The 144,179-nt window shown below is 37.4% G+C and overlaps 1 protein-coding gene and 1 long non-coding RNA gene across 6 annotated transcripts; one reads left to right on the top strand and one right to left on the bottom strand.

The window, feature by feature from the left end:
• Positions 1-11,950: 11,950 nt before the first annotated feature.
• LOC127957118 (uncharacterized) lies at positions 11,951-14,213 on the top strand. 2 transcript variants are annotated; one of them, XR_008153711.1, is made up of 4 exons: positions 11,951-12,172; positions 12,787-12,948; positions 13,073-13,171; positions 13,465-14,213. It is a non-coding gene; the product is annotated as an uncharacterized LOC127957118 (long non-coding RNA). The 2 variants fall into 2 exon arrangements; XR_008153710.1 differs by having other exon boundaries at positions 12,787-13,171.
• Positions 14,214-38,036: 23,823 nt separating this feature from the next.
• Positions 38,037-138,953, bottom strand: LOC127958917 (mucin-6). Of its 4 annotated transcripts, none has more exons than XM_052557969.1 (5): positions 138,622-138,953; positions 112,865-112,973; positions 108,899-112,708; positions 85,362-85,436; positions 38,037-39,095 (listed from the first exon to the last, which is right to left on the bottom strand). In XM_052557969.1, exons 3-5 carry the CDS (start codon positions 111,877-111,879, stop codon positions 38,909-38,911), a joined length of 3,243 nt encoding a protein of 1,080 aa, XP_052413929.1. In that variant the 5' UTR covers positions 111,880-112,708; positions 112,865-112,973; positions 138,622-138,953; the 3' UTR covers positions 38,037-38,908. The 4 variants fall into 4 exon arrangements, with proteins under 4 accessions (XP_052413929.1, XP_052413931.1, XP_052413928.1 ...); XM_052557971.1 differs by having other exon boundaries at positions 85,362-85,433; XM_052557968.1 differs by lacking the exon at positions 112,865-112,973.
• Positions 138,954-144,179: the final 5,226 nt, after the last annotated feature.

Genomic DNA, 144,179 nt, shown 5'->3' with positions numbered 1-144,179 from the left:
ATGTTATGTCCGCATCTCTGAATGTCTTTGATTTGATTGTTACAGTTCCATTAACATATCCATCTTCGACAAGACCTTCGCTTTGGATGCCACGCTAGTTTGGCTTCTGGAATCAGAATTGTTTCCGCCTGCTTGGCATATTTCTCGTCTTTGCTGAAACATGACTTAATAATGCATTTTGCTGCTTGTGGAAAATAAATCTATAATGTTGTTGTGCCTTTGTAAGAATTGATTATGACATGCTATTCAGATATCTGAAAAGCAGAAGAAAAAACATGAGATGCATACACTGACCAAATAAAAAGCAAGGAAATGCAAGCCTTTACATATTTATTGCTGAAGGTGTATTTTCATGCATTTGTGTGCATTTTCATCTTTAAAACTTATTCAATGACCCTCCATGAAGTGGCACTATATTAAAGTGAGAACGAGCTATTGGTGCTTGAGATTAATTCACCTGTCAGTGAGAAAATAGTTGAAACGGCCTCCATTCTGCATCACCTGTAATGAAAATACATCTACAATACTGACATTTTGAGAGCTGATGCATTATGCAAGTTCAAGTTGGGGTAGGTTGTTTTAAATAAAATATTTCAATATTTTTCTTGATGTTATAAGAAGATCACATAGTGTCAGATACATTTACTCATGCAGACTTCAACATTGGAAAGATCGGGATTGCAACATCAAACTAGAATGTTTTTAGAAGCGCTTGTGTTGTTCTAATGTACAGACGGTTTCAGGCCTCCAAATAGGTCAAGCATCTCAATGCATTTATCTATAATCTTCAGCCATCAAAGCAGAGGTCTAGACAGACTGATGCTCATGACCAGGTCATTCTCTGGGTGTTTAATTCACTGCCAAGTCTCTAGTAGCAAGTGCTGAACAAACATGATCGATAATTGCGTGACTCTGCCAATAACTGTATATAGTGAAAAGTCATGGTACTAAAAACTATTTGTAGGTACTTTCCATGAACAGGGTGCAATTTGTTGCCTAATTACAATTTAAAAAGCATGAAAATCTTTTTTCCCCTCTCATGTATCAGGTATTTTTTGACAAATTATTAACATAAAATTGTCAAATGTTATAAGTAGCTAGCTAAAAACATTAAAGATCTATATCCCTCTATTAAAAATTATGATTTTGACCTTAGAGATCAGGAGACTGTCCAACAATTTAAGTCAAAAAACAATGTCACGCAAGTGCAATATTATCCATCAAATTGAATAATTTTTCATAAATTGTAGAAAAACACAAAATAAATCAATGATACTGTGAACTATTTCAACTTAAAATAAATGTAAATGTTTTTTGTTTTCTGAGTTTTCAGCATCATTACTCCAGTCTTCAGTGTCACGTGATCCTTCATGTCATACTAGAATGCAGATTTGCTGCTCAAGAAACATTTCTGATTATCAATGTTTGCTGTTTAACATACATTACTAGAAAGAAAAATAACCACAAATTTTGATTATCATTTAGCCATTCATTTCATTCCTTTGGTTTAATTATTTTACTTGTTAAAAAAAGACAATTGCATTAAGAAAATAGTTTTAGAGGTACATAAACTTTAACTACATGAGACATTTTTTCCAGCAGGTGGCATTAGTCAGATAGGAGCCACTTCACTGACCAATACCTCAAATCCAGCTGTGTGTCCTTTATAGTTCAACGACCTCCCCAAAATGAAAATATTTGTCATCTATTCACCCTCATCTCACAAACACACAGACACACAGACACACACACACATACTGGTTTTTGTGGTTTAGCAGTACTTTGATGGCCAAACCAGTTGGATGGTGGTTTAAGGGGACACCCCTTTCCCGGTGTCCTACAGAGATGATAAAACTATCAAAAATTTTGTTTTACTCTGCAGAACACAAATATCACTTTGGATTTTCTTTACACACAATAGAATGGATAATATGACAATATGATATTTTGGTGGTACACAAGGACTGTCACGCCCCTCCTATAATGTTCCCGCCCATTACATAATTGGGATTTATAGGGTCAGATTGATTTAGGAGGACACTCGTTTTACAATACACAAAACATGTCAGTTTTCTGGATTACAGGGACAATGTGTTTTACAGGTACTTGACCCCATACACAACACACAGACATGTCCCTATGCTGCATTACCAAGACTGAGGTGGTTAAAGAGTACCGGATCTTTAACACAATACACAACTGCACATCGTCCAACATTACAGGGACAAATGTGATTTACTGGAACCTGATCGTACACAACACACAGACATGTCACTATGCTGCATTACCAAGACTGAGGTGGTTAAAGAGTACAGGATCTTTAACACAATACAAAACATTACAGACACCAATGTGTTTTAGAAGTACTTTAATAATGACTTAAATTTGTGACATAAAAACAAATAAACAAAAAACGTAAAATTCGCCAATTATTAAAATGGGTAATCTTTCTATAAAAAAAGGAATGCCACACAAATCAAAACAAACAACAAATAATTAAGTCTAATTTACCAACTTAAAAAAAACTATAAATCAAAAGCCATGCCTCATGTTGTAAGTACCTCACTAAATGTTAGGGATGCACCGTTGACCGGCCATAAATCGGAACCGGACGGTTTTTGCTTAAAATACACGATCGGCCGATTTTTCCGTAAGTGCGCCCGCGTGCACAGACTACATTGTAATCATTCGCTATCATGTCATTTGTGTGGAAGTATTTCAAAATCTGTGTGCTGGACACGGGCAACACGAGCTACACATCTGAGGAATAGACAGCAGGAAGCGAATAGCCGCTGGTGTACTGCTGCACAAATAAAAGCCTTTCCTGTGCTCACTGAAGCTGCTCGAGCGTATCGTACCTTTCCGTGCCCTGCACAAGCGAAGACAGTGAAGGATCAACTTCTTGCGAGCTGGATGAGAAACGACACAGATTAAACTGTGACAAAACTGAAATGTTTTTTTTTGTAAAGTAGAACTTGCATACACGTTTGAAAAGTCAGAAGTAAACGTCAGTTCTGTATAGGATTATTTTCCTTTTTCCTTAAAATTACATTGACTTAATTTGATTTAAAAATCACCTGCTGAAGCACACTGAAAAAAGGGTTTCATTCATCCAATTAAAATATTTTTGGGTAATGATTCACAATTTTATTTTTTAACTTGAGAATAGTTCTTTATTTTTCATTGGCTCAAGTAAAAAAAAATATACAGATGTGAATCATTACCCTATTTTATTTATTTTTTTAATTGGATGAATGAACCACTTTGCATCTGTGCTTTATTCGCACCAACATTATTTGATTTTAACATTTTGGAATAATATTTATATAGCATACTTTTATTTAGTCTCATTGGTAAAGACCTTGTTTTAAATTTAAAACCAAATTTTAAAACTAAAATACTATATGCTGATTAAGAAACATCTTATTGAATGTGTGTTGATTGTGTTGTTTGGACTGTAGAACTATGCAGTTATTGCCTTTAATTTCACATGGTTACAGTTAATCTTTTAATTTAAGGCCAGTTCTATGTAGTTTCAACCCAATCCAAAAACAAAAGCTAAATGCTGATGTCTGTAGCATCTATGTTTGTATTGAATGTAGGCTACTTACTGTGCAGTTATTGCCATTAATTTCAGATGGTTACAGTTATTGTTTTCAATAGCCAAAAGCCAGTTTGGCCTATTAAATACCAAATAAACATCTTGTTTATGCATACTTTCCTTTCTTGTTTGTTGCTTAAAAAAAATAATATAATAATAATAATAATAATCGGAAATCTGTATCGGAATCAGCCAGTTTGCTTGTAAAAATAAATAAATATCGGTATCGTCTATGAAAAATCATGATCAGTGCATCCCTACTAAACACACAGTAAACATGAGATTAACTCGGAGCACACAATAGATGCTGCAGATGTGTAGAGAAACTGATTTATCCTTAAAGGAATGGTTCACTTCCAGAATGAAAAAGTAAACATGCGATTAACTCTGAGCACACAATACATGCTGCAGATGTGTAGAGAAACTGATTTATCTGTAAAGGAATCGTTCACTTCCAGAATGAAAAGTTTTTGACAAACTAACAATTGAACTTGTTTTCTACATGGAGATATTTGTATGAACTGCTGCTATAACAGTTTTGCACTATTGGAAATAAAAACAACAACCAAAGTGCTCATGATAATAGAATGGCATCAAGACACAGGATGTACTGTAACATCACTTGCTTTGGGTTTTCCTTTTTAAGATAATTCCTCGATTTCTTACAAAATCCTGTATGTTCTGTGCACTGCATCTCACCAAAACAGGATCCTCAGCAGTTTTACACTGCTGGTTTTCAGTCATTGTGGCCAGTTTTCCTTTAGCTCTGTGGTCCTTAAAATGTTTGATTACAGCTGTAACTTCAGTGTTTGACCAGGACACTTTCTGCCCTCTCCGTGTGTTTTCAGTTTCTGCCTCACTCTCACTCTCTGTACAGAAGAATACACACTTTAGTGAGTTGTAACTCTACGAGAGCTCATGTACTTACATTGATGGTGCTATTGCAATTTAAACCTCTGGTACCTTCAGGAACTTCAGTGGTGCTCTCAATGGGCATCTTCTGAACACCTGCAGACAAACAGTCATATAATGATCAGGAAACTCAGAAGTAACTCAAACAGAAAAGACATATATATACAGTATATATATTCTAATGGAATTGGCCTGTTAAACGTTTATTTTTGAAACAGTCATTTATCAGTTTTTTGCCTAAACACTAAGTATCAACATATTGGTATAGCCAGATAATACACCAATACAAAACTGATGCATCCCTAATTTGAGTAATATTCTGTTAGTAATGCTGGATTAATACAATATAAGGTAACACTTTAGAATAGGGAACACTTATGAACTATTAACTACAACTTTTCCCTCAATAAATTCCTAATTTGCTGCTTATTATTAGTAAATAAGGCAGTTGTTACATTAATGTATTGGGTAAGATTAGGAATGTAGAATAAGGTCATTTAAAATAAGGCATTAATAAGTGCTTAATTACTACTAATAATAATATGCACGCTAATAAGACAATACAGTGGTGTGAAAAAGTGTTGGTTCCTTATTTTTTTGCATGTTTATCACACTTTAATGTTTTGGATCATCGAACAAATTTAAACATTAGTCAAGGAAAACCAGTGAACACAACATGCAGTTTTTAAATGAAGGTTTTTATTATTAAGAGAAAACAAAAGTCAAAACTACATGGCCCTGTGTGAAGAAGTGTTTGCCCCTAAACCTAATAATTGGTTGGGCCACCCTTAGCGGCAACAACTGCAATCAAGTGTTTGTGATAACTTTCAATGAGTCTGTTACAGCGCTGTGGAGGAATTTTGGTCGACTCATCTAAGCAGAATTGTAATTCAGCCACACTGGAGGGTTTTCAAGCATGAACAGACTTTTTAAGGTCATGTCACAGCATCTCAGTAGGATTCAGGTCTGGACTTTGACAAGGCCACTCCAAAGTCTTCATTTTGTTTTTCTTCAGCCATTCAGAGGTGGACTTGCTGGTGGGTTTTGCATCATTGTCCTGCTGCAGAACCCAAGTTTGCTTCAGCTTAAAGTCACGAACAGATGGCCGGACATTCTCCTTCAGGATTTTTTGGTAAACAGCAGAATTCCATTTATCACAGCAAGTCTTCTAGGTCCAGAAGCAGACCATCACACTACCACCACCATATTGTACTGTTGGCATGATGTCCTTTTTCTGAAATGCGGTGTTACTTTTACGCCAGACATTACGGGACACACAACTTTTGTCTCGTCAGTCCACAGAGTATTTTCCCAAAAGTCTTGGGGATCATCAATATTTTTTCTGGCAAAACTGAGACGAGCCTTTAGTCTTTGTCTTGGAAATCTGCCATGCAGACCATTTTTGCCCAGTCTCTTTCTTATGGTGGAGTCATGAACACTGACCTTAACTGAGGCAAGTGAGGCCTGCAGTTCTCTGAATGTTGTTGTGGGGTCTTTTGTGACCTCTTGGATGAGTCGTCACTGTGCTCTTGGGGTAATTTTGGTCAGCCAGCCACTCCTGGGAAGGTTCTCCAGTGCTGTTCCACAAATTTAGCACAGTGGCTAGATGAACAAATAACCAGACGCCACCTGATTCTAATATTCCATCATTTAATAGTAATGACTTTATGAATTTCTTCACTAATAAAATAAATAACATCAGAAATACAATAACAAATGTCAATTTTACAGCGTCTAACACTTCAGTTTCATCCATCGCACCCAAATATAAACTGCAGTGCTTTACAACTATAGGACAGGAAGAGCTAAATAAACTTGTCACTGTATCTAAACCAAAAACATGTTTATTAGATCCTGTACCCAGTAAATTACTGAAAGAGTAGGCGAAAAAACGCTTCTCAATATTATTAACTCATCGTTATCTTTAGGTCACATCCCAAAACAATTTAAGATGGTGGTTATTAAGCCTCTTATTAAGAAACCACAACTAGATCCTAGTGAACTGGCAAATTATTTCAAAATCTATTTATTTAAACTATTTCAAATCTTCCATTTATGTCTAAAATTTTAGAAAAAGTTTTGTCTGCTCAATTGAGCTCCTTCCTGCAAAAAAAAAAAGATCTGTATGAAGAATTTCAGTCAGGTTTCATGCCCCACCATAGCACAGAAACTGCACTTGTTAAAATTACAAATGACCTGCTTCTTGCGTCAGCTCAAGGCTGCATCTCATTGCTAGTTTTACTTGATCTTAGTGCTGCGTTCGACACCATAGATCATGACATCCTCATAGATAGATTACAAACCTATACAGGTATTGAAGGGCAGGCTCTAAGATAGTTTAGATCCTACCTGTCCGATCGCTACCATTTTGTTTATTTAAATGGGGTGTTTATCATCTCATTTATCATCAGTAAAATATGGAGTGCCACAAGGATCCGTCCTAGGTCACCTTCTATTTCCAATATACATGTTGCCCCTTGGTAATATTATTAGAAAATATGGGATTAGTTTCCACTGTTATGCTGATGATACTCAGACCAGATGAAACTTCTCAATTATCTAAGCTAACAGAGTGTGTTAAAAATGTAAAAGATTGGATGACCAATAATTTTCTCCTATTAAATTCGGATAAGACAGAGATATTAATTATTGGACCAAAAAAAACAGTACATAGAATCTAGTAGATTACAATCTGCAACTAGACGGATGTACTGTTACTACTTCTACAGTCAAAAATCTGGGTGTTATATTAGACAGCAACTTGTCTTTTGAAAATCATATTTCCCATGTTACAAAAACTGCATTCTTCCATCTTAGAAACATTGCCAAGCTACGAAACATGTTATCTGTTTCTGATGCAGAAAAGCTAGTTCATGCATTCATGACCTCTAGACTGGACTATTGTAATGCACTTCTAGGTGGTTGTCCTGCTTCTTCAATAAACAAGCTACAGGTCGTCCAAAATGCAGTGGCTAGAGTCCTTACCAGGTCAAGAAGATATGATCATATTACCACAATTTTACAGTCTCTGCACTGGCTACCTATTAAGTTCCATATCAGTTACAAATTATCATTACTTACCTATAAGGCCCTAAATGGTTTAGCTCCTGCGTACCTAACAAGCCTTCACACTACAATCCATCACGCTCCCTAAGGTCACAAAACACTGGACTTTTGGTAGTTCCTAGGATAGCAAAAACCACTAAGACTTCTTCACACAGGGCCATGTAGTTTTGGATTTTGTTTTCCCTTAATAATAAAAACCTTCATTTAAAGACAGCATGTTGTGTTTACTTTTATGTTAGTTACCTTTGACTAATATTTAAATTTGTTTGATGATCTGAAACATTAAAGTGTGACAAACATGCAAAAAAATAAATCCGGAAGGGGTCCAACACTTTTTCACACCACTGTAGTTTAGAGACCCTAAAATAAAGCGTTACCCAATAATATTTTTAACTTTTATTATTTTTAAAAAACACTTAGCTGACACATACCAGCATTACTGGAGTCTCCCGCAGCTCCAGCAAGAGCCTCATCATCAGAATCACTTTCTTCAGGATCAGCGTCATCAGAATCTGTCATGTTGATCTCATCTTCAGTGAAAAATAAAACTCAGAACATGAAAAACATCTGCATTCAGAAGTCAAACACAATCACACACCATTTATAAACCATTCCTAAAGACACTACATTCTACAGTGAACACAAGACATATTTCAGAGAAGAGTTGCCTTAAACATTCCTGTGAGTTTAAAAGACCCGCTGTGCTACGCATGCTAGGATGGACGTACCTTCAATCTCAATGTTCTCCTAAAACATACATGTGATACTTTAAGAGCTACACTGTCTTTCAATAATAACTTAATGTATTTTAATGACAGGGAAGTTGTGGTCATTTAGTTAATAAGATCATTTAAAATCATAAAAGAACATTTACGTTACAGACCTTAAAAGGTACTGGTCAATATATTACTACAAATCTGTATTTAGAGCAGGGGTGTCCAGACTCTGTCCTGGAGGGCCGGTGTCCTGCAGAGTTTAGCTCCAACCCCAGACACACCTGAAGCAGATAATACTAGAAACCTCCAGGCAGGTGTGTGTAGACAAGCTGGAGCTAAACTCTGCGGGACACTAGCCCTCCAGGACCAAGTCTGGACACTCCTGATTCAGACATCGACTAATATTACTGAAATTGAAAACACGTCATTAAATTACATACATTTGGTAACAGCTAAGTATATCACAGCCCATGAAGACATCAGACTTCAGAGCATTCACTGTTGCACTGAAATAACAGTTCATCTGAAACATGTGAATACCTCCTTAACTCCTTCAGCGGGGACAAAAAAGCTCTGCTCCTCATTCAACACATGCTCTTTGACAGGTGACATCTGAAAACAATGAAAAAAGCAAGGCTCATGTAGAGACGATTTCTTACAACATCAATCTAACATTTCATAAAATATGCGATGCACATTTTATTACCTACTCAACACAGTCCTGATCATCCAATAGTAACCGGTCCTTCTTCAGAGTCACCTGAAATTAAGGAAACAGAAATAAAAAAAATAAACATTCTACTGCAGACAAAGGATTCAGGGACTGTACAAATTGATAATGCACATATACTGGAGTCCATAAACACTGACTGATCACTGACACATGAAATCAAAAAATCAAATTTAAATTAAAATCAATCAATCAATCAGTCGCAGAACCTTCTCTACGTCTGTGTCTTCTGACTGGGACAGAGTATTGACTTCAAGAGTGGACGGTTCAACCACAATATAGAAAAGAACATCAAATTAGATATCTGTGACAATAAATGAGTGCATAAAATACTGATTTAAAACATTAAATTATTTTATAATCTTGCTTCTATCAATGTAATTTACAAGATTACAATATTTCAAACCAATATTTAAATTTTCAAGTGTTACCCAAGTTAATGTTCATGACTTTGTAAGTATTACATTACATGCATGTATACTGAAGTATGTCAGGTTGTGTGTATGTGTTTACACCTGTGTTACGAGGACCCTGTTCTATGAGGGCCATCATAAGAACATGGTCTTGACTTGACTGAAGAGTCTCAGTGTGTTATTAGTTTGAAAAAAGTCTGGTCTATTTGTAACCTTGTTATTACCGGGACATTGGTAACTAGACAAATGTGGACAGCTTATTTCAAGCATTTCTGTGTATGAGAAAAACTGGTGATTTGAGACACAGTGTCTGTGTTAGTTATACAGCATGAAACCAAGACTCACTTTTAACATCCACAATAATGCAGCAAACAATGTCTCTTAGAAACACATGTGGACAACGTAATCTGTTCTACTCTTTTAAGGACTAGCACAATTATTTCAAGAACTTCTTGGATACCTTTATAGCTGCTGTGCCCTGTTCAGAGTTCTTTAGGTTCTTTAGACACTGATTCTACTCAGTTATCATTTGAAAATACTGAAAGTTTTGAATAAATAATATGCAATCTTGGAGAATGTTATTTAAATAAAAAAGCCAAAATAATAATAATAATAATAATAATAATGATGATGATGATGATGATGATGACACAAATATGATAAAACTGCAGAATACAGTAGTATAATGCCTGACAGTAAATTTCAAACAAGGGGAACGACTTTTTACCAACTTATATTACAATATACTTAATCTAAAGGTAACAATTAGACATTTTGAATATCACATGGCCACAATGAGATGTGAATGATCCATATTTAGCCTAATATTTCACATTCACACAGCCCAATGTCATGGTGATAACTAGGGTCTTCAAATACCAGGCTTTTGTCAAACAAACGCCACACTGAAGGTGTTTCTCAATGTCAAGGATACTTCCTTAGCAGGACTGGTCCTTCCAAGTCACTTCCTTCAGAGGCTAGGTGAGGCTCCTCTTTAGCATTCGGAGAACACGTAAATGGAACAGGCTAGCAAATGCACGTCATTGCGTCAGTGAAAAGGTCAGTTTGAAGAACGCTGTGGTATAATGGTATAATATTAACGTTAAATTACTTTGGACAACTTAACTAGTTATTTATAAAAGAAATGCCGGTGACGCAACCAAGCTAACAATTGTTAAATGACAGGTCCGGTTCAGTTAGCCATCAATAACGTAATTTGTATTTGTATAAATTACAATCTTAATATGGTAGTAATTTGTACTGGCAAACTTTACTTATATATTTACTACAGTTATAACAAATGTTTGGTAACGTAAATAAAAACCGTTAACACTCCGACTCTAGGATTGTGGGTGATTTGAGAGCGCGAAGGCTACACATATGCATCCTTTCCTGTGTATGGGATATTTTTCGAACGAAGGACTCAGTCCTTGGTTGAAATTCCGAGGATCCTCGACATTGGAACAGTCCTTCGACGGATGTCGATGACGTAGCATCCTCGAAATTCTGGCTTCCGAGGATCCTTCCTTGACATTGAGAAACGCCTTGAGATTCTCATATGTTCTTATGATGGTCCTCATAAAACAGGGTCCTCGTAACACGGGTGTAAACACACACACAAGACCATGTTCTCATGATGGTCCTCATAAAACAGGGTCCTCGTAACACAGGTGTAAACACACACACAAGACCATGTTCTTATGATGGTCCTCATAAAACAGGGTCCTCGTAACACAGGTGTAAACATAGTCTTGATGTCACATTGTGTGTATGTTTACACCTGTGTTACGAGGACCCTGTTTTATGAGGACCATCATAAGAACATAGTCTTGATGTCACATTGTGTGTATGTTCTTATGATGGTCCTCATAAAACAGGGTCCTCGTAACACGGGTGTAAACGAGACACTTTAAAACAACAGAGAGGTGAAACCATCACAGAGAACCACACGTCATCAACCAGAGACAGATTTAGTACACGAGACATTTTAAAGGCATAGGAAGAAAATCCTGTCATCATTTACAAACCATCAAATGGTTAGTAATGTCTTATTTTGCCCAACAAAAGATATACAGGACTGAGACAACTTAATGGTGACTATATGATGACAAAATAAATCAACTCACCTTTAAGATCAGTGATGAACCTGCCCTTGAGCCCATTCTGGTCTTTCTGTTGAAGTGAACACTGTATGGCCTCAGCTTTCTCCTTCGCCTCGCACCTTCAGCCATCCTCTGTGTCTGCTTTAATAACAATAAGAACTGTTGGCCTCCATCTGACAATATTACGTTTGTTTGTTTTCAACTTAATATGCAAACGAATAATGACAGTTCTACTGAACAGAATATATGTGTAATATGATGTATTCTGTATATCTGTATTCTACAAAGCACTATACAAATAAAGGTGATTTTACTTATTATATACAGTAAGTATTGGGAAGTGAAAAGAGCACATCTCTGTGTTTATTAATTAAACCAAGCTGAACAGTAATAATATTAAACATAACTGCCCAGCAGGGGTTCAGATAAAAAATCGGCAGCTGGCAGCAGGAAGTGGCTGCCATTGACAGCCGGAAGGCAGTAACTGACAGCCGGAAGGCAGTAACTGTCAGCCGGATGGTAGGCGGGACCTGCCGATCGGTGGGAGCCAATCAGTATCGACCAACGTGGGCGCAACCAATCAGATATAACTGCACCCAAACGCTTCAGTAATGGTTGCGATTGATCAAACGGTAAGTTCAGAAATTGGTCATCGGAGTAATTAATGTTTTTTTGCGTTGTAAGTTTGATTTTAATTGTTGTCTTGGTGAACGACTTGGTGCCTACTTTGGTTTAATTGTTCAATGAAATCTAATTAGTGGTAGCAACGTTGTTTGTGTACCTTGTTTGGGGCCTACCGTTTGACGTACCATTAAATTTTAACGTTTGTTAGCGTGTTAACAGTCTATTGAATAATATAAAAGAATGTTGTTTGACTGGAATGATAGAAGATAAATGTGCAACACTAACCATATATTTTTGCATGTTAAGTCTTTCAGGAGATTGTGTGATATACATTAACTTAAGAGTTCTTAAAAGAAGGATCCCTTTTTTTTTACACTATTGAGGTGTGTTTTCTCTAATACTATGCATGTGCAGAACTGTTCTGTGTACCAGTTGAAGTTGTAAGCATGTGAATGCAAAACAATTTTTTTTTTTTTACTATAATTTTTTACATTGAAGTAGCTTTTGTAAACATGCATTTAGAAAAAAAAAAAAAAAAAAAAAACATTACTGATGTGCATCTTGAGACAAAACCATGGCACTGACACCTTTTTTTTTTTTATTTTTTTGTAATACCCAATAGTTGCCAGATGCTGTCCTGTTGGAAATTCTTCTTTACGTGATCCTGGAGGAGGGGTGATGCTACATTACTAAGTCCGTCTTTGGTTTGTTCCAAATTCAGAAGTCTGTTGTACTGTATACAGACTCTTTTCGAAAGAGGGCACAATCCAGCTGGCTTGACTGAGTATTTTCTTTTACATATTTGATTAGAAGTTTAAAAAGGTGCCATAACATTACATTTCTCAGTTGCCATGTCTGAATGTTTATCTTTGTAATAATGCTGTTTTCATACTCATCTCAATATACAGGTGGAACAAAATGGAGAACAAGTCTGAGCCATGTCAGGAATTCAACAAAATGTACACCCTGCAGACACTGCGACGAGGTTTACATCAACTGCTTACCAGGTGTGCAAATTATGCATGAAAATGTAATCACTGCTCTGTACATGATGACAAGATGCAATGGGAATAATCATTAATATGGCTGTGCATGCATGTCTACTGTTAATAAAGCAATTTAGGTATTAATGTCACCATTTTCTTATGAATAATAAAATGCAGCAGCTAGAGTTCTTCCTAGAATCAGGAAGTATGACCGGATTAGCCCAGTTCTGTAAACCCTGTACTGGCTCCCTATCAAACATCGTATAGATATTAACATCTTCAATTATATTAATCTGTTTCTTTTTTATTCGGAGGTCACTGCAGTCACGCGGATCGAGTACGTATCCAGACCAGATGGTGGATCGCACCTAGAAAGGACCTCTACAGCCCTGAAAGACAGCGGAGACCAGGACAACTAGAGCCCCGGATACAGATCCCCTGTAAAGACCTTGTTTTTACTCCATTTTTGTCACCGGTGGAGTTTTGGTTCCTTGTCGCCTCTGGCTTGCTTCGTTGTGGTCACTTCATTTACAGCGATCTCATTGACATGATTGCAAATGATTCCACAGATACTATTTAAACTGAACCGAGCTGAAGGATGACTTCACTGAATTCAATGATAAACTGACTTTTAAACTGAGTTTACTAATGTCCTTCTGCATTATTGACTGACACACTATTTTCCTATTTAATACTGTAAAGTTGCTTTGCTTTGATCTGTATTATTAAAAGCACTATATAAATAAATGATGCTTGACTTGACCATGTTGCAAGAGGAAAATGAGGAGAGATGCACATCCACCCTGGGTTTTACAGTGATTGGTGCAAGATGCTGGAGAAGTAACTCCATCAGAACTCATCAGTTCTGATCTAAGAGTCTTGAAAATACCTCCGGATTGTTGTTAGTGATTCTGATTGATATTTTAGTCTGCTTGCTTACTGAATATATTTTATACTGTTTACATTGTAAAGCACTGACTTTGACAACTTACTAACCCAGTTACAAATTTAAAAGCTACTTTATACTATATATATATATATATATATATAGTTGTTTCTTGAAATACTACAAATATAACCGCAAATTATGATTTTAAATAAAGGTCTCTGAGACTTATCTCTTTTCAGTCATTTGTGTATATAGCCTATAATAAATATACAACATACACCCAGTAAGTGCCACTCTTGTATATAAATAAATATAAATACAAATTGTTTTGTTTCACACAAACAATGACACATGCATGCATAAACATTCAGCTGGAAATTAACGTTTAGCAAAATGATCTTATTTCTTTGTTTATATTTGATCAATATTTTAAATCAAATAATATACAATATTTACCTTTATACTTATTTAAAAAAGTATTAAACATAATCACAAGCGTATATAATTATTTATTTGTCTTGTTGCCGCCGGCAGCCTCCTCCAATTTCCGGGTATTAGCGACAGCTGCCATCCGGTTTTATTGGCAGCCACTTCCTGCTGCCAGTGACAGCCACTTCCTGCTGACAGCTGCCGATTTTTCGCTGAACCCCCTCTCCCTCCCCTTCACAGACTGTAGCCATGACAACAGATTATTATGATGGCTAGACTGTTCTATTACATTTACAGTTATACTGTGAACGAAAAGAAGTTAAACTGACAAGCATTGTTGATTCTTGTTTGATGTTACTCTTAATAGAGGACACTTAGTGTAAACACGCTAGCGCCATTAGCATCACGCGCTAGCTGCTTTCTAAAGAGCACTGAAGACACTCACGAACAAGCCAAACTGAGCCACAAACTCTCAGAGAAACGATTTAACAGCAGTATTACTCACCTTTCATATAATAGTTGTCTCCAACAGCTTCACACCGCAGATGTCTTCACTTCAGGTGCACAGATTGCGTCCGGTCCAAACAGGAAGTTACAAACCGACACCCTTGCCTCGCTGATTAGAGCACGAGTATACGGGATTTATAATAATAATAATAATAATAACAATAATAATAATAATAATAATATATTTAAATAACCATCTATGAAACGTTACATTAATAGCGTTACATCAATATACTGATATTAAACTGAGTAATTACAGCTTTGAAGTCACATTCATACTTTATATGATGATATTTAAGGAATATGTTTAATTGGACGATCATTATGCATTTATATAATCATATACAATCGATAAATTATAGCAAAAAAGTGTTTAAATAATTACCAAACTGCATTAACTTACTTGTACGGAGCTATTAGCGGCAGAATGTAGCCCCGCCCACCGCCGCCATTTTGTTTTCGCGATTTCCCGCCCTCCGGTGCCGATCTAGCCAATCAGCGGCCTCCAAACTTACACAAGTGTAAAATATGCAAATTTTCGATGACGCGGATGCAGTACCGGGTCCGGGCTGCAGGGGCGCACTCCCGAGTTCGGAGGATACACAGTGTATAGTAAAATTTCAGGGTTTTGTGGTATATTAGGACATGGCGCGAAAATTTGAGAGGGAGCTTCTGGGACATAGAGAAAGGCATATACACTGTCGGAATTATAAGGACATGGGCCCTGTCCTCATAAACCCAAATGTCCCTGTAATGCTGGTGCGTATTCAGGTCAAAAGTCCTTGTAAACCACAAAAACCAACACACACACACACACACACACACACACACAAAACTGTGGCCAATTTCACAACCAGTGTACCATTTTCCACATCCATTATAATTTACTCCCGCAGCTCTTAAAACTCATTTGCATATACATGTTGAAATTTGCTGTTGTGACATCAGACTGTAACGCAAAAGTGTGAATATGATTTTAAAGCTACAATAAAAATTTAATCTTGAATCATAACAGACATTTCTAAGACTTTAAATCTCTGAAATATGTGCTTTACTTTGTTCAAATCTAGCGTAATGCAAAAAACAAACAAACAAAAAACATTACAAATGTAACTTTTGAACACAGACACACACACATACATGAGAATTTTTTTTTACTTTCATATGACCAGAGCTTAATAAGGTCAACTGTGGAAACTAAAACCTAATTCCCCATGCATGAGCATGAACTCGAACACTGATGGAAACTTTCCCTTCGCAGAGGGCGAGAGAGACAAAGGGAGAATACAAAATGATATTTTGCAAATACTGTCCTGCTGGCAGCCACTTTATCTTTACCGTTAGAATGAATGGAAGTGGAGGGGCGATTGACGTACAGCTAGAATGCAGATGAACCTGAGAGAATGTGTGAGGAGATAGTTGTGATGCATTGAAACTTCCTCGGATTCAATAATTTCCATTCGGTTCCGCAGTGCGAAGAACACAATTCCAGAGGGGGGAGGAGAGCTGGCGCAAGTACAAAGCCAGAGCGGATAGTAGGACAAGAAGTGATCCTGTCAGTCAGAGAGGAAGGAAAGAGACTATTTCCGAATCTGTGGATGAGGAGGAGGAAGAATTGGAGAATAAATCTATGCTTAAAATGAAATACATGCATACTGCATCGTGTGTAGTTGTACGTCACCTGTCTAGGTTGCATGTTTATGGATCCACAATATCAAGTAATCAGTTCTGCAATAAATACACAAAATGAGTTATTTTGGATTTTTTATTTTAATAATGTTGTTAAAAAATCACACAAATGTGTTTTTGCAAAAACTCACACATTAGTGCAGATTATGAATGGAAATACAACACTCACTCAATACACTTTAAGTCCGGTCTTCTTGATTTTAAAGGGTTAGCTCAGACGAGAATGAAAATCTGTCCATCTTCTACTCACCCTCGAAGCATCCTAGGTGTGTGTGACTTTCTTCTTTCAAAATAATCCAATCGGAGTAATATAAAAAATTGTCCTTGCTCTTCCAAGCCTTTCAATGGGGGTAAGCGGGTGTTTGTTGTCAACAGTTCAGAAGACGTGAAATAAAGTGCGCACATCTGTAATAAGACGTTGCTCACACAGCTCCGGCGGGTGAACAAAGGCCCCCTGTAGCGAATCCATGGGTTTTTGTAAGATAAATATCCAGATATCAGACTTAATAAACACTTTTTTCTCACTTCTGAAGAAGGTCATTCTCAAAGCAAATATTGATATTTGTGATTAAAGGAATAGTTTACTCAAAAACAGAAATGTACTGAAAATTTACTCATTCTCAGGCCATCCGAGATGTAGATTAATTTGTTTCTTCATCACCTCCCAGGACTTGCGTCTTTGAAGCATCAGTAAATGTTTGAACCTTTTGTAAACATTACGTATGAGTAACTCATCATAGTGAGTTCATAATGAGTTTTCATCATAGTGAAAAGATGGATCTTAAAATCATACAGTCACTGCTTGAAATGGTTCATGCAAAAGATGCTGGAAAACCAAAGAACTTGTGGAAGCTGCAGGATTCAGTTAAACAACCATCAACAAAATACATAAATAAATAAGTCATGGATCATCTAGGTAATGAAACACAGTATCAAAAAATTGAGGGGACCTTTTTAAACAGGGTCAATTTAAGAAATTATTAATAGCTAGTATGTTGTCTTGTGGACTGTATGTAAACATATTTTATGTAAAATATCTTCAGGACAGTACTAAATAAAAGATAGCATGCAGAGATTCTGCAGAGTGCATGTACAATTTTGACCACAACCTTACATCGTCGTGCTGAGATGTGAGAATGTGTAGTCCGAAAACAATATAGCCTGCACTGAAGAAGGGCAGGAGTCTTTGTTTGAAGAGACGAGCTGATACCTGCAATCTGAGAGGAAGCTATGCATTTTTTTTCCGCTCAGAAAATGAGGGAATTTCAATTCTCAGTGGCCTTCCTTCTGTGTTCGGCTTCTCTCAGCTGCTGGGTCGGTGTATACTTGGCTTCCCTTGCCTTCTCTCCCCTCTTTTGCTCTCTCCTCACGTCAACCGGATACTTTGCAGCTTAATTGAACCCCAGCAAATGACACGAAGTCTGAATCGCTGAGAGCTTCGGCGGCCCCACTTGCTGTTTCATCCTTCTGAATAAAACATATTGTTCCTATCACTGTCACTGTTCCAAACCTTAGTCTGTGACTGACCTGCCAACTGCTAACCTGGATGGAAAGTTCCCCTACACCTTCCCCTGTCTTTCCCCATCTTTGCGTCCTTTAATCCCTCTCTTTCAATCACTTTCTTTCTCTCCATGCTCCTTTCCATCCAATACCACAGTGATTCTGTGAAAAAGCACAGCATGTTTTTGAAATTTATGAGACAAGTCTAAGAGGAGGAGTACTGACAGATGAAGTCCATCTTCCGGGGACTACTGCTAAAACTATTGATTCTTCATGTTGCTTTCTCTTTTACCGCCTGCATTATTATGGTGGTTGTCAGTATATTAAAGGTACAAAACTACATAATTAGTTTTACAGTGTAAGCATTTCTTTAAAATGGCACAAAAGAATTATGAACTGGTGCTCAAAATGGTTTGGAATAATTGTGATTATTTAATGTTTTTGAAATAAGCCATTTCTGCTCACCGAGGCTGCAAATATTCAATTAAAAATACAGTAAAATTTTTAAAATATTGTTACAATTTAAAAGCAATAAAAAAAAAAAAAAAATCCTGTGATGCAAATCTGAATCTTCAGTCTTCAGTGTCACATGATCCTTCAGAAATCATTCTATTATGCTGATTTTTTTGCTCAAGAAACAATTTTTTTTTTATCATCGAAATGATTTTGAAAATTTTGCTTTGCATTACAGAAATGTATTACATTTAAAAATATTTTAACAATAGAAATCACTTATTTGAAATTGTAATGATATTTTACAATGTAACTGTTTCACTGTATTTTTTATAAAATATACGCAGCCTTGGTGAGCAGAAGATCTTCCAAAAATGTTAAAAACCTTAATTATTCCACACTTTTCATTGATCCTGTATATTGTTTCAATGCACAATGGCAAAAAAAAAAAAAATCAATATTTTCTGCGAGAAGAACCTGAATAAAGATTCAAAAGACATTGCGTTATTATGGCAGATGAGTAAATCTCTATTATTCAATACTTGATATAGGATCGGGGTAGGTGTAGACATTAATAAAACACAGGCTAATAGGTAGACAATTAAATGTAGTATCAGCTTCTGGTACACAACCCGCCATAAAATCAAAAGAAGAAGTAGAAGTAAGTGATTACTCAGTGCACCTGTGGAAAAAGAAAATATTTGATCAGGAATCTTTCAGTCATGAAGACACATGCTCTTGTAAGTTACAGTGATACAAACGTGATGTGACTGTGTTTTGGGATTTGACATTTCACCTAGGCTATATTGACATCGATGGAGGAATTTCAACATGTGCATCACAAGGAAACTAAATTGGCTAGTGTTTATAAAAAAAAGAGAGAGATGGAGATTAATATGTATTTTTTTATGATTTATTTTAGTCCCTTATCAAATTTGCAGTAACAATAACCCGTGACTGGAGTCATAACATCAGTTTTATGTAGTTTTGAGCTGTATGAGCTCTGGAGTTCCCATGACAACTTTGATCATGGGAACTCCAGAGTTCCAGAGAAATCACCGTCAGCCTGGGACAAGGTCACTTTGACAGTCCTTCACACTTACTGTCCCTCAGTGGTGGAACAACCTACCAACACTCTGAATAGCAGAATCTCCTTCTGGGAACACTTGACTAACCAGGCTTTTAATAAATAAATAAATACACATAACTTCATATCCACATACCCTCCCTTAGATTTGTATTTATGTAAATTTGGTGTAATCATACTACTTTAATTGTTGCTTCCCTTGGATTAATTACTTCTGCTTGCATTATTCTCATTTGAAAGTTGCTTTGGATAAAACATCTGCTAAATGAATAAATATAAATGTTAATATACCGGCAGCGCCTAAGTGGGTCAAGCTATTACAAAATTCACAAGAATGTGTCATGATTCTGCCCTCGTGTCCTTGATTTTTCCTAGTCTTGAGGCAGGATCATGACAGACCCGTGTTTTGTGTACAAGCACATGGCCTTGCCTTTGGGCCATGTGCTTGTGTTGTCTCGTTCCCTTGCCCCGCCCCCCTTGTTAACCTAGTCGTGTTGTGATTGCTATCTGTGCCACCTGTCGTGTCTTAATTGTTCCCCTATTTAGCTTTCCTAGTGTGCTCTGTCTTGCGTCGGTTCATTGTGTTCCTCATATGTGTTCCTCATATGTGTTCCTACTATGTGTTCCTACCTGTCAGCCTTGTGAAAGAGTATTCCCCTTTGAGATATTGTATCCTGTATAACCGTGAGTGTTATTTGTAGTTAGTGTTCTCCTGTTTTGAGTCATTGTTTATCTTGTTTAATCAGTCCTATTTAGTATTTGTTGTATCTGCCCTAGTCCTGTTTTCCCCCTCGTGGGTTTTTGTTTTCCCTTTTTGTTAAATAAATCCTGTGTTTCGTTACTTCCTATCTGCACCTGAGTTCCTCCCTTACCAAAACCCTGACAGAATGTGATACTGAGAGAAAAAAAGAAGATATAAAACCTATTTAACATCCCCCCCCAGCCCCAACACACACACACACACACACACACACACACACTACGATTGATTGGGGAAGGGGGTTAGATATGCCTACATAAAAACATAAAAATATTAATATTTACAGTTTAATATTTGTTCCAGTATATTAATACTGGTGGTGGATGAGGAGATACCCCCTGACAATGTAAGGCGCTTTGAGTGTCTAGAAAAGCGCTATATAAATGTAATGAATTATTATTATTATTATTATTATTATTATTAATAATACATGCATGCAAGTATGACATGTGCATGCAAGTAAACAGCTACCCTGTCTAGAGTGGTTTGTTGTCCATTTGCTTTATATTTGTTACTATATTAATTAACTAAAAAATACAAAGCACTATGCAATAAAATTGTATGCAACTAAACCAACTGAGCCAAAACCAAAGTGACTGCATCTCAAATTCATATTAGCACTTCAGTCAAGCACATACATATTCTACAGGGGAATACTGTGTAGCGTTTGGGTTTTGTTTACAATGTAGTCAATTGTCACTGATGGTTGACTTCAATCGTAAAAAGGCATGAGGATAAAGAAACTGAGAGAAACCCTTATTTTCCTCTGAGGTTAATAACGCCACATCCCATACAGCTCAAAACTACATAAAACTGATGTTGTGACTCCAGTCACGGGTTATTGTTACTGCAAATTTGATAAGGGACTAAAATAAATCATAAAAAAATACATATTAATCTCCATCTCTCTCTTTTTTTTATAAACACTAGCCAATTTAGTTTCCTTGTGATGCACATGTTGAATTTCCTCCATCGATGTCAATATAGCCTAGGTGAAATGTCAAATCCCAAAACACAGTCACATCACGTTTGTATCACTGTAACTTACAAGAGCATGTGTCTTCATGACTGAAAGATTCCTGATCAAATATTTTCTTTTTCCACAGGTGCACTGAGTAATCACTTACTTCTACTTCTTCTTTTGATTTTATGGCGGGTTGTGTACCAGAAGCTGATACTACATTTAATTTTCTACCTATTAGCCTGTGTTTTATTAATGTCTACACCTACCCCGATCCTATATCAAGTATTGAATAATAGAGATTTACTCATCTGCCATAATAACGCAATGTCTTTTGAATCTTTATTCAGGTTCTTCTCGCTGAAAATATTGATATTTGTGATTAAAGGAATTGTTCACTCAAAAACAAAAATTTGCTGAAAATGTACTCATCCTCAGGCCATCCGAGATGTAGATTAATTTGTTTCTTCATCAGATCAGATATGTGGATCCTTGGCAAGTGAATGGGTGCCGTCAGAATGATATGCAATCTGATGAAAACAGTAATCTGATGATTGCAATACTTCTCTATCGATAAAAGTGCGATCTCCAGTAAAAAATAAAATGAATAAAAATGTAAAAAATAAATAAATAAAATGTAATCAGGAGAGAAATAAGCAAATTTAAAGTACTTTTTACAAGTGGATTTTGATGTTACAGGACAACGTAAAAGGGGATGCAGTTTTTCACTGGAGGAAGTGTTGAAAGTGTTATTATGGAATATGCACAGTATTTGTATTTTGGCCAGAATCGGTTTTTTTTAAGATAAAACACAAAGTTGTCTGTTTGTTTTTTTTCAAATTTATTGATGGTATGGAGTCATGTGGATTACTTAAGGATTATTGTCATGTTTTGATCTAAAAGTAGAACACTTAAAAAAATTATTTAAAATTAAATACACGTTAACTGAAATAAAACATTAAAAAGGTGTCTACTGTACTTCTTCAGTTAATTTTCACTCAATTTAACTTGATGTACTAAAATAACCAAAACTGAAATAACATGGAAATAAAAATTATATATATATATATTACAAAACAGACCAATAACTTTAACTTTAAATAATATTAAAATAAAAACAGAAAATATAAACAGATTCAAGATCAATAAAACTAAAAGAGTATCCCAATGATATAAAATATGATATAAAAATGATATTAAGCAACACTGTAGTCTGATATTCCGAATAGCCGCTGTTCTAATGAGTCTCTTTTTTCTGTTGTTGTTCTGCATTTCATTTATTAATGAGATGTGGCCATACATCATGGTGATTAAACTCTGATGAACGTTCTATCGCTTCAAGTGGAAAGACACGTGTGGGTGTAAAGGCTCGTTTCCCATCTCACCTCAGGAGCGCAAAACTCACCCTGGATCATTTTCCCCTCGCTTTCATGTGAGCAGTGAAGGCTTGTTCCTGATTGCGTCCTCACTGGCCTCTTTCATCCTTTTCTTTTGATGCTGCTCTCTTTTCTTTTTTCTTTCTTTTTTTGTTAAAGTGTTGTTAAATTGTTTTTTTCCTTCTGGGTGTAAGTACTGTCTTTGTTGTGCAATTTCTCCTGCTGTTATTTTTTCTCTGTAAAGTAGTTGTGCTGATATACCAAGTGCAAATTAAATCGTGACATGGAAGCGTTCTTGCGTACTTATTGTGGTATAACAGACTCTGAAACTGGGGTAAATTCCACATTGATTATAAAGAACATAGTTTGTCAGTAAAATATAGGCTACCTTAATCAGGTTAGACATCATGATGAACAACTTGATTAATTGGTTACGAATGATTCAGCCATAAGGATATTGGCTGCATCTGATATCACATCCTTCCCTACTATATAACGCCAAACAAACAAACAAACAAAAACAGTACAGTATGTGACAAAAAGTATGTCCGAATTCACAGTACTAATGAAAGAGTAACTGGATGACCTTCTTCTTCCAGCCTTTTTTTTTAAAAGTGATATGATTTGTGAATGGCAGTAAAGCAATGATAGTAGGTCACGTGATGATGACAACACAGCAAATGTAGAACTGTATGTCTGGATTATCTTAATAATAAACACATTTATGCTATAGATACTTATTTAGCAGTCAGAAAGTAATTATTTACTACTCAAGAGACTATGCGATTTCAGACGAAGCCATTGTTGAAACATTCCTGAATGAACCAGTGTTTTAAAAGAAGTATGTAATAAACGCCTCGCTAATTTTACAGTAATTTATCATAACCTAGTGGATTGACTATGTAACCTGCAAAAAGAGTAACCGATTTAATGAACAGACACTTTAATGGAAAATATTTTGTCCTAACTAGACATGATCGCAACAACTGATTATGTTAATCAGTTGAGTTCACTGATTATAAATATAAGCCTATATAGATCAGTAGTTGTGATCTAAAACAGTCGTAACCACAGAGAATCCTGCTCTAAATAACAGTATACTGAACATCAAATATGTTCTGATTAGCTGTGACATTCTGTCATTTTCTCTTTACCTTTACTCAATGTGAAGTCTCGACAGGAGAGAGTGGATGGACAACATGAACAAAGAAAGAGAAAGAATGATGGACCGTCAGAGATAAAACCATACCTGATAAAGTGGACGGAGTGGAAGAGTTACTGATGACTTCATTCCCAGAGAGAGGGCTAGCCAAGAGAGATTTATTGCTGTTCTCTGCATCTCTTCATTTTACATGCTGTCTTTTCTGGATGGGAGTTTAGGTTTTACCGGACTGCCAGCAGTGATTTATGTTGCTATTCATCATAAAGAACAGTCAAAAATATGAGTGTGTGGAGCAAGATAGCCAGGTATAAGTATTTCTGTGGGGACGTGTTCAAAAGAGGCATTCTTGCGTCCATTGAAGTTAATGAGATGACATATATTGGCTCCAATCGACATACACAAGGCTGTGTAAACAGTCATTAGGATTCCCGAGATGAAGGTCTCTGTTCATCCGAATAGGCGATAATTTGCACCATGCACATTACAAGAGCTGTTTTTATAAATGGAGGACTGCTCGTCTTCCGGCAGGTGAAGGGAGCCTTTGATCGAGTTTAAAAGAAGAGTTCCCCCAAAATAAAATTCTGTCATTATTTACTCACCCTCAGATCATTCCAAACGTATGCTGCTGTTTTTCAGTGCAACACAAAGAGTGAAATTTGGAAGACTAGAAGTCACTTCAGCATTGTATAGTTTTGTTCAATTTTTCCCAACTATAATAATTTTCTACTTCACTCATCTCTTGATAGTTTAGCATACTGAGTCATGGAAGCTTCACTATGGAAGCCAGTTTTTGCCATTTAATAAAAAAAAGTAGGAATGACTTTTTATCTCGCAATTCTGCCTCTTTTTTCATTTATTTATTTATTGTATTTTTTTGCGCAATTTTGAGTTTTTATCTCACAGTTCGAACCCTTTATCTCACAATTCCGAGAAAAAAACATAATTCTGATTCAAACTCAGAATTCAGATTTTCTGCAATTTTTAATTTACATCTCACAATTCTGAATTTCTAAGTTTGTTTGTTAAAATATTTTATATTCTTTTATATCTGCCATGGAAAAACAAAAATGTAATTTTTAATGTAATTTACATTTTACAGTTCTCTTTTTCCACATAATTCTGAGTTTATATTTAACATTGTGTGTGTGTGTTTGTGTGTGTGTGTGTGTGTGTGTGTGTGTTTATATCTTGCAAATTGCAGTTATATCCAGCAATTTTAAATTCTCAGTTTATATCTCGCAATTCTGAGTTTATATATCACAATTCTCAGAATTGCTAGAAAAAAGCCAGTTGCAATTACCTTCTTTAATACTTGGCGAAAACAAGCTTCCATACTAACCACAATCCAGTTTAGCCATTAAATGCTGAAATATTGGTGTTTTTTTTTTTTTTTTTTACATATTTTTATGTGAATTTATACTCTTAATAGTTTTTGATTTTGTTCACAAAATTCTGCAATCATCAGAAAAATAACGTTTTATTTAAAAGAGACATTTGTATACATTTTAGCACATCTTTAGTGAACCGGGTGCCATACAAATAAACAGTGCTTGCAGTGCTGCAATTCATTTTTGGCAATCTGTTCTTTGAACTTCATTCTTTTCTTGTTCTTGTTGTCTCTATTTTTACTCTGTGTGTGTATGTTTTAATGTTGTAGGTACGACTGCAGTGGTTAAGGGGGCTTATAGCCACGGCCTGTTCACCTTGTCAGAACTTATCAGCTTGTTTCTGCTTTGTTATTGCCAGAGGCTTGAATTAATTCAACTACAAATGCAGCATGCTTTATGTGTTCTTCTTCTCTACCCTACTTTCCTCTATCAATCGCTCATGCACAGAATACAGCCCACATTTTTCCTTCTCTCTTGATTTGTCATATCTTTCTTTCCTCTTCTATATTTCTGTCTCTGTGCGGCAGTGAAGAGTACGCTACCTGAATTTCACACACATAAGCTGGTTTATTGGCATGCAGAAGCGGTAGCTGTGATATTAAAGTGGACTCATGCCCTCTCAGTGCTCTGTTTTTACATTGCTGGGTTTAAATTGTTATTGTTTTTTCCGAATCTTAAAATTCAGCAGGAGCTCTAGACAAGTCTAGCCATGAGGAATACCTGAGCTGTGCATTAAGATATCAAGGTTTTTCTCTGATATCTTTCTCTCGCAAATAACCTACCTGATTTATCTCAACTGCTATTTGAACCAAAAAATACACATGAACTAAACGAAATGACTGGCAACATGGGCACTATTTTCTCTAATACATTAGAAGCTATTGCCCCCATCAAATTGAAAAAGGTTAGAGAAAAACGTACTGTGCCATGGTATAACAGTAATACTCACTCTCTCAAGAAAGTAACTCGTAGTCTGAACACAAATGGAGAAAAACTAACTTGGACGTTTTTTGGAATTGCAAAACAGTATGCCCAGCTATAGACAGGCTCTAAAAACTGCTAGGGCAGAGCATTTGCATAAAACTCATAGAAAATAACCAAAACAATCCAAGGTTTTTATTTAGCACAGTGGCTAAATTAACAAATTACCAGATGCAACCTGATTTAAATATTTCATCAACATTTAATTTTAATGACTTGATGACTTAATTTTTAATGAATTTCTTCACTGATAACATCAGAAATACAATAACAAATGTACATCGTCTTATACTTCAGTTTCATCCATCACACCCAAAGATAAACTGCAGTGCTTTACAACTATAGGACAGGAAGAGCTAAATAAACTTATCACTGCATCTAAACCAACAACATGTTTATTAGATACTGTACCCACTAAATTACTGAAAGAGCTGTTACCTGTAGCCCAAGCACCGCTTCTCAATATTATTTACTCATTGTTATCTTTAAGTCATGTCCCAAAACCATTTAAGCTGGCAGTTAATAAGCCTCTTATTAAGAAACCAAAACTAGATCCTAGTGTACTGGCAAATTATAGGCCCATTTCAAATCTTCCATTTATGTCTAAAAATTTAGAAAAAGTCGTGTCTGCTCAATTGAGCTCCTTCCTGCAAAAAAATGAACTGTATGAAGAATTTCACCCAACCATAGCACAGAAACTGCACTTGTTAAAATTAAAAATGACTTGCTTCTTGCGTCAGATGAAGGCTGCATCTCATTTCTAGTCTTACTTGATCTTAGTGCTGCGTTCGACACAATAGATCATGACATACTCATAGATCAATTACAAAACTATACAGGTATTCAAGGGCAAAAATATGGAGTGCAACAAGGATCTGTCCTATGTCCCCTTCTATCTTCAAAATATAATGTTGCCCCTTGGTAATACTATTAGAAAATACGGGTTTAACTTCCACTGTTATGCTCATGATACTCAGCTATATATCTCAACGAGACCAGATGACACGTCTAAATTATATAAGCTAACAGAGTATGTTAAAAATTTAAAAGATTGGGTGACCAATAATTTTCTCCTATTAAATTGGGATAAGACAGATATATTTATTATTGGACCAAAAACACTACACAGAATCTTGTAGATTACAATCTGCAACTATTCGGATGTACTGTTTCTTCCTCTACAGTCAGAAATCTGGGTGTTATATTAGACAGCAACTTGTCTTTTGAAAACAATATTTCCATGTTACAAAAACAGCATTCTTCCATCTTAAAAACATTGCCAAGCTACAAAACATGTTACCTGTTTCTGATATAGAAAAGCTAGTTCATGCATTCGTGACCTCTAGACTGGACTATTGTAATGCACTTCTAGGTGGTTGTCCTGCATCTTCAATAAAAAAGCTACAGGTAGTCAAAAATGCAGCAGCTAGAGTCCATACCAGGTCAAGAAAATATGATCATATTACCCCAATTTTACAGTCTCTGCACTGGCTATCTATTAAGTTCCATATCAGTTACAAACTATCATTACTTACCTATAAGGCCCTAAATGGTTTAGCTCCTGCATACCTAACTAGCCTCCTACCACGCTACAACCCATCACGCACCCTAAGGTCACAAAACGCTGGACTTTTGGTAGTTCCTAGGATAGCGAAGTCCACTAAAGGAGGTATATAGCTTTTACACATTTGGCTCCCAAACTCTGGAATAGCCTTCCTGATAATGTTTGGGGTTAATAAATTGTGACTGCAGTTGCATCTGATCAAATGCCCATTCTTACTTTTTATCTTTGGTTAAACTAATTAAATTAACTTTGTTCGAACAGCAGCTACGCTAATTATGTCTCTATTTGTTTCTCTGTTTTGCCACGGGATTTACATCCTGCTTCAGTCTGGATCCAGAACACCTGAGAAGAGATGATGCTGACCCCTCAGAGGACCTCAGATGATGCTAACCCTGAATCAACAACAGAACTAACAAATATTGTGATTGCATATAATAATTGCTGTTAATAGTGTTCATCGTCTGGTTGACTACATCTTGTATTATTTTTTCTGAAAATTCCTGTCATATGCACATAAACTGACAGTCACCACTTATAAGCTACAACTAAATATTGTACTACTACTAAGCTACAACTAAATATTTTCTGCAAAGTTGCTATGATTTGTATTTTAAAAAAGCGCTATACAAATAAACTTTAAGTAAAACTAGAATTGAATTGATCCAGAAAAAGAAAAAACGTTTGTGCAAGAGCACTTCAAATCTTAACCTCGAGCCCTTGCTTATTCCTCCATAATCCAAACCTCAAGGGTAAACTGTAGCTGAACTCTTAACCTCATACATACTCTACATCAGGGGTGACAAACTGATTTTAGCTCACAAAATAGATTTGTGTATCTCAACCTTAATAAGGGCAGTACATACAGACATACAAGACCAATATATTAATAAAATAACAATGCTGATTACTTAATTAGGGTCTTCTTAAAGGCCTTTAGATTTACATACAAAATATTAATAAAACAATATTTAAGGTAAAAGAAAAGGCCAGTTTGATTTTGTAATTTTAGTAACTAACTGAATTTAAGATTTAAGATGAATGGAAGATGAACATCTCACTTTTAATTACAGTCGTGCATCTATCAAGCAGCCTTGAATCGCTTCAATGAAAACAAATGAGAAATCGTAATTAATTCTGCACATTTGCATGAATTGTCCACTGAGCTACAGCATGTAATTGAACATATGAAAAAAGACATAATATTGTGAATATGTAATATAACATAACACATTCATGCAAATTTCACTATTATTGGTCACTTAATTTTTGCCATAAGTGAATCTGTGCAAAGTTTTAAGTGCTGATTGAATTGATCTATAGCATGCAATACAACAAATGAAACAGATAGAATAGTACTAATATATAATATAATAAAATTAGTGCTAACAGTAATTACTGATCGCTTTTTACGTCATTAAGTGACTTGCACAAACTTCATAGTGAAAATGAACAGGGTTGCAATGATAAATACATGCATATGTGCAAGTCCTGAATCCACTAAGCTATAGATTAATGCAACAAATGAAAAAGATAGGATATTAAAAATATTATTATAAAATGTAAATGTAATTAATTCAGTTTTACTGTTATTATTGATCACTTTACTTGTGCCATGCCATAAGTGAACTGCACAAACACAATGAAAATGAAATGAACAGGGATGTAAGTGTGAATCTGTGTAAAATTTCAAGAGTTGCATGTTGAGCTATATCATGCATACAACAAATGGAAAGGATAGAACATAACAAATATATTATATTGTATAATAAATGAATGCAAATATTACTGTAATTATAGATCACTCTTTTTCATAAGTGACTTAATAGTTTGAATCCATGAATCTGTGCAAGTGCTATAGCAGACAATTCTCACCTTTATTTAACCAGGAAAGTACTCGTTGAGATTAAAAATCTCTTTTTCAAGAGTGTCCTGGGATGCATCAAATAAAATGCATCAAATAAAAAAAGACAGGATATTATGAATATATTATGATACATTCATGCAAATTTTACTGTGATTATTGATTTGTTTATTATAGATTTTCATATCACATCTGAACCATGTAGAGTATATCACACAAACCTTAGCATTTTTCAGATTGTTTAAAAAGTCATCGAGTTGACGTTTGACTCACTTTGTTTGGGGGCGGTAAAAGATCATTTGAATTGTGTGGAATGAATTTCAACAGATTGTAGCACACAAACCACAGCAATTCACATTCTCCTTTACATTGTGCTCATTGTTATGCAGAAAATTATGAAATCATCAAAAAAAAAAAAAAAAAGTCTAGATGCGTAAGCCGCAAGAATCCAAAAAGTTGCAAGGTGAAAAAAAATCCAACTTATGAGCAAATGCAAGATAAAAACCACAGCTTTAATGTTTTAGTCACAACACAACCTTCTTCAGTGCCTGTTATTTATATATATTAAGTTGGTATAAAAAAAGCATTTTAAGGCAACATTTTCTCTGTTCAAACAGAATGCTTGATTGTTTATAAAGATACGGGGACTAACTCGCCTCTTAGTTTGGCCCCGTTTGGGAAGTTTAGCCTCTTTGGTCTCTTTGATCCATGGAACCGCTGCTTGGAGTATGTTGGGGGACAGTAGCTTTTCCCCAGCTGTTCGCCTTTGGTTTTGGTTCTGTGTGTGATTTCCAGGGAAGCTCAAGGCAATGTTTCTCCTTCCACAGCAGGAAACAGAAGTTGTAGCTGAAACTTGCCTCGGGGGATGGTAGATCATCCAGAAAATCCACTGCTGTATTTTGGTCCTTTCCTCTGGACTTTGTGTCGAACTGGTGTCAGACTATCTGTCTTTCCTTTTGAATGCATATTGTAGAGCACATTTTACATGCCCGCTGAGTTTCTCTTTGTGACTCACACTACAGACGAGATGGCTTTGAACTTATTCGAAATGACTAGTGCTGGATCTGGAACAAGCAAACAGACACTCATGAGATTTTTATGACAGCGGGGCATCGGGAATGACAGAATGGCTGTTGAATCAACAGTGAGTGCGACTGATTGACAGCGAACAGGAAGAGATACTGACAACCTGTTTCAAATGACTGTACCTTTAGATTTGTCTCTAATAACCGGGCGTTTGACTGTTAATGTTCATCTCATTGTGACCAAGAACTACTGACATCACACTCCCACTGGATGACAATGGCTTGTCACAGTGCATAAACATTGCTCCTATGGCACTGAATTTCCCTTATTTGAAAGAAATACAATTTTTATCACAACTATCATATGTGTGAGCTCACTGCTCTAAACTGTATATTTAACTCTTGCGCTGTGCTGGGTTAATCTTTTACCTAATTTGGTATATTCCTAGTCAGAAATGCATAGCCCACATTTGAAAAATTGCTTGTAAATCATTATGCTGTATTATTGCCAAATTTTGGATTCAATCTTTTTGCCAGATTGTTTTCTTTCAGTTATCTGGGGTTTCGTATTTGTTTCTGGAACTGATTTATTGTAGGCCTCATTGATCTAAGCTTCTGCAACGCAGTTTTTGAGTGAACATTGCCAAAACGGTCCACAAATAAGTTTTGTTTTTTGTTTTGTTTTTTACTCAAAAACGGAGGTGCTTAAGTTTACATCAATGAGGACTTTGATCAATCAGTTCCAAAAAGAAATATAAAAACTTTAACTGAAAGAAAACAAGTTGGTCAAAAGATTGAATCCAATATTTTGTAATAATAAAAAATTTATAATATTTATTTATTTATTTATTTATTTTGACCAAGAAAATCACAAGTGTACAAGATTGGGTTGTTGCAATAATTTAAGTCAGATTCTGAAATGTTTTTTTGTCTGGCCTACTAATTTAATTATTGTTTGTTTCATATACACTGCTGGAAAAATAACAAGATTTTCTTTCTATTCCGAGATTATGCATACAAATTTAACTTCAATTAAATAATGGTAGGCTATGTTTGTAAGACGTTCATCTGGCCATACAGAAGTAAGGAAAAACTAAAACATTTCAGTCTATTAAATATGCAGCATCATTTAAACAAACAAGTTATGCAAATGTTGAAATGCCATACTAGGATACAAAGCCTATATGCATGCTGTCTAAATTCGGAACAAGGGTTGCATTTAGAAAGCAACCAGGCCACACACACTGACTTGCTACAAATATGGTGATGGTAAAAATCAATGGCAATTTTTGCTCACAAAAGAATAGAGGCAAGAAACACAGCAAGCTACAATAAAATAACATCAACAAAAACTATGTCAAAAATAAATGCAATGCTGAAAACACCAGCACTGTAAAGTTTAGTACAGATAAAGTTAAGCTTGGATACACAACACTTCAAGAATTCATATCAGCATGTTTGGTTTGAGTACAAATATGCTTAATATTTTCAAGGTCTTGCTTTAACAAGTGATTGAATGTAAAAAAATATTACATCTTTTCTGTTATTCTGCTATTCTGAAGCAATGCAAATCTTTGCAATCAGTTTACAGCCCAAACAGTTTTCTGTTATTGTTGATTTCATTACCTTTCAGAGTTATTCAGTCAGATTTGCTTTTAAATGATTGTATTGCATTTATATTTTGTATCACATGTCTGCAAATCACCATTACAGAGATACATAAATGTGGCTGGTGTTTCATATTCTCATTTTAATTTTAATGAGCACTCGATGAGACAGATCGAAGCGTACAGAAGATATCATTATTTCAAGCCTCATGTTAGTAACACTGATTAGCTCTCTATTTTTGATGATGTTTTGTCTATTGGCCCTATTAAATAAGATTTAATACCTTCTAGGGGTTATTAGACTTTTAAATGGATCCTCAAATGCTTGAGTGTGTTTTATAATGAATAATAAGCCATTATATTTTCTCATTGCTATTTATGTTTATGAGACACCATTAGTCATATTCTTCACTTTGAAGTTGCATGGTAAAAGCATCACCAAAGTGTTCTTTAGTCATTGTGTTAGTTAAAGGCTAAATCAAGGTGGATGACACTATGTTTGTTTGCACATCATAATTTTGTTGATGTTTTGTTTTCTGCATTTGTCATTTATTAGGTTTAAGCAAAAAAAAAAGCAACTGATTCTCGAAAAGTGCAGACTAAACTCACCGTCAGCATTCTTAGAATTGTACGTCCTTGGAAAAACAGCTCATTTTTTAAGCTAAACACATTCACAGATGATGCCGCAGTGACTTTGTGAAGTGCTGTGTTTACAGAGACTTTGTGTGGGGCTGAAGTTAAATAGTTCTTTCAGCAAACATATGACATTTAATTCAGGATATGTCAAATTCAATATTACACAAATGCATTCATGAAAACTTGAGCAGGTTGATAGGGAACTGCTATGCAGATGCTAAGGTTTTCTGGGTCAGTTGCATATAAAATAACCCACCCTCAAATATCTGTCATATTCTGGTTTCTTGATATGACTCTGGCCGATAAATCAATAATGCATTCTTAACATAAAATTACCACATAGACATTTAAATACCTTTCGAAGTGTAAATGGAGTTGAGTAAATGCCATTAATATAATTAAAATAGTTTTTTTCACTTTAACTATTGACCAGCTAACAAGGAAACAGTAACATTAAAAGAATGTTGGTTCAAAGTCATCTGCTTTAAAAATGTTATCCAAACAATAATAGTAATTTTTTTCCTGAAATGTTTGAGTTGGATGTTCGTTTAACCTTTTTTTAAATGTTACTATGTTCAGAGAACTTTCAACAGTAATATTTAACATATAACCACAAAAAAACATTTTTAAAACTTTAAATACGTCTCAGGTTACGAATGTAACCATGGTTCCCTGAGAGGGAACGAGACACTGCGTCCTCTGAAGGGACACTATGGGGAACACCTCGTCGTGACCCGTGTCTGAAGCATACTTTGAAAAACGCCAACGTGTTGGCCGGCAACAGCCTCTGACGTTGCTACCAGCGCGACTATAAATATGCGCCCGTAGGACCCGTCACTTATCTTCTTTGTGAAGCTTGCGTCCGAAGCATGGTAGGGAGCTAGAGGACGCAGTGTCTCGTTCCCTCTCAGGGAACCATGGTTACATTCGTAACCTGAGACGTTCCCTGTCAAGGGAACTTCGAACTGCGTCCTCTGAAGGGACACTATGGGGAACAGTATACCCACGCCGCCATGCTGAGGGGAGTGCAGGCCAGAATCATGGCAAACACTAAGTACCAACTCTACCATTTCACCGGGAGTCGCCCCTGGGACTGTTCGATGGCTGTCCATGACATTATCCCTTATGGCCAAAGGCCTAAGCTACATACCCAACTTACCTGTAGGGCCTCGGCCCGGGGTAGAGCTGAAGGCTTGGAATCACGAAAGATTCCTTTAAAGGGATACGGCTAAGAACCTAGCACTGTTTATTACCAAGTCTTGCCTGTCACAAAGGAGGGGCTCTCGTGGCAGCTCGTAGATGGAATGGCCCAGGAGCAGAGCAATTGGAGGACGGGACGTACAGATGAAGCCTCGGCCATGCCTGTACCATGGCGTCCAGCCCCAATGGAGCTGGATGAGTCAGAGGAAGCCAGAGGGGATAGTGCAACACTCTCTTGAGCCGCAAAACCGATCCACCCAGGTCTGGCCAACAGCGGGTCCTGAATCGCGAGATCTAGATGGCTGTCCCTCTTTCCTCGAAAAGAGAGACAAATGAGTTTTTTCAAAGAAAAACGCTCACAGTGCGTGCAGATTGCCCCCTCAAGAACATCGCGCGCGTGCTCTTCGCCCAAACAAGAGAAGCAAAGACTGTGTGTGTCATCAGGTGTCAAATAACGCTGACATGGATGCACACACTGTTTAAACGCCTTGCAAGTGGATGCCATGATAACAATAATAGATTGCTCTTACCGTTCTGGTCGTTTCTCAGATGCACGCTTCAAAAAAAACAGTCAATGAAGACGAAGAAGTTAAGTGACAGGTCCTACGGCGCCTATTTATAGTCGCGCCAGGTAGCAACGTCAGAGGCTGTCGCCGGCCAACACGTTGGCGTTTTTCAAAGTATGCTTCAGACATGGGTCACGATTAAGTGTTCCCCATAGTGTCCCTTCAGAGGACGCAGTTCGAAGTTCCCTTGACAGGGAACTGACATTTGGTTTGTTCAGAGAATATAAGAAATAACTTTTTTTATAACTAAATTGGTACATAAGCAAAGTATTCTTGGAACAAATTGTTGTTAGCTGGATGACTAGCACACACTTAAATGCAATAAGTTTTCATACTTAGCAAAAAAAACAACAACAACAAAACATGTCAGTGTAGTTTACCTCAATCATGCGATGCTGTGCACAGTCGCCATTCTTCAACACAAAGCTGCACTGCAAATATCTACTACATTACAAAACCTCTTAAATTCTCATATTGCAGAACATTAAACACTAACACATTTTCTTCTTTTTAAATATTTCATAAAACATAAAATAAAATAAAAATAAAAAAAAATTACATTTACTTTTGGATCCACCACAGTCTGGTATAAATTAATGCAACTATTTGAATTATCATAGTTTGATTGAAGGCAAAGGATTTGTCAAAATGTTAGAGAGTCTCATTATATCATTTTAATTAAACAAGCATCAGACATAATTTTGTTTCGAGGTGTATAATATGCATTTGAAAATGCCTCCCTGTAAGGTTTCATATTCGTCTTTAATCTATGCAGAATTCTTGTGCTTTTATGATGCCAGAGATCTGACACAAGTGAATTTTAATGGAAATGCAAAAAAAAATCGATTCTAGCATTTGTAGCAGATTTTTTTAGATGTCTATGCAAAGATCTGACAGCCTGTGACAAAATATCTTAAAGCGCCTGCTTTGCTCTTTATTGGTGACTGGATCATCCATTCTGCCTGATAATCATTCCCTGGCATTGACTAAAACAGTGTTTTTTAAAACTTTAACTTCGCTTTATTGTCATTCTTCCACATACACAGTATACAGAAGAACGAAATGTCATTTCTGATGGACCAAGGTGCAAAGACACTGAAAAAAACAAGTATACATAAGTGTTCATGACAACAGGAACCAGACATAAGAGCACATTAAATATAACGGGCAATAAACATGACGAGCACAATAAATATAACAAAGCAGAAGTGTTAAATGAGGTGCAAATATGAAGCTGTAAGGATGTAAAAATGTTAGAGTTAAGATTAACATAACATTTGTTGGGCAATGTGTGGTATATACAATACTGTATGAAAAATTTTGTCATGACAAAATGATGTCACTTCGTGGAAGATGATGTCATTAAGATTTTTTTTTTAATTGTTGTTGTTGTTAGTAAAAGTGATTTAATAAAAAAACCGGCAAGATAAAAAAAAAAAAAGCCATACTGAGGGCACAGCAAAAAACTAAAATAAAAAAATATATATAAATAATAATAATAAAAAAAAATAATAGTACAAAATACAAAAATAATAATAATAATAAATCACCCAATATGTTAAAATAACAATTAAAAATGATTATTAAAATGTATTAATAAATATATAAAATTACTAATAAAAAAAATCCCTCTTATGTTCAATTTGCAATATGATGATAACTCATGCATTCATAAAAATGCGAGTTTAGTATTCTTACCAAACATATTAATACACATGTGATGGGGACGTGAAAATGTCCTAGTAATAATGATGCTGGCTTAGATTTTCCTACTGTTCTGAGGTCAGGACTTATAACCGCTGGCACATTACTGAAGGTTCACACTCGTTTGCATTAATTATAGATAATAGAGTGTTATCAGATTACAGGTACATAAAGAGTGAAGGAATCATGTACTGCATGTATCTGTGTCAAGAGATATCCAGCCAGAGGAGGAACTCGGTGAGATGTTTCAGTTTGATACATGACAGAAGCATTTCCTCTCAAAACTCCCGGTGGATCTCCCCAGCATGTAGAGTTCAGTGAAAGTGTCTTCCTCATCCTCGGGCCGGTACTGAACTGAATTTAGCTGGAGTGGATGAGTGAAGTTGGATGTGCTCACCTGTGTTCCACCACAGAGCTTCCCTGACAAACACAAGAGCTGCTTTTTGAAGCACAGAGCTTAAAATCTTCAAAGGAGAAAAAAGTTCAAGTGGCAACTTTAAATGCATCCGTGCCAAGTGTTATGTGCTTTTAATATTCTTTTAATATGGTGCACTGTGGCTCGTTTAAATATATAATTGTATTAAATTCTACAAGCTAATTACAAATCTTCTTGCACTGAAGCTGTTTAAGCGGCCGATATCATTTATTATAATTATATCGGTGAAGGTTTTTGAATAAATTAACCCAAACAGAGTGACATCATCAAACTTTAACTTTAAATTCATGCTGAATAACTTTAGTTGAACATTTTCTTTTTATGTATTCTAAGAACATTAAAATGTAATTGTTGTTGTTGTTGTTGTTGGTGGTGATGTTATTATAATAATTAAAGGTTACAAATATATTTATAGAGTTTATTTGCAGAAACCGATAACTCAGGTTTTTTTAATTTTCAAAAATTGTGTATTTTATTTTTATTGTTTTTATAGTGTTTTATTGCATTAGTTAGTGGTATTTATTTTTTTCTTTACCTGATATAAAACCAAAAAACAAATGCAGTTTGATTGAATTTTTTTTTTTAAATAGTTAAAAACAGAGTTCTCTGTTTTTGCAAATGAGCTCTTCATTTCTTAGAACAATGAAGTACGTCGTTTTGAGAATGTTGATCTCAGAATGTTTTTCTTTAATGAGAACGTATATAAAACATAAATGAAGTTATAAGAATGCTCCATAAACATTACTTTGAGAGAGTTTTATACTAACATTTATATAACTTTTAAAAAGCATCAAGAGAATGTTCCCTGTTAGCTGGGTTAACAGAAACAGTGATCTAGTGACTCTGAGAGGATCTGTTTGCATGCCCATATATAATAAAATACATTCTTTTGTAGGTATTTGTAAATATAAACTTCACTAGCTGACCTACAAATATGATTTGTGTGGTTTTATTTTATTCCACACCGTTAATACTGTATAGTCTGGCAGCCTTGATGAAAAATTTGTGTTTTGCATTAGTCTGTATGAAAAAAGGATCCATCTTTGACTGAATCCTCAATGACCAAAAACAAAAACAAATAAATAGCACCTGACACAGGTTTTTGTGTAGTAAAATATTAATAGAGCTTTTAATGGATTCTGAAATTAAGCATTCACAAAGAATGAAATGACACTCCTTAAATTCACTTTCTCCCAATATCTCTGCCTTAAATATTGTCGTGCATGTATAGTTGTTAGATCAGAAAAGCATTAAGCATGTGGAATAATTGATTTGTTGAAAGGTTTTCATAGTATAAAAGCTGGTGTTTTGACCCTCATTGCTCCAAAATGATGAATCAGGAATCTTGCTACCAGTTCTTACCTGTAATTCCTCTTCCGTCTCTCTCTTTACTGTGTCCTCAGTGTCCCGTCTCCTGCTGTCACTGTGTATCAATCACTGTCTGCTGTGAAGTTCATCCCTTTTCAGGTAGTAAGTATTGGCTCGAAGGGTACATGAAGCAACAAAAAGCCTCCTCTCCCCCTTCTCAGTTTTTGACACACGAATGATCACCATGAACTATGATTCTGGGAAATCACATCAGAATAAATAGATGCAGTCCTCTCTTTTCCAGTGACAAAAAAAAAAAAAAAAACTCAAAATGATTGACAGCTCTAGAGCGTTTCTGATTGGTCAACAATCAGAAACACTCAACTTGTAATTCCATAAGAAAACACTTATGGCTCTTTCAAAGAACAGATAAATGAAAATAGGACATAATGACTACATTTTGATTTGGGGTGAATTTTTTAAATACTTTCCATTTACTATAAATCTGGAATATCAAAGCGAGCAGTAAGTCCATAAATAAGGGCTCCTCGTCAAGTGAATGATGTGCCTCTATACAATTTAAACCAGAGGACAGGAAAAGAAGAGGCTTAGAGTTGGTTGGAGGCCATCTTTGTTGACTAATGATGTCACGTCCTGTTATCAAAGAGTTCACAGGAACCAGAAGCACTTCCTCCGGCTCTTCTTGACCGTTTGGAGGGCCTGTGGAGAGTCCTGCTGCCGCGGAGGAGGAGGAGGAAAGACCAGCTGAGGAGAGCTCTGCTCCGACTCCTGCTGCTCCGGGACCTTCCACGCTCGCGTCACCTGACCCTCCTGAAGCCGGAAGTCATGCTCCACACTGAAAGAGAGAGATGCTTACAGCTATTACCAAAGGCAAAACAATGCATCATACAGTCAAGTTCTTTGAGAATGCACTGAATTAAAGTGGATTATAATCTAATGTTGGCTTTGAATTAGAATGAATGTCTTGAATTTAAGGGCTTTGAAAAGTTCCTTAACCAAGTTTGTACATTGAGGGAGAGATTTACTTAACAGGGTGAATTACTCTAAAAGTGCAATGCCATAAAAGCACCAATGGGAGTAAAAAGTTCTGTGGCTGATCTATTGACAGTGCACACATTAAAGGAGACAGATGCAGCCAGATCATTTCCATAATGACTGATACAACCTACCAAGAGTAGGGTGGTAAACACCAGAACACTGCGTTACTAGTGTAAACCATATTGCATGATTAATTTAAAAACTCTCCTCCCATAAATTTAGCATCTGAAAATAAAATTCATACTAATGCATATGCAATAAGGTCAGCCACAAAAACGACTGTGTCTATGCCTTTTGAGCTGTAATATTTCACTGCACGTCTGTAGTAAATCCTGACAGTAGATTTTTAACACTAAGAGGGTTTACGCTGGCAGAATCTGACCCTAAGACAGGGGTTCCCAAACTTTTTTGTCAACAGAGACTCTTAGATGTAAAGTACTGATGTCTTTTATGATTTGTAATTTTTAAGAGTGTACTCACACACACACACACATAGAGAGAGAGAGAGAGAGAGAGAGAGAGAGAGAGAGAGAGAGAGCTATAATATATTATTGTGTTTTAATGGAAACAGTTCACTCAGGTCACTCTTTACAAGAACCAACTAACATTACAATTTACAACATTGTCCCAAATGTATGTTAAACTCAGAAAACACACTAATAAGCTGCATGTGTGTAAATGCTGCTCTTCACACTGAAATAAGCAGCGCAAAAGACTTCTTTGATTAAATCACATCCTTTAATTTAATTATCACAATTTCATAGATATATCAAGATTTCAGCAATAGCCCCATTTATTATAGTCTTGATGTTACATTTTATTTGATTAATTATTAGCTTTTTTATCAACTCACTAACCCCCATTTGTGTAACCATTCATAAAGAGAACACACATGTAATATTACAGCACAGTTTGACTGATCCTAAGCATATAAAAAGTTTGCACTCTGTAAAACTCGTTCTATGGGGTTTCAGAAGTTTGCTTTCATTATATGTAAAAGAAAAGTTTTACGATTCTTTAAAATTTACAGCATCTGGGTATATGATCACAGGAATGTTGTGTGTGTGTGTAATAGCCTATTCCTTTAAAAATGTAAGGGGGAAACCATCAACAGAAGACATCAAAATAGCTGTAGCCTAAGGAAAAATAAAGGCACATATAAATGCATATGGCGTTGACATTTTGTCTGCAGCTCAGCGCTGACAGCTGGGATTGTTGCTGATGATGCACTGGCCCAGATAGCTGGCAAACGCTGATGTGGACATGAAGCAGCTTTCCCAGAGTACAGCCAACCACACGGCCATAACTCTTCATGCTAAATGTGACTAATGAGATCATTGTTCCTCTTATATATATTTATATGCACTCAATTTATTGCAGAGAGAGAGAGAGAGTTACCTTCATCGAGTGCTACTTTAGTTCCCATGTCAATGCACTCACACACTTCGCCTACGATACTCCCCAGAGAACGCCCATGTCAGACAGACAGGGAACACTATGTGCTTTCCGTAACAATGGCAGTTTTAAACCTCTTCAAAAGATCCCTCTTCCACCCTCTTACCTTGCAGTCAGTCTCTCTGCATCGGCTTAAAGACCAAAGGCCTCATGTAGATGTTGTGTTCACACAAAACAGTCGACTATAAACATCAGAATTTGATTTCAAAATGTTTGTGCACTCTTTTGGTTTAGTGACAAACTAGTAAACTGAAGATAATCATTGAAAAAAAAAATTGTATTTCACTGTAAAAACAAATGCTAAGCTTCATATTAGATTCCAATTAATTGTTTATGTTTACTAGAACTTTCTGAGTGAAAAATTTCAACGCCATTTTTTTTTGTATGAAATTAAGATAATCACTAGTCAGAGTAAAAAGTGTTTTTTTCCCAGTATTTTTTCAATTTAATTTTTTTTTTCAGTATATGAATTTGATAAAACACTAGTAAAAATGCTTTAAAAAATCTAATTGCACTGTAAAAAAAAAAAAAAAAAAAAAAAAACTTGTGAAGTTGTACATATAGATTATTAAAGTATTTTAAAACAAAATCCAATTTATAGTTAATTGTAAAATTTACCAGCAATTTTCAAGGGAAACTTGTTTCTATTTTAATTTTATTTTATTTTATTTTTGTTAAAGTAAAGCTGAATATACTGTAGTAAAACTTGATGATTTGCATTAAGCCATGTTTTTATGCATTACAATTCCAAAATCCCAACAATGCTTTCTACTGTCATTTTCAAAACTTCGTCCTGAGTCTCAGGTGATGTTGCTTCAGCACTCGTGAACAGAAAACACCAATCAGACTGCTTAAAACTCAGTGATTAGTACTTGTTGTGATTACCAATAGACTTTAAGACTGATTAAAACACCTGTGATTCAGTATTGTATGCATGAGAACAAAGTACACGTCTGTGATTGGTTACAATAAAAAAAAAAAAGTAAATAGAAGCATTGGTAGATCTAATCAACACCTAATAATTAATCACAGGAGCTGTAATCATGATTATGTATTTGATTAATTGTCAGCTCTAACTTCAGTGAATTTAAGGAGATTTATATAATGTGCAGTTCATCTTTCCTTACTGTGGTAGTGAAATGGTTTATGTTTGTCTGTCATATGCAAATAAATAGCACTCTCTTTTCTATAAATCAGCTAAGTACTTAATTTCATATTGAGAAATTGGGTCCTTTAGCTAAATAAATGTGCAAAACCTGTCACAGAGAATCCAATTATTTCAGTTTCTATCACAGCTGTACAATGAATTGCAGTATCAGTGTTTTATAACAAGGCTCCAGAAAAATTCCAGATGACAGGTACTATAACATTCTCAGAATGTTCTAGTAAGGTTCTCTCAAAGTTATAATCAAGAAACCATAACCAAGAAAAAATTTTTTGGGAACATTTGGAATGTACAGAGCCCCGCACATGACATGCAGGAAAAAATAGTAAGCTAAATCATGTGCACAATTTACTAATTCGTTCCCTCAATGTACTAAAATGTGCACACGATTACTATTGCACAATTTACTATTTCGTTCACTTGATTTATAAATTGTGTGCACGATTTACGAATTTGTTCCCTCGATTTGCAAAATCATGCGCACGATTTAGCAAATCGAGGGAACGCAATAGTAATCGTTAATAGTACTAGTTAATTTCTTAATTTTTTTCTTGCATGTCATGTGCGGGGCTCCATAGGAATGTTCAGAGAACATCAGAAATAATGTTTCAGAGCTTAAACGTTCTTCCAGTAACGTTATTAGATTGTTGTCCAATGGTATCTGGTCTTTAATAATGTTCTCTTAATATTTATTTATAATTTATTTTACTTTCCTTTTTTTTCCTGAAATATTTTAGTTGGAGAGATGTTCAGTATACATCCAAAATGACATTTTCATAACTTGAGAATGTTAGAAAAAAATATTGGAAGATTTTGTGGACACATTTTGTTTTAAGGTGCAACGTTCACCATTAACAAACCATTAACTATGACTTTTGCATCAATAAACTCCTAATTTGCTGCTTATTAATAGTTAATAAGGTAATCGTTAAGTTTAGATATTGGATAGGATAAGGGATACAGAATATGGTCATGCAGAAAATGTGCTACAGCCAATACAGTATGTTAATAATAGGCATGCTAATAAGATCATTTTCTAAAGTGTTTATTTGTTAGCTAGAAGAGCACAATCTTCAAACTACTGGATACTGATATCAGCACTTTTCATCCATACTCTCCCATTTCTGCACAAACTTTTGATATGCATGGAAACAACCCTGCGTCGTTCCACCCACTAGCGCTTCCAGCATGTTCTTCATCCAGATAAATCATTTCAGAAAAAAAGACCTGCTGAGAAGAAGAGGAGCGCTCTGTCCCTCCCAGCTGTCCTAATTACCTCGCTTCTGGTCCTGAGAATGGATGGACTAGTGTCTGAACTCGATATTACTTCTTCTACCCCTTCCCCGGTCTTTCATTCACACCATCTCGCCCGAATTCGACGATTCTCTTGTAAGCACAGTGCTGGGTACAGAGCCTCTATTTTAAGCTCTTTAAGAAGAGTGTGTCTTTTTCAGCTGTGCAACAAATTACATGCCTCTGTGTGGGTTGGAGTCGTTCCATAGGGAGGATAGGGCTAATATGGGTGGGCTGAATTTGGTAAAGAAGTATTAACGAGATTTGTCCTAATTTAGAGCATCCTAAGCATCAGTGGGAGAAGCTCAGAGCTCCTCTGGGAATAAAGCATCTCCATAACCGCAATCCATGGAATGGAAGCCTGTAAAGACATTAGCAGTCTTGAAGGGCGTTAAATAACTTCACTGCATATTTATGAGCTGATGGTGTCTTACAGGGTGATTGACATCTAAATTCCCCTAACATTACAAGTGCATTTAGTATTATGTCACCGTCATGCAAGCCTGTCAAATACAGACGTCTTGTGTCAGAATTGACTTGTGTAGTGTACATCAAATGCAGTAAAAAGATCATAAATGTCAAAAAGTAACCCAAAGCTAAAAGAAACCATGGCGATGTTCAGAATGGCACAGTTGCACACAATGTAAAAAAGTGCAATTGTGATCTTAAAGAGCTATTTGTATTTTTTTAAAATATTTTGTTGGTATAAATTAATGTGTTTAGGTTGATTTGGTGATGTTACATAATATTTTGACTTAAATGGAAACGTCTCGGTTATGTATGGTAACACTTGTTCCCTGAAGGAGGGAACAGAGACGCCACATCGGTGACCGACGTAAAATATGATATCACTTCGATAGACCAATCTACTTCGAGTGTAAACTAAACAAGCCAATGCACATTGGCATGCAATTATTGCATCCAGCTGCCGCTGATCACCTTGCTGTTCACTCAGAAGGCAGCAAGTGCAATGCATTTCAGTTTTTCGCTGAGGAGCCGAGCCAGAGACCCGCAGCTCAGCGGCGGTACAGCAACCATGGCGACGGGACGTCGCGTTTCCGTTCCCTCCTTCAGGGAACGAGGGTTACCATACATAACCGAGACGTTCCCTTTCAGTCGGTCACTCTCGACGCCATGTCGGTGACCGACGCAAAATAGGATCTACCAAAGCGCCATGGGTGCTGCCCCTTCCAGTGCCCTGTGTGAGCCGCCTGCGTCCCTATTAGGTGTAGGCCGGCGCTCGGAACAAGTTGTTCCTCTTACCATTGCTGAAGCACTACCTCACTGGGTGAGATTGGATAACACTGGGAAAATGTACCCATTCCACTTGGAACAGGGACGCTGCGGAAGCCCCATCCTTCCCGAAGGAGGTCTTGGGGGCAAATACACATATAGCATCCGTTTAGGAGTATATGGAGAAAATTTGAGGTGATTAAAACCCTCTTGTGGAGGCAGAAGTCTGCCGGGGAAACACAGGCTCTAAAGGCTATACCGTGGACTATACACATACGAGTATCGCTTAGGTGTCAATATGGAACCCAGCCTTCCATGGTTCTCACGGATTCATCATGAAGGCCTGGCGTCAGATAAATGACAAATTGCATTAAACAACAATGCAACAACACTGATATTTTTATTTTTGCATATACTATTACATTAATTACGTATGACACACAGGTTTATAATAGGTGTCACGATCATTACATGGAGTGCCCATGAACTTTTGTAGAGGGCACTCCAATCAGGACAATTCCACACTCACCACCAGATGTCACTTGGACTCTAGCACCTCTTATCTGTTATCCTCTTATCTTATAATTGCCAAAACAACATTTCTCATTTTTATTTATTTAAACTTGAATTTAAACTTAATCTATTAATGCACTAATAATTTTAGATTTTTTAAAATATTTCTTTTATTATTTAATTCAAAAACTAAATCTAAGAATGAATGAAAAAATGAATACAAATTATATTCCAATTATATTACAATATTACTGTTCCTACATGCTGTACAGCATGCAACCTATAGTACTATTCTGAACAAGGCCAATGAGACAATCCAAGTAAAGTAAGAATATAAACAGAGAGTTACAAATAAGGACAGGATGAGATTTCTGAGAGAATGAGCAGATAATGAAAGAGTTTCCTGGAGCCGATGGAGTGTGGATGTGATACGGCTATACTGGCCGAAGCTTCACAGAATTGGCTGATGTCTGGAAGATGGAATGTGGATCCTGACGTGACACTGGAAAGGGTGGAGTGAGACTGTCAGACTGTGAGAGACGCTGGACATTGTAATTACAGTTTAGGAAGACACCTCTGCGAGGCCAACCAGTCGCTGATGTGTTATTGTGAATAGTGCAAATAGTTTCAGCAAATAGAAGATAATTCAGTGAAATGTAATTGTTTTAGGTGTTTTTAGTTTGTTCGTACTGTGTAAGTCTGTGATGAAACTTATTATATTGCTGCTCATCTTGGCCAGGTCACTTCTGTGAAAGAGATTTTTAATCTCAGAGAGTCTTTTCTGGTTAAATAAAGGTTAAAAAAGTGATGCACAATGATTGCACTTTACATAGCAAAGGTAGATGCATGACAAAAGCAGTTTGTACAGGACATTAATTGAAAATAAGAACTGCATGTATTTCTAAGATAATATATAATTTATATAATTTATAAATAAATGCATGCACTGCACAGTTTATACAATGGACAAAATTGGCATTGCATAATGAGCATTTGGATTTGCATTTGGTTTCTTGGCATGAGTGCACTGTTTACATTTTATTACCGCCACAACGTCTGATTAGCGGTAATCTCTCATGCTAATCTGTAAACTGTATATGCGAACGCTCACATTTAGCTGTAGATTTATGATTGTATTTACAACACAGCCTGAATTGAGGACAAGTGCCTGGTGGACAAGATTTACACCGTTTTCTGCTGATACCGCAACTCGCACGGCCCTGTTTGATTAGCCTGTGCACCCCAACCAATTTCAGCCACGCTAAAGCAATGCAAGCAACAACTCCTGTTTAACTCTCAACCCTCTTTTGCTGAAGTCATGTCCGTTTTGCATCGGTGGCCTGTTATCTGGCCTTCGGAGCTGATTTGTAAACTTTGCGATCACTCCACAGAGCTGTTTATCAGGACAAACTTTGCTGCTTTGAAATGGAAATCTGCAAATCTGTTCACGTCACTCTTATCTGATGGAAAGGAGCATTCATTTGCACTTGAAAGGGCTTTTGGATTTCAAGGTTGTAAACAGTGTGTGTGAGCATGTGTGTATGTGAGGAAAGAGGTGTGTGTCCCCCGGCTGAGTGAAGGCATGAAAATGCCAAGTGCACCCATGGGGACGCCCCTGCCCACACTTAATACAAGCCCTTAGAGGAACAACCTTTCTTTTTTTTATTTATTACTTTCTGCAACTTACAGTACAGAACTACCAGATTTACTAACAGCCGGCGATAAAAACTACCAATGCTGAGCAGTGACTTATTACATATAAACTGGATCACGTAAACAGATTTGAAAAATTAAGTACTTTCATCCGCCCAGATCTTTAACTGCATTGTTGTGGAAAATGAGTGGCTCCAACACTGTACAACAGCACTCTGCAATACACGTGTGCGTCAATTCATGTATGCTGTTGGCCGAAAGGATCGTCCGTGCGCTCTAACAACACTTTGATCACCGTCCATATCTTACGAGCATTTATATGATCACTTATATGTGAGAGGCTTTGTGCTGAGAGCCGTGAAACTCTGAGGTTTAATGAGATATGTATGAAATACGGGAGTACGTGTCGTCCCTGCTTGGGTAATGGCTTATACTGTAGTGTCATTGCTCACCTTCATGTTTTTATAATGACTGAGGCTCTAAGCGCTCTGAGACTATGAGCCCTGGAGAATATTTGGGCAGGAAAATCCAGTGTGTGGAAAGCAAGCACAGATTCAAGGCTGAGTGCAGATGTGCATAAAGTGTACAACAATCAATATCATTATTATATCGCAAGCAACTTACAAATATGTCTCTTCAGTGATTCTGTTCACATTCTGATTCTGTTTGTGATGTTTGTGACTGTATAGCTATTAAAGGTTATTTCATTCTAAATCTATCCCCTACAGTGATAAAAAAAAAAAAAACAACAACTTTACATTAGATATTCTTCTTCTCTGCAGTCAGCAACAGACTGGCTCACAGGCGACATAAAATGTCAGTGTTGGGCATCTGCACACAGCTGTCACAGACCTGCACTTCATTTCTCTCTCTTCCAAAACTCTATGTTCTACTGGAATCAGAATAAAGCTACTGGAAACACCACTGTTACTGACAAACAGATGCTGCTTGGTTGTCAGTCGAGCCAGATTTGAACTTCTCGCACTAAAAATGTTCCTTAGTGATGGTAAAGACTTACTTTGAATAAATAATGTTCTTTTGAACTTTTTATTCATCAAATAATAATCCTAAAAATTCCCCCAAAAAAGGATTCAGCATAATTGATATTAAATCAGAATGTTAGAATGATTCTGAAGGATCATGAGACACTCAAGGCTGTAGTTATAATGAATAAGGAATAAACTTTTTTCTTAAGTATATTAAATTGTAACATGTCCACAATATTACAGTTTTACTGTATTTTTGATCAAATAAATGCAGCCTAGGTGAGCATAAGAGACGTTAAATATCTATACAAAACTGTGACATTGTACTGTGTTTATTTGATCTCTCCAGGATTCTCTAGCAATGAAAGGATCTGATCTCAAAAGGAGTCTCTTTCCCTCTTTGGCAGCACTGAAATATTTCTCCACGTCACTGCTGAGCACAAACTCTCTTTACAATCATATTTACCGGCGTGTGCAATCTGAGGTTTGCTGTGGTGTAAGCAAAACATCAGAAGTTCCAGTTGAAATGTCAGCACTCGAGAGTTTATATGGAAACACTGAACAGGAAGGTGAGTTCAGGGCTGTATTCGACAGCCATGGGGTTTCATCTGGCAATCAGAAGTGAATTTATTTAAAACAGTTGAATACAAGAAATATAGGCAGAAATATATCTGATTAAAATTATTACAACAATTTCTGTCAAAAGTTACAAAACACACTCAATAAGTCCACATATATATTTACATTTTTACATTTATTCATTTAGCAGACGCTTTTATCCAAAGCGACTTACAGATGAAGACAGTGGAAGCAATCAAAAACAACAAAAAGAGCAATGACATATAAGTGCTATAACAGTCTCAGTTAGGTTAACACAGTACACGTAGCATGGGATTTGAACTAATATAATAAATAAAAAGAAAACAGATAGAATAAAAAAAAAAAGAGTAGAGCAAGCTAGTTAGAGGTCTTTACACATACACACACACATACATATACAATTGCATAATAAATGAAAAGAAAATAGAATACAAAAAGATTAGAAAGGTAGTTCGATTTTTTAAAGAATAGAATTAGAATAGTGAGTGTTAAAGTTAGAGGTCAAATAAAGATGGAAGAGATGTGTTTTAAGCCGGTTCTTGAAGATGGCTAAGGACTCAGCTGCTCGGATTGAGTTGGGGAGGTCATTCCACCAGGAGGGAACATTTAATTTAAAAGTCCGTAAAAGTGACTTTGTGCTTCTTTGGGATGGCACAATCAAGCGACGTTCACTTGCAGAACACAAGCTTCTAGAGGCACATAAGTCTGAAGTAATACATTTAGGTAAATGGGTGCAGAGTCAGTGGTAGTTTTGTAGGCAAACATCAATGCCTTGAATTTTATGCGAGCAGCTATTGGAAGCCAGGGCAAATTGATAAACAGAGGTGTGACGTGTATTCTTTTTGGCTCATTAAAAATTAATTTTGCTGCCGCGTTCTGAATTAATTGTATAATATATATATATATATATATATATATATATATATATATATATATATATATATATATATATATATATATATATATATATATAAAGTGACATCACATACAGCCAAGTGTGGTGACCCATACTCAGAATTCGTGCTCTGCATTTAACCTATCCAAAGTGCACACACAGCGGTGAACACACACACACACACACACACACACACACACATCAGTGAACACACAGCCATTTATGCTGCGGCGCCCGGGGAGCAGTTGGGGGTTCAGTGCCTTGCTCAAGGGCACCTCAGTCGTGGTTTTGCCAGCCCGAGACTCAAACCCACAATCCTAGGGTTAGGAGTCAAACTCTCTAACCATTAGGCCACAACTTCCCCCACATTTTTTTTTAAGGAATTATAAATATAAAAGAAATATATATATATATATATATATATACACACACATTTATATATAAACGGTACAGGGGACGAAGAGTTTCAGTAGAACAACAGCAGATCCACATCATGTTCAGCAGCGGCAGCCAAATAACCTAATAACCCGGCTGCTGTGATGTCTGTTAATCAAAAAAAAAAAAAAAAAACAGAAAAATCAGTTGAATGCTTTTAAACATGATTTAAACGAGTTATACTTAGCTCCCGGAAAACTGATTTTGTAAATTTTACGAGTGCATTCCAGTTTTGTTTGCAAAATGCATCAGAAAATCAGTGGCAGTCCATGTTTGAGCCAGTATGACACAATCTCCATCACTGTGCATTGATTGTGGATCTGGAAGCTTCTTATATGAAATGACCCCTCCATCAACCCTGTTTCACCTTCAGATTCATATTCACATGCAATACTGTGACCTCAATAAAAAGCATGTCAACAGTAGAATTTCCCCCATCAAACTAAACCCACACTGATGAAACGCACTCCTGCACAACACTTGTGATTCATACAGAGACCGAGCATGACCACAGGATAGGCAGCATCTCAATACTCGCCACATCAATTTCACGCACACTACCTGAACATTACGCCACGCCACTCTGCTTTTCTGTCCTGGCAGACTGAGTCAGGAAATGAGACTCTTGTTTCACAGACACTGCAGTAAAACTGAACCTCTTGTGTTTGCGCAGCAGGTTAATGTGTTCTGGCTTGATAGACCTCCACACAGGTTTATGTAAATATGGCTTTTCCAATAAAATCACACAGGATTTTCCCCGGGCTGAAAGTAATGAAGTCTCAGCACTTGTGTTATACTGGTCATCTTGTTACTAGGAGCTGATTGAATTGTGGAGGTATTCGGCTAAATGCGACCGCAGCGTTTTACTGTCAGTGCACGTTTATGCATGTTTAAGCACGCTGAAATAAATCTAAATTGGTTGAACGAGAAGCTAAAAGGATCAGAACGGGTGTGCGTATGACGGAAAAGAAGCAAAACAACAATGAAGCTCTCTTTTTTGCACAAATGATTCTGAATAATAAAATTCTCACCCTAAAGGCTGATAAAATTACTTTTCCAAGCAAAGAAATCATCTTCTAATGGCCTTCAATTAGATGAGTGAAGTTGCAAAGATATGAATCATAAATCATCCCAAAATACAATTATATTTTATAAAAGAAAATAAAGAATTTTTAATACGGATTTTGCATTATGAGATTATATTCACAATTTATCACATTTAAACTCCTCTACACAAATCTTAGTAGAGAACTATAATATGAAAGTGTATTTTATTTTTTTTTTCACAATATAATAATGAGAATTAGAGGGGAAAATTAGCTTAAAGTATATTTCACACAAAAAAAGATTTTCTGAAAAAGTAACAAGCCACCCAAGATGTTGATGAGTTTGTTTCTTCATCACAGATTATAGGAGAAATGTAGAATTATGTCACTTGCTCACCAATGGATGCTCTGCAGTGAATGGGTGCCGTCAGAATGAGTCCAAACTGCTTATAAAAACAACACAATAATCCACAAGTAATCCACAGCACTCCAGTATATCAGTTCACATCTTGTGAAGCTAAAAGCTGTGTATTTGTAAGCAACAAATCAATTATTAAGGCATTTTAATTTGAAACGCTTGTTCTTTTGTAACTATAGTCCATAATCAATAAAAACACATGCCCTTTTGGTCTCTCACGTTAAAATAAACCAATATAACTGTTTAGAACTTTTTTTTCTGTTTTGGCTTGAAAACGATGCTTGATCTGTGCATATTTCTGAGATGACTTTTGAGAAACCAATATTATGGACAGAGGAATGTCGAAAGCAATGGATTAACGTTAAAATGCTTAAAAATGGCATTGTTTCTTACAAACATGCAACTTTTGACATTTTTCAAGATGTTAACTGATAAACTGGAGTGGTGTGCATGAGCTGTTTGGACTCTCATTCTGACGGCACCCATTCACTGCAGAGCATCCATTAGTGAGCAAGTGGTTGAATGCTAAATTTCTTCTATAATCTGCTTCCTTCCATGAAGAAACAAACTCATCTTCATCTTGGATGGCCTTTGGGTGAGTAAACTCATATCATTTTAATGTTATATAATCTTTAGTTATATATTTTGGAGTGAAATACGACCTGCCATTTCTTCATGAGATGCATCATAACATAATAAATTTATAATCTCTTGTTTTGTTTTCACGAACCAGCTCATTAAGAAAAGCAAACACTGCGGATATTTTTTGTTGAAGATCATCAAGATTACATGCATGTATACTGTCTGTTAGCACCACTTTTAAACTCTTCACACACACCTGAAGGTTTGAGTCCAGCTTCCAAGTTATTTCTAGTAATATTGTTTCTTCAGTGATCACAAACTGGACGTGCACACAGGAGCAGCTGTGCGAGCAGATGTTTGTCTATCACAGTCCAACATCTTCCTTGTTCTGTAGGATTTTTTAATTTGTAACTGAGTAGTGATAACTTTATATGTGTGCTCACAATTCATCAGCCCATGGAAAATTTTCAGTGTTTGGATAGCTTGTACATTTGGTTGCTACAAACTACCACAGAGACACAGTGTAACTCTTGCCTGACCTATGCTTCATATTCCACTTGATATTTGATTGTCAATTTTGCTACAAATTTTTCATTTTGCTTCATGATGGTTATGAAATGGCAAATACAAGCCTATCAGAACAGCAATGAAGAGAGACATATAAATAAAAGTTATTAAGCAGATATATTTTACAGATGTCAATAAATCTTTTTTAATGATAAAAAACTGAAAAAACTGAACTGATATAGATGGAGAAAGGCAAAGACAGAATGAGAGAGATATTTCATTGGTTATACTGTAAAGGACGAAGGTTGTGTTTTATGAGGAGGTCTCTCAGCATTCATTGTCCTATTAGCCAATAAACCCACAAGAAATAAATCCCCTGGGTCAAATCCTCCATTCTTCTTATACATTTTCCTGCTTTCAATCTCAGTACTGCAATCAAATGGTCAATAGGTCACAAAATGACCCCAATTAACCAGAATGAGTTTCCATATAGTGTTGGAAACTGACTCCATACTGTGTGCTGTATAGTGTGGATACGTGAGGGCAGTGATATTTTACTATTATTCACATACCTAATGGTATACCTAATATATTATTTGTACATTTCTATATTACATTTCGATAAATATGGTTATTTATTAATATTATGCATAAGCTCTTATTTTATATTTTCATTTACGTTCTTATGTTTTAATTATTTTATGTGCTTTTATAATAATAATAATAATAATTCCTTACATTTATATAGCGCTTTTCTAGGCACTCAAATCGCTTACATATTATACATATTAAGGGGGTACCTCCTCATCCACCACCAGTGTGCAGCATCCACCTGGATGATGCGACGGCAGCCATATTGCGCCAGAACGCACACCACACACCAGCTTACTGATGGAGAGGAGACAGAATGATGAAGCCAATCAGTAGATATGGGGATTGTTAGGAGGCCATGATGGTCGGAGGCCAATGGGCGAATTTAGCCAGGATGCCGAGGTCACACCTCTACTCTTTTCGAAAGACATCCTGGGATTTTTAATGACCACAGAGAGTCAGGACCTCGGTTTAACGTCTCATCCGAAGGACGGTGCTTGTTGACAGTATAGTGTCCCCATCACTACTCTGGGGTGCTAGGACCCACACAGACCACAGGGTGAGCACCCCCTGCTGGCCTCACTAGCACCTCTTCCAGCAGCAACCTAGTTTTCTCAGGAGGTCTCCCATCCAGGTAATGACCAGGCTCAGCCCTGCTTAGCTTCAGTGGGAAACCGGTCTTGGGCTCCAGGGTGATATGGCTGCCAGCAAATTTATTATTTATATTATTATTCTCTTATGTCTTTATTTTATTTTAATTTTTAGTTTTGGCAATTTTAGTCAACTTAAACCTTGTATTATTTGTTATATTATAGATAATGTTTTTTTGAGTTATCATCTAATATTTAAATTTTATTTCAACTTTATTTTTATTAATGCAATGTACTTTTAATAGTTTCAATTTGTGTCTTAGTTAAAAATGCTCCAAGTTAACCAGTATAATTCCATATAATGTCAAAAACTGTGAGCGTGCAAATATAAAGTGTAGTGCAGTCTGTGTGTATTGCATACTGACTCACCGTCTGTGTGCAGTTTAATATAATTTTTATATACTTACACTGATGTTTAAACTTATTTAAATTATTATTTTATAACTTTTTTATTTTTACTTATTTACATTTAGAATTAATTTCAATTTTTCATTATTATTTATTATATTTATTTATTTTTGCCATTACAGTTTTTTATATATCTATTCAGCTTTCATTTATTTTTTATTTCAACTTTTAAGTTTTGTTCGTTTTATTACTTCTACATAAACATATTTTATGTAAATGTTTCTCATTTTCACTCATAATTTTCATAAAATTTTTATTTGAGCCCAAAATTAATTAAACTAATTTTATATTTTTAGTTTTAGTTAAAACACCCCCAATTATATTGTAACATATACAGTAGAGAGTTTGACTCCTAACCCTAAGGTTGTGGGTTTGAGTCTCATGCTGGCAATAACACGACTGAGGTGCCCTTGAGCAAGGCACCGGACCCCCAACTGCTCCCCGGGGCGCCACAGCATAAATGGCTGCCCACTGCTCCGGGTGTGTGTTCATGGTGTGTGTGTGTGTGTGTTCACTGCTCTGTGTGTGTGCACTGTGGATGGGTTAAAAGCAGACCACAAATTCTGAGTATGGGTCACCATACTTAGCTGTATGTCACTTTAAATATATATTTTCTATATATCTATTTAGCTTCATTTTTGTCTAATACTTGCACTGTATTTTATCTCAACTTTACTTAAATTAACAAAGAACTATTTTAGTTTTATTTTTATTTTTAGTTAACAATAGCACCCTGCATGAGCACATGCAGTGACTTCTGCGTCCCAGCTACAGTACAGTGAATTCAACCTTAGTTTGTGACATGATAAGATCACCCTGTTGTGCTGACGACTTTGACCGCAGGCTAAATCAAGCCCATCTGTAACATCAGAGAGAAGCTCACACACACACACACACACACACACTAACATTTGTCCTGCACTGCTCTCTGTACTTTATGGTCCAAAACAATTCTCTCCTCAGACGAACGATCTGCCCTCAAGCGTGAGGAACAGTGGGCCAACCATGTGTTCATGGGAAGCCATGGAGACTCAGCCGTACATCTGGGCATTCTCTGTTTCTTACACTGCAATGTTTTCACACACACACACACACACACACACACACACACACACACACACACACACACACGTAGCAGGTGTGGAAGGCCAAGATAGAGGATGTATCCGGCGAAGTGGAAGAGCAGGGCAGACACGTTCACCAGCCGTGTGAAAGATAAGAGGAAAGAGAATTATGCTTCAACAACAGCCTGTACATTAATTGCCGTCCCTTTCTTTGAATCTTGTTTGTGTGTTTGTTTGTTTATTTGTTTGTATTTGTGTCGGCTTGTGCAGTGGTGCACCCTGACAGCTTAGTTTTTGCATGTTGATGAAACTCACGGGTCTGAGCATGTGTGTGTGTGTGTGTGTGTGTTAGTGTGTGTGTGTGTGTTAGTGTGTGTGTGTGTGTGTCAAGTCAGCGGACGTTGGGGAGTTATTGAGTGATGGCCGCTGGAGCAGAAGAGGCCAACTGATGGGTTTCTTCTAAAAGAAACTTCCAGAAAGAGCTGGTTGGTGGCCTGCATGCTTATACAGAGACTGACGCAAAACATGAAAACACATTGCAGGGTGGTGAACTGTTCAGAAATGAACTGAGAATGTATTTTAAATTCAAATTAAATTCCTTAATTTGATTTTAGGTACAGTAGCAAACAGGACATAGAATTGCAATGTAGAAATAAAATGAATTTAAATCCAAATAATATATACAATTAATAAATTCTATAATAGGACAGATAGACAGACAGACGGACGGACGGACGGACGGACGGACAGACAGACAGACAGACAGACAGACAGACAGACAGACAGATAGACAGACAGACAGACAGACAGACAGACAGATAGATAGATAGATAGATAGATAGATAGATAGATAGATAGATAGATAGATAGATAGATAGATAGATAGATAGATAGATAAACTAGCCAAAGGATCATAGTTTGTCTAGTTAATGTGACGTTTAACCCCTGCTGACAGATGCTGTAACTACACAATCTGAAAAAAAAGCATTTTTCTCCACTGATGGCCATTTAATTGCAGTAATGAGAAAAATGTGCGGGGAGATCTTTATAAGTAGGGCTTCAGCATATTTTTAAGATTTATTTCACATTTATGCTTCGAGCAGACACTTTCTACCTGAAGCAACAAGCAAGAAAGCGTGCATATTATGTAAGTGGCAATTACTAGGATAGGTAGCTGAGAGAAGAACTCAAGTTAAGCCGAGGTTAAGCCCTCAAGAGCAGAGAAAACACCTCACAGATAATAACGATATGGCAAAAAGAACAAGATTACTTCAGTATAACGACAGGCTTGATTATTATTGAGAGATTATTTTTCTGAATGTACGGCTGCACAAAAGTAGTGTCCTGAGGTTATAATGACTCACAAAATGACTCATGCTGTCTTCAGGTCTTTCTTTCTTTCTTTCTTTCTTTCTCTATCTCCACTCTCTCTATCGTATGCACACACACACACACACACACACACACACACACATGCACACACACATACATGCACAAAAGATGGTTTTATGGCCTTGGGCTCGGTGTTAGTCGGTTGCGGTAGAAGGATTAATTGAAGCTTTACTGCAGCGTGTGTGTTTGTGTGTGTGTGTGTATGTGTGTGTGTGAGAGAGACTTTATCAGGGTGGTTGGGATTTGGTACCGCTGACACCTGTATTGATCAGTCAGTGTAATCAGGATCAAAGTGTGATATGCCCATAATCCCCTCATAGAGACACACACACACACACGCACACACACACACACATGCTCTCTGTATACTGATGCAACCCAGTAGGCCCTGCTGCAAAACTAGACTGCTATATAAAATGCATGCACCATCGCAACTGATATATTATAATTAGAATAGCATCAAAAAGTTGATTTATTTCACTAATTCCATTCAAAAAGTGAAACTTGTATATTATATTCATTCATTACACACAGACTGATATATTTAATTTTGATGATTAACAACTGACAACTAAGGAAAATCCCAAATTCAGTATCTAAAATTGTGAAAAGGTTCACTATTGAAGACACCTGGTGCCACACTCTAATCAGCTAATTAACTCAAAACACCTGCAAAGCCTTTAAATGGTCTCTCAGTCTAGTTCTGTAGGCTACACAATCATGGGGAAGACTGATGACTTGACAGTTGTCCAAAAGACGACCATTGACACCTTAACACAAGGAAGACAAGACACAAAAGCTCATTGCAAAAGAGGCTGACTGTTCACAGAGCTCTGTGTCCAAGCACATTAATAGAGAGGTGAAGGGAAGGAAAAGATTTGGTAGAAAAAGTGTACAAGCAATAGGGATAACCGCAACCTGGAGAGGATTGTGAAACAAAAGCCATTCAAAAATGTGGGGGAGATTCACAAAGAGTGGACTGCAGCTGGAGTCAGTGCTTCAAGAACCACTACACACAGACTTATTCAAGACATGGGTTTCAGCTGTCGTGCTCTCAGACAAAAAGGACTGGCCTGCTGCTGAGTGGTCCAAAGTTATGTTCTCTGATGAAAGTAAATTTTGCATTTCCTTTGGATATCAGGGTCCCAGAGTCAAGAGGAAGAGAGGAGAGGCACACAATCCATGTTGCTTGAGGTCCAGTGTAAAGTTTCCACAGTCAGTGATGGTTTGAGGTGCCATGTCATCTGCTGGTGTTGGTCCACTGTGTTTTCTGAGGTCCAAGGTCAACAAAGCCATATATCAGGAAGTTTTAGAGCACTTCATGCTTCCTGCTGCTGACCAACTTTATGGAGATGCAGATTTCATTTTCCAACAGGACTCTGCACCTGCACACAGTGCCAAAGCTTCCAGTACCTGGTTTAAGGACCATGGTATCTCTGTTCTTAATTGGCCAGCAAAGTTGCCTGACCTTAACCCCATAGAAAATCTATGGGGTATTGTGAAGAGGAAGATGCGATATGTCAGACTCAACAATGCAGAAGAGCTGAAGGCCACTACCAGAGCAACCTGGTCTCTCATAACACCTGAGCAGTGCCACAGACTGATCGACTCCATGCCACCCCGCATTGCTGCAGTAATTCAGGTAAAAAGGAGCCCAAACTAAGTATTGAGTGCTATACATGCTCATAGTTTTCAGCTGGCCAAGATTTCTAAAAATCCTTTCTTCGTATTGGTCTTAAGTTATATTCTAATTTTCTGAGATACTGAATTTGGTATTTTTCTTAGTTGTCAGTTATAATCATCAAAATTAAAAGAAATTAGAAAAATATATCAGTCTGTGTGTAATGAATGAATATAATATACAAGTTTCACTTTTGAATGGAATTAGTTAAATCAACTTTTTGATATGTGTGTGTGTGTGTGTGTATATATATATATATATATATATATATATATATATATATATATATATATATATATATATATATATATATATATATATATATATATACACACACATATTTAATCCTAAAAGCATGCAACTTCTTGTTTATAATGAAAGTGATTTTGCTTTGTTGCATTCAACAAACCTAGTTTTCTCACATTTATAGCCACAAAGTGAGACTTTATTGTTTATTATAGGAAGAATCTACTCTAGTTTGGCACATTATGATCTTGTATATAAAGTAGATATTACAACTTGTCCTGATTTGAGGTTCATTTGTTATTACAAAACTACATTACAAGAAAGCTACAGTACATTGCAAGTCACAACTTTGTGCTGTGTTGTCATGCTGTGTTGTGCACAAGCAACAAAACTATAGTTAAATCTCGTTGGCTGTCCAAAATGCAAACATGTGACGTTGATTATACTGGGAACAGTGGCGGCTCCAGACAATTTTGATTGGGGGGGGCAATGGGGGGTCCTGGTCTTTTCAAGGGGGGTCTCATGAAAACCAACAAAAAATACAGTGGACATGGCTAATAACTGCATATTACTGCTACTAAACAACAAAAACACCTTTGCAATGTAAACAAATGACAGGCTACATTTGTTATTCATATCCTGCACACTGCACTTTCATGTCAGGTATATTATGCATTTTTATTGACATTGATATTTTATTTCCAGATAGATATTATTGAGTTTACAGGCTAAAGTGGTCTTGCTGTTGTAAACACTGTTGCTATTGTAGAAAAAATATTTGCATCACATTTAAAAAATAATTATATTTTAATTCATTTCTGAATTGTTTTTATTTCTATAATGATAATTCAGAGAATGATAAAATCTGAATAAGCCTTACCAGTGCTGTGATAATTATTTTTACGTGTTAAAAATAAATAAGTACTGTAATATAATAAAAGTTTATTCAAATAACATAAAGACCAGACCCCTCGATGTCTGTGAAACTTCTCCCTCAAACAGCACACTAGTGTTACTTCTACACTACAGGCTACACACAGCAATATAAACAACGTATCTGCATGTTCTCACATCACATCGTTCTTGTAAAATAATAATAAGTAAATAAACATCAAAATCACTTCGCTGAGAATGAAACACCACTTACCAGCTGCCACGATGTTGAAAATATTCTCTAGCAATTAAAAAATGAAGTTGTAGTCCGGTGAACGGTCATCATGCTGGTCATTTTATTTACGGCTAAATTATTATTAATAAATTGTACTAATATTATGATTGGGCGTGGGCAGGCATTCACAAATGTTTATGTTATTACAAAAAAAAAAAATTGAAATTTTGCTTTGACAAAAGGGCACTTAAGGGGCAAAGGAGCAGGTGCTCAAGTGAACCGGTTCTTTCGGACAATTCGATCAAATAAACCAGTTGAAAAAAAATGGTTCACCGGTTCTTTTGCGCTCGATGTAATGCCGTCATTGGCGATGATTGCCCTTCATTCAAGCCTTTGGTTTACCCGCGCATATAACATTAGCTAAGAATCAGTTCAGAATCAATCACCAAAAGAATCAGGTCGGTTCAGATGCGCTCTGTGTCAGTCTGCTTCACACTGAATCACACATGCGCAGTATCATCAGCTCATCGGTTCTCGAATCGGACGCGTCTGACAGAAACGGTTCTCGGTTCAGTGTATGAATAAATATCGAAATAATTATTTATTATTGTTCTGCGTAGTTTGAAGAGAAACATTTTTGGATCTTTATCCCGAATATATATATTTTTTTAATCAGGAAGAGGCTGGGGGGTCAAATGGGGGGTCAAGGCATTTTTTGGCAGGGTCTTGAGACCCCCCAAGACCCCCCTGGCGCCGCCGGTGACTGGGAATGATTTAGCTTTGTTGCATAGGTTTTTGGGTTTAAAGTAGGGCATGCAAACAGCCACAATAGTCAACAAAACTCTCTATACTGGAAGCATGCAGCGTTGTTTGTAAGGAGTTGTTTACCTTTGTTGGATTTCGTTGGTCATTTAAGTTCAGTTCAGTTTCTTTGAATCTGCCAAAAACCCATTTTAGCCACAAAATAAGACTTTATTGTTTATTATGGGAAGGATCTACTGTAGTTTTGCCACACTGCAATTTTGCAAGCTTAAAATAGATTTTGAATTGAATTGAATTGTGGCATAAAAGCATTTGTCATTACAGAACTACATTGCAACCATTATATTCAACAAAACGGTACATTGAATGCATGCACCATCACACCTTTGTAGCATGTAATGGAAGAAATTGGCATGCTGTGTTGTTTGCATGCAAGCATGCAAAGCAATAAAACAATACTTAAATTTAATTAGCTGTTTACAGTGCAAGCATCCAATCAATTTTGTTGGTTATAATGGGAATGATTTAGCCATGATGCACTGCGTTGTTTGGGTTTAAAGTAGATCGGGTGTTATAACTGAAATGATGTTAGTTGCAAGAAAACATGCTACAGAACAAGATTGTATATGTAATATAGTCAATAAAACTCTCTGCAAGCATCTAAATGTATTGTTTGTAATGACAGCGATTTAGCTTTGTGGCATTTGTAGGCCATGCAATTAAAGCAAGTATGCTTTATTATACGTTTCTATTATAATCTCAAAGCAAGACTTGGGAAGGATCTAATATAGTTTCAAAACATTATCTTGTGCCCAAAATAGTTGTCCTGAATTGTTGTACAAAAAAATCTGTTGTGACAAATTAAGATTGCAACCATTATAATCACCAATGCTACAGTCCACTTCAAGTTACATCAACTTCATTGTTTGTAAAATCAGTGATCTAGTTTTGTCACATTGCATCACTCAAAGTAGATTTTAAAGCTCAATAGTTGCCCTGCACTGTGGTTTGAAACCACCCGACACATCAAAATCAGATCATTCTCATTATAGTCAACAAAGCTGTCTACACTGCAAGTGCATTATGTCACAACATCAGTTTATTATGGGAGTGATGTGTTGCTCATGTTCAAAGTAGACAGAATTTATTTGCAAGAAACGAGCATGCAACAAATCTTGATTGCTTTCATTATGAAAACACCACACGCAACATGAAGCGAATTATATCACCCTTTACAACTTTATTGACTGTAATAATGGATGAAAAATAAACTTGTTTTCCTGTTTAATTTTTTTTTTCTTCACTGAATTAGGTTTTCCATTGAATTAGATTTATTCCCCCCAACCCACTTTCATATATGAAGTCATTGCCATTTTGCTCCTCAAATAATTGCATGTTTTAAACTGTTTAGGTATAAACAAAAATAGAGCAGCATAAAACAAGCATGTTTAATCTTTCTCTAGCCATATTAAACAAACATGAACCAGCAGATTTCAGACGCATGTGTTTGATGGCATCCTCCAATCAGAAAAATTATGCAAATGCTTTTTAGATGCAAGCATAACTTTACGTGTAGTGATTAGCCACAGCGGATGCAGAGGAAGTCAAGTGAGTGACATATGGAGATGAGAAGTGAAACACAGGTTCTCACTGGCCTGACAATGCCCTCCAATTAAAAAATGAGTATGTTGCTAAATTGTGCAGTGAGGAAGAACAGTCGTGGTTTTATGACTGTGCTTTATACCTCAGCTAAACACTCAGATTGCTTGGTTACTATACACACTCAGCAATCTGTAGGCAGTCTATTTGTCATTACCCTACTTGAAATAAATGAAAGAAAGAGAGAGGAGGCAAAAATGTGATCATGCATTGCATATATGGCATGCAGTGCAAATAATGATAAATATAATTCATATCTTAATTTATCATTACGTGTAAGTGTTGTACAATTTCCTGTACCATTGCTAAATCTAATCCACTGTTTAAAAGTCACACTGATGTCACTTTCTTTATCTTTTTATTCTTGGGTGTTATTGCTTGGATGACCTGAATTACAAACACAAGTGTGTGCTGAGATAAAACTCATATGACAAAAAACAAAGTTGTCTACGCTGCAGAAATGCAGTGTCATAATTTAGGTTTTTTGTAAAGGGAGTAATTTGGCTTAAAAGGAGCACAATATATATGGTTCATTGCATATATTATTGAAATTATTAAAGTAAAATGAGGACACTATTTTAATGTTGACTTAAAATATTGTTTAACCCCACTTATGTTTCATGCATTTGGCAGAAGTTTTATCCAAAGTGACTTTTCATTAAAAATATACACCACCGGAAAAAAATTTAATAAAATTGGAATACTTTTCTTAATGTTTTGAAAAGAAGTCTCTTCTGCTCACCAAGGTTTAACTTATTTGATCAGAAATACTGTAAATATTATTATCACATAAAATAATTTTGAATATATTTAATGCAAATTAGTCCTGTGATGCAAAGCTAAACTTTTATTAAATTTCATTGTCACATAATTCTTCAGAAATCATTCCAATATGCTGAATTTTTGCTTAAATATCAATAAAGGTTCTTATTATTAGTTATCTGCTGCTTCATTTTTGAGGAAACTTTGATACATTTGTTTTCTTTAATGAACAAAAGGTTTAAAAGAACAGCATGCATTTGCTTTAGAATCTTTCGAAACACTATAAATGTCTTAAATGTCACTTTTGATTAATTTAATGCATGCAGGCTTGCTGAAAAAAGTATTAATTTCTTCTTCTCTTTTTTCCCCCAAAATTAATGATCATATTAGCATATTAGAATGATTTCTGAAGAATTATGTTTCACTGAAATTTGCTGAAAATTCAGCTTTGCATCACAGAAATAAATCATATTTGAATATATTAAAATAGAAAACAGTTATTTTAAAATGTAATTAACATTTCACACTTTTACCAATTCTTGCTGCATTTTCAATCAGATAAATGCAGCACTGGAGAGCAGAATAAACTGCTTTCAAAAACATTACACAATTGTAATTATTTCAAACTTTTGACTGATAGTATGCATTTGTTCAGCTGCATCCCTCGAAATCAAACCCATGACCTTGGCGTTTCTAGCACTGAGCTACAAGACTGACAGAGCATGTTAGCTATTCCAAGGTCACTGGTTTAATTACCAGAGAACACAGAAATGGATAAAACGTACATTAAAAGCACTTTCATCTGACAAATGCATAAAAAATGTGGAAAAAAACAACAACACTTATGGTCTTACCAACAGCTCTACAAATCTCCAATCTGAAATTATTTTACAGGACTGTGTTCTCTCTCTTTATCTTTCCCTGTGTGTTTGTCCTTGTGCATCAGGGTCGGAGTAACCGGGGAATAAAGCAACGCAGGAGCAGATTTTGCTTGTGCATCTGTCCTGCTCAGCAAAGCTTTTTAATATGCCACCCGTGTATTTGTCGTCACCTTAAGCTGTGAGGTGGAAACACACACCGAAGCGACATCAGTTCACCGAATTTAAGCCTGGCTGGCCTTCACCTTCACGCACACATACACACACAAACATCTCATTAGAGCCGTCACCTGGAACAGCCGAATAGCTGCACACCTACACACCTATTATCTCTTCCGATCATATTTCGATATCACCGCCATCAGCACCAGATGGGTGTTGGATGCTGATTAAATCTGTTTTGGATGAGGATAGTATAGTTTGATATCGAAATAATGATGTCACATTAGCTGCAGTGCATGATCGAATGAGGGCGAAATTTGGAACGAGTTGATGCGGGGAAGCTCGAAAAGGAGAATCATCCGAAGGTGATGCTCGCATGCTACCTGGAATAATAATTCAGCTCTTTTACGCAACGCAGGGCCACAGGTCACAGTTAGGAATTGGGCATCTTTTCTTCAGGGAAACACTTTGAAAAATATCGGCTTGACAGCATCGTGTACGAGTGACAGTTTCTGCATCTTTTCTTCTCCGAGGGTCACGGAGAAACACGTTTGGAAACGTGCGAGGCTTTGGACTTCAATCGCTCGGACAAAAATCCCCAAGCTGCTCAGCCAAAGGAAATCATTAAAAATGAACAATAACACATCGAAGCCCCCAGAGTGATTACCATCATTACGAATCCGCCTTCGGATGAACTGTGGCTAACCTGCCGAGAACAAACAGTCCTTATCGATGATTAAGTCATACACAAACACAAAAACAGAGCCAAATTGGGGCAAAAGCGATAAACACTTATTTGTGTCGGTTTTTCAAAAGTTGAAATACTTTCTCCTGTACTAGTGTGCCACTGATAGGCCATCTGTATGCTAATTATTTCTAATTGACAAGTAGTTAAGTATGAACAACGGCAGATGCTGCAAAGAAAAAGAAACACCAGCGTAAATATCAGAATGCTTTAAAAAGAACAGCATGTAAAGCAGTGGTAATTCTGAATCTAAAGCTAAATAATTAATTGAATGAACAAATAATTAAGTAAATAGTCTTGTAACTTGATCTAAATTTTAACTCAAATAAAATCAAATATAAATACGTAAACTTATTTTATTGGAGCTAGTTATCAAGACAACATTTCTCATTTTCATTTAGTTTAATTTGATTACTACAATAACAAAAACAAATTAAAATGAAAGGAATTGTACAATAATGTATAGTCACCAAAATACGCTTTCAATCATTTGCTTTACCAATCTTTTATTTTAATTTTTTTTATTTATTTTTTTTGTAGTGTAGAGTCACACTACATCTTCAATGGCCTTAACTATATCATATATTTTGAATTATATATATATATATATATATATATATATATATATATGCTTTAATGTAATTTTAAAATAACACAAAACTTTTTCATTTATATTCTTATTATATATATATATATATATATATATATATATATATATATAAATAATAAGAATACAAATTAAAAAAAAGTTTTGTGTTATTTTAAAATTACATCTACAGTTTTTATTCAATTTGAATTAAATTCTATTTTTTTTACATCTGGCAATTGTATTTATGCTTCAAAATTCATAAGGGTTGTGTTCATCTGTGAAGATCATCTTGACGAACAAAATATGTAAGAATCATAAACTTTGTTGGTAACGGAGCTTATTAAAAAAATTGTCCTACAAAAATGGATCAGCACTGCAGCACACCATTGGTCCAGTATGAAGAACAAGATTTTGGACCAATGAGATTTCAATGTGGGCGGGACAAAAGTCTGACTTGGTAGTAAAAACAAAGCTACAAAACATTAATAAAAAGTGATGTTCTCCTCATGAATTATTATCTAGATATTATGGTATTGACAATAATACCCATATTTCTAATTTATAGACTGGAACTAAGTTATAAATGTGAAAAGAGACCTGCCAGGAAGGAACAGTGGGGTGTAAAAAAAAAAATAAAAATGCAAAAAAAAAATTAGGGTCGATCTTAGACTTTTCCACAGCCCATTTCTCCAAGTTCCCATGTTCTGATTTATTTTAGATAAACAATCAAACTGAGGTGTCATAAGCATAGTAAATGAAGCTCTCTGTCTAGTGACAGAACAAAAGCAACATTGGAGGGGAAGCACAAGAGAGCCGTGAGGTGACAGACTCACTATTTATAGCCTTGACTCTCCTGTCATCTCGATCCAGAGCGGAATTCACTATTTACTGAATGGATATTTTATTACACATAAGAAAGCTGAAATGTAAATATGACAAACCCTGTCCAGTTCAATTGATATGCTGTCTTTGTGTCAAGTCAGAATGATTGTATTTATGAGATGAATTCAAATGACAGAAAGTGAATGCTGCTGGGATTTTCTTTTAGCTCAGTTGGGGACGTGTCAATTAAAGAATCATGGCAGAGGCTAATTGGTATGGACCCTAGTTAGGGGAAATGCATATTTAATTTGATACAGTTGAAAAACAAAGCAGTGAAGGAGAGAAATACAGCCTGTTTAATATACCTCATGTTGATCGTTTACCTTTGTTTGATTCATTTAAATTCAGTGTCTTAGGTGACTAAGGCTTATTCATCATATTTAAAGGAACACCCAGATGTATTATCCAGATGTAGCTTTTGATAAAAATAAGTTTTTCTCACTTTTTTGCTAATAATTCTGCATTTTTTATGAAACCTACCTATAGTCAAGTGTTGATAATATAAAAAAAAATAAAACAGCTCTGATCTTTATTTTGGTGTATTGTATATTTAAATATTCATACAGCAAAATATACCAGAGGCCATCAAATTTAGTCAAAGTCATAAAAATCGCTGGCGGTGACTGGCATCTTAAAAAAATGCGATGGGGAAAGTGTTAAGGGGCTCTAACTTTAAACCATCGCTTCTGGCCAAAATAAGAGTCCATAATAATGCTTCGTACAATGAAAAAAAAATCCATCTCCTGCTGTCCTCTCACATCAAAATCCACCCACATATTTGTTTAGAACTGTTTTGGCTCGTAAACAGTGCTTAATCTGTGCACATTTCTCTCCTGAATAAGATAAGACAACTTTTGTTTTGTTTTTTTTCACAGGAGAAAGCAATATCATGGACTCATATTTTAGCTTAATAATGGATTTGTTTCTTACAAACAGCTTTTCACTTTTTACAGATGTTAATTGACGGACTGGAGTGGTGTGGATTACTTGTGGATTATTGTGGATGTTTTTTTATCAGCTGTTTGGACTCTCATTCTGACGGCACCCATTCACTGCAGAGCGTGATGAATGAAGGATACATTTCTCCAAGTCTGTTCCCATGAAGAAACAAACTCATCTACATCTCGGATGGCCTGATTACGAGTACATTTTCATTTTGGGGTGAACTATTTTAGGAAACAAATTAATTATAATAAGTGATAACTATACAGAGATGCCAACTCGTTCTTTTTGTGACATTGATTCCTTTGCAACCTATAATCTACAGAAGTGGTGTGAGGTGATTTAGTCCAGAAAGACTGAGCAATCTGTTTATTTCTCTCTCCCATTCTCTGAATTGAGCCATCAATCGGAGTGTGTTTACCTCACCTCAAACTAATTGTCTTTAAGTGTCCTTTTTTTCTCTTTTGGCCCTGGCAGAAACAATCGATCTCTAGAGGTATTGACTAGCATTTCTCTGGCTCTTCCTCATCCACACCCAGTCAGACTCCTCTTCAGTCATATTCTCCTTTACGGCATTTCATTCCACTCCTACTCTGCTGTTGCAAGCAAACCACCTGAAACCTGAGAGAAGATCGCTGCCACAGAATAAAAAAAGCAGTGCGGTTCGGCCCGTGAACGAAAGCAGCTGCTTTTGGTCTCTCCGCTGAGGAATTACAGCCAATAAAACTCAAGCTCAGATGCAAAGAGCACTGAATGAATTACAGCTGCTTCCGTATGGACTGCTGTGGAAAGCCTACAGGAAAAAGCTTGTGAAATGTTATGTAATTTACTTTCAGATTTTATTGGGTTGCAAGCTGAGGGATATTTCACCTCGTGGCACATATGAAGCCATTACTCCAGGAGTCCTGGGGGTGGAATATTGCGAAACGGCAAAGATGTGCAGTTTATTCTGCCTTATACTAAAATGCAAGGCTGTTCTCCCAAAAGCACAAGCTTTACAAAATGAATCACACCAGTTTAAAAGCTGAAGTGTGCTTACTTTACCATCAACATACTTTTTACCTGGGTTCTTCACAAATCGGGTAGATATATTTATTATCATTATTAATAGAATTAAGGTAACACTTTATTTTAAGGTGTCTTTGTTACATGTTATATACAATTATAATAACAATGCGTTATGTATAATTACATGCAAGTAACCCTAAGCCAAATCCTAATCCTATCCATAGTTAATTAATATGACTCACTTCTTGTATGTATAATTACACTGTAATAAGGATACCTTAAAATAAAGTGTAACCCTGGTATTATTGAATTTGCTGTTATTACCAAGTGCACTGTAAATGAGTAATAAGTATAAGAGTAAGTAATAATAATCAATGTCAAATCAAAAGTCAAGCCAATATTAAATGTATAGCATTTTTCACAATATGCTGCAATTAAAAAAAGCTAATCCAATCAGAATATAGTGTCAGATGTGTAATATCAGTTTGTATTGTTTTGAGCCATTTGTTTTTAATTGATGTGTTACATCATACACTGATTCAAGACTAATTATTTGTTATGAAATCTTTTATCTTTTGTTTTCAAGTTCCAAATATACAGAGAAAGCAATCCCTTTAATTTACATGTTTAAAGCCTTTGCCACACACTTATTAAAAACATAAATAATCTTTTATACATTAAACCAAACCATCTTAATTATAGCTGAGCATCATCAACAACAACAACAAAAAGAACCCAAATAATTACTTTTATATATGTGGTCAATCAAGATTAAGTTTGCCTAACATTAAAACAAACTTTATACAGTATTTATATATTATAGAAACAAATTTACACATTGATTCTTCAAATGAGTGTAGGATCAATATAAAGAAAGAATATTATAAATAACATTTGTCTAATTGCATCTTTGCAACTCAAAGAAATGAGAGAAAAACACAACATAGCCTCAGGAATTAAAAAGCCACATTAACTGCATATTAATATTCCCATCCCTAATCATGATGTACACTTTTACTGTGATATAAACACATCTGTCTGAAACCGAAACTCAACTTTGAGCCGAGTTTTATAAGTGCCATACGATTCCATCAAGATGTACATTAAAGTTTCATCACCGACAGCACATCCACTGAAAGGCCATTATGGGTTCAGTAGTGATGTGCGCGAGCGATATCAGAACCTACACCGTTGGCGCAGGCTCAAAAGAGATACTGAATGAGAGAATGAGCTTGCTGACTCAATGCTTTGTAGGAATGATTAGTGATTCTCTCTGCTTCAGAGCGCAGAAAAAGCTTTGCCAGTCTTTTTTGAAGCTTTTCCCTCTCTTTATCAGCCTCTCGCCTCGTAGACACCCAAAAGTTGCAAAAAAAAAAAAAAAAAAAACATCAAAAAAAAAAAAAAATTTTATCGACACGGTTGCAGCTCTCTCATTTCAAAATACCTTGGCTTTTGTGGGTCCACAAGCAAAGCCAGAGATCCAAGCGACGTCTGTCAAACCTGAGAAAAGGTGTTTTGAGTCCAAAAGCTCTTTGAGGAACATCAAAGGGGATTCATTACATAAACATTTACTCTAATAATAGAGCGTAAGTGATGAAGACGTGGGAGATGGATGTTAGTGAGATTGCCTGATGAACATCACACAGAGGATGGAAATGACGCCTGATCAATCTTTGCTTCAGAGCGGATCCTAATTGCAGTGGCAGCTCGCAGCTAATTCCCCATGTCCCGCAGGCAGACGATAACTCCGCATGACTCGCACAATTTGTCTTTCTAAAGCCGAGGATGATGGAACGGCACTTTGAGAGAGCTAATGTGGACGTGTGCAGCGGGAACAGTCATGTTTGTGAGTTTGCATCATACAGTTGTAATTTGGTGATTTTGAGATTATTTCCACATTTACCAATAAATGCGTCGATTTAGCCAATCAACAGACGTGCAAACTCACCCTATTAATAGCTTTGATGATGGGCAATTTCTGTTTTTAAATGTTTCAAATAAATGTTTAAATGTTATTAGTTTTATTTCAAGATATTAGTTTAATTATATATATATATATATATATATATATATATATATATATATATATATATATATATATATATATTGTTACTGGACTGTTATCAGCATGAAATGTATCAAAGTTTATTTTAATACAGAAAAATGCAATGCAAATGTTGCTTGATTGACCTTTACTGTCCCTTTCAACTGCCATTCCCTGATCCATACGCATATTTACAGTACGCATTGATCACTGTGCATTCATAAAACCATCTTGGAGGTCAGAAACCAGTCATCTCCATAACAAACTAGGTAATGTCATATAATACAAGACCTGAAGGACAGCACGCAGGAAGATGCATTTGTTTGCAGTTCAATGGACACGATCAGTGACATTTCAAGTTCAATGACATTTAACATCACACCTGTTGCAAAATATTGACATTTCCTAGAAAGTTTAGAGGCTACCTGTGATACTAAGGAGACGATTCTGCCAAATATATGAAGTAGTCATGTATTAAAGTGACTTTAAAAGTTTCCAAAAACCAGCAGAGGAAAGGAGTGGTATAATATTCATACAATTTCTAATCAATGCATTTGTCACGCACAGCATCATTAAAATAAAAGCTAATGAAATAGAGCTTATTTTTCACATTATTCACACAAGTTACATTTTCCGAAACATTGTCCAGAATAATGAAGAATATCATTAACAAAGTCTGACAGACATGCAAAAATGATTGCTTTTGACCGATGATCAGCTTACAATTCAAATAAATAACAGAAATAAATTGATCGATATATTGACTTCTTCGCCCACAATGTCTTCATCTTAATTTGGAGCTTTTCACCGCTAATATTGATGTAAGTTGCGATTACTGTAATGAATTCATTAGCATATACCATTTTAATAGTCTGACAGCCCTATTAAATAACCTGTTTTAGAATAAAATCGCCACAGACCATTGCATTACTATATTTCAGTCACACTGATCGCCAAAACTTATATTTAATCATATTTGGATTAAACTGCATTTCTTGTTCACTCTCTGACTGTAAACTGGCTGTACTACTTCATAAGTACCTTAGCTGTGATTTTTTTCTCCCCCAGACCTGGATTTATTTATGCTAAAATGCAGAGATCTTCCACTCTGTAGGTGGGAAGTTATTTTTAACTAATGTTGATAAAAGAGGTCCACAGAGCGCAGCTCGCATCCAGACTGTGGTGTGATGAGCACTCGGTACAACTGATTTCAGATTTGGCCTGACGCCTTTTATCAATTGATTGATTGGACCCTGAAGGTGCGTCGTTTGTTGCATTTGTCGAGCGATTCAATAGCTAATCAAATATACGGCTCGAGGCAGTAATCGTGAACTCTGTTAAAACACACACAAGCTCACATTAACATATGTTGTCTATTAGCCAAACTTAATAACATCTCTCCGGTGAGTAATTAAAAGTGCTGAGCTAAAAAAATGCAAGAAAATTCTAATGGGTTTGAAGCAAATGATGACAGATTTTTTTTATTATTATTAGGATGAGCTCTTGCTTTAAGACTTCTGAGCTGTGAAAGATCATCCTCTGAGCGGCTAAACTATGTGTGTGCGTGTGTGTTGGTTGTATATAAATACCTCCGGCTTCCTCTCTCACTTTCTAGCGTCTTCCCCCACAGTCCCTTTACCATCTGAGCTACAGTCTGATGCTGCTTTCCTGGAGGTGATGTGAACATGCAAAGGACCTTTCCTATTTCTCTCATCCCTTTCACTAGCGTCTGAAGGAAGGCTGGATTACGGGACGAGTCGCACACATGGTTCAGTGACCTTTGCTTTGTCTCCTCCGTCCACACACACACGTACATCTTTCAGTGTAGGTAGAAAGGGTCAGGCCAAGCAATCAGATTCGCCTTTGGTTAGGAAATCAGAGTGGTGAGAAGGCAAGCAAAAGTCCAGAAAGCCTTGAGATGCAAAGACAGAAATTTGCAGAGCTGTACTATTCACCTAAATGATTGACTTCAGCCGTTCTATTAGTCAGTCATTAGCAAAAAAGAAAAACAGACTGTGTAAAGTTATTACTTATCAAATAAATAAATGACATTCAATACTGTTTTAAGCTGAAATCATCATCACAGAAAAGAAAAAGCATACTCTGATAGACTGTTCAAAATTGACACAAAAACATAAAATTATACTTATGTTTACTGTAAACTTCTGTTATACTGCTGACAAACTGGCTCACATTTCTTCCTTTTTTTTCATTTCCGCAAGAACAAGTGATATGACAGTCCGGTTTAGCTGGCAGAAAAAAATTCTGTGCTTTTAACCCCTTAACTGTCACTCGCATTTTTGAAAATAGACTTTATAGTGCACGATCGCAACTTAAATTTTATAATTCATGAATGAAAATATTTTGTAACAGGATATTGATGTACCATGTCTGATTTTAAAATTGTTTTTGAATTTTGAGATTTTGCGTTTTCAGTCTATATATAATTTCTGATGATTTCTAAAATGTGATAGAGAAAAAGGCAACGAGGAAGTATTTTTAAAAAAATCAAAGGTCAAAACTCCTGTGATAATTAAAAAATGTTGAGGGTGCACTCTTGTCATAAATTAATCTATAACTTTTCCTACATAATTTTTAACAAACAACATTGGTAAAATATATATTTGGGAGTCTTAGACCTTTCCAACGACATATAGTTTGTCATGATTAGATTAGATTTAATTGTAATATAGTGAAGTAAATGTAGGCATCCCACAGAGGGGACAGGGTGACAGTTAAAAACTTGTTTCCCTTTTATTGTGGTCAGCCTAAGGCACACCTGTGCAATAATCATGCTGTGTAATCAGCATCTTGATATGCCACACCTGTGAGGTGGATGGATTATTTCAGCAAGGAGAAGTGCTCATTAACACAGATTTAGACAGATTTGTGAACAATATTTGAAAGAAATAGGCCTTTTGTCTACATAGAAAAAGTATTTTGAGTTCAGCCAAATAGGTGCAAAAACAAAAGAGTTACATTTATAATTTTGTTCAGTGTATGTATGTGTGTGTGTATATATATATATATATATAAGATCGCCCACAAATAAAATAAATGTAACTCATTACGGTCTCTAGGACTGGAGATTTAGGAATCTCTTGAGTTTTGTAATGGGTTTTAAAAAATGTAAATGTTTTTTTAATGATTTCAAATTTTTTTATGACTTTTTAGTTTTTGGAAACAAAAAAAGTACTGTTTAAATTATTAAATTGTTTGAATAATTTTTTAACTCATTCATTTTTTATTCAGTGTCTTTACAATCTTATGTGGGCATCAAAAGTTTTAACAACCTAAATTCATATCAGAGAGCTTTTTGTTTTGTTTAGCTTTTTCCCAAATACTATAATTACCTTTATAGTTGTTGTTTTTTTGAGAATTATATTAAATAATACTATAATATAATAATCATTATATTTTCTATTTAACACTCACTTATTTTATTAAAACAAAAACAAAATAAACAAACTGCAATAATATTCTTATTAATGCTATGAATTTATTTTTTTATAGTTATATTAAATGGGTCACACTATGTGTAGTGTGAGGACAAAAAAAACATCTCCAGGTGATCTCTTGAAAACCACAAACAAACAAAAAACCTATGTGCACCCCTGACAGCGACACTATTGAGTGTAACCTAAGAGCCCAAATTCCATCGTACCAGCATTCCACAAAAAAGATCTGCAGATGAAGGTTAGATGCAGTGCTCCAGAACTCCCTATCCTTCAGACTGTGGCACAATGCCATAAATCCTGCTGCAACCGCTGCAGAATTTCTCTTTCTCTATGGGCGAATTTTAATTGTTCACTTTTGGAGAAGTGTGAAGCTTCTGGGATTAGAGTTTGTATGCTTCTATAGTGTTCTTACATTCTCATCTCAGACTCACCTTTCATAAAGTACTCAAATATTCCCTCTTTCTCTCTCTCTTGCTCTCTCTCTCTCTCTCTCTCCCTCACACACACACACACACACACACACACTCCTGCTGTCCAGCTGCTGAAATACCATTGCTATGTTAAACAGAAGACAAAATGAAAATGTTGTCACAAGCCATACAGACGTTATTCAAAGATAGATGGCATATTTAATGTGATAAAAACTAAAACAAGTTATTAGGGAATGAATTAGAGTTTGTTAAATATGTCATAAAGACTTGTGGCAACTCATGCTTTATGCCATTATCTGTCAAAAGAACAAATACTCAGATTTAATTTTCACAGCACTGATTTCATGCACATCAAATTAAATATAAGCTCTGCTCCAAAAGTCTGCCTTACTAAATCACATTTTGAAGCATCACAGAAACAAAGTCTTATAATAAACCTTCTTTTGGCTCAATTTAAAGGCAGCATTGGATATATATTATTCATACAGAATGTGATCACAGAGAAATATCAATTATAAATGTTCTTAGATTTCAAGAAATATTGGAGAATATTATAGTATTTGAATATAAGTGTTTGAATATAACATCATTTATTGTTAACTTGTTAACACGTTAACATAAAACTCTATTGGAATCAAATGAGAGTCAAGTATAACAACAACAACAAAAACAATAGTATTGAGGGATAATATTTTTGTAGCTTTTATTAAAAGCTTTTTTCACTTTTAATTGCTTTTATTTTTTAATGACTGTAGCTTTCATTAATATAATTTTCATAAAATAAAATAAGAAATATTGCCTTGGCAACTAGCTGAAAAGTTATATATATATATATATATATATATATATATATATATATATAATACAATAAATATTAGTGAAATTTGCTAGCAACTTCTGAGTAAAACATTTTGAAAGTAAATCCCATATCCTCCATTTTTTAAATACTACTACTAAGAATGATAATGATATTAATAAATGTATTATTGCACTACCTGTGCATTTTGATAAATTATTATTTAACTTCTTGTAGGTTGAAACCAGTTCAAGTCCATTTTTTCAACCCAGCTGTAGTGCATTCTAAATAATTTACTTCACTTACGTGTGTTCATTTCAGATAAAATGCCATCAAAGAAGGTAAACCACAGGCAGCTCATTAGGTTTTGTAAGAGAGCTGCTGTCTCTTGCTTAAATTCCCCTCACTACGGTAGTTGTTTTTATTATTCACTATGGCTTTTGCCTTCCTTTCCCCGTTTTACATGAGAATACGCACTCACTTCCATGCACAGCCCACTGCTTCTCCTCACGAGGCATTTTCTCCCCTTCACCTTCATTATCACTTGTTTAAAACTTTTACTAGGTATTGAATATTTGATGCAGATTAATATTTCACTGCAGGAGTGCCGTCAGGAGAGCGAACGAGCTGAGAGCAGAGCAGACTTTTACCATTCTCCACCATGGCTTCCTCTTCCTCTCAGACGTGGCATGAGCTTATCTTTGCCCCGTGGCAACAAACATCACATGCAGACCACTTAGTCACACATGGAGAAGGATAGAGAGAGAGACTGTTACATCATTACAGGGATGTTGTTAATAGACCGTAGACCAGAAAACATACGCAAGTACGCAAAAGCTGATGCTGATACTTGACCGACACATTATAAACATGTTGTCCTGTACATTATCATGAGTTTCTTCCGCAGTCATTTCAGAACTCAAATATAGACTATATATATAATTTAATATATTTAATACAAAATAATCATGCACTGTAAATATGAAAATGTTAAATATTAATATAAATTAAAGAAATAGTTTTAAATAATATTTAGAATTAATTTCTTTAACAATTTTTTTTTCATGTTTGTGTCTTCATATATGCACAATTATAATATTTTTTTCATATAATTTGATGAACTAACCCCCAGATAACCATAAAATGGTTACCCGATAATAAAAAAATCCTGTTTTCTGCAAACACTAATAGTACAACATAAATTAACAGAGCTGAATACAGTGCATTCTACAATATAAACGTAGATATAACATAGTATACAGCCTAATTTACATACAGTAGAAAGGAAGTGTGTTTGCCAAGAAAAGAAAGACAACGAGTTAATATAAATAATCACACTGCAATTCCAGTGCAGTTAGTGCCTGTAGTTGAAATTGGATTGCAAGCGATTAGTAAATAAGACAACATGTTTTGTGATGAAATGCAAAGCTGAATGGTGAAACTGTTGGAAAAGAGGTTTCATTCGTTTAACCAAAGTCATTTAAAGGTATTCAGAGGATATCGATATAGCCATGGGAATGAGATAACCCATACATCTGAATGTATTTTGAATGTACCAGCCACAAGTCAATCTGTAAACAGCATCATTCAGTGTTTAAGTGACTTTACCCTTTCGGGAGCTACTCTAGATAAATGACACATTTCCGATTCAGCACGTGAAGTGCAGCGGATGAGGCTGAGAAAGAATGTCGCGTCTGGCCATGAGCGGAGCTGGGCTGAAATGAGGCAGTCTGTCACCAGGTACCTCGTACAAATCTCTCTCCCTGAGGCTTTGGACAATGAGAGACAGGAGCAGGTTTCATTCTGCGCTCCGTCCCCTCTGGAATCTGATTAGGCTGCTGTATATAGACTCCAGGGGCCCTGAGCGCTCATATAGACTCCTAAATGGAAGAGTCTTATTTTTTTTATTTTTTTGCCTGTTACTCCACAATTGCATTTATTGTAGTAATGCAGCAGCCTACCATACATTTGAACCTGTTTATTAATATTTGATGAGAGCACCATAAATATTGAAGAAATAAAGTCAGCAGTAAAGCTAGTATCATTACATCTTAAGCTACAGTATAGCAGGCTATTAATCTGACAAACTGAGACAATGTGAAAACCTGTGCACATCTCATATCTACTGTTGCAGTTATCTTCACTCCTTCATCATAACCTTTCCACAGATTAAAACTTCTGAAAACCTAAAACGTGACTAGCATCAGGAGACTCAAAAATCACAATGTGTGCCTTTATCCAGTACTAAATCATCTTCCTTTATCTTCTTCCTCACTTCATGGAGGATATAACATGAAAAGACATTATTATGATTTAATTTCCCACCGGTAAAGGAAGCTGGTGTTTTCCCCTCACTCACACAAGCAGCTCTACTCTTGTCCACTTCTCTCATTTTTCCTTAAATACTCTCTATTGAGTCTCTCACACCATCAGTTGCACTGAAGCCTCAACACAAGATAACCAGGTCCAGAGACAGTTTAATCTAGGGTCAACAGATAAATGGGTTTAGCCTATGATCTCCAGGTACTTCTGATGTACAGTAATATTGGAATAAGATGCGGTTTAAAAAATGTTGAATGAATTAGGAATCCTTTTAGGAATCCGGTTTTGAAATTGGTTTTTCAGTTTTACTGGAGTTACAAAACTAAAAAGAACGTCTCAAGTTATGAATGTAACCATGGTTCACTGCGTAGGGAACAAGACACTGCGTCCTCTAGGGGGCGCTATGAACAACTCGTTGTGACCCATGTCTGAAGCATACATTGAAAACACAGAACACAGTGTCTCATGCCCTACTCAGGGAACCATGGTTATATTCATAACCTGAGATGTTCCCTTACAAGGGAACTTCAAACTGTGTCCTCTAGGGGGCGCTATGGGGATCAGTATACCCACACCACCATGCTGAGGGGAGTGCAGGCCAGAATCATGGTGAACACTACGTACCAACTCTACCATTTCCATGGGAGTTGCCCATGGGATGTTTAAACAGCAGTCTGTGACAGTAACCCTTACGGCCAAAGGCCTAAGCTACATAGCCAACTTAATTGTCAGGGCCTTGGCCCGGGGGAGAGCTGAAGGCTTGGTATCAGGAAAGATTTATTTAAAAGGATATGGCTAAGAACCTGACATTTTATACTAAGTCTTGCCTGTCACACAGGGGCTACCGCTTGCTTTCTCATAAGCTTGCTGAAGGAGCTGTCTCAACAGATCCCTAGTAGCAACACCCTGTTTAGATAGGTATCAGAGGATACATAGGTGGAGTGGTGCCCAAGATGAACAGGGCTTTTACCAACTCAAGAAAGGGCACGAAGCAACCGCGCGAAACCCTCAACATATAGTATTTTAGAAAGAATGTGAAATACTAGTATGCAAATTTACCACAGTGTGGATTTCAGAAAGTGTGCAAAGACTTCACGTGCACACTTATCATAGCATGGATTTTCAAATACTGTTCTAAGGAGGGGCTCTCGTGGCACTCTGATAGAGCAGCTCATAGATGGAATGGTGCATCTCAAAACAGTATGTTTGAGAGTCACCAACTCAATCTGTGGAAATAATGATGGAGCATTCTGGGGAAAAGACTGATAACTCAGTCTCATATGAGAGGAGAACTCTGAATTCAGAGTAGCAAGCTCATAGGCTACCCTTCTTGGAAAACGGGAGCACTGCTAAACTACCACGAGAATCACCCAAATACCCCCTCATGTTGAGGGAAGCGATGCTTGAAGTATATAAACAAATACACACTGGCTGAAAGGAGCCCAAGGAACCAAGGTCAAATAATCTCAAGAAAGGGAATGAGGCGGAGCACGTAACCCTTACCATACAGGATTTCAGAAAGTGCGCAGAGTCTTGCGTGCACACTTACCACTTACGTGGATTTTAGAAAGTGCACAAAGTGTTCACGTGCACACTACCCATCATGTGGTTTTCAAAAAGTACACAGAGCTTAGTGTGTGTACCAAAAGGTTCCTAAGCCGCACAGAGGCGCTGAACCCCATGGGAGAGGCAAGCTCAAATTTTACAAACCTCTGGCAAGGGGAGCATCACCTGAGGCAGCATATACAAGAAGATTTCTTTAACAGCCACCTACACTTCCCGCTGGATGCGACAGCACAACTAAGCGGCCAGGAGACCCCTCAGGGTTACCTGGCTGGACATCCATGAAATTCCCTGCAGTGCTGTGCCAGGCCTGATGATCAAGGAGGCTCTCGCAGAAACCTGTGATCTCAGCCGCCAAATACCGGAACATGAACCCGGATGGCTGATGCTGACAAGTGTTTAGTATCATTGTAACTGAGCACTGCAAAGGAAACTCATAGAGTTTATTAGTAGACACATAACCACCAGCAATTTAATATACATAAGTATATACAGAAAAAGTTACATACTCACTCACCCTCCTGAGCTGGAACCCCGCTCAAGGGGCGCCTTCTTTTAGTCCGGACCATCAGTAGGGTTGTTGCTATGAACATAGCACCAGCCAAAAACATTATAGGTCCAGCATAGGAGACTGTTATGCGAGAGGTTTCCACCTAAACTTGATCAGGTGGTTACAGGGGAATTAGGAAGGGGAGGATAAAAGCAGAAGTTAATAATCCCTAAAGGAAATGATTAGATACCTCGGTATTACTCTGATTCAGACAAGAACGCTGCCTCGTCTGGATCACATCCCTTAGGTTCTGCTTACCTCCTTGTGAACCACGATTCTTCTTACCCCTGCCCGCGGATGGGAGAGGAGCGTGAGTCACGACACTAGCCTTCTGTGCCCATCTTTGATCCTCAGATTGAGACAGGCCAGGACCCATATGTTGTTTGGGCTCAGACCTGGACCTTCGTGGAATGAAGGATCTGAAAGCAGCGGAGCATGCCTCCCTTGTCTCCCTGAACTTCTCGATCGCCGTCTCAATGATAATACTGAAAAGTTCAGAAGGCGAAACCTGAGCATCGAGAAGAAATCTTTTCTTTCTTCCCGATATCTGCCAGGTTCATCAACAGACCTCTCTGGTACCACCACGGCCGCCATAGTCCTGCACTTGGCAGAGGCGGCCTGCTTGGTAGCATGGAGAGAGATCTGGTGAGGTGCAGCCTGGCTACCTGATCAGGAAAAAGGCCCTCACCTCTATCCATGTCTCTTAGCAGATACAGTAAGTCTACACCACCATCGTGTGTAATAAAGCCACAGCCTGAACTGCTGCTGCATATGCTTTGCCATATAAGCGAGATGTATTTCTTGAAGGGGCTTGAATGACAAGGAAGGATATTAAGAGAGGAAGTCTCCCCCACAGAAAGAAAGCTCTTTCTACAGGGAGCATCCTCTCATAGCCATTTTCACACAGCTCTTATTACGAAACCGATGGATGCGAGAAGACAACGGCCTCTTTCATTTTTTTCGATCTCTGTATGGAGATCAGGGAGAAATGGAAGGCTTACCTGAGCTGGAGGGCTATGGTCAGAAAGATAACGCTCATCAAGGTGGCCTCACGGCGTCACCTTGTTAGTGCACTTTCATGGCAAGTCCAACTTTGCAGTGGCGCGACCCATAACCTCCAACAGCTCTACACACGCAAGGCAGGAGAACTGAGAAGGCTCAGCATCAGCTTCTTCACCATCCTCAAATATATCTCCTGCTTTTCCTGGGTAGAGCCCAGCAGAGCACTAACCTCAGTATCAGAATGTGTAAAAGATATAACATCATCCTCCCGAGGCTCTCTCTCGTCTGCCCACCATTACGATTGCGAAAGAGAAAGTCCCTCTCTAAACCATTCAGACAGAGCCACCTGAAATTCTATCAAGCTCATTCTCCTCTGCCTCAGGAGCAGCGGGTCCTGAACCTCAAAAAGCTCTCACAATGCATGCAGATTGACTCCTCAAAGACATCTCGTGCGTGCTCTTCACCCAAACAAATGATGCAAAGATTGTGTGTGTCATCGGGTATCAAATAACCCGACAACGATACACACATTGTCTAAACGCTTGCTAGTAGTCTCCATGATAGACAGAAAAAGATCGCTCTTACTAGTCCTTTCAGATGCACGCTTCAAACAGAACAGTCAGTGAAGACGAAGAAGAGAATGACGTGTTCTGCTGGTGCTTGTTTGTAGTCGCGCCGGTAGTGATGTCAGAGGCTGTCGCCAGCCAATTCGTTGGTGTTTTTTCAACGTATGCTTCAGACACGGGTCACGACGAGGTGTTCCCCATAGCACCCACTAGTGGACGCAGTTCGAAGTTCCCTTGAAAGGTAACTACAATAGACACAGCCTCAAATGTCCCAAAAGGCCAAAATTCATGCTTTCTATCAACAAATGTAGCTTAAAATGCCATGAAATAATGTTCTATAATATAATAAATGTTCTTCATTTCATCATTTGCTCACCCATATTGTCTACTTTCTGTATGAAGATTTGTACTACAGAAATAGTCAATATGATTGTGCACTATATTTCGAAAACCTTTGAGTCATTTGAAAGCAGACAGGTGATTCAAATGAAATTTGCAACAATATTCACAAAAAAGCGCAACATGAGTTAAATACTGTAGATTTTTTTCATATTATTTTAATGGTTCCTAAAAAGATTGTTTCTACTGAACTACTCATTTAACCTTATAAAGCCTACTATATTATAATTGACACATATCTAGGGAATCTAAACATGATAAAAACATGATAAAAAAAATCGGGTTCATGAATCAAATATGATCATCAGATTTTGGGGGAACTTATTTGATCTCTCTTTATGGGGAATCTGTTCATCTCTCAATCACCACTGTATTGCAGTATTTTTTAGAACAACAGGGTTTTGGATCATAAAAATAAGCAATTAAATATTAGGATATACAGTATTATTGAGAGATGCAACTGATATTTTATGAAAAAACGGTTATGATCTCATTTGATTTACATCACAAGCTTTCTGAATTTCATAAAAAAAAAAATTGGCCATATAAATATCACATCAGCACCAAATTGTGTATGTTTGCTCAGTTTAGGCTGCTTACTGAAATGTTGGTGATGTATATGACTGATGTATGAATTACAATAGTCAACAGAAAACATTGATTTTAGATATAGGTTCAATAAACTGTTCTATTTTAAAATATTACTATTATTTCATATGTCAGTTATAAGCCCCTGAATCTCACTCACAGAGTGCCCAAGTCTTCTGCCGTGGTAAGCCGAGGCGACCCACACATGACAGGAAACCCCAACACTCACACACAACATTAATATTTAGATCACACTCTGTAATCTCTCTAAATTCACCTCTTCCATCTCCCGCTTTCTTCCTCCATACCTGTGTCTTTCAGTCAGCGGCTCTTGAAGCACAGGTTCACTTTCATTTCCCCCCACAGATGGAGTCACACTCAGACTTGGACGTGTTCCTTTTTTGTCTCTCTCTTTCTTCCTGGGAAATCAGCAGGGACCTGGCAACTCTCTACCTCTCCGTCTCACTCTCGGCTCATCTGTTTCTGCGCTTTTGAGCTCACAGACGTGGATCCCCATCCTTAATGCCAGACTGCCAGCGCTCATCATACTGAACAATCTCCTTTCCTGTTAACTGTCTGATTCTAGTACAGACAGCCTTAAAAGTCCAGCATATGTGCATCTGGTGCTGTCTATAGGATGATACAATACTCACAGGAAACAAAAATGACAAACGACATATAAAAACTATATATATATAAAATGTGTCTCCTCAACTGGTTTTGCTTCAGGGGCCAGATTAGATTAGAACTAAAACAGTAGCAAAACTGAGTATACGCTGTAACAAACTAAAATGCCCATAAAGCATATTGCATTTAATTGCATTGGTACTCAAAAACATAATACATTACTTAGTGTTTTGATAATTATATTACAAATGAAAAATAATTAAGCTCTCTACTAGAGCTTCAGACAAAATCTCTCAAGATTTTGCCCAGATTTGCCAAAAAACTAAATTGTGCATTCAAATTTCAGAGTTCTCAGCATGAACTCGAATGTTCCTTATCAAATTCATCCATGACCAAATAATCTAGGGCTCTATACGCCACATTATTTTTGTAGCTACTCTTACTCTTTTGTAATTTTTTGTATTTTATTTTTCTTGCAAGGAATTTTAAGAAAACCATCAGAGACAAAACTGATACTTCAGATCAACATGAATGAGAACTCCATTAAGTCTCCTCAAATAAGACCAGTTATTAGCACTGCATAGTGTAATGTTACTTCTTTTATCTTTGAGGTCAACATGAAATTAAAGTATTTAAGTTCTTAAAACGTAATCCAGATTTTATTGTTCCCCATCATGCATTTCAAACACAGACTGGCTTCATTCTCACACCCATATTTCTCAATCAAATAAATTAATAATTCTACAAGTTCTGCTCTACATTTGTTCTTATTAAACCTCCTTTGCCTCAGGAAACCATCACATTAAAAAAGGTAAATGGTTTGCAAACTAAGTTTCGTGTTGATTTTAACTAATTTGTTTCTTTATTTCTGCTAAAGAATTTCTGGAGAAACACCTAAGACAAACTTGATACTCAAATAGAGAATTAAATCTTCTTTATTAGCTTTAAAAAAACAACAACTTTGATGTCAACATGAAGTCAGAATTGATCCACGTTATGTTCTAAATAAATAACACAGGTCTTATAGTGCTACGTCAAACTTTTCAACCAGTAACACCCCTACTTCACAATCAAATCCATTCCTAATGGACAAAATCGAGTTCTGCCCTACATTTGTTTTCACTGAACCTCTGTTCAAATAAAGTCACATTACACTCTTAAAAATAAAGGTTCTTTATTGTCACTGTTCATTGCATGAAGAACCTTTCCATTCCACAAAACGTTCTAGGAAAAAATAGTTCTTCTAAGAACATATCATTGAAAGGCACTTTGGGGAACCAAAGAATGGTTCTTTGAGGCAAAAACCCTTTTTGAATCCTTAATTTTTTCGGTCACACTTTATTTTAGGGTCCAATTCTGACTTATATTAACTAACCATTAACTATGACTTTTGCCTCAATTAACTCCTTACCTTATAAACTCCTGCTGCTTATTAACGGTTTATAAGGTAGTAGTTAAGTTTAGGGTATTGGGTAGGATTATGGATGTCATGCATTATATGTACTTTATAAGCACTAATAAACAGCCAGTATGTTAATAATAGACATGATAATAAGCAACTACTTATTAGTGTGAATTGGACCCTATACTAAAGTGTTACCATTTTTTCTTTATATGAAAGGTAAAGGGGTTGAAAATATTGACTTTTAATGAGTATTATGGTCTTCTGTGTCACTCTGCCCCCTTCCTAATTTAAACAAACCACATAGGCCTATATATGTGTGCGTGCAAATGTGTTTGTGATTCTGCAGGTCTCCTCTGGGAGTGTTATTCACACCTTCATTCTGGGCTGGATCAGATGAAAATGTGTGGTGACGTGGGCCGATGTTATTGATTTCGTTAGACCTTGTGCAGTGGGGGAGGTTACGTAAGCCCAGACAATTATTCCTTGGGCTCATGGGGAGAAGGAAACTTCCTGAATGTCCACCTGGATCTTCTTCAGCGCTCTGAAGACTTATTCACACGCCTGGAGGTTACAGCCACCCAGCTGATCAGGTCTGCCTGCTAGATCAGTTTGATTGCGACACACACCTCCACTTGTTTTTCTTCCAAAAGAAATCAGCTGTACAGTCTCTACTAACTTTATATTTTGCATTGGTGAACAGACACTCATTTAGATTTAGTCTCACATAGCCAGACTTTTGAGCGTCTGATCCACATTGCAGCACATCCTGGCCAAGAATCATTCATTTTAAGACTGTCTGACCGTTATGTACGATGACTTGTTTAGGTGCAGGTAAATCAGATACAGCCCTAAAAGCACAGTCAAATAAAATAAAGGCACTCTCAAGGACACTTGACTTGTTTATTTGCTACTGTCTCAAACAAAACTGTTGAATATCTTTCAGACGCGATGGCACAAACCTCACAGACTTTGCCAAATGCAGCTATTTTTTTTTTTCTTGGAAGCCCTCATAGTAGCAGACTGGGAACTTGTAAACATGATATTGTTTCCAAGTGAACTGAGACAGATTCACAGAAACTGTGTTTAGTGTATAGTTCTCAAGTGGTTTGAGTTTAGTATCTAGACCTGTTTTGATGCTCTAGGATGAAAACAGATTTTTAGGAAACGTTTTTGTTTTCGTATATGCCATACAGTATTTGTCCTAAAATTATATTATATATATACAATTATAAATACAGATGTAATATATACACTACAGTTACAAAGTATGGGGTCAGTTTTTATAATAATAATATTATTCAGCAAGGATACATTTTAATGATCAAAAGTGACAATAAAGATGTTCATAATGTCACAAAGGATTTACAGTATATTTCAAATAAATGCCGCTCTTTCTTCTCATCCTGGTTTACACAAAAATACTAAGCATCACTACTGTTTTCAATACTGGTAATAATATTTGTGTTTAAGCACCAAACTAGCATATTAGACAGTTTATGATAGTTTACTGTATGAGCAACATCACAGGAGTAGCAGTGAAATATGGCTGTTTATCAGCATGGCTGTGTTTTGGCCATGGCTGTGTTTTGGCCACACACACACACACACACACAGTATATAAACACACTAGTTTAGAACCAGCTGATTTTTACATAATTTTTGCAAACTTATGCATCATTCTGTGAAGTGTTATGTTGCCTGAGACCAACAGTACCATCATCTTCCAAGTTTAAAAGACCTAATTTTATTCATATGTTAATGTATTATTCACCAGAATTTAAAAACTAATAGCTGAGCTCATATTTAACAGTCAACTCACTATTTAGCACAGACAGTTGCATATTTCCCTAAACGCCTTCCCACAAACTCCTGCATACTAAGACCTAAAATGGACAATTTATTTAAATTCCATTCCATGACTTCCAACGAGTTTATTTGTGCAAATACTTTATGTAATTGTGCATTTTTGCACATAAACACATGGAAAATAAAGGTGTCTTACCTGTATATGATACAGGCGCAGTCTCTGCATGTGCCACAGTTCTCAATGTCCTGTCCCGTTCGGTACGAGTGTCTTCTGAAACACACAAGAATGCAATAAGCAGGGTTTTTTGTTTGTTTGTTTGTTTTTTAAATGTGAGCATGTCGCTATGAAAGAAAGCCTAATAACTTTCATGATATTGCCAGCAGACAACACAGATTGTTTATTGCACAAACTGAGAATGTAAAGTTTGATTCAAAAACAGTTGAAGCAGCTCATGTTCATGGTTTCTTTGATGAATGACCCTTCTGAGTGTCTGACAGTTATGTAAGAGTGAGTCACAGCTAACAGGACTATACTATCATTCGGCTTCTGCTTAATTAAAACACTGACGTTAGAGTGTGTTTACATATATTGTGTATGTGAGACAGGCATATTCTGAGAATGCCAAGTTCATTTTATACATGTATTGAATTTACAAGCAGGTATTACAGATATCTTCAAGAAGTCAACACACAAAAGGATAAGTTACAGTTGTCTCTTCACATGAAGCCCCTTTAAGAGCTTTTCTTTTTACACTATATTACAGCAGTGCATATGATTACAGACACCAGGTGCTTCTAAGTTAAAGCGTGTGGCAGGAAGACTATATGCATGCATGTATACGTGTCACATACACTGCCTGAGTCTCACATGGGATAACAATGCTAGCCTGATTTAGCAGCTCGACACAAAAGGGACTAATTACACATCACAGATTTCCGGAATCTTCCTCCTCGCCTTCCTCAGCTTCTGGAATTAAAGAGCTGATGGTAATCCTGAGGCTCTCGAGCAGCGCTTAAATAATCCACAGATGGGAATCAATCATAGAGATGCTTTATGTGAAGATCTTTCATCATTTTTCTTTAACCTATATGCTTTATATTTAGAATAGCCTGCACTATACATAAAAACATTTGTCTGTGACGTGCATGCATCCATCCATTCATCCCTGTCATAACATTATTTAATGTAGCATTTATTAATATTTATTTTATTTTCTTATGTTTTAATTTTTGCAACATATTTATTCTTTGGGATAAACCCCTTGAGATGCATTATCTTATTTTCAAGGGGTTCTATTTGTAATTTAATTTTACGTTTATCATAATTAAAATTTGTATATAGTTTTAATTCATTGATATTTCAGTACTTCAGCTTAAATTTTATTTCATTTAGTTGCCAATGTAACATTTCTAAGCTTTTAAGCATGTGTTTTTTTTTAAACTACATTTTAGCTTTATTTCAATTTTTGCTATTTATATCTATTTACAGTATCTGTATTATTTTAAAACTCTCAGTGTATTTATTATTATTAATATCTATCGGTCTGTCTGTCTGTCTGTCTGTCTGTCTGTCTGTCTGTCTATCTATCTATCTATCTATCTATCTATCTATCTATCTGTCTATCTATCTATCTATCTACATGCGTCCACTGTGTATTAACTGAAGTGACAGCTTTGACATTAAAGTAAAATGTTTTTAAAGGTCATCAGTCTTGCTGTCTCCTTTTTTTCACTCGCAAGCAAACACTTATACATGCATATGCACACACACACACAAATGATCAAGGCAGCAGTCTCATTAAAAGCTGTTTAAAGTCTCACTTTAATACGTTCACTGGGGGACAGCCTAGTCATTTGTCATCAAAAGAACACAGCTCCTGTGTGTGTGTGTGTGTGTGTGTGTGTGTGTGCGTGTGTGTGTGTGTGTGTGTGTGTGTGTGTGTGTGTGTGTGTGTGTTTGAGTGTGTGTGTGTGTGTGTGTGTGTCTATTCTCATAAAGTGAGAGTATAGCCAAAATAAAAGAAGAATGGGGAGAAATAATCAATAGCCCTGATGATGTAATTCCCCAGAAGGCTGTGACCTTTGAACTGAAAATACCAAACAAAAGAACTTAACTATTTGACATAAAATATAGCCACTATAGCCCAAATAAATATATAAATAAAACAACCAAAAAGCCAATCAATCATAAGCTGTGGTGCTTTTGCACATTAAGATTAGAACACGCATTATAATTTAGTGTCAAACTCATCCATCATTAGAAATTGCTTGTTAAGACCTGAAAGAAATTAAATTACGATACTGAGAAAATACAGGGGGAAAAATATATGCTTGGCATCTCAGAGCTTCTGGACATTTGAGGGTGCAAGTCTTTTACTTATTAATTTAAAATATTTTGTCATTTTAATAAATGAATAAAGGCATCTGGTCAGTTGTGTTTCTCTACTTTAGTGACATTCTGGAAAACTAATACGGATTGAAAGTGAAGAAGACAAAAAAAGAAGTGTTCCTGTTGCTCAACTGGTAGAGCACTGCGCAGCAAGCAAGCAAGCGCAAGGTTGGGGGTTCGATTCCCTGGGAACACATGATATGTAAAAATTGATAGCCTGAATGCACTGTAAGTCGCTTTGGATAAAAGCGTCTGCTAAATGCATTAATTTAATTTAATTTAATTTAATTTAATTTAATTTAATTTAATTTAATTTAATTTAATCCGACATTAAGGAAAGTTCAGATTCTGCTGCTGTTTTAAAAGAGAGCTGAGCTTTAACTTCTAAAAATGAAACACAACTTGATGCATTCAGATTTGTATGTAATTTTAAAGGCCACTTAATACATGAATTCAACTGTGCTTCCTAAATGCTTCTAAAGGTGTGTTCAAAACAAATGTTTCTGGAATATAGTTGGACCAATGGACCATTGACACTCCTAATTAAGATTGTAGATAGAGTGGCAATGGTCCATATGAGAGATAGGTGGCAGTTATACGCTAATAAGACTGCAATATTCCATAAAGCAAGAAGAAGATGATGCCTCACGCGCCTGCTGCTGAGAAAGCGCACTGGAGGACGCTCTCATACAAAATGTAAAAAATGTACTTTCACCTTTGCCAATTTTACTTAATCCGTTCATGTTATGATTACTTAAATTTTTTTTGATTTAATCTAGTTCATTCAACAAAAAAGTGTGTATTGTCAGCTTTACTTAAAAATTATTTGTTCAGCCAACATAACATTGTTGTGTAAAAGTAACCGATTAATGAAACCAACACAGACTTGCATCTCATTGGCTGAGGATTTCTGCAGTGTATTATGGGTAATTGTCACCCTCTTGGAGAAGTGTAGCACCATTAGATAGGTAGATGAGTAATTAAATTTATAGCAATTAAGTTGTTCTAATACATTTTAGAACAAAACAAACAAATAAACAAAAGGTTTGAAATGTTGCTTTGTATTTCAAATATGTTTGTGATATGCTTGATAAGCTGTAATTATAGAAAGGTCTGAATGAAAAGTAATATTAATCAGCTGCTCATGATCCTAATGCAAGGGGGTGGCATTCCTAAAATGGCATTATTCAAATTTTATGTCATCATTATTTAACCTTTTCTGGTACAATTAACTTATTTGTTGTTTGTTGACTCTATTAAGGTTTGTTAAGTTTACTTAAACTTATTTTGTAAAATGAACTTAATTATTAAAAACATTGTCTAAAACATTGCAAATTAGTTGGGCTGACACTATTAAATTAAGCTTTGCCCAACCATAGTAAATAAGTTGAATCAACCTTAATAAATTAAGTTGACCCAACTTAAGTACATTAAATTGGAGTAACAGAATTGCATAATGCTGAAATAAAGCAAATTAATCATGTGGAAATCCTTTCCATGATTTTTTTTAATGTTAGTTCAAAGAGTTATTTTTTTGAGTGTAAGAGTTCTAACAGTTCGGACATTGCGTGAATCAGAGGTATAAATTCTGTTCAGTTTCTTGCATAGACCGATCGTTTTGTGTCATTACACATCAATGTATCATCACGAGCCAAAGGGTTTAATTTGGTTTTGTTTGTTTATGTTTTTTTTCCACTTTCCACTCATTATAAGAGTGATAGACTGCAACAGTTTGAGTTAAAAGATCTTGGTTTGTGTTCTACTGAAGAAACAAAGTCACCTACATCTTGGATGCCCTGGGGGTAAGCAGATAAAAATAACATTTTCATTTTGGGTGAACTATGCTTTTAATCTTAGGTATAGGGTAGGGTTAAGGAATCTAGAATATGGTCATGCAGAATAAGGCATTAATATGTGTTGTATAAGTATTAATAAACAGCCCACATTTTATACTAGTAAGCAACATTGTGAACTAATCTAAAGTGTTACTGAATTTCAAGTAATTCACTCAAAACATACATTAATTGGAAAGTTGCTTTTATACAGTGCTCTAGCATCATGATGACAACTTGTGCACTGTCACAAGTGTCAGTTTTTTGCAATATAAATCACTTTTCATAGTTTCTTTCCAGTTTAAAACATTACGAATGCTTGATTAAGAAATGTGGTGACAACAGCCAAACGAGGCAGTAGATTGATTAATGACACACTTCACAAGAACATCTGAAAATTACCCCAAGTGTTCTAAGATCCGTTCTCTGAAATGACCTTTGAGTGTTAATTACTCTGAGAGAGACTCTGTGGGGATTTGAGTGTAAGGTTAAATGCATTTTCTGTCTTTAACTGAATACAGCTGTTTGAGACACATAGAGAAGATGTTCAAGTCTTCACGTTGCTGCATGGTTTACTTACTGGTGCTCAGTTGATTTATACAGTTTTTACTCAAATACAAGATGAATGTGAGCAGTTATTACATTACCACAACAATTTTAAGTCAACAAGCAATACAAATTGACACTATATAAAATTATTCCTGGTCTTACTTTGAATGATTCATCAGTGCATGGTATCTACTGTATCTATCAAAATTATTTTAGCATTAGCTTGAATTTCGATATGTTCAGTTTTGAATGCTAATTTCATAGGAAATACAGTTATTCACATTACAGAATAAAATGGGTTGCACACACAAATTCACACTAAATTTAATGCATTTGTACATTGCTGGCAAGCTATGTTGTATGTTAGCATCTTTGAAATAAAATAATAGCTCAGACAAAGCAAATTCAAAAGAGATCCAGCATAAGTAAGCAAACATTTAATGACTACAGAATGAAGTGACTTGCTTTAAAAGAGACTTTAGACACAAACTAAAAACCAACAAGAGAATAAAATTAAGTGAGAAGCCATTTACACTTCATAATCACATAACGCAGAGCTCCACTCCGTGTGCTAAAGATTTCTGAATGCATTTTTATAAAAAAGACTAATCATCTTTGATGGGGCACTGATCACAGCAATTGTAATGACACAAAATTATGCCATTATCCTCTTTCTGTTGTTTTCTGCTACATTGTTTTCATTGTGAAGAAGTTAGACTAGCACACATTTACTAGCAGAATGCAATTTCACATATCTTGTCTTTCCAGTGGTTAAACATCATTGATTTACCCAAGCAAGGATCTTTTCTTTGAACAGTGATTTTGGTTTGCGTCTGAAATATGCATAACTTTAATGCATAGTGATTTATTCCGACATCAAGCCAATTCAGAACATTTGTCCTTACAAGCACAAATAAATTGCTACTTTTTCATGCATGTTAATTTGAACAAGCTAGTCTGAGTCATTTCTAAACCCGTACGTGCTTCAAGCATTTTCAACTAAGAACAAAACCATGAACCGCAAACTCTGCCTAAAATGATGCAATTAAGTCTTTGTGGAGAACACTTGGTTGACTGAAATGCAACAGTGAATCTCTCCTGGGCAACCTCGGAGAGTAAAACAAGCTTTCCGGCACACTTTGAAGCTGATGAAGTTTATAAATATGAGGCGCATGGGGCATCTAGGAAGAAAGATGCCGATCCAAGCAATTTATAAGTGCCGGATAAAGGCAGTCTTGTTGCCCATCTCATTATACACATGCTTCTAAAAACAGAAGCTCACGGATAACATGACAGCGAAGGTTTATAGGCAACCCACGAGGCAGCACGCTTTAGAAATGGACACGTCTGAGAGTTTTGGCAAGCGTATTTTTCTCTGCTCAATCGAGCCCCGGAGGAGACATGCTGTCAGGTTTGAGAAACATGCAGTCAACAAGCTGACTGTTGAGTGTGATGGACAGCAATGTAATGCCACCGGTGTTGTGCATCGAAACTCTGAAAAACCTGGTGCTGCACTAGATTTAGCTAAATGACATATACATTTGCTTTAGGGACACTTGGAACGGCATTGAAAATCACATACTACACAGGTCCTCATTGCTTTCTATCAATATAAATAACTGCATGCTGGTTTTACAGTACTGGGTATAAAATGGGATTTTGACCTTTTTAATGGCGCACAATGGAACATAGAGACGGATTGCACTGCATTGTGGGAACCATACATTTAGGACTCCTCAACATTTGTCAAAATAATTAATGCATTTTGCAACATCGAGACTGTTATTGAACTGAATAGAATAAACACTGAACTCATTTGAGCTGAATAATGACACTAATGACAATGAATAATGATAGAATATCATATTTGATTAAGTTTGCATGATTGATTCTGTTTTTTTTTTTTCATTATTTTTACTGTGAAGCAGCTTTGAAACAATGTGCATTGTATCAAGTGGTATAAAAATAAAAGGTAAATAAAGACTTCCTTCTTTTTTTTTTTTTTTTTACAATATTTACAAATAACCTCTAGTACAACATCCAGTTAACATGCATATAGAAATTGTGCATACCATGCATGCACTATAAAACATTATTTCAGCCTTTCTACTTGTCATGTTTAATTCAGTGTTATTTGCCATTTCTGTGTGATTGTTTGTTTCATTTTCTAGCCGTCAGAAATGTTTCATAGTAACCCTACACCAAATTATTCTCAGCGCACTGTATATTAAACTAGATTTGTAAAATTAAGAAGAAAATGTTGGTATGTTATTGCTAGTTGGATGCTTACTCGCCCATTTTCATCCTCCATGATATTCTCACCTCTTTATATGGCTCAGGTCTCACTATTTTTTACCCATTTTATCATCTGCCAGGCAAAATTGGTTAGAAAAGTAATAGCACCTGTCATCAACAAGATGCATGAATGTAGTCACAGCTAAAGGATGTTGTTAGGTATGATGTACAGCTGAGTCTGCAAACCTTTTAGCTGTGACTACATTCAAAACATTGCGTGGCCTCAAGAGCATTATTGCTTTTCTAAACCCAGCGCAGGTTCATTGGAAAGATGAGCCTCTATCTACCCACATTTTTTTGCAAAACTTCAAAAATATACTTCCAATTCCCTGCAGATTCCAGCTGAAATAAACACTAGTAGTAGTGAAACACAGAAACTTTTATTCCTTTTTCACACAAATGATTATTACAAGGGCAGAATATTGATTAATAAACACTTTCACTGTTGTTTGCATCACAGAACCAGTCAACCTGTTTATTATGTATAGTTTGAATTACTTTAACATCAATCTGAACACGATAAAAGGTAAGCTGTGAGATCACGGCTGAAAAGCATTTGTTGTATTTTGTGCCGTGGGCAAATATTAAAACCTAGATTCAAACTGTAAAGGAATATTTCAAGTTAAATTGAATTTAAGATCTCAAAAAGAATGTGACATACCACAAATCTTTTTTTTTTCTTATAAATAAAATTGATTTGTGCTTCAGGTTGAAAAAGCAAACAAATAAAACAGAAATGCTAAATATTACTAATTTTGGATGTATTTGAATTGAATATAAAATTTCCATCTCATATTTTAACTAACTGAATATTCATTGTTCCACAGCTAATCGTATTTTAACAAAATTCATCCTTTTGAACATTTTTTTTTTTTTTGACATTTGATTTTATTTGAATTGATGCAAATAGTTAAAAACTAATGAACTAATTAAGCCAGACTAATGAATCATCTCGTTGGCAGCCAAGAGACTCTCTAGCTAGTGTATCACAGTTAATTCTGTAAAGATTTTTAGTTATTCGCCATTTATCAGGTGCGTGTTATTGAAAGCAGTGCACAGCACACTAATTGCAGAGACCATCCCCTTGAAACTAAGCGCATCGCTGTAGGGCACAATGGTTATTGACCGCAGACAGTAATCTCTGTGTAATCAAGCGACTGTTAATGTACTTTACTCTAGGTTTTGGCGACCAAAAGCAGCGTAATGGAATCCTTTGGTGATGCACTTCAAAACAACTAACGAAACAAAATGGAAATGGATGGAACTTTCTTGGTTGCAGTTGTTGAGGAAGAAACGAGCATTAAACGGATGCCTTCGGGGCATGTGTGATTAATTACGGTGTCTTTACCGCCACAGCGGGAGCATCAGTGTGTGTTTGTTTGCCCCCTAAACCACACTAACTGTTGGATAAACATATGTCTCTGGAGTGATTTTGTTTGGACGTTTAACCTTGCATTATACATTTCTGAAATCGCTGCAAGGAGCCGCTGGCGACTGTAAACAAATGATGGATTTTTTTCACTATGCTTTATAGAGAAAAGACAAATTGCAAAAATAAATAAATAAATAAAAACCTATTTACAGCACTTTAAAATCAGCTCAAATTGTTTTTGTCTAACCAAAGATTTCACTCTGTAAATGAATAAATCTTTGGTTACACAAATTCAGTTTGTATTGACATTCACAGAAAACCTGTCTGAGTGTGTTTTATTGGGTTTTGTGTGCTTTGTGGGGCAGAAAAGCTGGAAAATGCTTCCAAAAATTGAAAAAAAGGATTGAAAGAAAAGAAAAATTGCATTTAGGCTGCATTACCATAGCCTAAAACAATTACTACAATATCTGTTAACACATATGCATCAGCAGTATCACTACTGCAGCCACTGAAGCAATTCTCTTTAGATGTGTCTGTATTCATTGCTCTTTCTCTTTCATATGTCTAACACCCTGTCTGACTTGTTTCTGAATGAAAGGAGTCACTTTCCAGATAAATAACCTCAGTGTTATAAAGTGGATGTGGAGTTGCAGGGTTATTGACTTCATACTCCTTAGCTCCTCTTATGTAAACCTGCAGTCACGGCACATGACAGCCACAAGATAAACACCATTTAGGAAGAGCAAACAGAGCCTGGTGGCAATGAATCAAGCCTGAATCTATTCATCCGAACTATGGATCAATAGAGCAAACCATTTCACCATTTCAACAGATGCAAGGGTTCTGCTATCACAGAGAAATGCAGTTTACATAATATCAATTTACAGCCAGACTGTGGCCACTAGACAAATCTCAATACTTGAGATTTTATGTTGAGATATTTTGCTGTTTGATGCATTTCTCAGTTTTCATGCGTTTGCCCTTGAAATGGCTTAAAAGGGATTTTTATACCCCAATCAGAAAACCTATCATTTCAACCAAACAGCCATTATAGCCAATTAGATTCCAAATGTTTAATGCAAGAAGTAAAAAAAATGGTCAAATCTAGTTGGAAACATGTCTTTGTTAATTGATATATATAAAGAAAATAAAGTAATGGCAGTCTAATTGTCACGGATACGAACCCCGTGAGTCCCTCCAGTGGCCAGCAGAGGGCACCATCACCCGAATACTGACACTTACAGGCATCCAAACACTCACGTACACTGATACTGACTACATTACCCAATAGCCCCGTACCTTGGACTGATCAACCGGCCAGGTGTTCCCTATCAGAGACTGCCATATAAGCCAGACCTTTGCATCACCTCATTGCGAGGTCTTGTTACTGCCAAGGCTAACTTTTCTGAGCGTTTTACCCTGTCTTGTTTTCCCAGTTGCCTACCTTTGTTGTTTATCGATCTATGAACCTTTGCTGCCTACCTTTGAACCCTGATTGTTATACGGACTGTGATACTTGCTTGTTACCCCGACCCACTGCTTGGTTTTGACTACGATTCTGATATTCCTGTTACACTGTGTTTGCTGATCCTGACCCTTCGCCTGTACGACTACGAGTGTTCTAATAAAAGCTGGCAAATGGATCCCAAGTCGAGTCATTCATCGTTACAGAAGACCTCGCCCGGACAAGATCCAGCAGCATATGAACATCTCTGCACCAACCTGGCAGCTCAGGCAAGTCAGATCGCTGCTAATCAGCAACAGTTAAATCGTCTTACCGCCGTCACGGAGGAATTGGTGAAAGCTATTCAGAATCTCCACAGTCCTGTTGTCACAACACCCGCGCCACCAGCGGCCGCCATTACACATGCGGTTCCCACGCCCTCTCAGATTAACCCACGACTGGCGTTTCCTGAGAAATTCGACGGTGACCCTAATAAATGTAAAGGCTTCTTACTTCAATGTTCGCTGTTTGTGGAACAACAACCCATGCTCTATTCCACTGACAACGGTAAGATTGCCTTTGTTTGCTCTTTGTTAACCGGAAGGGCTCTTGACTGGATTACCGCTGTATGGCGCACGGATGGGTCATCTTTCTCCTCCTTCAACGATTTCCTCACACGCTTCCGTGAGGTTTTCGATCATCCCAAGGAGGGAAAGAGCGCTGGTGAACGCTTGCTAGAGCTCTCTCAAGGGAAATCTTCAGCTGCTGAGTATGCTATGAACTTCCGCACACTGGCAGCACAAACGACCTGGGTGAGTGACACCTTAAAAGTTCTGTTTCGGAAAGGTTTAAGTCATGAATTACAAGCTGAACTGGCATGTCGAGATGAAGGGAAAAGTTTGAACGATTTCATCGAACTGACAATAGCAATTGACAATCTGCAACGTTCACGTAAACCCCGTTCTCGTGTCAGCACTGCCATTAAAGCAGCTCAGTCTGTTGAAGACCCTGAACCTATGCAAGTTAATTCCTATCATCTCTCATCTGAAGAAAAGAATCGTCGCTTGGCAAATCGTCTATGTCTGTATTGTGGATCCCCAGGTCATCAACGAGCCAGCTGTCCTTCACGTCCCACATCTGTCTCGTCCAAATTGGTGAGTGAATCCTTACACTCTCTCCATCCTGTAAACTGTGTGATTGTACCCCTGAAACTAACCATTAACAACGTTCAAGTGACCACATTTGCTTTACTGGATTCTGGAGCGGCTGGGAACTTCATGTCAGCTGAGTTTGCAAGAACAAACAAAGTATCATTAATACCCTGTGCTAACTCTCTGTCTGTAGCTACCATAGATGGTCGTCCCCTGGGAACTGGTATCATCACTCATCTTACTCAAAGTCTATCCATGACAACCGGTTTACTGCACCAGGAGGTCATTCAGTTCTACGTTCTGCCCACGTCTAATACACCCATAATTCTGGGACTACCATGGCTGAGACTCCACGATCCACTAGTATCATGGAGGGAAGGTCAGATATTAAAGTGGAGCACTAAATGTCAAACAAAATGTCTATCTACCATTTCTCCTCTCCCAGTGCACTCGTTGGTGATTAACGAGGAGTCATCCGAGGTTCCCAATCTACCAGCGGAGTATCACGATCTCAAGGCAGCATTCAGCAAAACCCAAGCAAACACATTACCACCTCATCGACCCCATGACTGTGCTGTTGATCTCCTACCAGGTCACAATCCACCCAAAGGTCGTGTGTTTCCACTGTCACTCCCAGAATCCGAAGCCATGACTAAATACATCAAGGAAGAGTTGGAAAAAGGCTTCATACGTCCTTCCACTTCCCCTGCATCCGCTGGTTTCTTCTTCGTCAAGAAGAAAGACGGCAGTCTGAGACCCTGCATTGATTACCGTGGTCTCAACGAGATCACGGTGAAGTACCGTTATCCCCTTCCCCTGGTTCCAGCTGCATTAGAACAACTTCGCACTGCCCAATACTACACCAAACTTGACTTACGCTGTGCTTACAACCTGATTCGCATCAGAGAGGGTGACGAATGGAAGACGGCCTTTTCTACAACCAACGGGCACTATGAATACCGGGTTATGCCGTTTGGACTGGTCAATAGTCCGTCCATCTTCCAGGCTTTCATTAATGATGTCTTCAGGGACATGCTGAACAAGTTTGTTGTGGTCTACATTGACGATATCCTTATCTTCTCCAATACCCTACAGGATCATATTCAACACGTCAGAACTGTGCTACAGCGCCTCATCGAACATCAACTGTACGCCAAAGCCGAGAAGTGTGAGTTTCACACTAAATCCACTGCCTTCCTGGGTTATGTCATCAGTCCGGGGGGAGTTGCCATGGATGACAGTAAGGTCTCTGCTGTACTCAAGTGGCCAGAGCCTCAGACTCTCAAGGAGCTACAACGGTTCCTGGGGTTTGCCAATTTCTACAGACGTTTAATCAGAAATTTCAGTACAGTCGTCAGTCCTCTCACTTCTATGATCAAAAAAGGTACACATCGTCTCACCTGGTCCGAGGCCCCCCGTCAAGCCTTTAAGGAATTAAAGGAACGCTTTGTCACCGCTCCTATCCTGCATCACCCTGACTCTTCTCTCCCCTTCTTAGTCGAAGTTGACGCATCCAATACTGGCATTGGGGCCGTTCTCTCACAGCGACCAGGCCCTCAGGAGAAACTTCATCCCTGTGCTTTCTACTCCCGCAAGCTCAACCCGGCGGAGAGGAATTATGATGTGGGAGACAGAGAACTGTTAGCCATGAAAGCAGCGTTTGAAGAGTGGAGACATTGGCTCGAAGGGGCTATTCATCCTTTCACCATCTTTACGGATCATAAAAATCTGGAATACCTACGCTCTGCCAAAAGACTCAACCCATGCCAAGCCAGATGGTCCTTGTTCTTCTCCCGGTTTCAGTTCAATGTCACATATCGCCCAGGTTCCAAGAAATCTTAAAGCCGATGCTTTGTCACGTATCCATGATGACGACCCCTCCATCTCAACCCCCGAACGCATCTTGCCCTTCCATGTGGTGGTTGCTCCCATCCAGTGGGATATAATGACTCTAATAGAACAACACAATTCACAAGAAGCACCACCAGCCGCCTGTCCACCGGATAAAACCTACGTACCTGCCCCCTACCGTGATCAAGTCCTGGATCATATCCACTGTCTTCCTGCCTCTGGTCACCCCGGCATCACAGCCACACTCCATCTCCTCAAGAACCGCTTCTGGTGGGAAAGAATCAACCCCGACACTATTAAATTCATTCAGAACTGTCAGACGTGTAACATGCACAAAACCCCTCGTCAACTACCAGCTGGACTCCTTCAACCTCTTCCTATCCCTCAACGACCCTGGTCACACCTTGCCATAGACTTCATCACAGACTTACCCCTATCCCAGGGTAACACGGTCATACTCACAATCATCGATCGATTCTCCAAAGCATGTCGCCTCATTCCTCTACCCAAACTCCCCACTGCTCTTCAGACCGCCGAACTCCTGTGTAATTGGGTGTTTAGGTTTTACGGCATACCTGACGACATCATTTCGGATAGAGGCCCTCAATTCACCTCTCGTTTATGGAAGGATTTCTTTCAAGCTCTAGGGGTCAACGTAAGTCTCACGTCTGGTTATCACCCCGAGGCCAACGGTCAAGTGGAACGCCTCAACCAGGAGCTCACTCGGTTCCTCCGCTCCTACTGCAGCTCCCATCAAGAAGACTGGTCTCGTTTTCTCCCATGGGCCGAATATGCACAGAACTCCCTGATCAAGCCTTCCACTGGGATCACCCCCTTCAAATGCATTCTAGGGTACCAACCACCCATGTTTCCCTGGTCAGGTGAACCCACCAATGTTCCCGCTGTAACTGATTGGCTTCAACGAAGCAAGGACACATGGAATCAAGCCCACATACACCTACAACAAGCTGTACGGCGCCTGAAGGAACAGGCCGACCGTCGTCGACGCCCTGGACACACTTTCCAACCTGGTCAATGGGTCTGGCTGTCTTCCAGAGACCTTCGGATGAAATTGCCATGCCGAAAGTTAAGTCCAAGGTACGTGGTTCCATTCAAAATCACACAACAAATCACACCTGTTTCATTCCGCCTTGCTTTGCCTAACACATATCGTATTTCTCCCACTTTCCACATGTCATTGCTCAAGCCCGCTGCTGCCCCTGAGGAGGAGGGCGAGGGGAGGTCCCGTGAGCAGAGTCCCCAACCGGTTCAGGTGGAGAGCGAGGAGACCTATCAGGTGCGAGAGCTGCTTGATTCGAGACGTCGGGGACGAGTCCTCCAATACTTGGTTGACTGGGAGGGGTACGGTCCAGAGGAACGTTCCTGGGTCAATGCCGAGGACATTCTTGACCCCAACTTAACCACAGATTTTCATAGAGAACATCCAGAGAAACCGGCCCCTCGACCTCGAGGTAGACCCCGACGTCGTCCTCCACCTCACGCCAGGAGGCGTTCGCAGGGAGGGGGCTCTGTCACGGATACGAACCCCGTGAGTCCCTCCAGTGGCCAGCAGAGGGCACCATCACCCGAATACTGACACTTACAGGCATCCAAACACTCACGTACACTGATACTGACTACATTACCCAATAGCCCCGTACCTTGGACTGATCAACCGGCCAGGTGTTCCCTATCAGAGACTGCCATATAAGCCAGACCTTTGCATCACCTCATTGCGAGGTCTTGTTACTGCCACGGCTAACTTTTCTGAGCGTTTTACCCTGTCTTGTTTTCCCAGTTGCCTACCTTTGTTGTTTATCGATCTGTGAACCTTTGCTGCCTACCTTTGAACCCTGATTGTTATACAGACTGTGATACTTGCTTGTTACCCCGACCCACTGCTTGGTTTTGACTACGATTCTGATATTCCTGTTACACTGTGTTTGCTGATCCTGACCCTTCGCCTGTACGACTACGAGTGTTCTAATAAAAGCTGGCAAATGGATCCCAAGTCGAGTCATTCATCGTTACACTAATATTTAATCCATAATTGCTTGTAGGTTCAATATTTCATGGCCAATAAACAATAATAAAAAAAAATGATACAGAAAGAGAAAAAAATGATGGAATGGGGAAGAACGAAGATAGAAAGAGTGACGATAAAAACAAGGAATAATTGAAGATGGATGGATGGATGGATGATAGATACACAAACTGGTTTGTCAGTGGGGGGGACTGTACGCTGGTTAAGCAGCCATTAAAATACACATCTGTGCAAGCGTGGAGAGAGAAAGAGCGAGAGCCTCCTAATGTGCAGGTGTGAGTTTGGCATGTTAACTTGCTGAGATCTAGATTCCAGCACACTGAGTCATGTTTAGCAGGTAGGAGGGAGAGTGTCAAATGCAGGGCTGTTTATCACTCTCAACAAAAACACTCACAGAGTGAGCTATTGGAATGCACAAAAGATTTTCGATGAGAAAACAAACAAAGTTAAGTGCTAAAAATATATATAACATATGTAAAATTCACCCCACTACTTCCGGAACACGATCAGGTCTAATCTCAAATACAAGTACAATTCAAATACAATGAAGGTCAAAAGTCTGAGACCTCAAGTGAAAATGCGTTAATTTTTGCGTTCAAATTCAATGCAGACTCATCAATTACAAATAATTTTAGCAGCATAATGTAAATGAATTAAATTGATATGCATAACTGACATAATATATGATGATTTTGTTCTCCACTATGATTTGAGATTTTCCAAAGAGCGTCAATAAAAAATGTGACTGTCTGTACAAAGAAGTTAAAGTTTTCTTAAATGAAAATTCTTTCTTTATCTTGCTCTCGGTGTGTGTGTGTGTGTGTGTGTGTGTGTGTGTGTGTTATAATGTAAAATCATCCAAATTTTGTTAACATTTTTCTAAAATTTTTTGTTAAGGAATATACAAAAAGAAACAAAATAAACACAAAAAATAACAATAAACTCATATGTGCAGTTTTACGTGGCCAACTAAAAAAATGCTATAGTTAAAAGAGAAAGAAAGAAAGAAAGAAAGAAAGAAAGAAAGAAAGAAAGAAAGAAAGAAAGAAAGAAAGAAAGAAAGAAAGGAGACTGATGGATAGAAGATAGAAAAGAAGGAAGGAAAGAAAGAGTGAAGAACGATAGTTAGAAAGACAGACTAAAACATTCTATTCAGGAATATCTTAAATCGATGCGGTCTCGACACATTTTACTCCAATGTATGTCTACTGTAAAAGCATCACACGCGTCCACAACGCTGACCACATTTCCTGATGGGCCAATTGCGTTACCCAAACAACATTATCCATTAAACCTCACATTTGTGCTCGAATACATCTGACAGCAGTGGCGTCTGATTATCCAATCTGTTGAGTTGGCTGCTCCAGAGCTCCGATGGCTTTTCTAAGACCATTCTCCATTCTCCGAGCTTAGAGGTATCAGGAGCCCAGCTTATCCACGGCCTTGTTTGTGTTCTCTGGGCTCTGACGTGGATCGAATGAGCCACACACCAGCCTCCTCACCCACCACCATCTGTGTTGATGTAAAATAAACCTGGATCTTCTGATCCCGGATCGGTTTCCTCCTCTTGATTCCAATAGGACTGGGGTTGAGGAAACTGGTCCTGGACGAGGCCTTATGGTCAAGGCCTTCTCCAATTAGCCTCCACAAAGGCAAAAGCCCCAAATGTGTAGGATGTAAAAACAAGAAAGAAACGCTCCGTAAAAAAAAAACATTCAATGATGGTGAAGTGAATTGTACATATTTTATGACTTTGCAACTGCATGACTCCTCTTTCTGATGACTAATTTAAAGGTAGAATGCATGAAAAATGTGGAACTGCTAAACATGACATTAAACTAGAATGACGATCCATGGCAAAGAGTACTATGAAAGTCTGAAAATGTAAACCATAATATCAGCAATAAACATTTCAAACCTGAAACATCAAGTAATAGCCAGATTTTTTTCCCCCGAAATGAAGTTTATTACATTTTTAGATTGTTTTTGCACATATGTTTTTTGTGGAACTTCATATTTAACTAATTTTATGGCTCATATAGTATTAGAAAGAGAGAACATGAAGTAAAAGCGCCTTAATTGTTTTTATCATAGACCCAAACTAAGAAAAATGTGCTATTTGGTGCAGATGCTAATATTTCTATGGCCAAAAAGCCTATCATGAAATTCTGATATATTGTAATGTAAAACAATGAAATCATCTTTAACTGTATAGCAGATTACTAATATAATGAATATAAATATAAATTGTCACTCTATGGGCCCTATCATACACCAGGTGCAATGCAACGCAAGTGTTTGCTAGTTTCAGTACAGCGCCGTTCCCATTTTCCCATCCAGTGCCACCTCATTTGAATTTATTACTACTTATAATGATGAATGAAATTTTACTTCATCCCACGCCTTCTTCGCCTCGTGAAGATGTGGTCTATTCCTGATTGTCCCGTAGATGATCTGCTCGCGCGCTTTAACTTCACGCACAAGCAGATCAGTTTCTTCGCTTGAGAAGCGTTCAGCTTTTCTGCCCACAAATTCCGCCATGTAAATAGCAATCCGCCATGGCACGAGTGCATCTCGCTCTTAAAGGGAATGGGAGATGACACTCTGATTGGTTTATTGAATGTTCCGTCCATTACTTATTAAGAGAATATGGACAACCCATTCCAAAACTGCGCCCCGGCACACGGACCGTTTTACCATCGTTAAAATACCAAAAGTGGATTTTGACACGCCCTGAGTGCACCTGCACCGTGCGCTTTACACTTTGTGTTTAGATCGTTAAAATAGGGCCCTATATCTCCCAATATAAAGTAAGATAATATAAATGCTTGGTTTTAAAGCTCTGTAGTTTCTGAACGTACATACCTGTATAATGCAATACAATACAATGATGTTCGAGAGATGAACAAATAAATGTTCCTCAAAAGCCTGTTGAACTATTTTCATGAGACTATTTTCAGGCGCTGCGTAATGTCTCATACCCATGGTACGGCAGTAAAGTTCCTTGATTATTACACCCAAATGAGAGTATAGTTTCTAGCCATATCAGCCTAGAAAATCACAACTTTTCATTTTCCGTTGGTCTTGGTACACAATGTAACTACAAAAGGGTCAAAGTTTAAAATAGGAAAAATATAGAAACTCTTTGGTCATTTTGGAGCGAGATGATAACAGTCTAATCAGATTCAATGATCTATGCTATGCTAAGCTAAAAGTGCTACCGCCAGACCCAAAAATCAGCTGAATGTATTAAAAAATGGTAAAACTCAACTGTTTACCTTTACAAAAAAGAACTTTATTCAATTTTGCTATTAGTATACTTTTTTTAAACTATAACATTTTGAGAAACCTTTATAAATTTAGCTGACGCTTTTATCCAAAGCAACTTACAATTGCTATATACAGTGGTCGCACATCTCTGGAGCAACTAGGGGTTAAGTGTCTTGCTCAGGGACACATTGGTGTCTTACAGTGGATTCGAATCCGGGTCTCTCACACCAAAAGCGTGTGTCTTATCTGCACCAACACAACCCCTATAAATAGGAAAGTATGCTTTTACTTCACTTTTTATATACTTCTCAGAAATATACTTAAAATTATATTTAAGTATACTTGACTTATACAGTACTTACAAAAATTCTAAATATATTTAGGCTATACTCCTAGAATTTGTGTTTTCATTATTATACAGTAGAGAGCGCTAGTACACATCGTCTGCACAGAATTTCCCCTCCAAAAAACACAAGTGAAGAATAAAAGAGAAAAACCAGATACTAGCACATGTAATCTAGTAACATGATAATCTGACATAAAACAGCATCAAAACTGTAACGCTTTTGAATAAAATGTCAACCGATGAAGAGTTTATAATTAAGTCAAGCTTTGGGGTGTTGATCGAATCCATATACATTTTGATTATCATTCTGAATCCAATTCATAGGTCTTTTTTCAGCTTTTTGTTCAAAATGTTATTTTGTTATTTTTTATGAAACTTACCCACAATAAAGTGTTTTTAAAAAAGAATACATGAATATAGAATAAAATGTTTTTCTGTTCTTTCTTTGGATGTTTTGGATGTTCAGATATTCATATAAGAAAATTTTTACAAATTAAAACCTAAATAGGGACATAGTAGTATACTTAAACTATGATGTAAAGTTCACTTAAATAAAACTTATGAGTATACTTGCAGTATAAAACTACTAAACTAGTAGTTTACTGAGACTATACTTCAAAGTGTACAAAGTATTAAGTTAGTAAACTGTCGGTAAACTTGAAGTATACTACTTTTTGGTAAGGGTAACTCTAGGGGAGTTGGAAAATGAACCTTTTTTTTTTTTAAGTGAAGTGTTCCTTTCAGGGTCTAAACTGAACTGTGTTTGGTCACAGAATATTGCCTTTCGTTCTACCTTTTCTAAGTCCATTCTCTATATGTTATTACACTAATAGGAGCCACAAACAAAGCAGCGAGTAATGCTACACAGCAATTATGAGCTAATTTCGCACACCAGTGTTTGAACATTCTCAAAGGAACAAGAAAGTGGTAATTCTCAGGCCTTCATCAGCTACAACAAACAACCTTGTGTGCATTATAGGCCATATGAAGCAAACTGCCTCAAATGATCCTCACTTAAAATCATTACTTTCTAAGGCTTTTCCCACTATGATAAATGCTGGATTTATGTTCTTTTGAAACTCTGTTGAAGTTGAGTCAGGTTTCATGCTTTTTATTCTGAAGGGGGTTAGCAGTGCTTTTAACCTGGGTTTATGAAGTCCTGCTTCACTAAAAATACTCATGCTATTTGTTTAGTCACAGAAACTAAAATAAGATGCACATCTAATCAAAACTGTTGAATCGATTTCACTGACATTTTGTAGTGATGGACTAGCTGCAGTTACAGTATATATTCAGAGCATTTCCATAGCTTACATAAACATGAAAAGATAAATAAGTCAACATTAAATAAAAAATTGCTATTTAATTAAGTTCTTGTTTTTAATAAAGACTTTCTGTCTTCAGAAGTCATATAAAAACCATTATGCATTGAAACTAAATTAAAGGTGAAAATACGACACATTGTAATTGGTGCATCACTTTTCATGCTAAACAAAGACATGCAGGTTAGGAACAACACGTAAATGAGGAAACTAAGCATTGAAGTCTTGTGTGAGCTTTTTTTGTTTATGCATGCTTTGCAGTTTTGATCTCTGCCTGTGTTTTTGTGTTTTGCACGGTCGTTCAAGAAAAAACAGAGATTCCCTCTGCTGTACACAGAGCTGTCTTATCTCCTGAGCACTGTCCCACTTCTGCATTCTGTAAATACCCTCATAAAAGCAAGAAAATGCCCTGATGTAGGCCATAGTGTCTTCTGGAAGCCTTCTCTTAAGCGAGGCATGTCTGAACCGGGGCAGAGTCCGCTGACTGACTTCAGCGGTGTTGTTCTAGTTCTGAGTTCTCATATTCACTGTCATTCATTTACTACAATTTAGGACATTTAAAAAAAAAAAATAAATAAATAAAAATACATGTATAACAAGACTTGATTTTATGAATTAGGAATCAATCAGATTGTGAAATGGCAATAAATACCAGAATGGAGACATGCAGATGGAGGGAAGGGGATGAAAAATAAGAGAGCTTGGTGACATCAGTTGAAAAGGAAAGTTGTTTCAAAGGCAGAGTAAGTTAACAAAGTTACTGAATTTTTTATTTTTTTTAGTTTGTATTAATGTGCACAAGCTAATCGCTTACAATAAGACAAGAATTATGCATTAAGAAAATAAAAGAAAGTGTATTTTGATTTCAAGCTGACTTTTTCACAAGCATGTATCATTCCTGGATCAATTGCCTTTGTTGCTTGTGTAACAAAATTCTTAACCAATCAAAGCTTTCTGGTTGTATGGGTGGTGTAGGGTTTGGATTATGATTGTTTGAAAATAATATTATTCAATGAATGTTGATGCAGGATTATGTCTAAAAAAATGTGCTTCAGCAAACAAACCACAAAACAAACCGGTGCATTAGCCCGGATGAATTGCTCCATCAAGACATTTAATAGCATCAAAATAATTCCAATCAAACTACTGTGCAGTGACTTCTGGGCTGTCAGTAGCTTCTGCAGTAGCCTGCAATCCAGCTTAGCCATTACAGTGGCAAATGTCAATGCTTTGAAATGAAATGCATTTTAAATCATATTTGAAAAAAGAATGGAAAAATTACATGTTTCTGCCTGACGGGATGTAATTTCACTTCAGTTAGCTCTGGAAACAAAAAACAGCCGATAAAAGATTTGTAATATGAAAAAAAAGAGAGAGAGAGAGAAAATAAATTTTACATACAAAAAAAACACCCTATGCATATACTTTTTCCACATACTTGAAAACAAATAGCTTATAAAACAGCAGCTTATATAAGAATCAAATACAGAACAAAGATGTGCCAAAAAGAACAGAGCCACTATCTGAGATCGGAGTGCACAGTTGGTCCATCATTAGTATGCCACAGACATGAATTTTTAAAAGCGTTAAGCCTATTGCTTTTTATCTTGGAAATTGAATTTTTGCTGTAGATGAATGAAATTGGTGGCACTTTCCTTTCAGAAAATATCCCCATCAGCGAGTAACCCTACCTCATTACAGACACATGATATCAAAAATTCTTAATCATCAAGCCTTTATGATAATCATTATGCCATCATACCATAATGGTGTTCATTTCTTATTCAAGAAATAAAAATATGTTTTTTGTTGTGTTTAAGCAGTGTCTGACAGGGCACAACACAGCTGAACATTTTTACATAGGTCATGGCCCGTGAACAGCTGATGGCTGATAATGAGGCTACGGATTTTGTTTTGATAAATTTTGCAATAACGTGACAGATTCACACATGCATACTAAACATATTACCAATTAAACTCTTAAAATTATGTTGTAGATGATGAAAGCTTTGGCACACACAGAAGTGTATTTTTATGGCTTGTTTGATTAAGTTAATTCAAACTAATTAATGCAACAAACATAATATATTTAAATGTGTAAAATGCTAATTTACTTGATCCATTTTCTTTAGGAATTTAAAGGCACAATATGTAAGTTTTTGCCACTAGAGGGCGCGTATTCAAAACAAACAAAGAAATAACTGCGTAGTTTGATGACGCTGTGACTGAGTGTAGAATCATGGGAGTTGTCATCTTTATCCCCACAGCCAATGCAATCCGATGGGACTCGGGCAGAAATCATGTTCATGGATAAGCTGATGATTTATTAACGTCGTAGCATGATGCATGGTGAGGCTGAAAGCTGTCAAAGCGAGATGAGGCTGCTGAATGAGTGTGATACATGGCTCGAATGCAGCGGAGCTTTTATTTTGCCACAGTCGACCGCTTCCGCTCCTTCTGGTCATGCGTATGTGGAGTAAAGCAGCGCCGTTTATCATACTATATATGTTTGAAAGTTCTGTTATAATGCAGTTGTCACCTGTCTAATAAAACGCAGAACATATTAAAGCATCTAAAGTTTCCATGTTTTCTACAAAACAAAACCAGAAATCAAGGGTGTATAATGTCATTGGCAGGTGACACAATGACTCTATGGACACAGCTCATGCCACTTGTAAAAACTGATTATTTCTCTGTATTTAAACATTCTTCAAAACATTTGGGATAATGTAAGTACAAAAGTCAGCTAAATATATAGCTGTTCTAGTAGTTTTTGGATATTCTAATAATAAAAATTAAAACAATTTACATATTGTGCCTTTAAGTACATAAATTCATGTTGAAAAACTTGAAAAAAAAACTATGTAATAGTATTATGTAGCAATATAATGTGGCACCAGACAGCGAAAATTAATAGTGTTTGCAATATTCTGTTTTAGACCATATAATGAAAAATAAATACACTGCACAAATAGTACTGCAAATAAAGTTTAATTATAACTTGTACGTCAGTAAGTCTTGAGTGGTATGTCAGTAAATATATTCATGAATTTGAACTATATTTGGTATGAAATAAATGTATTTTAAATATATCACTTATTTTAACAGCTGCTACAGTTTTATTTGTATTTTTGTTGTACAAATTTAATCTAAGGCCACTAGTATTAATGAAAATGAGAAAGACTGAGCAGGATTTGAACTCGAATCATCTGCAGTCATCTGCCCCAACTGTGCAACGTATCAGACCACAGAAATGTTTGTATGAGAGGACTAGAATAAAAATAATAAAAAGTAAAATCTTGAAAATGCTTAAATGAATTGTTGACAGACAATGCTTTATAAATTTAAATTCATTGAACGTTTTTATTTTGTGAATACAAAGTAATACCCTCTGATGTCTCTCAAAGCAGCATTGCACAGAATATGGCAAACACTTTGAATCATTGAATGTGTCTTCACACATCCTACTTGAGACTTTTCAAAAAGTAAAATGTGTTGGCACATTCTCAAGTCTACAGAAATCTGAAAAGTCTCTCAGCAAGAAGACATGCTGCGATGCCTTTTTTATGAAAACAATCATATCCCTCAGTGATGAACTTGATGAGTGGACAGATGGGAGGAAGGTTTAAAAAGCATCAACGCTATCACTGCTGGAACATGTTAATGACAATCAGCATAGGATTATAGGCAAAAGCAGAGAGTTGGAACAATTTCCTGCTGTTTATGTCTCACTAATTTCCTCTGTACCAACCACAAAAAAGAAGAGAATCAATTCTGTTACCCATTTGAGTTTACCAACAAAAATATGCTTTGAAATTCACAGTTTCTCTTCTTACCATGTTATTCCTTGACTCACTCGCTTACTCACCCATCTCGCTCTGCCTCCTTCTTCTCCAGATCCTGAATGACATCCAATAAAACCTTGATGGTGTTCTGGCTGGTCTCCAACACCCCTTCCAGGCTGTGCAGCTGAGACTGCAGAGCCCCAATGTCGTACAGAGGGCCGTTTGGGCCAAACAGTTTCTCTTTTGCCTTTGCCAGGTCCAGCTTACACTTAGCCCCAGACATAAGTCCCCCCAGTAGCTCCTGCACCTGCCGCAGAGTGTCTGTTTGGCCTTCCGCTGGTCCAAGGGGGGCCTGGGGGTTTGTCCCCCCGGCAGGAGGCAAGTGGTTTGCACTGGCCTGGGATTCTGGACCGAGGATCGCCCGTCGGCTGCTTAAACAGGTGGGCCTCACTGTAGCTCTTGCCTTAGTTTTAGGAGGGATAGGAGGTGGGGTTTCACCCACCTGATGGTGAGTTCCTGCTTCAGTATTTGGCTTCACTACCCCAGTTTTCACTCTGTCCTTTCCGGCATTGTTGCTCTCAGCTTTAGGGACAGGAGGCTTACTGTGCTGTCCAGGAGTAGAGGAGCCCTCTTTCCGGGGGGTGTACGGAGGAGGAGGAGGTGGGGGGGGAGGAAGCATGAACTCTCTCCTGTCTCGTCTGTCCTGAGTGCAGCAGAAGGCCTGAGGAGGGGAGGGGCTCACCCCAGCATTAGAGTACAGCAGAGTAGTCTGTGGAGGGCAGGCGTAAGGAGGTAAAGAATGCCTGAAATTAGCAGATGGAAGCACAGTTTCCTGGGGTTTACTAGCGTACATCAATGCCTCGCGTGGACAGAGAACAGGTGACATGTTTTGTGGAAATGATTTGGAGTGTGATACTGTTTGAGTAGGTGCCTTAAAGTGTTGCACGATTTGAGAGGGATTACTGCAAGACACGGCATTTTGCATACTAGCATTGCAGTGTGGCAGTGCTTGGAGAGAAAGTTTAACTGGCACAGGTTGTGTGGAAGGGCTACAAATCAGAACTGGCATGGAAGGAGTCACATGGGTTGCCACACTCTGTTGATCCAAAATGCAATGTACAGCAGTTTGTGCAACAGGAATGGCATGTGCCGCAACTGCAACTAGACCCTTAAAGTGTGAAGCAGTGTGTGGAGTAATGGCACAGGAAGGCTCGGGAGAAAATGACATCAAATTGTGGGGGAGGTTTTGTGTAGGAATCGTATGAGATGCCATATGTTGAGAGGGAGAGCCAAAGGTTGCAGGTTTGTCTTTGACACAGTATGGTATAGACTGCACTGGAAATTTACAAGATGATAAAGGCTGAACAGGTGCTGGGGTGTGTGTGGCTGATATAGGAGTCTGTACAGGAAGGGTATGGGTCCTACCCAATGGCTCATTCTGTTTAGGACTCATACATCTTGGCACAGACTGAATTGGAGTTACAGGTTGTATTGGAGATATCACAGAGTACACAGGTTGATTTGACGTGTTGCTACATGTCATGGGTTGTGTTGGAGTCTTCTGGCATGGCTGTGTGGAACTGAACATAGAGGCAACTGCAGGTGCTCCTTGAGAATAGGACGCTGCCTTGGACCCAGCTGTGTTGGAGCAAGGAATAGTTTCAACCAACGTCTGGAAACAAGGCGTGGATTGAGCAGGAGTTGTGGGATCTGTCTGTGAATCTGGAATGCACTGGGACTCAGGTTCTGGGGGAGTCTTACAATTTGCCATATTCTGAATACTAGGTGTGCAGCAATGTCCTGCAGACTCAATAGGAGACATGCATGATTGCCCACGTGTTGAGGGTGTGGTGACAGTGGATATGACTTGTGCTGTGGTAGTGCACAAAGGCTCTGGTACAGTGGGGGTCAAACTGATGTTCTCTGCAGTAGCCTGCGGTGGGCAACATTGTGATGTTTCTTTGGGACATGTGGTTGATGGAGGTGGTGCAGTGTGAGATGGACATGATGCATGGTCTACCTCAGAGGTTGTGTTATCTGGGACAGTTTGGATTTTTGAATCACTGCTTAATTCAGTCTGTGTGGAAGAGACACTACATGGCATATTATGAACAGTGTTGGGTGTGGGGGAAGGTTGCGGAGGCACAATATCTGAAGTTCTGTGTGCCACAACTTTGGATGGAAGCTTCTTGTGTTGGTTAGACTGTTGTTGGCTTCTGTGCACAGTTTTAGTTGGAGAATTACAAGGAGGCTCAGGTTTCCCAGGATCACTTGCTGCTCTGTTTAAAGATTTCCTCTTAGCTCTCCTTCTAGACTGTTTTTGTGGTACAGCAGAACATGGCTGGAATTGTGTTGATGTACCCGCAGAGGCAGTTTGATTGTCCTCAGTTTTCTGGCACCTTGATTGCTCAGCAGGGGTACAATGTTGGACAGAGCTATTCTGTGATCTACAAGGTGGAACACAGACCTGTGCAGTCAGCTCATCGGAGGATTCTCCATCATCCCCAGCTCCTCCCAGGCTGTGACTGCGAGTCTGCATGGCAGAGAGCGAGGGAGGCTTCTGCAAACTGGGTGAGGTTTGGATGGCTGTACTCCTGCATGGCTGAGTTGGCAGCGGCAGTGTGAGTGAACATGGATTCGTTGGGACCCAGCAACGTCTGGTAGGCCCAGGAGTAAGTGGGTGCGGTGGCGCTCTCTTCAAAAATGCTGTCACTGCTCCAATTGTCTTTTCCATGTCCCCACGGACTGCTCCCACCAGCGAGGGTCCATTTGTCAACTCTTTCTGCCAGTTTGGAACCTCTGTTGGGCTCTTACTCCTCGCCTTCTCATTTTTATCTTTAGACACATCATCATCCTCCAAATCTTTAAAGCGTACCTGCTGTGTGCGACTTCGTCTCCGTTTAAGCCTGTTTTCAACATCTGGAGAGTTCCGGTTGAGGAGCACTGAGCGCACAGTCACTGTGGTGGGTGTTTTGTCGGGGTTGCCATTGCTGTGGCTGTGAACAGTTGGCAAATGGTTGGGCTCTTTGCTCACCATGTTATCCAAGAGTAGTTTATGGACCATAGATATTAATAAAAATTTGACTGTGTTTTTTTCTGTTTTCACAAGTCAAATGTGAATGAACAATTAATTAAATAAAAAAAATTCAGATATAGCACACGGAATATTTGACATTTGGCAAACTCTGAACATGATAAATGCTGAAGTAACAAAAATAAAATAAAACAGACCAGCCGACGACAGCAGAGCATGTGACTGGTCCTTTCCTCAGGTCACATGACTGAGGGTTTATGTGTAAGTCTTTGTGGTAATGCTGTCAGAGTAGGTTCTGGTTTTGGCATCAAGAGTCTTTATAAGCAAGTGTCTTTATACGCAAAAGAGGGACAGGTTGTATCCTGAGCTTCAGCCCCATTAGTCCCAAGAGGCACTTAAACACTCAATGAGCAACCTTGGTGATACTCTCTCTACATAAGTCCTGAAGAACATGAAACTTTGGCAGGGAATGCTTTCGAGTATGGCCTTCTGGGCATTTATGGTCCTTTGCATTATGGTTTCATAGCCAAGAGCAAAATCTCACGTCACATAACTCTCACCATGTACATCTGCAGCAGTTGTAACCATACTTGTCCTAAAAATATCAAGGCAAATAAAATATTAATGGGATACAGTTTTCAGGCTGACCAGTGAGAGGATGTCCCGACACCTTTAATGCCCTACTTTCCAACTCAAAGCTTGTGTGCACAGTCCTCTCTGGTGTAGCATATCTTGACAGTCCAGGACTAGGCAATGCATCTCTTCAAGCTGACTTTTATCTCTCACATTTGTCCTTGAGTTTCTTTACTTGAGTCGTTCACCTCATCATTTTCTTGAGACAGGAACAGAACTGGAACATCTGAGCAAAGTGGAAACAAAAATAAAATAAAGAAGGTTCAGTTATGTCCCAAAATTTAGTTTTTTTATTTATATCTGAATCATGTTTTACTTTGACAAACACATACACAAAAGTTGGTTTTAACATAAAACCATGCCTGAGAACATACATAAGTACCTAAATAGGATTCTTCAATTATGCTCAATTAACTGCCTCAAGCTACGATTTCATGGGTTCTCTCCAATAATCAAGTCTTTGATCTCCTTCCATTTCCTAGCGAGGCAGTCTACGAAATAAAAATAGTTTAGGGTCAAATATATGACAGAGATAGACACTGAGAGTACTTTTAGCTTGTCTGTAGCTTCGGGGCTGGTGTTTAACTCAGCAGTGTCTCAGAAGGGGCAGGCTAAGAGATATTCAGGGTTAGAGACTGACAACGATAATTAACTTGGCTTGTCTTTAAGCAACTTAAGCAACCCCCCTGGCACATGGAGGCACAAGCATGACGACTGATCACCACAGGGAATTCTGAACACACTTTATCAAACTGTCCCTCTTAACAGGCACTGCATTCTGTCTGTGATCACAAAATCACAGTCCGCAGAGTCATGAGAGGATGTTAAATGTCTGTGTACATGTCTTGTTGTACAAGCCTTTGCTTAGTGTAACTTTCCTATTAGATGGGGAATCGGTCAGACTGAACCACAGCACATAGCATCTTACTCAACACAACTGCATATCACAGCTTTCCACTATGATATCTTGTATTTGGCACATGCTAATTAGCCTATGGCCATGTTTGAAAAGTTCATCTGCCTGTTAAAGGGTTAGTTCGCCCAAAAATGAAAATTATGTCATTAATAACTCACCCTTATGCTGTTCCAAACATGTAAGACCTCCTTTTATCTTCGGAACACAGTTTAAGATATTTTAGATTTAGTCTGAGAGTTCTCAGTCCCTCCATTGAAGCTGTGTGTACGGTATACTGTCCATGTCCAGAAAGGTAAGAAAAACATCATCAAAGTAGTCCATGTGATATCAGAGGGTCAGTTGGAATTTTTTGAAGCATTGAAAATACATTTTGGTCCAAAAATAGCAAAAACAACGACTTTATTCAGCATTGTCTTCTCTTCCGTGTCTGTGTGAGAAAAAATTCAAATCAAAGCAGTCTGGATATCCGGTTCGCGAACGAATCATTCAGTTCACCAAATCGAACTGAATAGTTTTAAACGGTTCGCATCTCTAATACGCATTAATCCACAAATGACTTAAGCTGTTAACTTTTTTAATGTGGCTGACACTCCCTCTAAGTTCAAACAAACCAATATCCCGGAGTAATTCATTTACTCAAACAGTACACTGACTGAACTGCTGTGAAGAGAGAACTGAAGATGAACACCGAGCCGAGCCAGATAACAAACAAAACATTCACTCGTTCACGAGTCAAGAACGGTTTCTGTCAGACGCGTCAGATTCGTGAACCGAGGAGCCGATGATACTGCGCATGTGTGATTCAGCGTGAAGCAGACCGACACACAGAGCGTCTGAACTGAACTGACTCTTTTGGTGATTGATTCTGAACTGATTCTGTGCTAGTGTTATGGGCGCGGGTAAACCGAAGGCTTGAATCAAGGTCAATCATCGCCAATGACGCCATTACGTCGAGCGCAAAAGAACTGGTGAACCGTTTTCTTCAACCGGTTTATTGAATGGAACTGTCCGAAAGAACTACTGGTGATCCGAACACCGATGCAACTGGTTCTTCACTTGTGAACGAGTCAGTCTATTGATCGTTATCTGACTCAGTTCGGTGTTCATCTTCACAGCAGTTCAGTCAGTGTACTGTTTGAGTGCATGCATTACTCCGGGATATTGCTTTGTTTGAACTCAGAGGGAGTGTCAGCCACATTAAAAAAAAGTTAACATCTTAAGTCATTTGTGGATTAATGCGTATTAGAGATGCGAACCGTTTAAAACGATTCAGTTCGATTTGGTGAACTGAATGATTCGTTCGCGAACCGGCTATCCAGACTGCTTTGATTTGAACTCTCTCTCACACAGACACGGAAGAGAAGACAATGCTGAATAAAGTCGTCGGTTTTGCTATTTTTGGACCAAAATGTATTTTCGATGCTTCTAAAAATTCCAACGGACCCTCTGATGTCACATGGACTACTTTGATTATGTTTTTCTTACCTTTCTGGACATGGACAGTATACCGTACACACAGCTTCAATGGAGGGACTGAGAGCCCTTGGACTACATGTTTGGAACAGCATATGGGTGAGTTATTAATGACATAATTTTCATTTTTTGGCGAACTAACCCTTTAATGTATGTATTTGCGTACCTATTTAAACCATGTTCACACACAATATGTCATCAGAGCTTTGCATTACGCCAGGGGTCGGCAACCTACAGTATGACCTACAGAGGGATAATCTCTGGTATGCGAGCAATAGGTAAAACAGCATACAGACGTAAATTTTTAGGTAATAACTTCTCATAGACACACAGCTTGTTAGGAGCTATAAATACTATTAAAGTGTGAGAATTAACTTGCCCTAGTCTACGGATAAGCGCGCGACCGCTGCACATACTAGGCACTTCAGATCAAAGCCTTAGCAGTCTAACAGCACTCGACAATGTCAAAATGACATTGAGATGAAATGAGATGGCCAATCAAATCAAAGCAGGCTGGGTATACTGTTCGCATAAGCAGAGCGCGAAGTGTCAGTTTAACGTTAAAGAGAGCGAGGTAAGATGAAGCTGCAATTAGTCAAATTTGAAGGACACATTTTACGTTCGAAATGGTAAATGACCGACAGCTATATGCAGTGATGCAAAATTTTCTCAAATATGGCCATTTTGAGAGAGAGAGAGAGAGAGAGAGAGAGAGAGAGAGAGAGAGAGAGAGAGAGAGAGAGAGAGAGATGTGTAAATCATCTGCATCTGTCTCTCTATCTCTCTACAAACAATGAAGTTGAGTTTAGTTACTTAGAAAACAGATATTTTACCCCCCTCGTTGCTGAGAAATATAACATAGCAATTCAGTATCGATTAATAAAAGTCGCGTGGCAGCGCTGACAACAAGTTTATTAGCTTGAATGTTACTTTTTGCACAATGGGATCTCAGAACTCTGTGGGCGAGTGGTGTGTGAGCACATCAATTAAAGCAGCACGTTAATATAGAATGATGATTAAAATGAATGGTTTTAATGCAATGGCCTCATCACACACACACACACACACACACACATACAGTGATGTTCAGTACGGTCACACTGGATATATTTTATTCAAGAAACTTTAGAAAAGTTTAATAAACGATTTATGAAAAACTCTTTAGGAAACTATTTGCATCAAAATCGAATATGCCTATATCTTTTTTGTCATATTATGAAAAAATGTTTATAAAGCATATAAATACAGAATGCATTAAAAACGGGGGGGGGGGGGGGGTTACCGTGGTTAACCAGAAAATTTTTCAATGGCACGTCATGCCGAAAAGGTTGCCGACCGATTACGCTATTGCAGAAAAAGCGCTACTATATAAACTCGCTATGTACTGTAATATTTTCTCACTTGTAAATGATACATGAGGTAACCTGACAGCATTGCATTCAACCCTTACTTACTACACAGATAATAAATGTCCTGTAGTATGCTAATATCCCTTTCTGAACATAATACAGAAACGCAGTACCTCAAGAAGCCTATTTGCATGCCAAAACACAGATTCAATGTTCATTCCAATCTTACAAGTCCCTCATATTTACTTTCAGATCCTGCTAACAGGCCCTTGAGCACAGAGGTTCACAAGCAAAGGCACATGCTACCACCTCACACCTCTAGTTTTATGCAGGTAATCAAGCCCTCATTGATTGCCTCTCACTCAGCTAAACTACGAGTTCCTCTTGAAATCTCTCACTGCAGCTCTTCACGTTCAACCACCGCTGGAGTCCTAGACAAAAGAACAGACGTGCTCCATTATTAACCTGTTATCTCCATGTAGCCCAAAGATCAATCTATGTTGGTACAGCTTAGCAATTGTAAAGTAATACACCTCGATAATTGGGGGCTTGTACAGAACAGACAGAAAAGAATAAAAGAACAATAGCTGCAATGTCAAATTAGGTGAATGCACTAACTTTGTTAAATTTTTATGTGTAATTAATCTTAAAACTTATGTCTGCAACCCTAATTAAAAAAGTTTAACAGTCTAAAAGAGAATAAATAAATCTGTAAATAAATCATGAGATTATGTTCCCATGAGATACAGCTAAATCAAGCGCCTACCAAATGTACAGTATTTAGTACAATTCATTACAATAAATCTTATGCAATTTTGTGAAATGAGATTCAAATGCTTGATCAATGCACTGTCAACATTTTGCATTAATCCTGCAGTCCTAAACTTCAAAACTCAAGTGGGCGATTGCACGTCTGCAAATATGACTCTAAACCAGCGTGATTCTCCTCTGTTGCTGGTGCTTCACCATTGATAGTAGATCCTCTGAAAGAGAAAAGTGATGATAAAATAAGACTTTTTATGTGAATACCTGCTCTAGCATCCCTTGCAGAGAATGCAACACATTTTGAAATGCAACAATGCATGAAATCATACTTGCATAGCTAGAAGCTTCTGCTTATTAAAACAATAAACCAAAACAAATTTTTATATTAATATCATTTCAATTTATTTATTTTTTGTCAAAGAAATGTCTATATATTTCTTAATTTTTATTGCAGTATTAACAATATTATTTTTCATTATTTATGTACATTTTAATTTGTTTTTATTATTATATTTTCCACTTTCATTTTAATTAAACAATTATAATTGTGTGGCATATTTGTAATTTTTGTAATCTTTTTAAGTGTCTTTATCATTTTTACTTCAGAATCTTTGATACACTATTTTAGTTATTATTCATACTTTGATCTGACATTTCATTAAACTATAATTGTGTTGCATTTTTGTAATCTTTATTATTTTTTTAAGTGTCTATATAAATTTTACTTTAGTATTTTATACATATATTTTATATATCTTTGATATACTATTTTAGTTATTCATACTTTGATCTGAAATTTTATTAGTTTTTTATGCCTATGTACTGTAGTCCATATAAATTTTTATTACGTTTTTAGTTTGTTGTTTTTGAATGCAGTTCATACAAAAACGATTTAAAACAATAGGTTTTATAAAAGTCAAAAGAAAAACAAGTCTTCTGTCTCGACTGAACTCTGTAAAAGAGGGGTTACCATTTTTAGCCACTGCCTTCTGTTGTATGTAGTTCTGTTTTGCTTCTGCAAATGATGAAATGTTATGTTCAGTTCAGTGCCAGTGGCGGATTCGTGGCCCCTGTAGAAGTTCAAATGCTCCCATGTGTGATTCATCCTGGCGCAGATGCCGGATTGAGAAATGTTCTTTTGCATGTCGAGTAAATAATACTTTCTGTTATGCATTTACTTTAGTCGCATTACAATACAGTAAGCTTTACATTTCCATCAAAACCATTTAGTAGTTGTTCACTGCAACTGCAAAAAAATAAGGCGGTGTTTCATGTGGGTGAATTAGCATTTATAATGTGCTCACTCTGTGTAAATAAGTTATGAATACATTTGAATATGTATTCTCAGCCTTTACTCACATGCTTTGTGGCAGCTTTGCTGAGCCGCACACCTGGAGGCATTAATCGCTGCCAGCTTTGGCCACACGCAAGGTCAATTGAGGACCAAATTACAACCAGGCTCAGGCACTTGATAATATTAATTGTTTTTCATTTTGAATTCCCAATTTAGTCCAGCAGAATTCCTTTAGAGATGAGAAATGAGAAAGACTGTGGGAGATTACAGTAACGCTGAAACTCTGGCCTTGATAAAGCGACTGAAATGAAGAGCAGAATGGATTACTTTCTGTCCCTTTGCTCTCCTGGAACTGCCCTCAATTATCTCGCATGTCTGGAAGTTGTTCCCCTGAAGAGAAGTCAATTATTTAATGAAGCCCTAAATTGAATGAATCATTTGCATAACCGGAACATTTAATTAGGAAACACTTGGTTGTTTTAGCCTGTTTTGAGGAAGTGTGGGATTCAGAATTAAAATTCAGAGGGCAGGTGTAATCACGGGACAGTGGTCAATTGGGAACGTAAAGTTTGCAGTAGATCACGGTTCATTCATAGAGCACAAAAAGACCAAAAATATAGCAAGGATATTTAGCCAGGAGGATGCATTAAAATGATCAAAAGTGAATGTGAAGAAATGTTACATGATTTTTATTTCAAATAAATGCTGTTGAATTAACTTTGTTCATCAAATCCTGCTAAATCATCATGGTTTCCACAAACATATAAGGCAGCACTACTGATTTCAACATTGAGAATACACAGAAATGTTTCTCAAGCAGCAAATGAGCATTGAGTATGATTTCAAGATCATGTGACTTTGAAGACTGGAGTGATGATGCTGAAAATTTAGCTTTGCATCACTGGAATAAGTGGCATTTTATTACAATAGAAAACGTCTCAGGTTACGAATGTAACCATGGTTCCCTGAGAGGGAACGAGACACTGCGTCCTCTGAAGGGACACTATGGGGAACACCTCGTCGTGACCCGTGTCTGAAGCATACTTTGAAAAAACGCCAACTCGTTGGCCGGTGACAGCGTCTGACGTCACTACATACTAAATAAGCGACCGGAGAGCACGTCATTTATCTTCTTCGTGAAGCTTGCGTCCGAAGCATGGCAAGGGATCTAGAGGACGCAGTGTCTCGTTCCCTCTCAGGGAACCATGGTTACATTCGTAACCTGAGACGTTCCCCCTCAAGGGAACTTCGAACTGCGTCCTCTGAAGGGACACTATGGGGAACAGTATACCCACGCCGCCATGCTGAGGGGAGCGCAGGCCAGACCATGGCGAACACTAAGTACCAACTCTACCATTTCTATGGGAGTTGCCCCTAGGACGTTTAGACAGCTGTCTGTGACACTATCCCTTACGGCCAAAGGCCTAAGCTACATACCCAATTTAATTGATCAGGGCCTCGACCCGGGGTAGAGCTTAAAGGCTTGGAATAGGAAGGATTCCTTTAAAGGGATACGGCTAAGAAACCAGTATTATACAAGGTCTTGCCTGTCACACAGGGGCTACCGCTTGCTCTTGCAAAAATTTTCCGAAGGAGCTGTCTCAACAGAACCCTGGTAGCAAACCCCTGCTAGATAGGTATTCAAGGATACCTGAATGGAGTGGCGCCCAAGATGAACGGGGCTTTACACCAACTCAAGAAAGGGCACGAAGCCACCGCGCGAAGCCCTTACCATAAAGGATTTTTAGAAAGAACGCAGAGCCTTAGCGTGCGAACTTACCACAGAGTGGATTTCAGAAAGTGCGCAAAGAATACACGTGCACACTTACCATAGTATGGATTTTAAAATACTGTTCTAGGGAGGAGTTCTCGTGGCACTCTGAAGGGGAAAAGCAGAGAACACCATCAAACGAGAGGAACTCTGAATTCAGAGTAGCGTACTAACACGTGACCCTTTTCTGGAAAAAGGGGCCCGTGGTTAAAACTACTGCGAGAACCGCTCCAATATCCCTTGATGAGGGAAGCAATGCTTGAGTGTAAACAAATGCACTCCGGCTGAAAGGAGCCAAAGGAACCAAAGTCTAAACATCTCGAAAAAGGGGACGAAGCTGAGCGCGTAACCCTTACCATACAGGATTTTAGAAAAGTGTGCAGAGACTTGCGTGCACACTTACCACTTTAAGAAGTACACAGAATGTAGCGTGCGTACCTACCGGTTCCTAAGCATCGCAGAGGTGTTATATATAAGCGGTCAGGAGGCCCCTCAGGGTGACCTGGCCAACATTCATGAAATCTCCTGCAGTGCCGTGCCAGTTCTGATGATCAGCGAGGCTCCCACAGAAGCCCGTGATCTCGGCCGCCTAATACCAGAGCACGAGGCCGGAAAGGACGGTGCTGACGGCTGTTAGTAGATGCCATGACTGAGCACTGTAAAAGAGACTCACTTAGAAAGTTAGTAGACATATGACCACCAGCAATTCAACTCATAAGTATATACAGAAAAAGGGTTACATACTCACCCATCCTCCTGTAGTGGAACCCTGCTCACAGGGCGCCTCCTTATAGTCCGGACCATCAGTAAGGTGGTTACTATGGATATAGAACCAACCAAAAACATCATAGGTCCAGCATATGAGACTGTTATGAGAGAAATTCTCCCCCACCTAACCTCGATCAGGTGGAGAGCTGGTGGTCGCAGGGGAATTCAGGCAAGGGAGGAAAAGAGCAGAAGTTAAACATAAAAAACAGTTACTGTTCTCTCTAGGTATCGCTCTGATTCGGACGAGAACGCTGCCTCGTCTGAATCACATCCCTCAGGTCCTGCTTACCTCCTCGCGACCCACGATTCCTCTTGCCCCTGCCCATAGGCGGGGGAGGAGCGCGAGCCGCGACACTAGCCTTCTGCGCCCGTCTTTGATCCTCAGAACGAGACGGGCCAGGACCCCTATGTTGTTTGGGCTCGGACCTGGACCTTCGTGGAATGAAGGTTTTAAAAGCAGCTGAGCGCGCCCTTGCCTCCCTGAACTTTTCAACCACCATCTCGACGGAGGTACCGAAAAGCTCAGAAGGCGAGACCGGAGCATCGAGAAGAAAGCCCCTTTCTTTCTTCCCGATGTCTGCCAGGTTCACCCACAGATGTCTCTCCGTTACTACCATGGCAGCCATAGACCTTCCCATGGCGGAGGCGGCCTGCTTGGTAGCACGGAGAGAGAGGTCTGTGGTGCGGCGCAGCTCGGCCACCTGATCAGCTGAAAGGCCCTCGCCTTTATCCAGGTCCCTCAGCAGGTCAGCCTGATAGGCCTGAAGCACCGCCATAGTGTGCAATGAAGCCACAGCCTGACCTGCTGCTGCGTATGCTTTGCCATTTAAGCGAGATGTATCCTGGAGGGGCTTAGATGGCAAAGAGGGAGATTTAAGAGAGGATGTTTCCCCCACAGAGAGATAGCTAGCCAGCGTCTCTTCTACAGGGGGCATCTTCTCATAGCCATTTTCGTGCATGCCCTCGATGTTAGCATAACTCGTATGCTGAAACCGATGGATGCGAGAAGAAAATGGCCTCTTCCATTCTTTCTCGATTTCCGCATGTAAATCAGGCAAGAATGGAAGGCTCACCTGGGCTGGAGGGCTATGGTCAGATAAATAACGCTCATCAAGGCGACCTCGCGGCGTTATTTTGCTGGTACGTTTCCATGGCAAGTTTAACTTTGCTGTGGCACGATCCATAACCTCTAACAGCTCCTCATACGCAGGGCAGGAGGATTGAGAAGGCTCAGCCTCAGCTTCTTCGCCATCCTCAGACATCTCCTGCTCTTCCTGGGTAGAACCCAGCAGAGCACTAACTTCAGTATCAGAAAGGGTTAATGATAACACGTCTTCCTCCTGAAGTTCATTCTCGTCCGCCGCCGAAGAGCGAGAAAGAGAAAGTCCCTCTCTAAAATCTTCAGCGAGGTCCACCTGTGATCCCCACGAGCTCATTCTCCTCCGTGCCTCAACAGCGGCGGGTCCTGAGCCGCGGGAGACAGATGGCTGTCCCTCTTTCCTCGAAAAGAGAGACAAACGAGAGCGGAGCTTTTTCATGGAAAAACGCTCACAGTGCACGCAAATCGCCCCCTCAAGGACATCGCGCGCGTGCTCTTCGCCCAAACAAAAAACGCAAAGACTGTGTGTGTCATCCGGTGTCAAATAACGCTGACACGGATGCACGCACTGTCTAAACGCCTTGCTAGTGGAAGCCATGATAACAAAAGTAAAGATCGCTCTTACCGTGGTCGTTTCTCAAACGCACACTTCAAACAAAACAGTCAAATGAAGACGAAGAAGATAAATGACGTGCTCTCCGGTCGCTTATTTATAGTCGCGCCGGTAGTGACGTCAGACGCTGTCACCGGCCAACGAGTTGGCGTTTTTTCAAAGTATGCTTCAGACACGGGTCACGACGAGGTGTTCCCCATAGTGTCCCTTCAGAGGACGCAGTTCGAAGTTCCCTTGAGGGGGAACTGTTATTTGACATTGTAATAATATTCCACAATATTACTGTTTTTAGCACATTTTTTAACAAATGAATGCTTTCTTGGATAAGAAAAAGTCAAACTTTTGAATGGCAGTGTAATGACTCATGACCTAATATTTCTATGTGACATCCCATGCATCTAAATCCTGGCAATATACGTTCTCATCTTAATTCGAACTACAAGAATCCCAATTCCCACCCAATCAGTACATGAAATGACATCCTGTGTTAATAACTGTAATCCAAACGTCATTTAGAAAACCAATCCCGTCCGAATTGCTGTTCTGTCACAAACCGTCGGATCTACATGGGTACATTTCGAGTGAAATTTGGAATGCGATGCCAGCCCTAAGTAAGTGAGAGTTGAGACAGCACATGTCGCTGTCTCTCTACGTAAAGTCAAACGCTCTTGGACAGCTTTATTAAGAAAGAAGTGAGACAGTGGAGCGATCTTGACACGGCTGTCTCAGAGTAGCTCGCTGAATCTAGCCATGTCTCGGAAAATAGTAAGCTACACTGCACATTTATTTTGGGAAAGGACACCTGGGGGTTCTGTCTTCTTAATTTAGGGACTTCTCTCTTCATTTATATATTTATTTACCTGCTTTTTTCTACAAGAGACATCTTTTTCATGGTAACACCCCCGTTGGTCACGGCGAAGGCTTGATTATTAGGATTACTGATGATTACTGTGATGCTCGACGGGGGTTTGGGAGGAAGAGAGCTACAGCCTTCGGGCGCTTGTGTTCCTCTATCCCAACCTCCTCCTCATCCTCATCTTCATCCTGTGGCGCATCACGGCATTGATGTGATGGGCTGTGACACGCCGAGGCCTCTGGATGTGATGTGAATCAACAGAGCACCCGCGACGGAGCAGGAAACACTGCCATTCAGAACGGCCTCTGCTACCGAATGTCTCGGCATACGGCAGCAACAAACCAAGGCTATTTTCTCTGAGGAGGGCTTCCACAAATAAAACAATCTGATGAATATATATCACATTTTTCTACGACACCAGTGGAGCTTTCCTTCAGCTTTTTCAAAGACAATAAAACTTTAAAAACGTTTAAACTGTTAAGCGAACTTTTAAAACCATATTAACAAAAAATCATAATAAATGCTTTTTAGTGTGTAATACAGGCACATTTTCTATATAATATAACATTATAATAATAGTAAGTGTAAAGTAAATGGTGTTCCATAGGCATTTAACCTGGAAATCATGTAAAAACACTGAATGTAAACATAACAATAAATGGAGGGACTCTGGTCCACCACACACCACTGTGACAAAGCTATGTTGTTCTTTTAAATGAACAACGTTGTCAACTCATTGAACCCACCTACACTGCGTGGGCATAATGCAAACTCTCTAAAGCACCTTGTCTCTAAAGTACTAATGAAAAAATAACTTTTTCATCAGCGTTTATGATATATGATGCACCGGTGCATCTTGTTCCTTTATTAGCGTCATAAGCACTGATGCTTGGGCTCCCTTATGTACTTATTCTGCTGTGCTGATAATTCCACATTATTAGGTGAGGGAGAACATGAGCCACCATCTGCTGGTGTCTGGAGCCGAGCACCAGATCATAACCTCACAGAAAGAGCTGCTGTCTCAGGCAGCATCCTTGAGGTCGTGTAAAGATCTGACTGTTTGTTTTTGTAGCATCTGATCGCCTTCTATTCTATCCGGACTCTTGTGGAGAAAGACTGTGCCACTGGATTCAGTTGCCTTTTCAATTCAGTTTCAATTCAATTTTTTCATGTTTTGGTGGCATTCATTTTGTAAGTATCTGCTGACATTGAACCATGAGCAATGATAAAAGGATAAAACAGAAGCACCTCTCCACATCATTAACAATTGTAAAGTTAAGCGCTTTAAAAGTGTAAATGTTTTGAAATCAGCCAACCCAAAATATGAGCCTTAGTAAGCGGTACTAAGTGAAAAAGGGGAAAATAACAATAATATGGGAACTATGGGAAGTAGTATTTAACAATTCACTACATTTCCTAATCACAAGTAGAGCAAAACAAAGAAAAAGAAAAGAAAACATAAAATCTGTTACATAAAATAATGTAAAAAAAGAATAAGAATAAGTAATATTAAAAATGTATTCACAAAAAGAGTGAAAAACAATAAAAAAAAATGCTGCTTGCAAACTGAATATTTATTTTGTCTTATAAGTAATATTAAAAATGTCCACAACATTTCTGCAATGAAAGTAATAAGCAAATTAGCAAATGTTTTATAATACAGCTTCCTGATTTATTAAATGATTTAATTAATACTGATAAAACAAAATAACAGATGATAACAGCTTTATAGTAATAAATCAATTTACCAAATAATAAACATTAATTAAACAGCAGCAGTTACAAAGGATAAAATAAAGATAAAGTAAGAACTGAAGGTTAGTTTGACGATAGAAAAACAAGGGCAAACAAGATCTCTCCTTTTCTGTCTTTTATCTCCATCATTTTTATGTTGCTTTAAAGAAGTAATATTAAAAATGTCATCACTAACTTTCTGCACCACAAGCGTAGAGCAAAAAACCAATTACATAAAATAAAGAAAACAATTCAAGTAAATAGTAAATTACAATTATTATTATTATTATTATTATTTATGCATAATATTTGCAAATTAAATGCTGCTTGCAAATTGCAGCTACTTTGAAATGATAAAAAATTTAATAGCAATAAAATATAACAGTGAAGCATTTACATAGCAAGTGATAAATTAGTCACAAAAAATTATAGATTAACTAAGCAGCAGAATTTATGAAGGCTAAACAAGAGATAAAAATAAGAGTTGAAGGTCATTTAGGGATAGAAAAACGGGGGCGGATCAGATCACTCACTGTCTCCTTTTCAGTTTTTCATCTACATAATTGATGTTGCTTTCCATCACAGATTTCATCCTTTTGTATAATCTCACTCTCTTTCCTCCAGCCCTCCTTATGCTTTCCTTTCTACTCACATATTCCTCCCATCTCTCCTTCTCTCTCTCTCTCAAGTCAGTGTGGACAGAGATTTACAGTGACAGTTTAATGAATCCAGCATTTCTTAATGCTCAGTGTGTCCTAGTGGCAGGAACACTGACCCCCCTCAACCCCGCTGAGAGTTTTCCACGTGCATATCACGCTTCATACGCAACTGGGCTTGGTAGCATCTAAATGAATCATAACTCAGACATATCACTGTTATTAAAGACTTCATAAGTGTCCCCTGAGCTCCTTGAGCCAGTAATGCTCAATAATCGTGCAGCTTCTCACATTAAGCTTTGGCTAAATTTCCTTCCTTAGAAAAACAGTCCAGAAAAATATTACGTTTTTCCTCACATGGCAGACTAAATTTTGCAATTCTGCACTGAAAACACACACACACACACAATGAATGAGATGGACATGTCGATAGCATCTAAAAAATATGAAAATATCTACGTATTTACAGCTTTAGAAACAAATCCTTATGAAATCTTGTTATATTTATTTTATTAATATATTTAGTATATTTCTACAGTTAGATTTTACTATATAAAATACACAAACAAAAAAATATATAAAAATGTTCATAGCTTTAAAAACAAAGCTTATTATATTTATATTATTGATGTATTTTAATATATTTCTAGATATTTTACTATATAAAGTTCAAGAAAAATACATACAAACGTGCACTCACAAAATGAAAAACTGTTCATGTATGTATAGCTTTAGAAACAAATCTTACTATTAAATTTATATTATTAATATACAGTTTTTCTACAGATTTTACTACATAAAAATACAAGAAAAATCTACAAAAATCATGCAGTATATACACACACACACTAAATTAATGATATGGGCACACTGACAGCATCTTAAACATACAAAAAATGTATGTATTTATAGTTTTAGCAACAAAAATTTACTAAATATTTACATTTTACATTTCTACATTTTACTGTATAAAATACAGTAAATAATGTAAATACCATAATAATATACATTATATATATATATATATATATATATATATATATATATATATATAAAACAATTATTTTATATAAAATAATTTAAATATATATTTAGTACGTCACTGAACTCCTATATTTAATCTTGTTGCTTAAATATAAATTATATATATTTATAATATATACAATCAATGAGGCTGTCTACAATACTGTACATTATGACACAGATATTTCACGGTGTAAACAGTAAGGCAGAATCTCTACCGGCCAGCTTTAATCCATACTATATTTCTATAGGATGAGGCAAAGAGCCAAAAAGCCATCCGAAGAGAAGAGTCTTTGAGTCTGCATTGAGGTTGGCATTGATGCATCCACACCAGTGTTCACAAAGACAGGAGTGCATTTCACTTTCAATAGATCCTATTCACCAAACACCTCCCATATTCAGTGTAAAAATGCTTAGTTAATACTGCATTACAGTCACTCATTCATAGAGAATGCGTCTGCGAAGGGAGGGCGCATGCTGCAGATACAATTGTTATGTAAAAGTGTGTCAGATTGGATTGGTGAAGCATGGCTAACTTTATTGGACAAGACTGTGCGAGCGGAGAGACGGGGAGAAAGGTAGACACGGCGAGATATATTTAGAGAGACGCCGAAGTAAAGCAAGACAGGAGAGAAAGAGAAAGACAACGGGGGGAAAGAAAGAGAAACACCCCACGCCACGATAAAGACGCCATGCTTAGTGTTTAGTGAAGTGGCAAATCATGTGCATTAATAAGACTCTGCTTTTGTTGTTATTGCGTGTATATTTCTATACTACATCAGGGACCAAAACACACTGTTTCTGCACTCTTAAATTGAAAAGACTTCAAAAACTTGGGCTGGAACTAAACTCTGCACAGTTACTATGAGAGAAACTTCTTAAAGAACCATGTTATACGCTCACTCATATCCCGTTTTATCATAGACTTGACCAATCCCATATATAAATTTAATATATGTACATATTAAATTTCCATATTTGAAATATATTATTATATGATGCAAACATAAATGAAACCTATTAGAAATTGGAAAAATTTCATATAATAACTTAATCTAGCTCATACAAATGTATATGTTTACTTATTTGTAAAAAAAATAAATTTTAACATATATGTCATGAACATATCCATTGAAAACCTCATCAATATATCTTGATATGTTACATGTAAATACAAAAGATAGACATGTATTTATAAAAAATTACAAAACATAAACATACAGACCTTTTTGTATATTTGTTGTTTTAATAATATTTCTCACATGCATGGTTACTACATGTAATGCCATATGAAAACTTATCATATTATAATATTTGAAAACAGTCTTTGTGTGTGTGTGTGTGTGTGTGTGTGTGTGTGTGTGTGTGTGTGTGTGTGTGTGTGTGTGTGTGTGTGTGTGTTTGTATAATTTTGGCTACACTACTGGCACAGAAATGACTAATTCACCTTCAACTATAAACTGGTGATACAATGATCCCATGGGCTTTATATTTCTTCAGTAAATTGCTGAAATCTGGCGTTCAAATTAACAATTCACAAGTGCAGATTGACACCACAGTCACTTATTAGAATCTAATCAGACACTAAAGAAATCTGATGCAACTTGCACATTATCTAAAGACCTTTAGCTTAGTGGAAAGGTTATAATATGCTAATATATCAATTCATTTTTGGTACAGAAATAAATATAATGTCTGGAGTTTTTTCTTGTTTATCAAGCCTTAATTTATTTGCTAAAAATACAGTAAAAAATGTAATATTGTGAAATATTATTAGATTTTGAAATAAATGTTTTTAAAATATAACTTATTCTTGTGATGTAAAGCTAAATTTTTAACATCATAACTCCAATCTTTAGTGTCACACAATCCTTCAGAAATCATCGTGTGTTCTTGTTTATGTTGTTTGTTTGTTTTTGTTTTTTGTTTTGTTTTTTGTTGTTGTTGTTGTTGTTTTCCTTTTGTAATGAACAGATTTTTTTTTGAGATAGGAATATCTGCATCATCATAACTGCCACTATTGATAAATTTATTGCATCCTTGCTAAATAGAAGTATTAATATATATTTAAAATAAAATCTAAATAAAGTAAATAATTGTATTGACCCCAATGCGTTGAAAAACAGCACTATTTCTTTTTTATCAGATCACCAAAAAAAAGAGAATCTCAGGGCAAAATCAAACTAAACACAACACGTAGACAATGATAAATAGCTCTTTGCAATGATTTTGCAGTCACAAGAGTCACCTTACATCCACAAGCCGTCAGCTAATGAGACATGATTCAGCAATCTCTCTGATTAATTGAAAAAGCAATCAGTGTTACATTTTTAACCCGGCGCTCAAGGCAAACGTCTTGGCCATTGTATTGCGTCTCCTTTATTGACTAAGAAAGCAATATCACAGTCAAAAGTGCTGATTCAAATGGCAGACACTGGGCCTGAACCAAAGCATCAATTCAGATTTGTTTTGAGAAGAACAAAAGCTCTCCTGAGAGCTGCCAAAGATGATGTACAACGTGCTAAAACTTTTACAGCCACTGAGATGGTTCTTATGACAATGAGATCTTATTATCTATATGCTAAATAATTCTGCAGAGAAACCACCTCTGCCAGCTTTAACTCTACAACACAAAGAAACTCTTAGCAACACCTACTCACACTCATGTGTGAGAGCCAATTTGCATAACAAAGGCCGTGGAAATGGGGAGCGCTAGAAACGGAGAAATAAGAAACAAACGCCCCTCGTAGTGACTAGGGAGGTTGCGTTTAATGCTGAAAGGTTGCTGGAAGCACTAATCAAACTTTTTTGTTTGTTTACCTGATTATTTCAGTTTTCAGTGGCACTAAAAGACGACAACATGAATCGAATGTGTCCATCACGAATGAGAAAAATAGGATTTGGTCACCCGGTGTCACGTTTCAAAGAACCTCATTACTAAAGTATTTTTGGAAGCTTCTCTTTTCATTTCATTAAGATCGCTAGTCTTGCCAGCGTGAGCAGCAGATGTCATCAGTGCGACCCAGCGGAGGAGATGATGGGAAATGTCTTAAAGAAATGCTCTGGGATCAGTGCAACCTGAGGTGTACTGTAAGCATCCATGCATCTATGTTTACAGTAAGAGACTTACATTTGAAGTCTATGATGCGAGGCATTATGGAGGGTTCAAAGATCCTGCAAAATAGCTTAATGAATGATTTCTTGTTCAGTGTTGATATTCACTGATATTCTTCTTTTTTTAAGAACTGTATATTTTTCAGTTCCAATCAAAAACTTTTGAACAATACAACACAAATTACTCTGCACAAAATGTGTAATATGAGCCGTGGATGAACTTCTAGTTAAGAATATCCGGTATTATTTCTGTAAATGCAGTATGCTTGATATAAACAGCATTTTGCCTTTTTTGTGTTCTTGATACAATCATCACAAAACTGCAACCATAATTGAATAGATATCTGAGTGAAACATGATATTTGATAAGAAAAAATCACCACAGACATTAAGAGGGACAAATTCCCATAGTTAAATAGAATTGGTGCACAGAATTTACACAGAATTACACACTTCTGGACTTTCAAGTGAACCAGCTACTGTAAATCAGGATATCTATCCCAACCTCTATTCTCCATGAAATCTTAAATCTTTGGTTATAACCTCTGTTTAGGAGCCACGAGGAAGAACGTTGTTTCAGAGTTGGAGCAAGTTACTACAACCTGTAGAAAGATTATCAAAAACCTTCCCAATGAATCATGTAAAATAGGGATGTGTACTGAACGTGTAAGGAAGTAAATAAGGTCCATTTTGATTTCAAGTGGACTTTAAGTTCTATCAAACCTGGAATATTCCCTTTCATAAAATTTCCCGCCTGCAGAAGTAATCAGTGTCAGCCAAGGTCCTGTTTATGTGCACAGGTTTGATGGCGGCACTGCACACATATTTTGTGTGTTTATGTTCTGCAAGAATGATAGAGGGAGAAGGAGGAAGCGTGAACCAGCCGATCCAACACTCATTTATATCAGCTACCTCTCAGAAAACACCTACACAGCGCAGAAAAACTACAGAGAGAAAACAACTTAAAGACCTGACAGGTGGCTTTAAAACTGAAAGCGTGCATCCAAGTGAGACGTGGATAGTTTTCTGTAGCAGTGTCACTTTGTGATAGTACTTATTGAGCTTAAGTTGAAAAACATGGAAAGCCCCACATCGAACACCGAACAGACAAAACACGACAAAACTAAACAGTCTGTATGGCCTCATATACTGTAAAGGCTCGTTTATATGACAATAACTATAAAGATAAATATAATAACAATATAATGTAAGCAACCACAGAAAAGTACAATATCGTTCTGTTTATTATAAGCACACGCTGCTGTTTCGTCATCTGCCACCCTAAATACTCAAGCTCTTTAAAGTCGAAATAGATTTACTGGCTGTCAATATTTTTAATCATTCATCCGCTGGAAAAAATGTTTTTCTAAAAGTGATACCAACGATATTGATTATCTGTGCTGTATCTGTGAACCAGAATGGTTTTTACAATGATTTTTAAAATTTTTCTAAATCTTTAGTATGTACGGCCCTTTAATACTGAAATACTTAAATTCATGAAAATAGAATAAAATGTGCACATAGACTGAAAAACTAATTTTAGCATCGAGACACTATTCTATTGGCTATTCTATTTTTTTGTTTAGATTTCGTTTATATATATAAAAAAGATTTAATAAAAAAATATATTTTATTTAATTGTTTTTGTTTTAAAATATCTCTATGTAGTTTTCAATCTTTTTATTTCAGTTTAATTTTAGTTATGTAAGTACATCAAATTAAAAAAACTTAATGAAAATTAGCTGAAATAAAATAAACATAAGCTTTATATATTATATTTTTAGATGAAGATATATTTTTATTAATCGTTTAATTAATAAAATTACACAATTGTTATATTTTGTTTTAATTTTAATTGTCAAGTTTTAGTAATTTTGTAGTGCTTGTCATTTTTATTATGTCTACATATTTGTTTTATTAATTGTTATTATTATTAATGTTTATATAGTTAATCGATAGAGATAAATGAAAATGAGAAATGTTACCTTGCTAACTATCGAAAAAAAACATTCAGTTAAAGTGATTTAAAGTAATGAAAACGTTTTTCTTTTTTTAATATTTTTTTTAGTTTTATTGTTAACTATAATAACCCTCACAGACACATTGCTGATAGTCACTAAGGATCAGTTCTCTGCATATCTGTATAACAGGAGTTCACAGTCATTGTTAAGTCTCACATCTTACATTTCCCAATGTGCAAACGCTAAGGACACACTTCTTGAGCTGTATAGCGCCATCAGCGAACAACAAATAACCCCGGCGGCTTTTTCATCATTGCCGGTGACTTCAACCATGCAAACTTAAAGACAGTTTTGCCAAAGTTCTACCAACATGTGAACTTTGCAACAAGAAGAAACAACACACTGGACTTTGTTTACCCCGCCCCCACCTCGGGTACTTGGATCATATCTCTGTAATGCTAATCCCAGCATGTAATCCAATTCTGAAACTTGCCAAACTGGTTCAAAAAAATCATCACAATGTGGCCAAATGATGCTACCTCAACATTACAGGATTACTTTCATTGCACGGACTAGAACATGTTTAAAGCCAACTACAACAACCACACAGACCTGCAGGAGTACACTGAAACTGTGAGTGCTTATATCAAAAAGTGCATTGATGATGTGACAGATCATCACCACACATGCCAACCAGAAGCCGTGGATGACAGCAGAGGTTTGTGGGCTGCTAAAGACCAGAGATGAAGCCTTCAGATCAGGAGATAAAGCAGCCCTCAGCAAGATCCAATCTGTCCTGTGGCATCAAGAATGCAAAACTACAAAATCTATAATCACTTCACAGACAGCAGAGACAAGCCATTCAGACCATTACTGACTACAAGCCCCGCCTCAGGCCTGTGATGATGGCACATCCCTCCCAGATGCACTCTACCACTTTTATTCATGGTTTGAAATGCAGAATGATACACCTGCACAAAAATTGACCACACCTCCCAACGACCAGGCGCTCTGTCTGTCTCCAGCCGACGTAAGGAAGACCCTATCTAGGATTAACCCACGCAAGGCTGCAGATCCTGATAACATAACTGGCCATGTATTTTGAGACAGTGCTGAACACCTGACAGATGTCCTAACAGACATCTACAACACCTTGCTAAGCCATACAGTCGTCCCCACATGTCCCAAATCCACAACAGTCATACCGGTACCAAAGAAATCACCTGTGTCCTGTCTAAATGACTACCATCCCTGACTACAATTACGATGAAGTGCTTTGAGAGGTGAGTCATGCACAACATAAAAACGTGTCTACCCAACACACTTGATCCTCTCCAGTTTGCATACCGTTCAAACCGCTCTATGGACGATGCAATTTCCTCCACCCTCCACCTGGCTCTAATCCACCTAGAGAATAAGGACTCCTATGTTAGAAAGCTGTTCATCGACTTCAGCTCAGCATTCGACACAATAATTCCACAACAGCTCATAAAGAGAGTAAACTTTCTGGGCCTTAACAATTCCCTCCTGGACTTTTTATCTGAAAAAAGCTCAGTCAGTCTGTGTCAGCCACAACATCTCAAGCACTACCACACTTAGCACAGGTGTCCCACAAGGCTCTGTGCTCAGCCCCCTGCTCTTCATGCTTTTGACCCACGACTGCACTGCCAAGTTCAGCTCCAACCACATCATTAAGTTCGCTGAAGACACAACAGTGGTAGGTCTCATGGGCAACAACAATGAAACACACTACCATGAGGAAGTGGCATAGTACCTGGACCACCAACGCACTGTCACTGCCATGAAGGCACAACAGCACCTACACTTTCTCTGCCAGCTGAAAAGAGCAAGTTTGCCTCCTCCCATCACAAAAAGCTGCAATTAGAAGTGATACTCACAGGTGAGTGGGCCTGTACAAACCACCTGTAGTAAAACATTCTCCTCTATGCACAGTAGACACTTTCCACACACACTTCTGTGTGTACATAATCCCACAAAGGACTCAATAATGTATGTTTACATGCTCAAATGCACTACAAATCATCTTGCACTGTTCCCCAGCAAGCTGCTTGACTTCTCTTTGCACATGTACAGTATTTATGTGAAGCATTTGTATAGTTTGTATTTTTTTAATTTATGTATAGGTAACCATTTATATATAGTATACTTAGTCCAGATCTGTATCTGTCAGTAGGTTAGCTGTGTATAAGTTTATACTGTTTTACTTCATTGTTGTATGTCTGTATTTATATAGCACCATGGTCCTGTGAGACACAACATCATTCCACTGTATACCCCCACATGTAGCAGAATTACAATAAAGCTTAACTTGACTTGACTTGAGAAAGCCGAGTTTATGCACCACAACATGATTGAAAAACTAATAAATCCCACCAAAATGGCATTACTGTAGCCAAATTCCCTAAATGATAGTTTAAATGCACAAGCTATTTCTTCAGCAGTCTTCTCACCCAGTGCAGTTCGTCTGTTGTGTATTAATGTGCTATGTCATCGCATGTTAACAAATGCATGAAGTTACATAATCCATAAACACTGCCTGGTTGAATAAGGATTTGGATCTCAAGGGTTTATTCACAGGTTATTCAGAGGAAGCTATAAATTCTATAGTGCTGCTGTCAAACTGCAATGGAGATGGAGAACTCACTTACTTAACTATCTTAACCAGCAAGGTTAGCATGCTGTATCAGCTGTGTATCAGATGTATTTGTGTATTACATAATCATTGCATAATCTCAAAAAAATTGAGTGTAAAAAAAACACCAAACAAAAAAACAAGATATAAAATCTTAATTTAGATAATTATTTGCCCAGATATTGCCCTGGGGAAGCTGATCAAATTACATAAATTTAAAAGTATTACATGAGATAAAAATGTAAATTTGCACAAATTATCCTGTTTGAATACAAACACAGAGCCTTTGTTCTTAATACTGCCTCTGAGCCTCAGCGGTTGCTTGTGGTAGTTGTGAATGAGTCCCTCTGATGTCTGGAGCGGCAAAGCTGGATCGCACCATAATTGAGCCACTATGGCTGAGAGTTCGAATGTGAAGAGCATGTTGGGAAACCAACAAAATTAAAGGATTTTTGTCAAGAACAGTGGGCAGCTTCACCGCTCAGGAGAAACGAGGACTTGTGCACAATCATCACAAAAGAAGAGTCACTGATGCTGAAGGACAAAACACATAATGTTAACAAACAACGTTGTGTGAGGATTGTTTTTCTAAATTTAGTTGTTGTGTCTTGTGTAATATGTAAATATGTAGTGCATTACAAAAAAAATTATTATAATAAGATTTAATAAGATAATCTGGTAGATTTATATATGAGAAAGGCTAGGAGAAAAACTGCAAGAAGTAAACCAGCACCAATGTTATTATTGTTAAAAGTATTAAAAAATAATAAACATATTATTAGAAATAAGGTATTATATAAAAAAATATAGATACAAATATAGTTCATTCTAAATATATAAGTATAAAAAACTAATAAAACAACCAAAAATCATATCATAAAATTATTAATACAAAAATGCAAGTCAAACTACTACAGAATAATTCAAATCATGAATAACTACTATAATAAAAGGAATTATTAAAAATAAATAAATAAATAAAAACGGACCAGCATCTTGTCTCAATGCCTGAAAAGTGCTCAAATGTCTTCTAAAACCATCAAATGCACATCAAACACACACACACGCACACACACACACACACACACACACACATAAAAACAGCCAATTCACAAGCTCTCAATCACAAGCATCATGAAAGCATCCTCTGAATGTTGCTCTAACATCCGCCCAGAAACATCTCACTGCTGTACTGCATCCAGAGCATAGGCTCCAGATGAAAACCAGCACATGAGAACTTCTAGACCTGCATGTATTAACAGGAACAAATCTGTCACTCAGCAAGACTGCAGTAACATTATAGACTGAGGATGTAAATATCACGTATGAATAATTAAAAATGCATTGGTTGGCTAAGTGATCAGGCCTATGTCACAACAACAGTGCTATCAATTGGAAATGAAATGATGAGAAGCATTGGTTAACAAGTCCAGATGGACATTTAAAATGCATATTTCACTGTGACTAAGCCTGAAACAAATAAACGCTGCCTCATTGACTAATCGTCACATTTAACTGAAAGGAGGGTGATCAAAGCTTTAAACAGAACCTTTAACTTAAAACTTACATGCTGCCTTAAATTTTTAAGTATAATCAAATTGCCTGTACAAGGCATTTCAACATGAATTACTGTATATTGTATATTAAACTAACAGTATTATTAAAATTATTTTAATAAAGTGGAAAATAAACATATTTAATGCATGACAATAATACAAAATCAAAAATTACAAATCCCCAAATATTAAGATTCAAATCTTCAGCTAAAATATAATTAAATATTTTAGATTTACTGTTTTCAGCAAAAAAATATATTTGAATGAGCATCAACAAATATTTACAAAATGTTTATAATTATTTTCTATTCAGTGTTTTTGTTTTACAGTAAAATATTGAAGTGTTTTTTTTTTACTTTAAAATGCAAAAATTGCATTTGATATTAAGACTTGTAATCTAACAAAATGGAGTGAGATTTATGCTTAAAGGAAACTATTTGCAAAAAAAAAAATTTAAACAAGACTTATTTGACAAAATGGTGCTTAATTTAATATTTAAATTAATTAGTTTTTCCTGCAAAACAAAAAATAATCTTTCAATGCCCTGACCATTTGGTTCAACGTCTGTTTATGTATCTTTAATGTTTTGATTGGTGGGATTAGATGAACATACTCTTCCCAAATGCTTCATTTGGCAGATCTTAAAACGCGCTGGTTCCGCCCACTGGGCAGCTAACAACCTGTGTCCAGCACGTGCTGAGCCCAGCTGGCTAATTGCTGGGAATGTCATGTAAAAAGGACCATAATCAACTCTAAACTATCAACTCCAGATCCCATTCATATGAGGACCCTAGAATGAAAATCCACTGTTTTGGCTGAGTCTACAAGTGTGGAAGCAATGAAACAGAGCGAAAGAGAGAGAAAGAGATAATTGGGGTGGAAGGTTTGAGGAGGATAAGGAAGGTTAAGTGTCTGGTTGGAAGCCAAAAGTGCATCCGGAGCGCTGATGTGATGTGATCTCCAGGAGAAAGCAAATTCACATCGAGATGCGAATGAATGCGGAGTGGGAGTGACACAGCGGACAGAAAGTGAATGAGTGACACAAACAGCGTCTGACAGCACATTACACCCATTTCATGGTTAATGGAGAACCTAGTTTGTGAATCTCAATGCTGTTTACAGATTCCCCGCATAGGTTTTTAGAAGCACACATGCACAATGTGAAGATTAAACATCTACATGAATGATCCAAAATTACAGTCAGCATGAAATCGGCATTAACCCCATTTACTTCCAGGTCTCGTTGTGCACGATTCACTGGTGCATGTTAATGCGAATAAATTCATGTTCGTTTTTGTAATGTTTCATCAAATTATTAGAGCATTCCTACTTTCTGAATTTTCTTTCTGTTGAGGATGACATCATAAATATTAAACCCTTGCTCTCCAATCAGCTGACTCCATTTAGGTATGCCACGCCCACTTTCCAGTCAACTCTCAATGGATAAAATTGAGTCCAGTTAACTTTTTCATAATCCATGGCTTAAAACCGCAATGGTAAAATAATACTTTGACCTTTTTTTTTTTTTTTTTATCTATGAATTGCATTATAATAAGGAGTGATTTAAATAGGTACAAACACCAAGCAGAATGCATGATTAAAATGGCTAGAAAGCAACATATCTAACCCTATTTTCGTATACTCCTGGCAAAAGCATCTCTCATCGGTTTCACCAAGAGGTTAAAAAAGGTTAAAAAACAGCATTTATTTGAAATGGAACATTTTTGTAACCATTTAAATTTTTATCCATTTAATGCATCCTTTCTAAATAAAAGTATCAATTAAAAAAATTATTAAAAAACTTACTGAGCCCAAACTTTTGAATGGTACATAAAGCAAAATACAGTTTCAAGGGCGTTAAACAATATTTATGGACTGGTAATTGCCTCAATTTTCCTTCCACTATCTTAAAGACCATTCTGCACATCTGACAGGTCTGGTGTTCGACTTTTACATTTACAATCAACACATCTGTGTACCCAAACCAACTACCTCCATCGACCAGCTCCCCACAACACAAGGTTGTGAATCTGCAATGACCTCTCTACAGTTCTCAGCATTGCACTTTCATTCTGTTATTCATGACACACACACTCTGACTCACACTGTCCTTTGAATTCAGGCTGAAGTGCTTTGTACCTAGCGAAACAAGTACACCTGAACACCAGTTTATCTCAAAGCAGCCCAAATTTTCTCATCTGACCCAACAGAACGATCTGAAAAACTGCATGTGCTTTCATTATTATTGTAGTTTGTGTCAGCATGATCGTGTGAGTGTGTGTGTGTGTGTGTGTGTGTCTGTATGTGTGTGCGGAGGCTGAAGAACTGACTGTGCTGTTTTGTCTTTCCATTCGTGCCATCTCATCATTTTGGTAGAGCACAGCTGCTCAGATCCAGCCAGATCGTCTCTTAACGCTTGTGTTTTGACATTTGCACATGTGGACACCCCAGACATAAACCTCCTTCCTTTTTGGAAACTAAATCTGACCAATCCATGCAAGGAATCTGTCCTTTATACAACAAGTTAAAGTTACTCACCAGAAACTTTCCATTCGATCCGAGCACGAGTGCATGAGACGTTCAGAACTGTTCTTTTTCAGAAGCGCTGGAAACTGAAAAGAGATCTTGTTGTCATCTTCAGGAAGCTTTGGAGATGCTCAGGTTTCTCAATCCCATCATGCTGATTCCGTAACATCTTCTTTCCTCCATCTCGCTGTCCTCTTTTCCATGGCAGAGTCTCTTCTCAATGTCTCGGTCGTGATCAGTGCTGCACTGAGCGTCGTGTGCGGATCCCATCTGTCCCTCTCTCGACCTCCGCTCGAGAACGTCAACTCTGGTGTCTGAGCTCAGAGCCAGTGCGTGTGTGTGTGTGTGTGGGAGAGGGAAGCAGCCAATGAGAAAGGGAGGGAGTGATGGGAGTAAAGCACACACGCAGACCTAGCGGCAGCGAATAAACAGAAGGGTTGGACTCTTCTGTATTCATCCCTCTCTCCATCCACTGTTTTGGCTTAAGGGAATAGCTCATTATTTACTCACCCTCATGTTATCCAAACCTGAACCTGCTTTTCATGGAACACAGAAGAATACATTTTAAAAATATACACACATCACTCTTTTTCATACAATAAGAGATAATTTATAAAACTTCAAAAGAGGCAAAAAGCACTATAGAAGAGACATATGTGCTATTTCTATGTTTTCTGAAGCTATTCAATAGATACAGTGTGAGTTAAGAAATATTTATATACTATTATTGATAATTATTTAGACTGAACTTATTTTCAGTTTTAGCGATTCTGTTTAGGCTTTTGTCATTTTTAATAATTTCATTTTTTTTAGCTTTAAATTAATTTATTTCAGTTTTAGCTACTTTTAAATATTTATTTTTAAATATTATTTTAAAGCAGCATTTATCATTTTCATTGAAGTTTTTGTATTTCGTCTGATATTTGTGTTTATATTTTAGCTTTTTCAATTAACAAAAACTTTTTATATAGTTTAGTTCAATTAAAAACAACAACACTGGAGGAAAAAAAATAATTCATATGGATTTTGAATACATTTGGTTTTTAATTGTTTCTTTTAAATATTTCAATTTAACTTCAATACTTTCAATACAATCAGTCTTTATTTTTATTTTTATTTGTAACTTAAATTCAGGTTTCAGTAATTTTGTAATCTGCTTTTATCATTTTTATCAGTTGTAATTATTTTATTTCAGTTTTAGTTTTAATACATCATCTTCAATGAAAACACCCTAATTTTTATTTTAGTTAAAGAGGCAACATTTCAAATTATTTTTTTCTAATTTAAGTTTTCCATCTAATATTTAGATTTTATTTTAGCTTTATTTCAATAACAAAAACAGAGACTTGAACAGTTTTAGTTCCCTTTCAAGGGAACTTCGAACTGCATCCTCAGGGGGTCGCTATGGGGAAAACCTCGTCGTGACCCGTGTCTGAAGCATACATTGAAAAAACACCAACGACTTGGCCGGCGACAGCCTCTGACATCACTACCGGCGCGACTGCAAACAAGCACCGGGAGAACACGTCATTCTCTTCTTCGTCTTCACTGACTGTTCTGTTTGAAGCATGCATCTTAAAAGAACTGGTAAGAGCGATCTTTCTCGGGCGACTACTAGAAAGAGTTTAGACAATGTGTGCACTAATAATAACACACAATCTTTGCGTCATTTGCTTTGGGTGAAAAGCACGCACTCGATGTCTTTGAGCAGGCAATCTGCATGCATTGTGAGCATTTTTTCAAAGAAAACGCTCCACTCTCATTCGTCTCTCTTTCCAAGGAAAAAAGGCAGCCACCTGCTTCCCGCGGTTCAGGATCCGCCGCTGCTGAGGCACGGAGGAGAATGAGGTCGTGAGAATACAGGTGGATCTGTCTGAATGGTTTAAAGAGGGACTTTCCCTTTTGCACTCCTAATGGCGGTGGACAAGAGAGAGCTTCGGGAGGACGATGTTATATGTTTTACACTTTCTGATAGGTTAGTGGTCTGCTGGGTTTTTACCTAGGAAAAGCAAGAGATATTTGAGAATGGTGAAGAAGCTGAGGCTGAGCTATGTATGTAGAGCTGTTGGAAGTTATGGATCGCGCCATGGCAAGGTAAGACTTGAAATGAAGGTCTTGAAATACAAGGTGACACCGTGAGGCTGCCTCAGTGAGTGTTATCTTTCTGACCGTAGCCCTCAAGCTCAGATGAGCCTTCCATTTCTGCCTGATCTCCGTAGAGAGATCGAAAAGAAATGAAAGAGGCCATTTTCTTCTCACATCCATCGGTTTTCAGCATAAGAGCTGTGCCAACATTGAGGCAATGTGCAAAAACGGCTATGAGATGATGCCCCCTGTGGAAAGAGCTTTGCCATCTAAGCTGGTGCTTCAAGCATATCAGACTGATCTGCTAAGGGACCTGGATAGAGGCGAGGGCCTTTTTCCTGATCAGGTACCCAAGCTGCGCCACACCACAGATCTCTCTCCATACTACCAAGCAGGCCACCTCCACCATGGGCAGGAATATGGCGGCCATGGTGGTGGCAGAGAGACATCTGTTGATGAACCTGGCAGACATCGGGGGAAAAAAGGAAAGGCTTTCTTCTCGATGCTTAGGTTTCGCTTTCTGAATTTTTCTGATGGGGATCGAGAAGTTCAGGCAGACGAAGGCACGCTCCGCTGCTTTCAGATCCTTTGTTCCATGAAAGTCCAGGTCTGAGCCCGAACAACATAGGGGTCCTGGTCTGTCTTGATCTGAGGATCAAAGACAGGCACAGAAGGCTAGTGTCGCGACTCGCGCTCCTCCCCCACCTGCGGGCAGGGGTAAGAGGAATCATGGGCCACAAGGAGGTAAGCAGAACCTAAGGGATGTGATCCAGATTAGACAGCGTTCTCGTCCAAATCAGAGTGATACCGAGGTATCTACTCATTTATCCTCCCCTTCCTAATTCCCCTGTAACCACCAGCTCTCCACCTGATTGAGGTTAAGTGGAAACCTCTCACATAACAGTCTCCTATGCTGGACCTATAATGTTTTTTGCTGGTGCTATGTTCATAGGAACAACCCTACTGGTGGTCCGGACTAAAAGGAGGTACCCCTTGAGTGGGGTTCCAGCGCAGGAGGGTGAGTGAGTATGTAACCCTTTCTGTATATACTTATTTCCTCTGTATATAGTTATTTCCTTTGCAGTGCTCAGTTACAGTGATACTAAACACTCGTCAGCATCAGCCATCCGGGTTCATGTTCCGGTATTAGGTGGCCGAGATCACAGGTTCCTGCAGGAGCCTCTTTGATCACCAGGCCTGGTACAGCACTGCAGGGAATTTCATGGATGTCCAGCCAGGTCACCCTGAGGGGTCTCCTGGTCGCTTAGTGGTGCTGTCACATCCAGCGGGAAGTGGAATTGGCAGTTACAGAAGTCTTCTTGTATATGCTACCTCAGGTGATGATCCCCTCGTCGGAGGTTTCTAAAATTTGAGCTTGCCTCTCCCGTGGGATTCAGCGCTTCTGCAGTGCTTAGGAACCTTTTAGTGTCACGCTGTCTGGCCTCTGTTTCCCTGGGTGTCCACTAGTCGTCTCACTTCCCCATAGGCACCTCACCGCAGGCACTAAACTTCCCACAAAGCCTTTTCCCTTCATCACGGTAATTGCACACCTGTAGCACTCAGGTGTCTTCACTTTCATAGTCATTATCCTGTCCATATAATCCGGTCTGTTTCCAATTGTCTGCATGGAATTCTTACTTTCCGTCACCTTCTTTCCTCGCGTTTCCTAGTCCTTGAGTTCCTATTCTTGTTTCTGTTTGTTTATTTGTTTGCTTGTTTCTGTTTGGATTGATGTTGGTAATGACCCCGGCTTTTTTGACTCTGATTTGGATTACCCTTAATAAACCACACTGCACTTGGATCTTCCGTCTCCTGTGTTCCCGTATGTGACATTTAGGTACACATGCTAAGCTCTGTGTACCTTCTGAAAACCACATGGTGGTTAGTGTGCACGTGAACACTTTGCACACTTTCTAAAATCCACATAAGGGGAAAGTGTGCACGAAAGACACTGCGCACTTTCTGAAATCCTTTATGGTAATGGTTACGCGCTCTGCCTTGTTCCCTTTCTTGAAATGATTAAACCTTGGTTCCTTGGGCTCCTTTCAGCCAGTGTGTATTTGTTTATACACTTCAAGCATCGCTTCCCTCAACATGAGGGCCGATATTTGGGCGATTCTCGTGGTAGTTTAGCAGCGCTCCCCTTTTCCAAGAATTGTCACCTATGAGCACGCTACCCTGAATTCAGAGTTCTCCTCTCATATGAGACTGAGTTCTCTGTTTTTCCCCAGAATGCTCCAGCATTATTTCCAAGATTGAGTTGATGACTCTCAAACATACTGTTTTGAGATGCACCATTCCATCTATGAGCTGCTCTATCAGAGTGCCACGAGAGCCCCTCCTTTGAACAGTATTTGAAAATCCATCTTATGGTAAGTGTGCATGTGAAGTCTTTGCACACTTTCTGAAATCCACACTGTTGTAAGTTCTCACACTAGTATTCTGCATTCTTTCTAAAATCCTATATGTTGAGGGCTTCACGCTGTTGCTTCGTGCCCTTTCTTGAGTTGGTAAAAGCCCTGTTCATCTTGGGCACCACTCCACCTATGTATCCTCGGATACCTATCTAAACAGGGTGTTGCTACTAGGGATCTGTTGAGACAGCTCCTTCAGCAAGCTTATGAGAAAGCAAGCGGTAGCCCCTGTGTGACAGGCAAGACTTAGTATAAAATGACACTCAAGCATAGCACCTTCAAATCAGATTTGATGTCACTTACTTTTTAGGTTGCTAGGCACATGCGAACCAATGACGTTTGACATAACTGATGTCCAGCCTGTGCCATAATTGATTTGTGTGCTATGGCAGACTATTTACAAGATCGATTTCAGTCTGTATATAACACAAACACTATCATATGACTTCAGAAGACTAGGAATACTGTGCAGAAATGTTCTGAAGAACATCTCCTTTTGTGCTGCATGGAAAAGTAAAAGCATATGAGTTTGAAATGGCAGGAGTGAATGATAAATTTTAATTTTTGGGTCAACTATGCCTTTAAGACTGGGTATATTGTCATTGGTTCTTGAGCTTATGTGTGTGTGTGTGCGTGCACGTGTGTGCGTGCGTGCCTGGCCATTTAATTAAACCAGAGGATGCTGGAGCTGCACAGGAGGGACATGGAGAGACATGGTAGATGACTGATGATGAGGAGGAGTAGGAAGAGCAGAGAGGAGGGGAAGGGAGGCACAGCATAGTCAGACAGGAGGATATGAGGGGGTCATCAGGCAGGAGCATGTGGTCTTGCATGGAGAAAAAACACCAGGAATGAGTCGAGCAAGTGGAACAGATGAAGGGTAAATGAAGGACTGTATGAAGGTATGAAGAAAAACACTGGCATATTTGTTGTATATGTGTTGAGGTCATAGCAACATATGGTGAAATTCTAGTCACGGCCAGATGAGGGAAATTTTTTAATTCTGTCATCTTTTACTCTCCCCTTTGTCCTTCCAAATTTGTATGAGGCAGAATGTTTACACTGCTCTTT

Source organism: Carassius gibelio, chromosome B5, assembly GCF_023724105.1.
Source record: "Carassius gibelio isolate Cgi1373 ecotype wild population from Czech Republic chromosome B5, carGib1.2-hapl.c, whole genome shotgun sequence".
Classification (NCBI taxonomy): domain Eukaryota; kingdom Metazoa; phylum Chordata; class Actinopteri; order Cypriniformes; family Cyprinidae; genus Carassius; species Carassius gibelio.
Note: the sequence above shows the minus strand (reverse complement) of the source record. Positions and strands in the feature narration are given on the sequence as shown.

Bases quoted from the DNA above. Each gene is read 5' to 3' on its own strand.
- LOC127958917 (XM_052557969.1), bottom strand. From the start codon at position 111,879: ATGGTCCATAAACTACTCTTGGATAACATGGTGAGCAAAGAGCCCAAC. The intron at 85,437-108,898 runs GTGAGTAAGCGA...TGTGTGTTTCAG, and splicing joins AAGGAGGCAGAGCGAGATGG to AAGACACTCGTACCGAACGG. The intron at 39,096-85,361 runs GTAAGACACCTT...TCTCTCTTTCAG, and splicing joins TGCGCCTGTATCATATACAG to TGTGGAGCATGACTTCCGGC.